We start from the raw sequence: 144,179 nt of genomic DNA, 5'->3' as shown, positions 1-144,179 counted from the left end.
TAACTCCAACATCAATAATACCAACCCCAACATCAATAATATCATCCACAACATCAATAATACCAACTCCAACATCAATAATATTAACTCCAACATCAATAATACAAACCCCAACATCAATAATACAAACTCCAACATCAATAATACCAAGCCCAACATCAAGAAAACCAACACAGACATCAATAATATTAACTACAACATCAATAATACCAACACCAACATCAATAATAGCAAACACAATATCTATAATACCAACTCCAACATCAATAATATTAACTCCAACATCAATAATACCAACACCAACATCAATAATACCAACCCCAACATCAATAATACCAACTCCAACATCAGCAATATTAACTCCACCAACAGTAATACTAACCCTAATCAAAACATCAATAATACCAACCACAACATCAATAATATTAACTCCAACATCAATAATATTAACTCCAACATCAATAATACGATCCCCAACATCAATATTACCAACCCCAAAATCAATAATATTATTTCCAACATCAATAATACCAACCCCAACATCAATAATACCAACCCCAACATCAATAATATTAACTCCAACATCAATAATACGATCCCCAACATCAATATTACCAACTCCAACATCAATAATATTAACTCCAACATCAATAATAGAAACCCCAACATCTTTAATACATACCGCAACATCAATAATACAAACCCCAACATCAATAATACCAACCCCAACATCAATAATGCCAAAACCCAACATCAATAGTACCAAACGCAACATCAAAAATATTAACTCCAACATGAATAATACCAACCCCAACATCAATAATACCAAAAACAACATCAATAATATTAACTCCAACATCAATAATACCAACCCCAACATCAATAATACAAACCCCAACATCAATAATACCAACCCCAACATCAATAATAACAATCCCAACATTAATAATACTAAGATAAATACAAAAATATAAAAACAAAAAACTGCGGATGCTGGAAATCCTATACTACCTTCAACTGCTCTTTGTTCTATTGTCTGAGACATCTTTTGGTTATCTCCTCCTATCACTGCTTGCTTGTCCCAACAACCACCGCACCCCATTCTCACCACACCCACCCTCCCACCCACCTTAAAACAGCTTACATTTCACCCCTCTCCTATTTTTACTTAGTTCTGTTTAAGGGTCATGAGGACTCGAAACATCAACTGTACTCTTCTCCACCGATGCTGCCAGACCTGCTGAGTTTTTCCAGGTATTGCTGTTCTGTTTTTGAAACAATAATGCAAAGCCCAACATCAATAATAACAACCCCGACATCAATAATATAAACCCCAACATCAATAATATCAACCCCACCATCAATAATACCAAACCCAACATCAATAATATTAACGCCAACATCAATAATACAAACCCCAACATTAATAATTCAAACCCCAACATCAATAATACCAACGCAAACATCAATAATACCAACCACAACTTCAATAATATTAACACCAACATCAATAATACAAACCCCAACATCAATAATACCAACCCCAACATCAATATTATTAACTCCAACATCAATAATACCAACCCCAACATCAATAATACCAACCCCAACATCAATAATGCCAAGCCCAACATCAATGAGACCAACCCCAACATCAATAATACCAAACCCAACATCAATAACACAAACATCAAAATCAATAGTCTTAACCCCAAAATCAATAATACCAACCCAAACATCAATAATACCAACCACAACTTCAATAATATAAACTCCAACATCAATAATACCAACCCCAACATCAATAATACCAACCCCAACATCAATAATATTAACTCCAACATCAATAATACCAACCCCAACATCAATAATATTAACTCCAACATCAATAATATAATCACAAACATCAATAATACCAACTCCAACATCAATAATATTAACTCCAACATCAATAATACCAGCCCCAACATCAATAATATTAACTCCAACATCAATAATACCAACCCAAACATCAATAATATTAACTCCAACATCAATAATACCAACCCCAAATCAATAATATCAAGCCCAACATCAACAACACCATCTCCAACATCAATAATACCAACCCCAACATCAATAAAACCAACCCCAACATCAATAATACCAACTCCAACATCAGCAATATTAACTCCACCAACAGTAATACTAACCCTAATCAGAACATCAATAATACCAACCGCAACATCAATAATATTAACTCCAACATCAATAATACCAACCCCAACATCAATAATACCGACCACAACATCAATAATGCCACGCCCAACATCAATGATACCAACCCAGACATCAATAATATTAACTCAAACATCAATAACACCAACCCCAACTTCAATAATATTAAATCCAACATCAATAATATAATCAACAACATCAATAATACCAACTCCAACATCAATAATATTAAATCCAACAACAATAATACAAACCCCAACATCAATAATAAAAACCCCAACATCAATAATACCAACCTCAACATCAATAATATTAACTCTAACATCAATAACACCAACCCCAACATCAATAATACCAACCCCAACATCAATAATATTAACTCCAACATCAATAATACCAACCCCAACATCAATAATATTAACTCCAACATCAATAATACCAACCCCAACAGCAATAATATTAACTCCAACATCAATAATACCAAGCTCACCATCAATAATATAAAGCCCAACATCAATAATACCATCTCCAACATCAATAATATCAACTCCTACATGAATAATACCAACACCAACATCAATAATATTAACTCCAACATGAATACTACTAACCCCAACATCAATAATACCAACCCCAACATCAATAATACCAACTCCAACATCAATAATACCAACCCCACCATCAATAATATTAACACCAAAATCAATAACACCAACCCCAACATCAATAATACCAACCCCAACATCAATAATATTAACCCCAACATCAATAATATTAACTCCAACATCAATAATACCAACCCCAACATGAATAATATCAAGCCCAACATCAATAATACCATCTCCAACATCAATAATATCAACTCCAACATCAATAATACCAACACCAACATCAATACTATTAACTCCAAAATGAATAATACCAACCCCAACATCAATAATATCAACTCCAACATCTGCAATATTAACTCCACCAACAGTAATACTAACCCTAATCAGAACATCATTAATACCAACCACAACATCAATAATATTAACTCCAACATCAATAATTCCATCCCCAACATCAATAATACCGACCCCAACATCAATAATGCCAAGCCCAAAATCAATGATACCAACCCAGACATCAATAATATTAACTCCAACATCAATAATACCAACCCCAACATCAATAATATTAACTCCAACATCAATAATATAATCACCAACATCAATAATACCAACTCCAACATCAATAATACAAACCCCAACATCAATAATAAAAACCCCAACATCAATAATACCAACCTCAAAATCAATAATATTAACTCTAACATCAATAATACCAACCCCAACATCAATAATACCAACCCCAACATCAATAATACCAACCCCAACATCAATAATATTAACTCCAACATCAATAATACCAACCCCACCATCAATAATATTAACTCCAACATCAATAATACCAAAACCAACATCAATAATATTAACTCCAACATCAATAATACCAAGCCCAACATCATTAATATCAAGCCCAACATCTATAATACCATCTCCAACATCAATAATACCAACTCCAACATCAATAATACCAACACCAACATCAATAATATTAACTCCAACATGAAAAATACCAACCCCAACATCAATAATACCAAACCCAACATCACTAATACCAACTCCAACATCAGCAATATTAACTCCACCAACAGTAATACTAACCCTAAACAGAACATCAATAATACCAACCACAACATCAATAATATTAATTCCAACATCAATAATACCAACCCCAAAATCAATAATATTATTTCGAACATCAATAATACCAACCCCAACATCAATAATACCAACCCCAACATCAATAATACGATCCCCATCATCAATATTACCAACTCCAACATCAATAATATTATCTCCAACATCAATAATAGAAACCCCAACATCAATAATACAAACCCCAACATCAATAATACAAACCCCAACATCAATAATACAAACCCCAACATCAATAATACCAACCCCAACATAAATAATATTAACTCCAACATCAATAATACCAAGCTCAACATCAATAATATCAAGCCCAACATCAATAATACCATCTCCAACATCAATAATATCAACTCCTACATCAATAATGCCAACACCAACATCAATAATATTAACTGCAACATGAATACTACTAACCCCAACATCAATAATACCAACACCAACATCAATAATATTAACTCCAACATCAATAATACCAACCCCAACATCAATAATATCAAACCCAACATCAATAATACCAACTCCAACATCAATAATATTAACACCAACATCAATAATACCAAGCTCAACATCAATAATATCAAGCCCAACATCAATAATACCATGTCCAACATCAATAATATCAACTCCTACATCAATAATACCAACACCAACATCAATAATATTAACTCCAACATGAATACTACTAACCCCAACATCAATAATACCAACCCCACCATCAATAATATTAACTCCAACATCAATAATACCAACACCAACATCAATAATACCAACCCCAACATCAATAATATTAACCCCAACATCAATAATATTAACTCCAACATCAATAATACCAACCCCAACATGAATAATATCAAGCCCAACATCAATAATACCATCTCCAACATCAATAATATCAACTCCAACATCAATAATACCAACACCAACATCAATAATATTAACTCCAAAATGAATAATACCAACCCCAACATCAATAATACCAACTCCAACATCAGCATTATTAACTCCACCAACAGTAATACTAACCCTAATCAGAACATCATTAATACCAACCACAACATCAATAATAATTACTCCAACAACAATAATTCCAACCCCAACATCAATAATACCGACCCCAACATCAATAATCCCAAGCCCAACATCAATGATACCAACCCAGACATCAATAATATTAACTCCAACATCAATAATACCAACCCCAACATCAATAATATTAACTCCAACATCAATAATATAATCACCAACATCAATAATACCAACTCCAACATCAATAATAAAAACCCCAACATCAATAATACGAACCTCAACATCAATAATATTAACTCTAACATCAATAATACCAACCCCAACATCAATAATACCAACCCCAACATCAATAATACCAACCCCAACATCAATAATATTAACTCCAACATCAATAGTACCAACCCCACCATCAATAATATTAACTCCAACATCAATAATACCAACACCAACATCAATAATAATAACACCAACATCAATAATACCAAGCCCAACATCAATAATATCAAGCCCAACATCAATAATACCATCTCCAACATCAATAATATCAACTCCAACATCAATAATACCAACACCAACATCAATAATATTAACTCCAACATGAATAATACCAACCCCAACATCAATAATACCAACTCATACATCAGCAATATTAACTCCACCAACAGTAATACTAACCCTAATCAGAACATCAATAATACCAACCGCAACATCAATAATATTAACTCCAACATCAATAATACCAACCCCAACATCAATAATACCGACCCCAACATCAATAATGCCACGCCCAACATCAATGATACCAACCCAGACATCAATAATATTAACTCAAACATCAATAACACCAACCCCAACTTCAATAATATTAAATCCAACATCAATAATATAATCAACAACATCAATAATACCAACTCCAACATCAATAATATTAAATCCAACAACAATAATACAAACCCCAACATCAATAATAAAAACCCCAACATCAATAATACCAACCTCAACATCAATAATATTAACTCTAACATCAATAACACCAACCCCAACATCAATAATACCAACCCCAACATCAATAATATTAACTCCAACATCAATAATACCAACCCCAACATCAATAATATTAACTCCAACATCAATAATACCAACCCCAACAGCAATAATATTAACTCCAACATCAATAATACCAAGCTCACCATCAATAATATAAAGCCCAACATCAATAATACCATCTCCAACATCAATAATATCAACTCCTACATGAATAATACCAACACCAACATCAATAATATTAACTCCAACATGAATACTACTAACCCCAACATCAATAATACCAACCCCAACATCAATAATACCAACTCCAACATCAATAATACCAACCCCACCATCAATAATATTAACACCAAAATCAATAACACCAACCCCAACATCAATAATACCAACCCCAACATCAATAATATTAACCCCAACATCAATAATATTAACTCCAACATCAATAATACCAACCCCAACATGAATAATATCAAGCCCAACATCAATAATACCATCTCCAACATCAATAATATCAACTCCAACATCAATAATACCAACACCAACATCAATACTATTAACTCCAAAATGAATAATACCAACCCCAACATCAATAATATCAACTCCAACATCTGCAATATTAACTCCACCAACAGTAATACTAACCCTAATCAGAACATCATTAATACCAACCACAACATCAATAATATTAACTCCAACATCAATAATTCCATCCCCAACATCAATAATACCGACCCCAACATCAATAATGCCAAGCCCAAAATCAATGATACCAACCCAGACATCAATAATATTAACTCCAACATCAATAATACCAACCCCAACATCAATAATATTAACTCCAACATCAATAATATAATCACCAACATCAATAATACCAACTCCAACATCAATAATACAAACCCCAACATCAATAATAAAAACCCCAACATCAATAATACCAACCTCAAAATCAATAATATTAACTCTAACATCAATAATACCAACCCCAACATCAATAATACCAACCCCAACATCAATAATACCAACCCCAACATCAATAATATTAACTCCAACATCAATAATACCAACCCCACCATCAATAATATTAACTCCAACATCAATAATACCAAAACCAACATCAATAATATTAACTCCAACATCAATAATACCAAGCCCAACATCATTAATATCAAGCCCAACATCTATAATACCATCTCCAACATCAATAATACCAACTCCAACATCAATAATACCAACACCAACATCAATAATATTAACTCCAACATGAAAAATACCAACCCCAACATCAATAATACCAAACCCAACATCACTAATACCAACTCCAACATCAGCAATATTAACTCCACCAACAGTAATACTAACCCTAAACAGAACATCAATAATACCAACCACAACATCAATAATATTAATTCCAACATCAATAATACCAACCCCAAAATCAATAATATTATTTCCAACATCAATAATACCAACCCCAACATCAATAATACCAACCCCAACATCAATAATACGATCCCCATCATCAATATTACCAACTCCAACATCAATAATATTATCTCCAACATCAATAATAGAAACCCCAACATCAATAATACAAACCCCAACATCAATAATACAAACCCCAACATCAATAATACAAACCCCAACATCAATAATACCAACCCCAACATAAATAATATTAACTCCAACATCAATAATACCAAGCTCAACATCAATAATATCAAGCCCAACATCAATAATACCATCTCCAACATCAATAATATCAACTCCTACATCAATAATGCCAACACCAACATCAATAATATTAACTGCAACATGAATACTACTAACCCCAACATCAATAATACCAACACCAACATCAATAATATTAACTCCAACATCAATAATACCAACCCCAACATCAATAATATCAAACCCAACATCAATAATACCAACTCCAACATCAATAATATTAACACCAACATCAATAATACCAAGCTCAACATCAATAATATCAAGCCCAACATCAATAATACCATGTCCAACATCAATAATATCAACTCCTACATCAATAATACCAACACCAACATCAATAATATTAACTCCAACATGAATACTACTAACCCCAACATCAATAATACCAACCCCACCATCAATAATATTAACTCCAACATCAATAATACCAACACCAACATCAATAATACCAACCCCAACATCAATAATATTAACCCCAACATCAATAATATTAACTCCAACATCAATAATACCAACCCCAACATGAATAATATCAAGCCCAACATCAATAATACCATCTCCAACATCAATAATATCAACTCCAACATCAATAATACCAACACCAACATCAATAATATTAACTCCAAAATGAATAATACCAACCCCAACATCAATAATACCAACTCCAACATCAGCATTATTAACTCCACCAACAGTAATACTAACCCTAATCAGAACATCATTAATACCAACCACAACATCAATAATAATTACTCCAACAACAATAATTCCAACCCCAACATCAATAATACCGACCCCAACATCAATAATCCCAAGCCCAACATCAATGATACCAACCCAGACATCAATAATATTAACTCCAACATCAATAATACCAACCCCAACATCAATAATATTAACTCCAACATCAATAATATAATCACCAACATCAATAATACCAACTCCAACATCAATAATAAAAACCCCAACATCAATAATACGAACCTCAACATCAATAATATTAACTCTAACATCAATAATACCAACCCCAACATCAATAATACCAACCCCAACATCAATAATACCAACCCCAACATCAATAATATTAACTCCAACATCAATAGTACCAACCCCACCATCAATAATATTAACTCCAACATCAATAATACCAACACCAACATCAATAATAATAACACCAACATCAATAATACCAAGCCCAACATCAATAATATCAAGCCCAACATCAATAATACCATCTCCAACATCAATAATATCAACTCCAACATCAATAATACCAACACCAACATCAATAATATTAACTCCAACATGAATAATACCAACCCCAACATCAATAATACCAACCCCAACATCACTAATACCAACTCCAACATCAGCAATATTAACTCCACCAACAGTAATACTAACCCTAATCAGAACATCAATAATACCAACCACAACATCAATAATATTAACTCCAACATCAATAATACCAGCACAAACATCAATAATATTAACTCCAACATCAATAATACAAACTCCAACATGAATAATATCAAGCCCAACATCAATAATACAATCTCCAACTTCAATAATATCAACTCCAACATCAATAATACAAACACCAACATCAATAATATTAACTCCAATATGAATAATACCAACCCCAACATCAATAATACCAACTCCAACATCAGCAATATTAACTCCACGAACAGAAATACTAACCCTAATCAGAACATCATTAATACCAACCACAACATCAAAAATATTAACTCCAACATCAATAATACCAACCCCAACATCAATAATACCGACCCCAACATCAATAATGCCAAGCCCAACATCAATGATACCAACCCAGACATCAATAATATTAACTCCAACATCAATAATACCAAACCCAACATCAATAATATTAACTCCAACATCAATAATATAATCACCAACAACAATAATACCAACTCCAACATCAATAATATTAACTCCAACATCAATAATACAAACCCCAACATCAATAATAAAAACCCCAACATCAATAATACCAACCTCAACATCAATAATATTAACTCTAACATCAATAATACAACCCCAAAATCAATAATACTAACCCCAACATCAATAATATTAACTCCAACATCAATAATACCAACCCCACCATCAATAATATTAACTCCAACATCAATAATACCAACCCCAACACCAATAATATTAACTCCAACATCAATAATACCAAGCTCAACATCAATAATATCAAGCCCAACATCAATAATACCATCTCCAACATCAATAATACCATCTCCAACATCAATAATATCAATTCCAACATCAATAATACCAACACCAACATCAATAATATTAACTCCAACATGAATAATACCAACCCCAACATCAATAATACCAACCCCAACATCACTAAAAACAAATCCAACATCAGCAATATTAACTCCACCAACAGTAATACTAACCCTAATCAGAACATCAATAATACCAACCATAACATCAATAATATTAATTCCAACATCAATAATACCAACCCCAAAATCAATAATATTATTTCCAACATCAATAATACCATGCCCAACATCAATATTATTAACTCCAACATCAATAATATTAACTCCAACATCAATAATACAAACCCCAACATCAAAAATACAAACCCCAACATCAATAATACAAACCCCACCATCAATAATACCAACCCAAACTTCAATAATACCAACCACAACTTCAATAATATTAACTCCAACATCAATAATACCAACCCCAACATCAATAATATTAATTCCAACATCAATAAAACCAACCCCAACATCAATAGTACCAACCCCAAAATCAATAATATTAACTCCAACATCAATATATCATCCACAACATCAATAATACCAACTCCAACATCAATAATATTAACTCCAACATCAATAATACAAACCCCAACATCAATAATACATATCCCAACATCAATAATACCAACCTCAACATCAATAATATTAACTCTAAAATCAATAATACGAAACCCAACATCAATAAGACCAACCCCAAAATCAATAATATTAACTCCAACATCAATAATATCAAACACAACATCAATAATACCAACTCCAACATCAATAATATTATCTCCAACATCAATAATACAAACCCCAACATCAATAATACAAACCCCAACATCAATAATACAAACCCCAACATCAATAATACCAACCTCAACATCAATAATATTAACTCTAACATCAATAATACGAAACCCAACATCAATAAGACCAACCCCAAAATCAATAGTATTAACTCCAACATCAATAATACCAACCCCAACATCAATATTATTAACTCCAACATCAATAATGCCAACTCCAACATCAATAATATTAACTCCAACATCAATAATACCAACCCTAATATCAATAATACCAACCCCAACATCAATAATAGCAAACACAATATCAATATTCCCAACTCCAATATCAATAATATTAACTCCAACATCAATAATACCAACCCCAACATCAATAATACCAACCCCAACATCAATAATACCAACTCCAACATCAGCAATATTAACTCCGCCAACAGTAATACTAACCCTAATCAGAACATCAATAATACCAACCACAGGATCAATAATATTAATTCCAACATCAATAATACCAACCCCAAAATCAATAATATTATTTCCAACATCAATAATACCAAAAACAACATCAATAATATTAACTCCAACATCAATAATACCAACCCCAACATCAATAATATCATCCACAACATCAATAATACCAACTCCAACATCAATAATATTAACTCCAACATCAATAATACAAACCCCAACATCAATAATACAAACTCCAACATCAATAATACCAAGCCCAACATCAAGAAAACCAACACAGACATCAATAATATTAACTACAACATCAATAATACCAACACCAACATCAATAATAGCAAACACAATATCTATAATACCAACTCCAACATCAATAATATTAACTCCAACATCAATAATACCAACACCAACATCAATAATACCAACCCGAACATCAATAATACCAACTCCAACATCAGCAATATTAACTCCACCAACAGTAATACTAACCCTAATCAGAACATCAATAATACCAACCACAACATCAATAATATTAACTCCAACATCAATAATACCAACCCAAACATCAATAATATTAACTCCAACATCAATAATACCAACCCCAATGTGAATAATATCAAGACCAACATCAATAATACCATCTCCAACATCAATAATATCAACTCCAACATCAATAATACCAACACCAACATCAATAATATGAACTCCAATATGAATAATACCAACCGCAACATCAATAATACCAACTCCAACATCAGCAATATTAACTCCACCAACAGTTATACTAACCCTAATCAGATCATTAATACCAACCACAACATCAATAATATTAACTCCAACATCAATAATACCAACCCCAACATCAATAATAATATCTCCAACATCAATAATACCAACACCAACATCAATAATAATAACTCCAACATCAATAATACCAACCCCAACATCAATAATACCAACCTCAACATCAATAATGCCAAAACCCAATATCAATAATACCAAACGCAACATCAAAAATATTAACTCCAACATGAATAATACCAACGCCAACATCAATAATACCAAAAACTACATCAATAATATGAACTCCAACATCAATAATACCAACCCCAACATCAATAATATCATCCACAACATCAATAATATTAACTCCAACATCAATAATACCAACCCCAACATCAATAATACCAACCCCAACATCAATAATGCCAAAACCCAACATCAATAATACCAAACGCAATATCAAAAATATTAACTCCAACATCAATAATACAAACCCCAACATCAATAATACAAACCCCAACATCAATAATACCAACCTCAAAATCAATAATATTAACTCTAACATCAATAATACGAAACCCAACATCAATAAGACCAACCCCAAAATCAATAATATTAACTCCAACATCAATAATACCAACTCCAACATCAATAATATTAACTCCAACATCAATAATACCAACCCTAATATCAATAATACCAACCCGAACATCAATAATGCCAAGCCCAACATCAATAATACCAACGCAGACATCAATAATATTAACTCCAACATCAATAATACCAACCCCAACATCAATAATACTAACCCCAACATCAATAATACCAACACCAACATCAGCAATATTAACTCCACCAACAGTAATACTAACCCTAATCAGAACATCAATAATACCAACCACAACATCAATAATATTAATTCCAACATCAATAATACCAACCCCAAAATCAATAATATTATTTCCAACATCAATAATACCAACCCCAACATCAATAATACCAACCCCAACATCAATAATATTACCTCCAACATCATTAATACGATCCCCAACATCAATAATACCAACTCCAACATCAATAATATTAACTCCAACATCAATAATACAAACCCCAACATCAATAATACAAACCCCAACATCAATAATACAAACCCCAACATCAATAATACCAACCTCAACATCAATAATATTAACTCTAACATCAATAATACGAAACCCAACATCAAAAAGACCAACCCCAAAATCAATAGTATTAACTCCAACATCAATAATACCAACCCCAACATCAATAATATTAACTCCAACATCAATAATGCCAACTCCAACATCAATAATATTAACTCCAACATCAATAATACCAACCCTAATATCAATAATACCAACCCCAACATCAATAATAGCAAACACAATATCAATATTCCCAACTCCAATATCAATAATATTAACTCCAAGATCAATAATACCAACCCCAACATCAATAATACCAACCCCAACATCAATAATACCAACTCCAACATCAGCAATATTAACTCCGCCAACAGTAATACTAACCCTAATCAGAACATCAATAATACCAACCACAGGATCAATAATATTAATTCCAACATCAATAATACCAACCCCAAAATCAATAATATTATTTCCAACATCAATAATACCAAAAACAACATCAATAATATTAACTCCAACATCAATAATACCAACCCCAACATCAATAATATCATCCACAACATCAATAATACCAACTCCAACATCAATAATATTAACTCCAACATCAATAATACAAACCCCAACATCAATAATACAAACTCCAACATCAATAATACCAAGCCCAACATCAAGAAAACCAACACAGACATCAATAATATTAACTACAACATCAATAATACCAACACCAACATCAATAATAGCAAACACAATATCTATAATACCAACTCCAACATCAATAATATTAACTCCAACATCAATAATACCAACACCAACATCAATAATACCAACCCCAACATCAATAATACCAACTCCAACATCAGCAATATTAACTCCACCAACAGTAATACTAACCCTAATCAAAACATCAATAATACCAACCACAACATCAATAATATTAACTCCAACATCAATAATACCAACCCAAACATCAATAATATTAACTCCAACATCAATAATACCAACCCCAATGTGAATAATATCAAGACCAACATCAATAATACCATCTCCAACATCAATAATATCAACTCCAACATCAATAATACCAACACCAACATCAATAATATGAACTCCAATATGAATAATACCAACCGCAACATCAATAATACCAACTCCAACATCAGCAATATTAACTCCACCAACAGTTATACTAACCCTAATCAGATCATTAATACCAACCACAACATCAATAATATTAACTCCAACATCAATAATACCAACCCCAACATCACTAATAATAACTCCAACATCAATAATACCAACACCAACATCAATAATAATAACTCCAACATCAATAATACCAACCCCAACATCAATAATAACAACCTCAACATCAATAATGCCAAAACCCAATATCAATAATACCAAACGCAACAGCAAAAATATTAACTCCAACATGAATAATACCAACGCCAACATGAATAATACCAAAAACTACATCAATAATATGAACTCCAACATCAATAATACCAACCCCAACATCAATAATATCATCCACAACATCAATAATATTAACTCCAACATCAATAATACCAACCCCAACATCAATAATACCAACCCTAACATCAATATTGCCAAAACCCAACATCAATAATACCAAACGCAATATCAAAAATAGTAACTCCAACATCAATAATACAAACCCCAACATCAATAATACAAACCCCAACATCAATAATACCAACCTCAAAATCAATAATATTAACTCTAACATCAATAATACGAAACCCAACATCAATAAGACCAACCCCAAAATCAATAATATTAACTCCAACATCAATAATACCAACTCCAACATCAATAATATTAACTCCAACATCAATAATACCAACCCTAATATCAATAGTACCAACCCGAACATCAATAATGCCAAGCCCAACATCAATAATACCAACGCAGACATCAATAATATTAACTCCAACATCAATAATACCAAACGCAACATCAATAATAGCAAACACAACATCAATAATACCAACTCCAACATCAATAATATTAACTCCAACATCAATAATACCAACCCCAACATCAATAATACCAACCCCAACATCAATAATACCAACACCAACATCAGCAATATTAACTCCACCAACAGTAATACTAACCCTAATCAGAACATCAATAATACCAACCACAACATCAATAATATTAATTCCAACATCAATAATACCAACCCCAAAATCAATAATATTATTTCCAACATCAATAATACCAACCCCAACATCAATAATACCAACCCCAACATCAATAATATTACCCCCAACATCATTAATACGATCCCCAACATCAATAATACCAACTCCAACATCAATAATATTAACTCCAACATCAATAATACAAACCCAAACATCAATAGTACAAACCCCAACATCAATAATACAAACCCCAACATCAATAATACCAACCCAAACATCAATAATACCAACCACAACTTCAATAATATTAACTCCAACATCAATAATACCAACCCCAACATCAATAATACCAACACCAACATCAATAATATTAACTCCAACATCAATAATACCAACCCCAACATCAATAATATTAACACCAACATCAATAATACCAACCCCAACATCAATAATACCAACCCCAACATCAATAATACCAACCCCAACATCAATAATGCCAAATCCCAACATCAATAATACCAAACGCAATACCAAAAATATTAACTCCAACATCAATAATACAAACCCCAACATCAATAATACAAACCCCAACATCAATAATACAAACCCCAACATCAATAATACCAACCTCAACATCAATAATATTAACTCTAACATCAATAATACGAAACCCAACATCAATAGGACCAACCCCAAAATCAATAATATTAACTCCAACATCAATAATACCAACCCCAACATCAATAATGCCAAGCCCAACATCAATAATGCCAACTCCAACATCAATAATATTAACTCCAACATCAATAATACCAACCCCAAAATCAAGAATATTATTTCCAACATCATTATTACCATCCCCAACATCAATAATACCAACTCCAACATCAATAATATTAACACCAACATCAATAATACCAACACCAACATCAATAATAGCAAACACAATATCAATAATACCAACTCCAACATCAATAATATTAACTCCAACATCAATAATACCAACACCAACATCATTAATACCATCCCCAACATCAATAATACCAACTCCAACATCAATAATATTAACTCCAACATCAATAATACAAACCCCAACATCAATAATACAAACCCCAACATCAATAATTCAAACCCCAACATCAATAATACAAAACCCCAACATCAATAATACCAACCCAAACATCAATAGTACCAACCACAACTTCAATAATATTAACTCCAACATCAATAATACCAACCCCAACATCAATAATACCAACACCAACATCAATAATACTAACTCCAACATCAATAATACCAACCCCAACATCAATAATAATAACTCCAACATCATTAATACCAAACCCAACATCAATAATACCAACCCCAACATCAATAATGCCAAAACCCAATATCAATAATACCAAACGCAACATCAAAAATATTAACTCCAACATGAATAATACCAACGCCAACATCAATAATACCAAAAACTACATCAATAATATGAACTCCAACATCAATAATACCAAACCCAACATCAAAAATACCAACCCCAACATCAATAATGCCGAAACCCAACATCAATAATACCAAACGCAATATCAAAAATATTAACTCCAACATCAATAATACAAACCCCAACATCAATAATACAAACCCCAACATCAATAATACCAACCTCAAAATCAATAATATTAACTCTAACATCAATAATACAAAACCCAACATCAATAAGACCAACCCCAAAATCAATAATATTAACTCCAACATCAATAATACCAACTCCAACATCAATAATATTAACTCCAACATCAATAATACCAACCCTAATATCAATAATACCAACCCGAACATCAATAATGCCAAGCCCAACGTCAATAATACCAACGCAGACATCAATAATATTAACTCCAACATCAATAATACCAAACGCAACATCAATAATAGCAAACACAACATCAATAATACCAACTCCAACATCAATAATATTAACTCCAACATCAGTAATACCAACCCCAACATCAATAATACCAACCCCAACATCAATAATACCAACACCAACATCAGCAATATTAACTCCACCAACAGTAATACTAACCCTAATCAGAACATCAATAATACCAACCACAACATCAATAATATTAATTCCAACATCAATAATACCAACCCCAAAATCAATAATATTATTTCCAACATCAATAATACCAACCCCAACATCAATAATACCAACCTCAACATCAATAATATTACCTCCAACATCATTAATACGATCCCCAACATCAATAATACCAACTCCAACATCAATAATATTAACTCCAACATCAATAATACAAACCCAAACATCAATAGTACAAACCCCAACATCAATAATACAAACCCCAACATCAATAATACCAACCCAAACATCAATAATACCAACCACAACTTCAATAATATTAACTCCAACATCAATAATACCAACCCCAACATCAATAATACCAACACCAACATCAATAATATTAACTCCAACATCAATAATACCAACCCCAACATCAATAATATTAACACCAACATCAATAATACCAACCCCAACATCAATAATACCAACCCCAACATCAATAATACCAACCCCAACATCAATAATGCCAAATCCCAACATCAATAATACCAAACGCAATACCAAAAATATTAACTCCAACATCAATAATACAAACCCCAACATCAATAATACAAACCCCAACATCAATAATACAAACCCCAACATCAATAATACCAACCTCAACATCAATAATATTAACTCTAACATCAATAATACGAAACCCAACATCAATAAGACCAACCCCAAAATCAATAATATTAACTCCAACATCAATAATACCAACCCCAACATCAATAATGCCAAGCCCAACATCAATAATGCCAACTCCAACATCAATAATATTAACTCCAACATCAATAATACCAACCCCAAAATCAAGAATATTATTTCCAACATCATTATTACCATCCCCAACATCAATAATACCAACTCCAACATCAATAATATTAACACCAACATCAATAATACCAACACCAACATCAATAAGAGCAAACACAATATCAATAATACCAACTCCAACATCAATAATATTAACTCCAACATCAATAATACCAACACCAACATCATTAATACCATCCCCAACATCAATAATACCAACTCCAACATCAATAATATTAACTCCAACATCAATAATACAAACCCCAACATCAATAATACAAACCCCAACATCAATAATTCAAACCCTAACATCAATAATACAAAACCCCAACATCAATAATACCAACCCAAACATCAATAGTACCAACCACAACTTCAATAATATTAATTCCAACATCAATAATACCAACCCCAACATCAATAATACCAACACCAACATCAATAATACTAACTCCAACATCAATAATACCAACCCCAACATCAATAATAATAACTCCAACATCATTAATACCAAACCCAACATCAATAATACCAACCCCAACATCAATAATGCCAAAACCCAATATCAATAATACCAAACGCAACATCAAAAATATTAACTCCAACATGAATAATACCAACGCCAACATCAATAATACCAAAAACTACATCAATAATATGAACTCCAACATCAATAATACCAACCCCAACATCAATAATACCAACCCCAACATCAATAATGCCGAAACCCAACATCAATAATACCAAACGCAATATCAAAAATATTAACTCCAACATCAATAATACAAACCCCAACATCAATAATACAAACCCCAACATCAATAATACCAACCTCAAAATCAATAATATTAACTCTAACATCAATAATACAAAACCCAACATCAAAAAGACCAACCCCAAAATCAATAATATTAACTCCAACATCAATAATACCAACTCCAACATCAATAATATTAACTCCAACATCAATAATACCAACCCTAATATCAATAATACCAACCCGAACATCAATAATGCCAAGCCCACCGTCAATAATACCAACGCAGACATCAATAATATTAACTCCAACATCAATAATACCAAACGCAACATCAATAATAGCAAACACAACATCAATAATACCAACTCCAACATCAATAATATTAACTCCAACATCAGTAATACCAACCCCAACATCAATAATACCAACCCCAACATCAATAATACCAACACCAACATCAGCAATATTAACTCCACCAACAGTAATACTAACCCTAATCAGAACATCAATAATACCAACCACAACATCAATAATATTAATTCCAACATCAATAATACCAACCCCAAAATCAATAATATTATTTCCAACATCAATAATACCAACCCCAACATCAATAATACCAACCCCAACATCAATAATATTACCTCCAACATTATTAATACCATCCCCAACATCAATAATACCAACTCCAACATCAATAATATTAACTCCAACATCAATAATACAAACCCAAACATCAATAATACAAACCCCAACATCAATAATACCAACTCCAACATCAGCAATATTAACTCCACCAACAGTTATACTAACCCTAACCAGATCATTAATACCAACCACAACATCAATAATATTAACTCCAACATCAATAATACCAACCCCAACGTCAATAATAATAACTCCAACATCAATAATACCAACACCAACATCAATAATACTAACTCCAACATCAATAATACCAACCCCAACATCAATAATACCAACCTCAACATCAATAATGCCAAAACCCAATATCAATAATACCAAATGCAACATCAAAAATATTAACTCCAACATGAATAATACCAACGCCAACATCAATAGTACCAAAAACTACATCAATAATATGAACTCCAACATCAATAATACCAACCCCAACATCAATAATATCATCCACAACATCAATAATATTAACTCCAACATCAATAATACCAACCCCAACATCAATAATACCAACCCCAACATCAATAATACCAACACCAACATCAGCAATATTAACTCCACCAACAGTAATACTAACCCTAATCAGAACATCAATAATACCAACCACCACATCAATAATATTAATTCCAACATCAATAATACCAACCCCAAAATCAATAATATTATTTCCAACATCAATAAGACCAACCCCAACATCAATAATACCAACCCCAACATCAATAATATTACCTCCAACATCATTAATACCATCCCCAACATCAATAATACCAACTCCAACATCAATAATATTAACTCCAACATCAATAATACAAACCCAAACATCAATAATACAAACCCCAACATCAATAATACAAACCCCAACATCAATAATACCAACCCAAACATCAATAATACCAACCACAACTTCAATAATATTAACTACAACATCAATAATACCAACCCCAACATCAATAATACCAACACCAACATCAATAATATTAACTCCAACATCAATAATACCAACCCCAACATCAATAATATTAACACCAACATCAATAATACCAACCCCAACATCAATAATACCAACCCCAACATCAATAATACCAACCCCAACATCAATAATGCCAAATCCCAACATCAATAATACCAAACGCAATATCAAAAATATTAACTCCAACATCAATAATACAAACCCCAACATCAAGAATACAAACCCCAACATCAATAATACAAACCCCAACATCAATAATACCAACCTCAACATCAATAATACCAACCTCAACATCAATAATGCCAAAACCCAATATCAATAATACCAAACGCAACATCAAAAATATTAACTCCAACATGAATGATACCAACGTCAACATCAATAATACCAAAAACTACATCAATAATATGAACTCCAACATCAATAATACCAACCCCAACATCAATAATATCATCCACAACATCAATAATATTAACTCCAACATCAATAATACCAACCCCAACATCAATAATACCAACCCCAACATCAATAATGCCAAAACCCAACATCAATAATACCAAACGCAATATCAAAAATATTAACTCCAACATCAATAATACAAACCCCAACATCAATAATACAAACCCCAACATCAATAATACCAACCTCAAAATCAATAATATTAACTCTAACATCAATATTACGAAACCCAACATCAATAAGACCAACCCCAAAATCAATAATATTAACTCCAACATCAATAATACCAACTCCAACATCAATAATATTAACTCCAACATCAATAATACCAACCCTAATATCAATAATACCAACCCGAACATCAATAATGCCAAGCCCAACATCAATAATACCAACGCAGACATCAATAATATTAACTCCAACATCAATAATACCAAACGCAACATCAATAATAGCAAACACAACATCAATAATACCAACTCCAACATCAATAATATTAACTCCAACATCAATAATACCAACCCCAACATCAATAATACCAACGCCAACATCAATAATACCAACACCAACATCAGCAATATTAACTCCACCAACAGTAATACTAACCCTAATCAGAACATCAATAATACCAACCACAACATCAATAATATTAATTCCAACATCAATAATACCAACCCCAAAATCAATAATATTATTTCCAACATCAATAATACCAACCCCAACATCAATAATACCAACCCCAACATCAATAATATTACCTCCAACATCATTAATACCATCCCCAACATCAATAATACCAACTCCAACATCAATAATATTAACTCCAACATCAATAATACAAACCCAAATATCAATAATACAAACCCCAACATCAATAATACAAACCCCAACATCAATAATACCAACCCAAACATCAATAATACCAACCACAACTTCAATAATATTAACTCCAACATCAATAATACCAACCCCAACATCAATAATACCAACACCAACATCAATAATATTAACTCCAACATCAATAATACCAACCCCAACATCAATAATATTAACTCCAACATCAATAATACCAACCCCAACATCAATAATACCAACCCCAACATCAATAATACCAACCCCAACATCAATAATGCCAAATCCCAACATCAATAATACCAAACGCAATATCAAAAATATTAACTCCAACATCAATAATACAAACCCCAACATCAATAATACAAACCCCAACATCAATAATACAAACCCCAACATCAATAATACCAACCTCAACATCAATAATATTAACTCTAACATCAATAATACGAAACCCAACATCAATAATACCAACCCAAACATCAATAATACCAACCACAACTTCAATAATATTAACTCCAACATCAATAATACCAACCCCAACATCAATAATACCAACACCAACATCAATAATATTAACTCCAACATCAATAATACCAACCCCAACATCAATAATATTAACACCAACATCAATAATACCAACCCCAACATCAATAATACCAACCCCAACATCAATAATACCAACCCCAACATCAATAATGCCAAATCCCAACATCAATAATACCAAACGCAATATCAAAAATATTAACTCCAACATCAATAATACAAACCCCAACATCAAGAATACAAACCCCAACATCAATAATACAAACCCCAACATCAATAATACCAACCTCAACATCAATAATACCAACCTCAACATCAATAATGCCAAAACCCAATATCAATAATACCAAACGCAACATCAAAAATATTAACTCCAACATGAATGATACCAACGTCAACATCAATAATACCAAAAACTACATCAATAATATGAACTCCAACATCAATAATACCAACCCCAACATCAATAATATCATCCACAACATCAATAATATTAACTCCAACATCAATAATACCAACCCCAACATCAATAATACCAACCCCAACATCAATAATGCCAAAACCCAACATCAATAATACCAAACGCAATATCAAAAATATTAACTCCAACATCAATAATACAAACCCCAACATCAATAATACAAACCCCAACATCAATAATACCAACCTCAAAATCAATAATATTAACTCTAACATCAATATTACGAAACCCAACATCAATAAGACCAACCCCAAAACAAAAATATTAACTCCAACATCAATAATACCAACCCTAATATCAATAATATTAACTCCAACATCAATAATACCAACCCTAATATCAATAATACCAACCCGAACATCAATAATGCCAAGCCCAACATCAATAATACCAACGCAGACATCAATAATATTAACTCCAACATCAATAATACCAAACGCAACATCAATAATAGCAAACACAACATCAATAATACCAACTCCAACATCAATAATATTAACTCCAACATCAATAATACCAACCCCAACATCAATAATACCAACGCCAACATCAATAATACCAACACCAACATCAGCAATATTAACTCCACCAACAGTAATACTAACCCTAATCAGAACATCAATAATACCAACCACAACATCAATAATATTAATTCCAACATCAATAATACCAACCCCAAAATCAATAATATTATTTCCAACATCAATAATACCAACCCCAACATCAATAATACCAACCCCAACATCAATAATATTACCTCCAACATCATTAATACCATCCCCAACATCAATAATACCAACTCCAACATCAATAATATTAACTCCAACATCAATAATACAAACCCAAATATCAATAATACAAACCCCAACATCAATAATACAAACCCCAACATCAATAATACCAACCCAAACATCAATAATACCAACCACAACTTCAATAATATTAACTCCAACATCAATAATACCAACCCCAACATCAATAATACCAACACCAACATCAATAATATTAACTCCAACATCAATAATACCAACCCCAACATCAATAATATTAACTCCAACATCAATAATACCAACCCCAACATCAATAATACCAACCCCAACATCAATAATACCAACCCCAACATCAATAATGCCAAATCCCAACATCAATAATACCAAACGCAATATCAAAAATATTAACTCCAACATCAATAATACAAACCCCAACATCAATAATACAAACCCCAACATCAATAATACAAACCCCAACATCAATAATACCAACCTCAACATCAATAATATTAACTCTAACATCAATAATACGAAACCCAACATCAATAAGACCAACCCCAAAATCAATATTATTAACTCCAACATCAATAATACCAACCCCAACATCAATAATATTAACTCCAACATCAATAATACCAACTCCAACATCAATAATATTAACTCCAACATCAATAATACCAACCCTAATATCAATAATACCAACCCCAACATCAATAATAGCAAACACAATATCAATATTCCCAACTCCAATATCAATAATATTAACTCCAACATCAATAATACCAACCCCAACATCAATAATACCAACCCCAACATCAATAATACCAACTCCAACATCAGCAATATTAACTCCGCCAACAGTAATACTAACCCTAATCAGAACATCAATAATACCAACCACAGGATCAATAATATTAATTCCAACATCAATAATACCAACCCCAAAATCAATAATATTATTTCCAACATCAATAATACCAAAAACAACATCAATAATATTAACTCCAACATCAATAATACCAACCCCAACATCAATAATATTAACTCCAACATCAATAATACCAACTCCAACATCAATAATATTAACTCCAACATCAATAATACCAACCCTAATTCAATAATACCAACACCAACATCAATAATGCCAAACCCAACATCAAGAAAACCAACACAAACATCAATAATATTAACTCCAACATCAATAATACCAACACCAACATCAATAATAGCAAACAAAATATCTATAATACCAACTCCAACATCAATAATATTAACTCCAACATCAATAATACCAACCCCAACATCAATAATAACAACTCCAACATCAGCAATATTAACTCCACCAACAGTAATACTAACCCTAATCAGAACATCAATAATACCAACCACAACATCAATAATATTATCTCCAACATCAATAATACCAACCCAAACATCAATAATATTAACTCTAACATCAATAATACCAACCCCAATGTGAATAATATCAAGACCAACATCAATAATACCATCTCCAACATCAATAATATCAACTCCAACATCAATAATACCAACCCCAACATCAATAATATTAACACCAACATCAATAATACCAACCCCAACATCAATAATACCAACCCCAACATCAATAATACCAACCCCAACATCAATAATGCCAAATCCCAACATCAATAATACCAAACGCAATATCAAAAATATTAACTCCAACATCAATAATACAAACCCCAACATCAAGAATACAAACCCCAACATCAATAATACAAACCCCAACATCAATAATACCAACCTCAACATCAATAATACCAACCTCAACATCAATAATGCCAAAACCCAATATCAATAATACCAAACGCAACATCAAAAATATTAACTCCAACATGAATGATACCAACGTCAACATCAATAATACCAAAAACTACATCAATAATATGAACTCCAACATCAATATTACCAACCCCAACATCAATAATATCATCCACAACATCAATAATATTAACTCCAACATCAATAATACCAACCCCAACATCAATAATACCAACCCCAACATCAATAATGCCAAAACCCAACATCAATAATACCAAACGCAATATCAAAAATATTAACTCCAACATCAATAATACAAACCCCAACATCAATAATACAAACCCCAACATCAATAATACCAACCTCAAAATCAATAATATTAACTCTAACATCAATATTACGAAACCCAACATCAATAAGACCAACCCCAAAATCAATAATATTAACTCCAACATCAATAATACCAACTCCAACATCAATAATATTAACTCCAACATCAATAATACCAACCCTAATATCAATAATACCAACCCGAACATCAATAATGCCAAGCCCAACATCAATAATACCAACGCAGACATCAATAATATTAACTCCAACATCAATAATACCAAACGCAACATCAATAATAGCAAACACAACATCAATAATACCAACTCCAACATCAATAATATTAACTCCAACATCAATAATACCAACCCCAACATCAATAATACCAACGCCAACATCAATAATACCAACACCAACATCAGCAATATTAACTCCACCAACAGTAATACTAACCCTAATCAGAACATCAATAATACCAACCACAACATCAATAATATTAATTCCAACATCAATAATACCAACCCCAAAATCAATAATATTATTTCCAACATCAATAATACCAACCCCAACATCAATAATACCAACCCCAACATCAATAATATTACCTCCAACATCATTAATACCATCCCCAACATCAATAATACCAACTCCAACATCAATAATATTAACTCCAACATCAATAATACAAACCCAAATATCAATAATACAAACCCCAACATCAATAATACAAACCCCAACATCAATAATACCAACCCAAACATCAATAATACCAACCACAACTTCAATAATATTAACTCCAACATCAATAATACCAACCCCAACATCAATAATACCAACACCAACATCAATAATATTAACTCCAACATCAATAATACCAACCCCAACATCAATAATATTAACTCCAACATCAATAATACCAACCCCAACATCAATAATACCAACCCCAACATCAATAATACCAACCCCAACATCAATAATGCCAAATCCCAACATCAATAATACCAAACGCAATATCAAAAATATTAACTCCAACATCAATAATACAAACCCCAACATCAATAATACAAACCCCAACATCAATAATACAAACCCCAACATCAATAATACCAACCTCAACATCAATAATATTAACTCTAACATCAATAATACGAAACCCAACATCAATAAGACCAACCCCAAAATCAATATTATTAACTCCAACATCAATAATACCAACCCCAACATCAATAATATTAACTCCAACATCAATAATACCAACTCCAACATCAATAATATTAACTCCAACATCAATAATACCAACCCTAATATCAATAATACCAACCCCAACATCAATAATAGCAAACACAATATCAATATTCCCAACTCCAATATCAATAATATTAACTCCAACATCAATAATACCAACCCCAACATCAATAATACCAACCCCAACATCAATAATACCAACTCCAACATCAGCAATATTAACTCCGCCAACAGTAATACTAACCCTAATCAGAACATCAATAATACCAACCACAGGATCAATAATATTAATTCCAACATCAATAATACCAACCCCAAAATCAATAATATTATTTCCAACATCAATAATACCAAAAACAACATCAATAATATTAACTCCAACATCAATAATACCAACCCCAACATCAATAATATTAACTCCAACATCAATAATACCAACTCCAACATCAATAATATTAACTCCAACATCAATAATACCAACCCTAATTCAATAATACCAACACCAACATCAATAATGCCAAACCCAACATCAAGAAAACCAACACAAACATCAATAATATTAACTCCAACATCAATAATACCAACACCAACATCAATAATAGCAAACAAAATATCTATAATACCAACTCCAACATCAATAATATTAACTCCAACATCAATAATACCAACCCCAACATCAATAATAACAACTCCAACATCAGCAATATTAACTCCACCAACAGTAATACTAACCCTAATCAGAACATCAATAATACCAACCACAACATCAATAATATTATCTCCAACATCAATAATACCAACCCAAACATCAATAATATTAACTCTAACATCAATAATACCAACCCCAATGTGAATAATATCAAGACCAACATCAATAATACCATCTCCAACATCAATAATATCAACTCCAACATCAATAATACCAACACCAACATCAATAATATTAACTCCAATATGAATAATACCAACCCCAACATCAATAATACCAACTCCAAAATCAGCAATATTAACTCCACCAACAGTAATACTAACCCTAATCAGATCATTAATACCAACCACAACATCAATAATATTAACTCCAACATCAATAATACCAACTCCAACATCAATAATATTAACTCCAACATCAATAATACCAACCCTAATATCAATAATACCAACCCCAACATCAATAATGCCAAGCCCAACATCAATAATGCCAGCACAGACATCAATAATATTAACTCCAACATCAATAATACCAACCCCAAAATCAATAATATTATTTCCAACATCAATAATACCAACCCCATCATCAATAATACCAACCCCAATATCAATAATATTAACTCCAACATCATTATTACCATCCCCAAAATCAATAATACCAACTCCAACATCAATAATATTAACTCCAACATCAATAATACCAACACCAACATCAATAATAGCAAACACAATATCAATAATACCAACTGCAACATCAATAATATTAACTCCAACATCAATAATACCAACCCCAACATCAATAATACCAACCCCAACATCAATAATACTAACTCCAACATCAGCAATATTAATTCCCCAACAGTAATACTAACCCTAATCAGAACATCAATAATACCAACCACAACATCAATAATATTAATTCCAACATCAATAATACCAACACCAACATCATTAATACCATCCCCAACATCAATAATACCAACTCCAACATCAATAATATTAACTCCAACATCAATAATACAAACCCCAACATCAATAATACAAACCCCAACATCAATAATTCAAACCCCAACATCAATAATACAAAACCCCAACATCAATAATACCAACCCAAACATCAATAGTACCAACCACAACTTCAATAATATTAACTCCAACATCAATAATACCAACCCCAACATCAATAATACCAACACCAACATCAATAATACTAACTCCAACATCAATAATACCAACCCCAACATCAATAATAATAACTCCAACATCAATAATACCAACCCCAACATCAATAATACCAACCCCAACATCAATAATGCCAAAACCGAATATCAATAATACCAAACGCAACATCAAAAATATTAACTCCAACATGAATAATACCAACGCCAACATCAATAATACCAAAAACTACATCAATAATATGAACTCCAACATCAATAATACCAACCCCAACATCAATAATATCATCCACAACATCAATAATATTAACTCCAACATCAATAATACCAACCCCAACATCAATAATACCAACCCCAACATCAATAATGCCGAAACCCAACATCAATAATACCAAACGCAATATCAAAAATATTAACTCCAACATCAATAATACAAACCCCAACATGAATAATACAAACCCCAACATCAATAATACCAACCTCAAAATCAATAATATTAACTCTAACATCAATAATACAAAACCCAACATCAATAAGACCAACCCCAAAATCAATAATATTAACTCCAACATCAATAATACCAACTCCAACATCAATAATATTAACTCCAACATCAATAATACCAACACTAATATCAATAATACCTTCCCGAACATCAATAATGCCAAGCCCAACATCAATAATACCAACGCAGACATCAATAATATTAACTCCAACATCAATAATACCAAACGCAACATCAATAATAGCAAACACAACATCAATAATACCAACTCCAACATCAGCAATATTAACTCCACCAACAGTAATACTAACCCTAATCAGAACATCAATAATACCAACCACAACATCAATAATATTAATTCCAACATCAATAATACCAACACCAACATCATTAATACCATCCCCAACATCAATAATACCAACTCCAACATCAATAATATTAACTCCAACATCAATAATACAAACCCCAACATCAATAATACAAACCCCAACATCAATAATTCAAACCCCAACATCAATAGTACAAAACCCCAACATCAATAATACCAACCCAAACATCAATAGTACCAACCACAACTTCAATAATATTAACTCCAACATCCATAATACCAACCCCAACATCAATAATACCAACACCAACATCAATAATACTAACTCCAACATCAATAATACCAACCCCAACATCAATAATAATAACTCCAACATCAATAATACCAACCCCAACATCAATAATACCAACCCCAACATCAATAATACCAACCCCAACATCAATAATGCCAAAACCCAATATCAATAATACCAAACGCAACATCAAAAATATTAACTCCAAAAAGAATAATACCAACGCCAACATCAATAATACCAAAAAATACATCAATAATATGAACTCCAACATCAATAATACCAACCCCAACATCAATAATATCATCCACAACATCAATAATATTAACTCCAACATCAATAATACCAAGCCCCAACATCAATAATACCAAACGCAATATCAAAAATATTAACTCCAACATCAATAATACAAACCCCAACATCAATACGACCAACCCCAAAATCAATAATATTAACTCCAACATCAATAATACCAACTCCAACATCAATAATATTAACTCCAACATCAATAATATTAACTCCAACATCAATAATACCAACCCTAATATCAATAATACCAACCCGAACATCAATAATGCCAAGCCCAACATCAATAATACCAACGCAGACATCAATAATATTAACTCCAACATCAATAATACCAAACGCAACATCAATAATAGCAAACACAACATCAATAATACCAACTCCAACATCAATAATATTAACTCCAACATCAATAATACCAACCCCAACATCAATAATACCAACCCCAACATCAATAATACCAACACCAACATCAGCAATATTAACTCCACCAACAGTAATACTAACCCTAATCAGAACATCAATAATACCAACCACCACATCAATAATATTAATTCCAACATCAATAATACCAACCCCAAAATCAATAATATTATTTCCAACATCAATAATACCAACCCCAACATCAATAATACCAACCCCAACATCAATAATATTAACTCCAACATCAATAATACAAACCCAAACATCAATAATACAAACCCCAACATCAATAATACAAACCCCAACATCAATAATACCAACCCAAACATCAATAATACCAACCACAACTTCAATAATATTAACTCCAACATCAATAATACCAACCCCAACATCAATAATACCAACACCAACATCAATAATATTAACTCCAACATCAATATTACCAACCCCAACATCAATAATGTTAACTCCAACATCAATAATACCAACCCCAACATCAATAATACCAACCCCAACATCAATAATACCAACCCCAACATCAATAATGCCAAATCCCAACATCAATAATACCAAACGCAATATCAAAAATATTAACTCCAACATCAATAATACAAACCCCAACATCAATAATAGAAACCCCAACATCAATAATACCAACCTCAACATCAATAATATTAACTCTAACATCAATAATACGAAACCCAACATCAATAAACCAACCCCAAAATCAATAATATTAACTCCAACATCAATAATACCAACCCCAACATCAATAATATTAACTCCAACATCAATAATACCATCTCCAACATCAATAATATTAACTCCAACATCAATAATACCAACCCTAATATCATTAATACCAACCCCAACATCAATAATGCCAAGCCCAACATCAATAATACCAACACAGACATCAATAATATTAACTCCAACATCAATAATACCAAACGCAACATCAATAATAGCAAACACAACATCAATAATACCAACTCCAACATCAATAATATTAACTCCAACATCAATAATACCAACCCTAACATCAATAATACCAACCCCAACATCAATAATACCAACCCCAACATCAATAATGCCAAATCCCAACATCAATAATACCAAACGCAATACCAAAAATATTAACTCCAACATCAATAATACAAACCCCAACATCAATAATTCAAACCCCAACATCAATAATACAAAACCCCAACATCAATAATACCAACCCAAACATCAATAGTACCAACCACAACTTCAATACTATTAACTCCAACATCCATAATACCAACCCCAACATCAATAATACCAACACCAACATCAATAATACTAACTCCAACATCAATAATACCAACCCCAACATCAATAATAATAACTCCAACATCAATAATACCAACCCCAACATCAATAATACCAACCCCAACATCAATAATACCAACCCCAACATCAATAATGCCAAAACCCAATATCAATAATACCAAACGCAACATCAAAAATATTAACTCCAAAAAGAATAATACCAACGCCAACATCAATAATACCAAAAAATACATCAATAATATGAACTCCAACATCAATAATACCAACCCCAACATCAATAATATCATCCACAACATCAATAATATTAACTCCAACATCAATAATACCAAGCCCCAACATCAATAATACCAAACGCAATATCAAAAATATTAACTCCAACATCAATAATACAAACCCCAACATCAATAAGACCAACCCCAAAATCAATAATATTAACTCCAACATCAATAATACCAACTCCAACATCAATAATATTAACTCCAACATCAATAATACCAACCCTAATATCAATAATACCAACCCGAACATCAATAATGCCAAGCCCAACATCAATAATACCAACGCAGACATCAATAATATTAACTCCAACATCAATAATACCAAACGCAACATCAATAATAGCAAACACAACATCAATAATACCAACTCCAACATCAATAATATTAACTCCAACATCAATAATACCAACCCCAACATCAATAATACCAACCCCAACATCAATAATACCAACACCAACATCAGCAATATTAACTACACCAACAGTAATACTAACCCTAATCAGAACATCAATAATACCAACCACCACATCAATAATATTAATTCCAACATCAATAATACCAACCCCAAAATCAATAATATTATTTCCAACATCAATAATACCAACCCCAACATCAATAATACCAACCCCAACATCAATAATATTACCTCCAACATCATTAATACCATTCCCAACATCAATAATACCAACTCCAACATCAATAATATTAACTCCAACATCAATAATACAAACCCAAACATCAATAATACAAACCCCAACATCAATAATACAAACCCCAACATCAATAATACCAACCCAAACATCAATAATACCAACCACAACTTCAATAATATTAACTCCAACATCAATAATACCAACCCCAACATCAATAATACCAACACCAACATCAATAATATTAACTCCAACATCAATATTACCAACCCCAACATCAATAATGTTAACTCCAACATCAATAATACCAACCCCAACATCAATAATACCAACCCCAACATCAATAATACCAACCCCAACATCAATAATGCCAAATCCCAACATCAATAATACCAAACGCAATATCAAAAATATTAACTCCAACATCAATAATACAAACCCCAACATCAATAATAGAAACCCCAACATCAATAATACCAACCTCAACATCAATAATATTAACTCTAACATCAATAATACGAAACCCAACATCAATAAACCAACCCCAAAATCAATAATATTAACTCCAACATCAATAATACCAACCCCAACATCAATAATATTAACTCCAACATCAATAATACCATCTCCAACATCAATAATATTAACTCCAACATCAATAATACCAACCCTAATATCATTAATACCAACCCCAACATCAATAATGCCAAGCCCAACATCAATAATACCAACACAGACATCAATAATATTAACTCCAACATCAATAATACCAAACGCAACATCAATAATAGCAAACACAACATCAATAATACCAACTCCAACATCAATAATATTAGCTCCAACATCAATAATACCAACCCTAACATCAATAATACCAACCCCAACATCAATAATACCAACACCAACATCAGCAATATTAACTCCAGCAACAGTAATAATAACCCAAATCAGAACATCAATAATACCAATCACAACATCAATAATGTTAATTCCAACATCAATAATACCAACCCCAAAATCAATAATATTATTTCCAACATCAATAATACCACCCCAACATCAATAATACCAACCCCAACATCAATAATATTACCTCCAACATCATTAATACCATCCCCAACATCAATAATACCAACTCCAACATCAATAATATTAACTCCAACATCAATAATACAAACCCAAACATCAATAATACAAACCCCAACATCAATAATACAAACCCCAACATCAATAATACCAACCCAAACATCAATAATACCAACCACAACTTCAATAATATTAACTCCAACATCAATAATACCAACCCCAACATCAATAATACCAACACCAACATCAATAATATTAACTCCAACATCAATATTACCAACCCCAACATCAATAATATTAACTCCAACATCAATAATACCAACACCAACATCAATAATGCCAACCCCAACATCAATAATACCAACCCCAACATCAATAATGCCAAATCCCAACATCAATAATACCAAACGCAATATCAAAAATATTAACTCCAACATCAATAATACAAACCCCAACATCAATAATAGAAACCCCAACATCAATAATACCAACCTCAACATCAAAAATATTAACTCTAACATCAATAATACGAAACCCAACATCAATAAACCAACCCCAAAATCAATAATATTAACTCCAACATCAATAATACCAACCCCAACATCAATAATATTAACTCCAACATCAATAATACCATCTCCAACATCAATAATATTAACTCCAACATCAATAATACCAACCCTAATATCATTAATACCAACCCCAACATCAATAATGCCAAGCCCAACATCAATAATACCAACACAGACATCAATAATATTAACTCCAACATCAATAATACCAAACGCAACATCAATAATAGCAAACACAACATCAATAATACCAACTCCAACATCAATAATATTAACTCCAACATCAATAATACCAACCCTAACATCAATAATACCAACCCCAACATCAATAATACCAACACCAACATCAGCAATATTAACTCCAGCAACAGTAATAATAACCCAAATCAGAACATCAATAATACCAATCACAACATCAATAATGTTAATTCCAACATCAATAATACCAACCCCAAAATCAATAATATTATTTCCAACATCAATAATACCAACCCCAACATCAATAATACCAACCCCAACATCAATAATATTACCTCCAACATCATTAATACCATCCCCAACATCAATAATACCAACTCCAACATCAATAATATTAACTCCAACATCAATAATACAAATTCCAACATCAATAATACCAACCCAAACATCAATAATACCAACCACAACTTCAATAATATTAACTCCAACATCAATAATACCAACCCCAACATCAATAATACCAACAACAACATCAATAATATTAACTCCAACATCAATAATACCAACCCCAACATCAATAATATTAACTCCAACATCAATAATACCAACCCCAACATCAATAATACCAACCCCAACATCAATAATGCCAAATCCCAACATCAATATTACCAAACGCAACATCAAAAATATTAACTCTAACATGAATAATACCAACCCCAACATCAATAGTACAAACCCCAACATCAATAATACCAACCCCAACATCAATAATAACAATCCCAACATTAATAATACTAAGATAAATACAAAAATATAAAAACAAAAACTGCGGATGCTGGAAATCCTATACTACCTTCAACTGCTCTTTGTTCTAATGTCTGAGACATCTTTTGGTTATCTCCTCCTATCACTGCTTGCTTGTCCCAACAGCCACCCCACTCCCTTCTCACCACACCCACCCTCCCACCCACCTTAAAACAGCTTACCTTTCAACCCTCTCCTATTTTTACTTAGTTCTGTTTAAGAGTCATGAGGACTCGAAACATCAACTGTAATCTTCTCCACCGATGCTGCCAGACCTGCTGAGTTTTTCCAGGTATTGCTGTTCTGTTTTTGTATCAATAATGCAAGCCCCAACAACAATAATAACAACCCCGACATCAATAATATAAACCCCAACATCAATAATATCAAACCCACGATCAATAATACCAAACCCAAAATCAATAATACCAACTCCAACACCAGCAATACTAACTCCAACAACAGTAATACTAACCCTAATCAGAACATCAATAATAATAAACCCAACATAAATAATATTAACTCCAACATCAATAATACCAACCGCAACATCAATAATATTAACTCTAACATCAATAATACCAACCCCAACATCAATAATACCAACTCCATCATCAGCATTATTAACTCCAACAACAGTAATACTAACCCTAATCAGGACATCAATAATACCAACCCCAACATCAATAATATTAATTCCAAATTCAATAAAGCAACACCAACATCAATAATATTAATTCCAACATCAATAAAACCAACCCCAACATCAATAATACCAACCCCAAAATCAATAATATTAACTCCAACATCAATAATATCATCCACAAAATCAATAATACCAACTCCAACATCAATAATATTAACTCCAACATCAATAATACAAACCCCAACATCAATAATACAAACCCCAACATCAATAATACCAACCTCAACATCAATAATATTAACTCTAACATCAATAATAGGAAACCCAACATCAATAAGACCAACCCCAAAATCAATAATATTAACTCCAACATCAATAATACCAACCCCAACATCAATAATATTAACTCCAACATCAATAATACCAACTCCAACATCAATAATATTAACTCCAACATCAATAATACCAACCCTAATATCAATAATACCAAACCCAACATCAATAATGCCAAGCCCAACATCAATAATTCCAACACAGACATTAATAATATTAACTCCAACATCAATAATACCAACCCCAACATCAATAATAGCAAACACAACATCAATAATACCAACTCCAACATCAATAATATTAACTTCAACATCAATAATACCAACCCCAACATCAATTATACCAACCCCAACATCAATAATACCAACTCCAACATCAATAATACCAACTCCAACATGAGCAATATTAACTCCACCAACAGTAATAATAACCCTAATCAGAACATCAATAATACCAACCACAACATCAATAATATTAATTCCAACATCAATAATACCAACCCCAACATCAATAATACCAACCCCAACATCAATAATATTAATTCCAACATCATTAATACCATCCCCAACATCAATAATACCCACTCCAACATCAGTAATATTAACTCCAACATCAATAATACAAACCCCAACATCAATAATACAAGCCCCAACATCAATAATACAAACCACAACATCAATAATACCAACCCCAACATCAATAATATTAACTCCAACATCAATAATACCAACCCCAACATCAATAATACCAACCCCAACATCAATAATGCCAAAACAGAACATCAATAATACCAAACGCAATATCAAAAATATTAACTCCAACATCAATAATACCAACCCCAACATCAATAATACCAAAAACAACATCAATAATATTAACTGCAACATGAATAATACCAACCCCAACATCAATAATACCAAAAACAACATCAATAATATTAACTCCAACAGCAATAATACCAACCCCAACATCAATAATATCATCCACAACATCAATAATACCAACTCCAACATCAATAATATTAACTCCAACATCAATAATACACACCCCAACATCAATAATACAAACACAACATCAATAATACCAACCTCAAAATCAATAATATTAACTCTAACATCAATAATACGAAACCCAACATCAATAAGACCAACCCCATAATCAATAATATTAACTCCAACATCAATAATACCAACCCCAACATCAATAATATTAACTCCAAATTCAATAATACCAACTCCAATATCAATAATATTAACTCCAACATCAATGATACCAACCCTAATATCAATAATACCAACCCCAACATCAATAATGCCCAGCCCAACATCAATAATACCAACACAGACATCAATAATATTAACTCCAAAATCAATAATACCAACCCCAACATCAATAATAGCAAACACAACATCAATAATACCAACTCCAACATCAATAATATTAACTCCAACATCAATAATACCAACCCCAACATCAATAATACCAACCCCAACATCAATAATACCAACTCCAACATCAATAATATTAACTCCAACATCAATAATACAAACCCCAACATCAATAATACAAGCCCCAACATCAATAATACAAACCACAACATCAATAATACCAACCAAAAAACATAAATACCAACCACAACTTCAATAATATTAACTCCAACATCAATAATACCAACCCCAACATCAATAATACCAACACCAACATCAATAATATTAACTCCAACATCAATAATACCAACCCCAACATCAATAATATTAACTCCAACATCAATAATACCAACCCCAACATCAATAATACCAACCCCAACATCAATAATTCCAAAAACCAACATCAATAATACCAAACGCAATATCAAAAATATTAACTCCAACATGAATAATACCAACCCCAACATCCATAATACCAAAAACAACATCAATAATATTAACTCCAACATCAATAATACCAAACCCAACATCAATAATATCATCCACAACATCAATAATACCAACTCCAACATCAATAATATTAACTCCAACATCAATAATACAAACCCCAACATCAATAATACAAACCCCAACATCAATAATATCAACCTCAATATCAATAATATTAACTCTAACATCAATAATACGAAACCCAACATCAATAAGACCAACCCCATAATCAATAATATTAACTCCAACATCAATAATACCAACCCCAACATCAATAATATTAACTCCAACATCAATAATACCAACTCCAATATCAATAATATTAACTCCAACATCAATAATACCAACCCTAATATCAATAATACCAACCCCAACATCAATAATGCGAAGCCCAACATCAATAATACCAACACAGACATCAATAATATTAACTCCAACATCAATAATACCAACCCCAACATCAATAATACCAACCCCAACATCAATAATACCAACTCCAACATCAATAATACCAACTCCAACATGAGCAATATTAACTCCACCAACAATAATAATAACCCTAATCAGAACATCAATAATACCAACCACAACATCAATAATATTAATTCCAACATCAATAATACCAACCGCAAAATCAATAATATTATTTCCAACATCAATAATACCAACCCCAACATCAATAATACCCTCCCCAACATCAATAATATTAACTCCAACATCATTAATACCAACCCCAACATCAATAATACCAACCCCAACATCAATAATACCAACACAAACATCAGCAATATTGACTCCACCAACAGTAATACTAACCCTAATCAGAACATCAATACTACCAACCACAACATAAATAATATTAATTCCAACATCAATAATACGAACCCCAAAATCAATAATATTATTTCCAACATCAATTATACCAACCCCAACATCAATAATACCAACCCCAACATCAAAAATATTACCGCCAACATCATTAATACCATCCCCAACATCAATAATACCAACTCCAACATCAATAATATTAACTCCAACATCAATAATACAAAGCCCAACATCAATAATACAAACCCCAACATGAATAATACCAACCCTAATATCAATAATACCAACCCCAACATCAATAATGCTAAGCCCAACATCAATAATACCAACACAGACATCAATAATATTAACTCCAACATCAATAAAACCAAACCCAACATCAATAATAGCAAACACAACATCAATAATACCAACTCCAACATCAATAATATTAACTCCAACATCAATAATACCAACCCCAACATCAATAATACCAACCACAACATCAATAATACCAACTCCAACATCAATAACACCAACTCCAACATGAGCAATATTAACTCCACCAACAGTAATAGTAACCCTAATCAGAACATCAATAATACCAACCACAACATCAATAATATTAATTCCAACATCAATAATACCAACCCCAAAATCAATAATATTATTTCCAACAGCAATAAGACCAACCTCAACATCAATAATACCAACCCCAACATCAATAATATTAACTCCAACATCATTAATACCATCCCCAACATCAATAATACCAACTCCAACATCAATAATATTAACTCCAACATCAATAATACAAACCCCAACATCAATAATACAAGCCCCAACATCAATAATACAAACCACAACATCAATAATACCAAACAAAAAACATAAATACCAACCGCAACTTCAATAATATTAACTCCAACATCAATAATACCAACCCCAACATCAATAATACCAACACCAACATCAATAATATTAACTGCAACATCAATAATACCAACCCCAACATCAATAATATTAACTCCAACATCAATATTACCAACCCCAACATCAATAATACCAACCGCAACATCAATAATGCCAAAACCCAACATCAATAATACCAAACACAATATCAAAAATATTAACTCCAACATGAATAATACCAAACCCCAACATCAATAATACCAAAAACAACATCAATAATATTAACTCCAACATCAATAATACCAAACCCAACATCAATAATATCATCCACAACATCAATAATACCAACGCCAACATCAATAATATTAACTCCAACATCAATAATACAAACCCCAACATCAATAATACAAACCCAAACATCAATAATACCAACCTCAAAATCAATAATATTAACTCTAACATCAATAATACGAAACCCAACATCAATAAGACCAACCCCATAATCAATAATATTAACTCCAACATCAATAATACCAACCCCAACATCAATAATATTAACTCCAACATCAATAGTACCAACTCCAATATCAATAATATTAACTCCAACATCAATAATACCAACCCTAATATCAATAATACCAACCCCAACATCAATAATGCCAAGCCCAACATCAATAATACCAACACAGACATCAATAATATTAACTCCAACATCAGTAATACCAACCCCAACATCAATAATAGCAAACACAACATCAATAATACCAACTCCAACATCAATAATATTAACTCCAACATCAATAATACCAACCCCAACATCAATAATACCAACCCCAACATCAATAATACCAACACCAACATCAGCAATATTAACTCCACCAGCAGTAATACTAACCCTAATCAGAACATCAATACTACCAACCACAACATAAATAATATTAATTCCAACATCAATAATACCAACCCCAAAATCAATAATATTATTTCCAACATCAATAATACCAACCCCAACATCAATAATACCAACCCCAACATCAATAATATTACCTCCAACATCATTAATACCATTCCCAACATCAATAATACCAACTCCAACATCAATAATATTAACTCCAACATCAATAATACCAACCCCAACATCAATAATACCAACCCAAACATCAATAATACCAACCACAACTTCAATAATATTAACTCCAACATCAATAATACCAACCCCAACATCAATAATACCAACACCAACATCAATATTATTAACTCCAACATCAATAATACCAACACCAACATCAATAATATTAACTCCAACATCAATAACACCAACCCCAACATCAATAATACCAACCCCAACATCAATAATACCAACCCCAACATCAATAATGCCAAAACCCAACATCAATAATACCAAACGCAACATCAAAAATATTAACTCCAACATGAATAATACCAACCCCAACATCAATAATACCAAAAACAACATCAATAATATTAACTCCAACATCAATAATACCAACCCCAACATCAATAATAACAATCCCAACATTAATAATACTAAGATAAATACAAAAATATAAAAACAAAAAACTGCGGATGCTGGAAATCCTATACTACCTTCAACTGCTCTTTGTTCTATTGTCTGTGACATCTTTTGTTTATCTCCTCCTATCACTGCTTGCTTGTCCCAACAACCACCCCACCCCCTTCTCACCACACACACCCTCCCACCAACCTTAAAACAGCTTACCTTTCATCCCTCTCCTATTTTTACTTAGTTCTGTTTAAGGGTCATGAGGACTCGAAACATCAACTGCACTCTTCTCCAGCGATGCTGCCAGACCTGCTGAGTTTTTCCAGGTATTGCTGTTCTGTTTTTGTATCAATAATGCAAACCCCAACATCAATAATAACAACCCCGACATCAATAATATAAACCCCAACATCAATAATATCAAACCCACCATCAATAATACCAAACCCAACATCAATAATACCAAATCCAACACCAGCAATACTAACTCCAACAACAGTAATACTAACCCTAATCAGAACATCAATAATAATAACCCCAACATAAATAATATTAACTCCATCATCAATAATACCAACCGCAACATCAATAATATTATCTCTAACATCAATAATACCAACCCCAACATCAATAATACCAACTCCATCATCAGCATTATTAACTCCAACAACAGTAATACTAACCCTAATCAGAACATCAATAATACCAACCGCAACATCAATAATATTAACTCTAACATCAATACTACCAACCCCAACATCAATAATACCAACTCCATCATCAGCATTATTAACTCCAACAGCAGAAATACTAACCCTAATCAGAACATCAATAATACCAACCCCAACATCAATAATATTAATTCCAAATTCAATAATACCAACCCCAACATCAATAATATTAATTCCAACATCAATAAAACCAACCCCAACATCAATAGTACCAACCCCAAAATCAATAATATTAACTCCAACATCAATAATATCACCCACAACATCAATAATACCAACTCCAACATCAATAATATTAACTCCAACATCAATAATACCAACCCCAACATCAATAATATTAACTCCAACATCAATAATACCAACCCTAATATCATTAATACCAACTCCAACATCAATAATGCCAAGCCCAACATCAATAATACCAACACAGACATCAATAATATTAACTCCAACATCAATAATACCAACCCCAACATCAATAATAACAAACACAACATCAATAATACCAACTCCAACATCAATAATATTAACTCCAACATCAATAATACCAACCCAGCATCAATAATATTAACACCAACATCAATAATATTAACGCGAACATCAATAATACAAACCCCAACTTCAATAATACAAACCCCAACATCAATAATATCAACCCAAACATCAATAATAACAACCACAACTTCAATAATATTAACTCCAACATCAATAATACCAACCCCAACATCAATAATATCAACCCCAACATCAATAATATTAACTCCAACATCAATAATACCAACCCCAACATCAATAATACCAACCCCAACATCAATAATGCCAAGCCCAACATCAATAATAGCAAGTCCAACATCAATGATACCAACCCAGACATCAATAATATTAACCCCAACATCAATAATACCAACCCCAACATCAATAATATTAACTCCAACATCAATATTATAATCACCAACATCAATAATACCAACTCCATCATCAATAATATTAACTCCAACATCAATAATACAAACCCCAACATCAATAATAAAAACTCCAACATCAATAATACCAACCTCAACATCAATAATATTAACTCTAACATCAATAATACCAACCCCAACATCAATAATACCAACCCCAACATCAATAATATTAACTCCTACATCAATAATACCAACCCCAACATCACTAATACCAACCCAATCATCAATAATACCAACCCCAACATCAATAATATTAACTCCAACACAATAATACCATCTCCAACATCAATAATATCAACTCCAACATCAATAATATTAACTCCAAAATCAATAATACAAACCCCATCATCAATAATACAAACCCAAACATCAATAATATCAACCCCAACATCAATTATACCAAACACAACTTCAATAATATTAACACCAACATCAATAATACCAACCCCAACATCAATAATACCAACCCCAACATCAATAAGACCAACCCCAACATCAATAAGACCAACCCCAACATCAATAAGACCAACCACAACATCAATAATACCAACTCCATCATCAGCAATATTAACTCCAACAACAGTAATACTAACCCTAATCAGAACATCAATAATACCAACCCCAACATCAATAATATTAATTACAAATTCAATAATACCAACCCCAACATCAATAATATTAATTCCAACATCAAGGAAACCAACCCCAACATCAATAATACCAACCGCAAAATCAGAAATATTAACTCCAACGTCAATAATATCATCCCCAACATCAATAATACCAACTCCAACATCAATAATATTAACTCCAACATCAATAATACAAACACCAACATCAATAGTACAAACCCCAACATCAATAATACCAACCTCAACATCAATAATATTAAGTGTAACATCAATAATGCGAAACCCAACATCAATAATACCAACACCAACATCAATAATGCCAAACCCAACATCAATAATACCAAACGCAACATCATAAATATTAACTCCAACATGAATAATGCCAACCCCAACATCAATAATACCAAAAACATCAATATTATTAACTCCAACATCAATAATACCAACCCCAACATCAATAATACAAACCCCAACATCAATAATACCAACCCCAACATCAATAATAACAATCTCAACATTAATTATACTAAGATAAAAACAAAAATATAAAAACAAAAAACTGCGGATGCTGGAAATCCTATACTACCTTCAACTGCTCTTTGTTCTATTGTCTGTGACATCTTTTGGTTATCTCCTCCTATCACTGCTTGCTTGTCCCAACAACCACCCCACCCCCTTCTCACCACACCCACCCTCCCACCCACCTTAAAACAGCTTACATTTCACCCCTCTCCTATTTTTACTTAGTACTGTTTAAGGGTCATGAGGACTCGAAACATCAACTGTAATCTTCTCCACCGATGCTGCCAGACCTGCTGAGTTTTTCCAGGTATTGCTGTTCTGTTTTTGTATCAATAATGTAAACCCCAACATCAATAATAAAAACCCCGACATCAATAATATAAACCACAACATCAATAATATCAAACCCACCATCAATAATACCAACTCCAACATCAATAATATTAACTTCAACATCAATAATACCAACCCCAACATCAATAATACCAAACCCAACATCAATAATACAAACCCCAACATAAATAGTATTAACACCAACATCAATAATACCAACCACAACATCAATAATACCAACTCCAACATCAGCAATATTAACTCCAACAACAGTAATACCAAACCTAATCAGAACATCAATAATACCAACACCAGCATCAATAATATTAATTCCAACATCAATAATACCAACCCCAACATCAATAATATTAATTCCAACATCAATAATACCAACCCCAACATCAATAATACCAACCCCAACATCAATAATATTAACTCCAACATCAATAATACCATCCCCAACATCAATAATACTAACTCCAACATCAATAATATTAACATCAACATCAATAACACAAACCCCATCATCAATAATACAAACCGCAAAATCAATAATACCAACCCCAACATCAATAATAACAACCACAACTTCAATAATATTAACACCAACGTCAATAATACCAACCCCAACATCAATAATACCAACCCCAACATCAATAATATTAACACCAACATCAATAATAAAACCCCAACATCAATAATATTAACTCCAACATCAATAATACCAACCCCAACACCAATAATACGAACCCCAACATCAATAATACAAACCCCAACATCAATAATACAAACCCCAACATCAATAATACCAACCTCAACATCAATAATATTAACTCCAACATCAATAATACCAATCCCTAGATCAATAACAGAAACCCAACATCAATAATATTAACTCCAACATCAATTATACCAACCTGAACATCAATAATATTAACCCCAACATCAATAATACCAACACCAACATCAATAATATTAACTCCAACATCAATAATACAAAACCCAACATCAATAATAACATCCCCAACATCAATAATATTAACTCCAACATCAATAAAACCAACACCAACATCAATAATATTAAATCCAACATCAATAATACCAAACCCAACATCAATAATACCAATGACAACATCAATAATACCAACCCCAACATCAATAATATTAACTCCAACATCAATAATACCATCCCCAACATCAAAAATATCAACTCCAACATCAATAATATTAACTCCAACATCAATAATACGAAACCCAACATCAATAATATTAACTCCAACATCAATAATTCCAGCCCCAACAACAATAACATTAACTCCAACATCAATAATACCAACCCCAACATCAATAATACCAACGCCAACATCAATATTGCCAAGCCCAACATCAATAATACCAACCCCAACACCAATAATATTAACTCCAACATCAATAATACCAACCCCAACATCAATAATACCAACCCCAACATCAATAATACCAACCACAACATCAATAATATTAACTCCAACACAATAATACCCATCCCCAACATCAATATTGCCAAGCCCAACATCAATAATACCAACCCCAACACCAATAATATTAACTCCAACATCAATAATACCAACCCCAACATCAATAATACCAACCCCAACATCAATAATACCAACCACAACATCAATAATATTAACTCCAACACAATAATACCATCCCCAACATCAATAATACCAACCCCAACATCAATAATATTAACTCCAACATCAATAATATTAACTCCAACATCAATAATACCAACCCCAACATCAATAATACCAACCCCAACACCAATAATACCAACCCCAACACCAATAATACCAACCCCAACATCAATAATACCAACCCCAACATCAATAATATTAACTCCAACATCAATAATACCAACCCCAACACCAATAATACCAACCCCAACATCAATAATACAACCACAACATCAGTAATATGAAACCCAACATCAATAATACCAACCCCAACGTCAATAATAGCAACTGCAACGTCAATAATACCAACCCCTAGATCAATAACAGCAACCCCAACATCAATAATATTAACTCCAACATCAATTATACCAACCCGAACATCAATAATATTAACCCCAACATCAATAATACCAACCCCAACATCAATAATATTAAATCCATCATCAATAATACAAACCCCAACATCAATAATACCACCACCAACATCAATAATAGCAACTCCAACATCAATAATACCAACTCCAACATCAATAATACCAACTCCAACATCAATAATACCAACCCCAACATCAATAATACCAAAACCAACATCAATAATATTAACTCCAACATCAATAACAACAACCCCAACATCAATAATATTAAATCCAACATCAATAATACCAAACCCAACATCAATAATACCAACGACAACATCAATAATACCAACCCCAACATCAATAATATTAACTCCAACATCAATAATACCATCCCCAACATCAAAAATACCAACTCCAACATCAATAATATTAACTCCAACATCAATAATACGAAACCCAACATCAATAATATTAACTCCAACATCAATAATTCCAGCCCCAACAACAATAACATTAACTCCAACATCAATAATACCAACCCCAACATCAATAATACCAACGCCAACATCAATATTGCCAAGCCCAACATCAATAATACCAACACAGACATCAATAATGTTAACTCCACATCAATAATACCAACAGCAACATCAATAATGTTAAATCCAACATCAATAATACCAAACCCAACATCAATAATACCAACCCCAGCATCAATAATATTAATTCCAAATTCAATAATAACAACACCAACATCAAAAATATTAACTCCAACATCAATAAAACCAACCCCAACATCAAAAATACCAACCGCAAAATCAGTAATATTAACTCCAACATCAATAATATCATCCCCAACATCATTAATACCAACTCCAACATCAATAATATTAACTCCAACATCAATAAAGCAGCTCCAACATCAATAGTACCAACCCCAACATCAATAATGCCAAACCCAACATCAATAATACCAAACGCAACATCAAAAATATTAACTGCAACATGAATAATCCCAACCCCAACATCAATAATACCAAAAACAACATCAATAATATTAACTCCAACATCAATAATACCAACCCCAACATCAATAATACACACCCCAACATCAATAATACCAACCCCAACGTCAATAATAACAATCCCAACATTAATAATACTAAGATAATAACAAAAATACAACAACAAAAAACTGCGGATGCTGGAAATCCTATACTACCTTCAACTGCTCTTTGTTCTATTGTCTGTGACATCTTTTGGTTATCTCCTCCTATCACTGCTTGCTTGTCCCAACAACCACCGCACCCCCTTTTCACCATAACTCCCCCTCCCACCCACCTTAAAGCAGCTTACATTTCACCCCTCTCCTATTTTTACTTAGTTCTGTTTAAGGCTCATGAGGACTCGAAACATCAACTGTACTCTTCTCCACCGATGCTGCCAGACCTGCTGAGTTTTTCCAGGTATTGCTTTTCTGTTTTTGTATCAATAATGCAAACCCCAACATCAATAATAACAACCCCGACATCAATAATATAAACCACAACATCAATAATATCAACCCCAACATCAATAATACCAATCCCAACATCAATAATACCAACACCAACTTCAGCAATAATATCTCCAACAACAGTAATACTAACTCTAATCAGAACATCAATAATAATAACCACAACATAAATAATATTAACTCCAACATCAATAATACCAACCGCAACATCAATAATATTAACTCTAACATCAATAATACCAACCCCAACATCAATAATACCAACCCCAACACCAATAATACCAACCCCAACATCAATAATACAAACAACAACATCAATAATATTAATCCCAACATCAATAATACCAACCCCAACGTCAATAATAGCAACTCCAAAGTCAATAATACCAATCCCTAGATCAATAACAGCAACCCTAACATCAATAATATTAACTCCAACATCAATTATACCAACCCGAACATCAATAATATTAACCCCAACATCAATAATACCAACACCAACATCAATAATATTAACTCCAAAAGCAATAATACAAACCCCAACATCAATAATAACAACCCCAACATCTATAATATTAACTCCAACATCAATAAAAACAACCCCAACATCGATAATATTAAATCCAACATCAATAATACCAAACCCAGCATCAATAATACCAACGACAACATCAATAATACCAACCCCAACATCAATAATATTAACTCCAAGATCAATAATACCATCCCCAACATCAATAATACCAACTCCAACATCAATAATATTAACTCCAACATCAATAATTCCAGCCCCAACAACAATAATATTAACTCCAACATCAATAATACCAACCCCAACATCAATGATACCAACGCCAACATCAATATTGCCAACCCCAACATCAATAATACCAACCCCAACATCAATAATATTAACTCCAACATCAATAATACCAACCCCAACATCACTAATACCAACCCAATCGTCAATAATACCAACCCCAACATCAATAATATTAACTCCAACACAATAATACCATCTCCAACATCAATAATATCAACTCCAACATCAATAATATTAACTCCAAAATCAATAATACAAACCCCATCATCAATAATACAAACCCAAACATCAATAATATCAACCCCAACATCAATTATACCAAACACAACTTCAATAATATTAACACCAACATCAATAATACCAACCCCAACATCAATAATACCAACCCCAACATCAATAAGACCAACCCCAACATCAATAAGACCAACCCCAACATCAATAAGACCAACCACAACATCAATAATACCAACTCCATCATCAGCAATATTAACTCCAACAACAGTAATACTAACCCTAATCAGAACATCAATAATACCAACCCCAACATCAATAATATTAATTACAAATTCAATAATACCAACTCCAACATCAATAATATTAATTCCAACATCAAGGAAACCAACCCCAACATCAATAATACCAACCGCAAAATCAGAAATATTAACTCCAACGTCAATAATATCATCCCCAACATCAATAATACCAACTCCAACATCAATAATATTAACTCCAACATCAATAATACAAACACCAACATCAATAGTACAAACCCCAACATCAATAATACCAACCTCAACATCAATAATATTAAGTGTAACATCAATAATGCGAAACCCAACATCAATAATACCAACACCAACATCAATAATGCCAAACCCAACATCAATAATACCAAACGCAACATCATAAATATTAACTCCAACATGAATAATGCCAACCCCAACATCAATAATACCAAAAACATCAATATTATTAACTCCAACATCAATAATACCAACCCCAACATCAATAATACAAACCCCAACATCAATAATACCAACCCCAACATCAATAATAACAATCTCAACATTAATTATACTAAGATAAAAACAAAAATATAAAAACAAAAAACTGCGGATGCTGGAAATCCTATACTACCTTCAACTGCTCTTTGTTCTATTGTCTGTGACATCTTTTGGTTATCTCCTCCTATCACTGCTTGCTTGTCCCAACAACCACCCCACCCCCTTCTCACCACACCCACCCTCCCACCCACCTTAAAACAGCTTACATTTCACCCCTCTCCTATTTTTACTTAGTACTGTTTAAGGGTCATGAGGACTCGAAACATCAACTGTAATCTTCTCCACCGATGCTGCCAGACCTGCTGAGTTTTTCCAGGTATTGCTGTTCTGTTTTTGTATCAATAATGTAAACCCCAACATCAATAATAAAAACCCCGACATCAATAATATAAACCACAACATCAATAATATCAAACCCACCATCAATAATACCAAACCCAACATCAATAATACCAACTCCAACATCAGCAATACTAACTCCAACCACAGTATTACTAACCCTAATCAGAACATCAATAATAATAACCCCAACATAAATAATATTAACTCCATCATCAATAATACCAACCGCAACATCAATAATATTAAATCTAACATCAATAATAGCAACCCCAACATCAATAATACCAACTCCATCATCAGCATTATTAACTCCAACAACAGTAATACTAACCCTAATCAGAAAATCAATAATACCAACCCCAACATCAATAATATTAATTCCAAATTCCATAATACCAACCCCAACATCAATTATATTAATTCCAACATCAATAAAACCAACGCCAACATCAATAATACAAACCCCAAAATCAATAATATTAACTCCAACATTAATAATATCATCCACAACATCAATAATACCAACTCCAACATCAATAATACAAACCCCAACATCAATAATACAAACCCCAACATCAATAATACCAACCTCAACATCAATAATATTAACTCCAACATCAATAATACCAACCCCAACATCAATAATATTAACTCCAACATCAATAATACCAACCCTAATATCAATAATACCAACCCCAACATCAATAATGCCAAGCCCAACATCAATAATACCAACACAGACATCAATAATATTAACTTCAACATCAATAATACCAACCCCAACATCAATAATATTAACTCCAACATCAATAATACCAACCACAACATCAATAATACCAACTCCAACATCAGCAATATTAACTCCAACAACAGTAATACCAAACCTAATCAGAACATCAATAATACCAACCCCAGCATCAATAATATTAATTCCAACATCAATAATACCAACCCCAACATCAATAATATTAATTCCAACATCAATAATACCAACCCCAACATCAATAATACCAACCCCAACATCAATAATATTAACTCCAACATCAATAATACCATCCCCAACATCAATAATACTAACTCCAACATCAATAATATTAACATCAACATCAATAACACAAACCCCATCATCAATAATACAAACCGCAAAATCAATAATACCAACCCCAACATCAATAATAACAACCACAACTTCAATAATATTAACACCAACGTCAATAATACCAACCCCAACATCAATAATACCAACCCCAACATCAATAATATTAATTCCAACATCAATCATAAAACCCCAACATCAATAATATTAACTCCAACATCAATAATACCAACCCCAACACCAATAATACCAACCCCAACATCAATAATACAAACCCCAACATCAATAATACAAACCCCAACATCAAAAATACCAAACTCAACATCAATAATATTAACTCCAACATCAATAATACCAATCCCTAGATCAATAACAGCAACCCCAACATCAATAATATTAACTCCAACATCAATTATACCAACCTGAACATCAATAATATTAACCCCAACATCAATAATACCAACACCAACATCAATAATATTAACTCCAACATCAATAATACAAAACCCAACATCAATAATAACATCCCCAACATCAATAATATTAACTCCAACATCAATAAAACCAACACCAACATCAATAATCTTAAATCCAACATCAATAATACCAAACCCAACATCAATAATACCAACGACAACATCAATAATACCAACCCCAACATCAATAATATTAACTCCAACATCAATAATACCATCCCCAACATCAAAAATATCAACTCCAACATCAATAATATTAACTCCAACATCAATAATACGAAACCCAACATCAATAATATTAACTCCAACATCAATAATTCCAGCCCCAACAACAATAACATTAACCCAAAATCAATAATACCAACCCCAACATCAATAATACCAACACCAACATCAATATTGCCAAGCCCAACATCAATAATACCAACCCCAACACCAATAATATTAACTCCAACATCAATAATACCAACCCCAACATCAATAATACCAACCCCAACATCAATAATACCAACCACAACATCAATAATATTAACTCCAACACAATAATACCATCCCCAACATCAATAATACCAACCCCAACATCAATAATATTAACTCCAACATCAATAATATTAACTCCAACATCAATAATAACAACCCCAACATCAATAATACCAAACCCAACATCAATAATACCAACTCCAACATCAATAATATTAACTCCAACATCAATAATACCAACCCCAACACCAATAATACCAACCCCAACACCAATAATACCAACCCCAACACCAAAAATATTAGCTCCAAAATCAGTAATACCAAACCCAACATCAATAATACCAACCCCAACATCAATAATATTAACTCCAACATCAATAATACCAACCCCAACACCAATAATACCAACCCCAACATCAATAATACAACCACAACATCAGTAATATTAAACCCAACATCAATAATACCAACCCCAACGTCAATAATAGCAACTGCAACGTCAATAATACCAACCCCTAGATCAATAACAGCAACCCCAACATCAGTAATATTAACTCCAACATCAATTATACCAACCCGAACATCAATAATATTAAATCCAACATCAATAATACAAACCCCAACATCAATAATACCACCACCAACATCAATAATAGCAACTCCAACATCAATAATACCAACTCCAACATCAATAATACCAACTCCAACATCAATAATACCAACCCCAACATCAATAATACCAAAACCAACATCAATAATATTAACTCCAACATCAATAACAACAACCCCAACATCAATAATATTAAATCCAACATCAATAATACCAAACCCAACATCAATAATACCAACAACAACATCAATAATACCAACCCCAACATCAATAATATTAACTCCAACATCAATAATACCATCCCCAACATCAAAAATACCAACTCCAACATCAATAATATTAACTCCAACATCAATAATACGAAACCCAACATCAATAATATTAACTCCAACATCAATAATTCCAGCCCCAACAACAATAACATTAACTCCAACATCAATAATACCAACCCCAACATCAATAATACCAACGCCAACATCAATATTGCCAAGCCCAACATCAATAATACCAACACAGACATCAATAATGTTAACTCCAACATCAATAATACCAACAGCAACATCAATAATGTTAAATCCAACATCAATAATACCAAACCCAACATCAATAATACCAACCCCAGCATCAATAATATTAATTCCAAATTCAATAATAACAACACCAACATCAAAAATATTAACTCCAACATCAATAAAACCAACCCCAACATCAAAAATACCAACCGCAAGATCAGTAATATTAACTCCAACATCAATAATATCATCCCCAACATCATTAATACCAACTCCAACATCAATAATATTAACTCCAACATCAATAAAGCAGCCCCAACATCAATAGTACCAACCCCAACATCAATAATGCCAAACCCAACATCAATAATACCAAACGCAACATCAAAAATATTAACTGCAACATGAATAATCCCAACCCCAACATCAATAATACCAAAAACAACATCAATAATATTAACTCCAACATCAATAATACCAACCCCAATATCAATAATACACACCCCAACATCAATAATACCAACCCCAACGTCAATAATAACAATCCCAACATTAATAATACTAAGATAAAAACAAAAATACAACAACAAAAAACTGCGGATGCTGGAAATCCTATACTACCTTCAACTGCTCTTTGTTCTATTGTCTGTGACATCTTTTGGTTATCTCCTCCTATCACTGCTTGCTTGTCCCAACAACCACCGCACCCCCTTTTCACCATAACCCCCCCTCCCACCCACCTTAAAGCAGCTTACATTTCACCCCTCTCCTATTTTTACTTAGTTCTGTTTAAGGCTCATGAGGACTCGAAACATCAACTGTACTCTTCTCCACCGATGCTGCCAGACCTGCTGAGTTTTTCCAGGTATTGCTTTTCTGTTTTTGTATCAATAATGCAAACCCCAACATCAATAATAACAACCCCGACATCAATAATATAAACCACATCAATAATATCAACCCCAACATCAATAATACCAATCCCAACATCAATAATACCAACACCAACTTCAGCAATACTATCTCCAACAACAGTAATACTAACCCTAATCAGAACATCAATAATAATAACCACAACATAAATAATATTAACTCCAACATCAATAATACCAACCGCAACATCAATAATATTAACTCTAACATCAATAATACCAACCCCAACATCAATAATACCAACTCCATCATCAGCATTATTAACTCCAACAACAGTAATACTAACCCTAATCAGAACATCAATAATACCAACACCAGCATCAATAATATTAATTCCAAATTCAATAATAACAAAACCAACATCAATAATATTAATTCCAACATCAATAAACCAACCCCAACATCAATAATACCATCCCCAAAATCAATAATATTAACTCCAACATCAATAATATCATCCCAAACATCAATAATACCAACCCCAACATCAATAATACCAACTCCATCATCAGCATTATTAACTCCAACATCAGTAATACTAACCCTAATCAGAACATCAATAATACCAACCCCAGCATCAATATTATTAATTCCAAATTCAATAATAACAACACCAACATCAATAATATTAATTCCAACATCAATAAAACCAACCCCAACATCAATAATACCATCCCCAAAATCAATAATTTTACTCCAACATCAATAATATCATCCCCAACATCAATAATACCAACTCCAACATCAATAATATTAACTCCAACATCAATAATACAAACCCCAACTTTAATAATACAAACCCCAACATCAATAATACCAACCTCAACATCAATAAAATTAACTCTAACATCAATAATACGAAACCCAACATCAATAATACCAACCCCAGCATCAATAATATTAATTCCAAATTCAATAATAACAACACCAACATCAATAATATTAACTCCAACATCAATAAAACCAACCCCAACATCAAAAATACCAACCGCAAAATCAGTAATATTAACTCCAACATCAATAATATCATCCCCAACATCAATAATACCAACTCCAACATCAATAATATTAACACCAACATCAATAATACAAACGCCAACATCAATAATACAAACCCCAACATCAATAATACCAACCTCAACATCAATAATATTAACTCTAACATCAATAATGCGAAACCCAACATCAATAATACCAACACCAACATCAATAATATTAACTCCAACATCAATAAAGCAGCCCCAACATCAATAGTACCAACCCCATCATCAATAATGCCAAACCCAACATCAATAATACCAAACGCAACATGAAAATATTAACTCCAACATGAATAATCCCAACCCCAACATCAATAATACCAAAAACAACATCAATAATATTAACTCCAACATCAATAATACCAACCCCAACATCAATAATACACACCCCAACATCAATAATACCAACCCCAACGTCAATAATAACAATCCCAACATTAATAATACTAAGATAAAAACAAAAATATAAAAACAAAAAACTGCGGATGCTGGAAATCCTATACTACCTTCAACTGCTCTTTGTTCTATTGTCTGTGACATCTTTTGGTTAGCTCCTCCTATCACTGCTTGCTTGTCCCAACAACCACCCCACCCCCTTCTCACCACACCCCCCCCTCCCACCCACCTTAAAGCAGCTTACATTTCACCCCTCTCCTATTTTTACTTAGTTCTGTTTAAGGGTCATGAGGACGCGAAACATCAACTGTACTCTTCTCCACCGATGCTGCCAGACCTGCTGAGTTTTTCCAGGTATTGCTTTTCTGTTTTTGTATCAATAATGCAAACCCCAACATCAATAATAACAACCCCGACATCAATAATATAAACCACAACATCAATAATATCAACCCCAACATCAATAATACCAATCCCAACATCAATAATACCAGCTCCAACTTCAGCAATACTATCTCCAACAACAGTAATACTATCCCTAATCAGAACATCAATAATAATAAACACAACATAAATAATATTAACTCCAACATCAATAATACCAACCGCAACATCAATAATATTAACTCTAACATCAAAAATACCAACCCCAACATCCATAATACCAACTCCAACATCAATAATATTAACTCCAACATCAATAATACAAACCCCAACATCAATAATACAAACCCAAACATCAATAATACCAACCTCAAAATCAATAATATTAACTCTAACATCAATAATACGAAACCCAATTTCAATAAGACCAACCGCATAATCAATAATATTAACTCCAACATCAATAATACCAACCCCAACATCAATAATATTAACTCCAACATCAATAATACCAACTCCAATATCAATAATATTAACTCCAACATCAATAATACCAACCCTAATATCAATAATACCAACCCCAACATCAATAATGCCAAGCCCAACATCAATAATACCAACACAGACATCAATAATATTAACTCCAACATCAGTAATACCAACCCCAACATCAATAATAGCAAACACAACATCAATAATACCAACTCCAACATCAATAATATTAACTCCAACATCAATAATACCAACCCCAACATCAATAATACCAACCCCAACATCAATAATACCAACACCAACATCAGCAATATTAACTCCACCAGCAGTAATACTAACCCTAATCAGAACATCAATACTACCAACCACAACATAAATAATATTAATTCCAACATCAATAATACCAACCCCAAAATCAATAATATTATTTCCAACATCAATAATACCAACCCCAACATCGATAATACCAACCCCAACATCAATAATATTACCTCCAACATCATTAATACCATTCCCAACATCAATAATACCAACTCCAACATCAATAATATTAACTCCAACATCAATAATACAAACCCCAACATCAATAATACCAACCAAAACATCAATAATACCAACCACAACTTCAATAATATTAACTCCAACATCAATAATACCAACCCCAACATCAATAATACCAACACCAACATCAATATTATTAACTCCAACATCAATAATACCAACACCAACATCAATAATATTAACTCCAACATCAATAACACCAACCCCAACATCAATAATACCAACCCCAACATCAATAATACCAACCCCAACATCAATAATGCCAAAACCCAACATCAATAATACCAAACGCAACATCAAAAATATTAACTCCAACATGAATAATACCAACCCCAACATCAATAATACCAAAAACAACATCAATAATAGTAACTCCAACATCAATAATACCAACCCCAACATCAATAATAACAATCCCAACATTAATAATACTAAGATAAATACAAAAATATAAAAACAAAAAACTGCGGATGCTGGAAATCCTATACTACCTTCAACTGCTCTTTGTTCTATTGTCTGTGACATCTTTTGCTTATCTCCTCCTATCACTGCTTGCTTGTCCCAACAACCACCCCACCCCCTTCTCACCACACACACCCTCCCACCCACCTTAAAACAGCTTACCTTTCATCCCTCTCCTATTTTTACTTAGTTCTGTTTAAGGGTCATGAGGACTCGAAACATCAACTGCACTCTTCTCCAGCGAAGCTGCCAGACCTGCTGAGTTTTTCCAGGTATTGCTGTTCTGTTTTTGTATCAATAATGCAAACCCCAACATCAATAATAACAACCCCGACATCAATAATATAAACCCCAACATCAATAATATCAAACCCACCATCAATAATACCAAACCCAACATCAATAATACCAACTCCAACACCAGCAATACTAACTCCAACAACAGTAATACTAACCCTAATCAGAACATCAATAATAATAACCCCAACATAAATAATATTAACTCCATCATCAATAATACCAACCGCAACATCAATAATATTAACTCTAACATCAATAATACCAACCCCAACATCAATAATACCAACTCCATCATCAGCATTATTAACTCCAACAACAGTAATACTAACCCTAATCAGAACATCAATAATACCAACCGCAACATCAATAATATTAACTCTAACATCAATACTACCAACCCCAACATCAATAATACCAACTCCATCATCAGCATTATTAACTCCAACAACAGAAATACTAACCCTAATCAGAACATCAATAATACCAACCCCAACATCAATAATATTAATTCCAAATTCAATAATACCAACCCCAACATCAATAATATTAATTCCAACATCAATAAAACCAACCCCCACATCAATAGTACCAACCCCAAAATCAATAATATTAACTCCAACATCAATAATATCACCCACAACATCAATAATACCAACTCCAACATCAATAATATTAACTCCAACATCAATAATACAAACACCAACATCAATAGTACAAACCCCAACATCAATAATACCAACCTCAACATCAATAATATTAAGTGTAACATCAATAATGCGAAACCCAACATCAATAATACCAACACCAACATCAATAATGCCAAACCCAACATCAATAATACCAAACGCAACATCATAAATATTAACTCCAACATGAATAATGCCAACCCCAACATCAATAATACCAAAAACATCAATATTATTAACTCCAACATCAATAATACCAACCCCAACATCAATAATACAAACCCCAACATCAATAATACCAACCCCAACATCAATAATAACAATCTCAACATTAATTATACTAAGATAAAAACAAAAATATAAAAACAAAAAACTGCGGATGCTGGAAATCCTATACTACCTTCAACTGCTCTTTGTTCTATTGTCTGTGACATCTTTTGGTTATCTCCTCCTATCACTGCTTGCTTGTCCCAACAACCACCCCACCCCCTTCTCACCACACCCACCCTCCCACCCACCTTAAAACAGCTTACATTTCCCCCCTCTCCTATTTTTACTTAGTACTGTTTAAGGGTCATGAGGACTCGAAACATCAACTGTAATCTTCTCCACCGATGCTGCCAGACCTGCTGAGTTTTTCCAGGTATTGCTGTTCTGTTTTTGTATCAATAATGTAAACCCCAACATCAATAATAAAAACCCCGACATCAATAATATAAACCACAACATCAATAATATCAAACCCACCATCAATAATACCAAACCCAACATCAATAATACCAACTCCAACATCAGCAATACTAACTCCAACCACAGTATTACTAACCCTAATCAGAACATCAATAATAATAACCCCAACATAAATAATATTAACTCCATCATCAATAATACCAACCGCAACATCAATAATATTAAATCTAACATCAATAATAGCAACCCCAACATCAATAATACCAACTCCATCATCAGCATTATTAACTCCAACAACAGTAATACTAACCCTAATCAGAAAATCAATAATACCAACCCCAACATCAATAATATTAATTCCAAATTCCATAATACCAACCCCAACATCAATTATATTAATTCCAACATCAATAAAACCAACGCCAACATCAATAATACAAACCCCAAAATCAATAATATTAACTCCAACATTAATAATATCATCCACAACATCAATAATACCAACTCCAACATCAATAATACAAACCCCAACATCAATAATACAAACCCCAACATCAATAATACCAACCTCAACATCAATAATATTAACTCCAACATCAATAATACCAACCCCAACATCAATAATATTAACTCCAACATCAATAATACCAACCCTAATATCAATAATACCAACCCCAACATCAATAATGCAAAGCCCAACATCAATAATACCAACACAGACATCAATAATATTAACTTCAACATCAATAATACCAACCCCAACATCAATAATATTAACTCCAACATCAATAATACCAACCACAACATCAATAATACCAACTCCAACATCAGCAATATTAACTCCAACAACAGTAATACCAAACCTAATCAGAACATCAATAATACCAACCCCAGCATCAATAATATTAATTCCAACATCAATAATACCAACCCCAACATCAATAATATTAATTCCAACATCAATAATACCAACCCCAACATCAATAATACCAACCCCAACATCAATAATATTAACTCCAACATCAATAATACCATCCCCAAGATCAATAATACTAACTCCAACATCAATAATATTAACATCAACATCAATAACACAAACCCCATCATCAATAATACAAACCGCAAAATCAATAATACCAACCCCAACATCAATAATAACAACCACAACTTCAATAATATTAACACCAACGTCAATAATACCAACCCCAACATCAATAATACCAACCCCAACATCAATAATATTAATTCCAACATCAATCATAAAACCCCAACATCAATAATATTAACTCCAACATCAATAATACCAACCCCAACACCAATAATACCAACCCCAACATCAATAATACAAACCCCAACATCAATAATACAAACCCCAACATCAAAAATACCAAACTCAACATCAATAATATTAACTCCAACATCAATAATACCAATCCCTAGATCAATAACAGCAACCCCAACATCAATAATATTAACTCCAACATCAATTATACCAACCTGAACATCAATAATATTAACCCCAACATCAATAATACCAACACCAACATCAATAATATTAACTCCAACATCAATAATACAAAACCCAACATCAATAATAACATCCCCAACATCAATAATATTAACTCCAACATCAATAAAACCAACACCAACATCAATAATCTTAAATCCAACATCAATAATACCAAACCCAACATCAATAATACCAACGACAACATCAATAATACCAACCCCAACATCAATAATATTAACTCCAACATCAATAATACCATCCCCAACATCAAAAATATCAACTCCAACATCAATAATATTAACTCCAACATCAATAATACGAAACCCAACATCAATAATATTAACTCCAACATCAATAATTCCAGCCCCAACAACAATAACATTAACCCAAAATCAATAATACCAACCCCAACATCAATAATACCAACACCAACATCAATATTGCCAAGCCCAACATCAATAATACCAACCCCAACACCAATAATATTAACTCCAACATCAATAATACCAACCCCAACATCAATAATACCAACCCCAACATCAATAATACCAACCACAACATCAATAATATTAACTCCAACACAATAATACCATCCCCAACATCAATAATACCAACCCCAACATCAATAATATTAACTCCAACATCAATAATATTAACTCCAACATCAATAATAACAACCCCAACATCAATAATACCAAACCCAACATCAATAATACCAACTCCAACATCAATAATATTAACTCCAACATCAATAATACCAACCCCAACACCAATAATACCAACCCCAACACCAATAATACCAACCCCAACACCAAAAATATTAGCTCCAAAATCAGTAATACCAAACCCAACATCAATAATACCAACCCCAACATCAATAATATTAACTCCAACATCAATAATACCAACCCCAACACCAATAATACCAACCCCAACATCAATAATACAACCACAACATCAGTAATATTAAACCCAACATCAATAATACCAACCCCAACGTCAATAATAGCAACTGCAACGTCAATAATACCAACCCCTAGATCAATAACAGCAACCCCAACATCAGTAATATTAACTCCAACATCAATTATACCAACCCGAACATCAATAATATTAAATCCAACATCAATAATACAAACCCCAACATCAATAATACCACCACCAACATCAATAATAGCAACTCCAACATCAATAATACCAACTCCAACATCAATAATACCAACTCCAACATCAATAATACCAACCCCAACATCAATAATACCAAAACCAACATCAATAATATTAACTCCAACATCAATAACAACAACCCCAACATCAATAATATTAAATCCAACATCAATAATACCAAACCCAACATCAATAATACCAACAACAACATCAATAATACCAACCCCAACATCAATAATATTAACTCCAACATCAATAATACCATCCCCAACATCAAAAATACCAACTCCAACATCAATAATATTAACTCCAACATCAATAATACGAAACCCAACATCAATAATATTAACTCCAACATCAATAATTCCAGCCCCAACAACAATAACATTAACTCCAACATCAATAATACCAACCCCAACATCAATAATACCAACGCCAACATCAATATTGCCAAGCCCAACATCAATAATACCAACACAGACATCAATAATGTTAACTCCAACATCAATAATACCAACAGCAACATCAATAATGTTAAATCCAACATCAATAATACCAAACCCAACATCAATAATACCAACCCCAGCATCAATAATATTAATTCCAAATTCAATAATAACAACACCAACATCAAAAATATTAACTCCAACATCAATAAAACCAACCCCAACATCAAAAATACCAACCGCAAGATCAGTAATATTAACTCCAACATCAATAATATCATCCCCAACATCATTAATACCAACTCCAACATCAATAATATTAACTCCAACATCAATAAAGCAGCCCCAACATCAATAGTACCAACCCCAACATCAATAATGCCAAACCCAACATCAATAATACCAAACGCAACATCAAAAATATTAACTGCAACATGAATAATCCCAACCCCAACATCAATAATACCAAAAACAACATCAATAATATTAACTCCAACATCAATAATACCAACCCCAATATCAATAATACACACCCCAACATCAATAATACCAACCCCAACGTCAATAATAACAATCCCAACATTAATAATACTAAGATAAAAACAAAAATACAACAACAAAAAACTGCGGATGCTGGAAATCCTATACTACCTTCAACTGCTCTTTGTTCTATTGTCTGTGACATCTTTTGGTTATCTCCTCCTATCACTGCTTGCTTGTCCCAACAACCACCGCACCCCCTTTTCACCATAACCCCCCCTCCCACCCACCTTAAAGCAGCTTACATTTCACCCCTCTCCTATTTTTACTTAGTTCTGTTTAAGGCTCATGAGGACTCGAAACATCAACTGTACTCTTCTCCACCGATGCTGCCAGACCTGCTGAGTTTTTCCAGGTATTGCTTTTCTGTTTTTGTATCAATAATGCAAACCCCAACATCAATAATAACAACCCCGACATCAATAATATAAACCACATCAATAATATCAACCCCAACATCAATAATACCAATCCCAACATCAATAATACCAACACCAACTTCAGCAATACTATCTCCAACAACAGTAATACTAACCCTAATCAGAACATCAATAATAATAACCACAACATAAATAATATTAACTCCAACATCAATAATACCAACCGCAACATCAATAATATTAACTCTAACATCAATAATACCAACCCCAACATCAATAATACCAACTCCATCATCAGCATTATTAACTCCAACAACAGTAATACTAACCCTAATCAGAACATCAATAATACCAACACCAGCATCAATAATATTAATTCCAAATTCAATAATAACAAAACCAACATCAATAATATTAATTCCAACATCAATAAACCAACCCCAACATCAATAATACCATCCCCAAAATCAATAATATTAACTCCAACATCAATAATATCATCCCAAACATCAATAATACCAACCCCAACATCAATAATACCAACTCCATCATCAGCATTATTAACTCCAACATCAGTAATACTAACCCTAATCAGAACATCAATAATACCAACCCCAGCATCAATATTATTAATTCCAAATTCAATAATAACAACACCAACATCAATAATATTAATTCCAACATCAATAAAACCAACCCCAACATCAATAATACCATCCCCAAAATCAATAATTTTACTCCAACATCAATAATATCATCCCCAACATCAATAATACCAACTCCAACATCAATAATATTAACTCCAACATCAATAATACAAACCCCAACTTTAATAATACAAACCCCAACATCAATAATACCAACCTCAACATCAATAAAATTAACTCTAACATCAATAATACGAAACCCAACATCAATAATACCAACCCCAGCATCAATAATATTAATTCCAAATTCAATAATAACAACACCAACATCAATAATATTAACTCCAACATCAATAAAACCAACCCCAACATCAAAAATACCAACCGCAAAATCAGTAATATTAACTCCAACATCAATAATATCATCCCCAACATCAATAATACCAACTCCAACATCAATAATATTAACACCAACATCAATAATACAAACGCCAACATCAATAATACAAACCCCAACATCAATAATACCAACCTCAACATCAATAATATTAACTCTAACATCAATAATGCGAAACCCAACATCAATAATACCAACACCAACATCAATAATATTAACTCCAACATCAATAAAGCAGCCCCAACATCAATAGTACCAACCCCATCATCAATAATGCCAAACCCAACATCAATAATACCAAACGCAACATGAAAATATTAACTCCAACATGAATAATCCCAACCCCAACATCAATAATACCAAAAACAACATCAATAATATTAACTCCAACATCAATAATACCAACCCCAACATCAATAATACACACCCCAACATCAATAATACCAACCCCAACGTCAATAATAACAATCCCAACATTAATAATACTAAGATAAAAACAAAAATATAAAAACAAAAAACTGCGGATGCTGGAAATCCTATACTACCTTCAACTGCTCTTTGTTCTATTGTCTGTGACATCTTTTGGTTAGCTCCTCCTATCACTGCTTGCTTGTCCCAACAACCACCCCACCCCCTTCTCACCACACCCCCCCCTCCCACCCACCTTAAAGCAGCTTACATTTCACCCCTCTCCTATTTTTACTTAGTTCTGTTTAAGGGTCATGAGGACGCGAAACATCAACTGTACTCTTCTCCACCGATGCTGCCAGACCTGCTGAGTTTTTCCAGGTATTGCTTTTCTGTTTTTGTATCAATAATGCAAACCCCAACATCAATAATAACAACCCCGACATCAATAATATAAACCACAACATCAATAATATCAACCCCAACATCAATAATACCAATCCCAACATCAATAATACCAGCTCCAACTTCAGCAATACTATCTCCAACAACAGTAATACTATCCCTAATCAGAACATCAATAATAATAAACACAACATAAATAATATTAACTCCAACATCAATAATACCAACCGCAACATCAATAATATTAACTCTAACATCAAAAATACCAACCCCAACATCCATAATACCAACTCCAACATCAATAATATTAACTCCAACATCAATAATACAAACCCCAACATCAATAATACAAACCCAAACATCAATAATACCAACCTCAAAATCAATAATATTAACTCTAACATCAATAATACGAAACCCAATTTCAATAAGACCAACCGCATAATCAATAATATTAACTCCAACATCAATAATACCAACCCCAACATCAATAATATTAACTCCAACATCAATAATACCAACTCCAATATCAATAATATTAACTCCAACATCAATAATACCAACCCTAATATCAATAATACCAACCCCAACATCAATAATGCCAAGCCCAACATCAATAATACCAACACAGACATCAATAATATTAACTCCAACATCAGTAATACCAACCCCAACATCAATAATAGCAAACACAACATCAATAATACCAACTCCAACATCAATAATATTAACTCCAACATCAATAATACCAACCCCAACATCAATAATACCAACCCCAACATCAATAATACCAACACCAACATCAGCAATATTAACTCCACCAGCAGTAATACTAACCCTAATCAGAACATCAATACTACCAACCACAACATAAATAATATTAATTCCAACATCAATAATACCAACCCCAAAATCAATAATATTATTTCCAACATCAATAATACCAACCCCAACATCGATAATACCAACCCCAACATCAATAATATTACCTCCAACATCATTAATACCATTCCCAACATCAATAATACCAACTCCAACATCAATAATATTAACTCCAACATCAATAATACAAACCCCAACATCAATAATACCAACCAAAACATCAATAATACCAACCACAACTTCAATAATATTAACTCCAACATCAATAATACCAACCCCAACATCAATAATACCAACACCAACATCAATATTATTAACTCCAACATCAATAATACCAACACCAACATCAATAATATTAACTCCAACATCAATAACACCAACCCCAACATCAATAATACCAACCCCAACATCAATAATACCAACCCCAACATCAATAATGCCAAAACCCAACATCAATAATACCAAACGCAACATCAAAAATATTAACTCCAACATGAATAATACCAACCCCAACATCAATAATACCAAAAACAACATCAATAATAGTAACTCCAACATCAATAATACCAACCCCAACATCAATAATAACAATCCCAACATTAATAATACTAAGATAAATACAAAAATATAAAAACAAAAAACTGCGGATGCTGGAAATCCTATACTACCTTCAACTGCTCTTTGTTCTATTGTCTGTGACATCTTTTGCTTATCTCCTCCTATCACTGCTTGCTTGTCCCAACAACCACCCCACCCCCTTCTCACCACACACACCCTCCCACCCACCTTAAAACAGCTTACCTTTCATCCCTCTCCTATTTTTACTTAGTTCTGTTTAAGGGTCATGAGGACTCGAAACATCAACTGCACTCTTCTCCAGCGAAGCTGCCAGACCTGCTGAGTTTTTCCAGGTATTGCTGTTCTGTTTTTGTATCAATAATGCAAACCCCAACATCAATAATAACAACCCCGACATCAATAATATAAACCCCAACATCAATAATATCAAACCCACCATCAATAATACCAAACCCAACATCAATAATACCAACTCCAACACCAGCAATACTAACTCCAACAACAGTAATACTAACCCTAATCAGAACATCAATAATAATAACCCCAACATAAATAATATTAACTCCATCATCAATAATACCAACCGCAACATCAATAATATTAACTCTAACATCAATAATACCAACCCCAACATCAATAATACCAACTCCATCATCAGCATTATTAACTCCAACAACAGTAATACTAACCCTAATCAGAACATCAATAATACCAACCGCAACATCAATAATATTAACTCTAACATCAATACTACCAACCCCAACATCAATAATACCAACTCCATCATCAGCATTATTAACTCCAACAACAGAAATACTAACCCTAATCAGAACATCAATAATACCAACCCCAACATCAATAATATTAATTCCAAATTCAATAATACCAACCCCAACATCAATAATATTAATTCCAACATCAATAAAACCAACCCCCACATCAATAGTACCAACCCCAAAATCAATAATATTAACTCCAACATCAATAATATCACCCACAACATCAATAATACCAACTCCAACATCAATAATATTAACTCCAACATCAATAATACAAATCCAAACATCAATAATACAAATCCCAACATCAAAAATACAAACCCCAACATCAATAATACCAACCTCAACATTAATAATATTAACTCTAACATCAATAATACGAAACCCAACATCAATAAGATCAACCCCAAAATCAATAATATTAACTCCAACATCAATAATATTAACTCCAACATCAATAATACCAACCCCAACATCAATAATATTAACTCCAACATCAATAATACAAACCCTAATATCATTAATACCAACTCCAACATCAATAATGCCAAGCCCAACATCAATAATACCAACACAGACATCAATAATATTAACTCCAACATCAATAATACCAACCCCAACATCAATAATAACAAACACAACATCAATAATACCAACTCCAACATCAATAATATTAACTCCAACATCAATAATATTAACGCGAACATCAATAATACAAACCCCAACTTCAATAATACAAACCCCAACATCAATAATATCAACCCAAACATCAATAATAACAACCACAACTTCAATAATATTAACTCCAACATCAATAATACCAACCCCAACATCAATAATATCAACCCCAACATCAATAATATTAACTCCAACATCAATAATACCAACCTCAACATCAATAATATTAACTCTAACATCAATAATACCAACCCCAACATCAATAACACCAACCCCAACATCAATAATATTAACTCCTACATCAATAATACCAACCCAACATCAATAATATTAAATCCAACATCAATAATACCAACCCCAACTTCAATAATATCAAGCCTAATATCAATAATACCATCTCCAACATCAATAATATCAACTCCAACATCAATAAGACCAACCACAACGTCAATAATACCAACTCCATCATCAGCTATATTAACTCAAACAACAGTAATACTAACCCTAATCTGAACATCAATAATACCAACCCCAACATCAATAATATTAATTCCAAATTCAATTATACCAACCCCAACATCAATAATATTAATTCCAACAGCCATAAAACCAACCCCAACATCAATAATACCAACCGCAAAATCAGTAATATTAACTCCAACATCAATAATATCATCCCGAACATCAATACTACCAACTCCAACATCAATAATATTAACTCCAAATCAGTAATACAAACGCCAACATCAATAATACAAACCCCAACATCAATAATACCAACCTCAACATCAATAATATTAACTCAAACATCAATAATGCGAAACCCAACATCAATAATACCAACACCAACATCAATAATATTAATTCCAACATCAATAAAGCAGCCCCAACATCAATAATGCCAAACCCAACATCAATAATGCCAAACCCAACATCAGTAATACCAAACGCAACATCAAAAATATTAACTCCAACATGAATAATACCAACCCCAACATCAATAATACCAAAAACATCAACAATAATATTAACTCCAACATCTATAATACCAACCCCAACATCAATAATACAAACCCCAACATCAATAATACCAACCCCAACATCAATAATAACAATCTCAACATTAATAATACTAAGATAAAAACAAAAATACAAAAACAAAAAACTGCGGATGCTGGAAATCCTATACTACCTTGAACTGCTCTTTGTTCTATTGTCTGTGACATCTTTTGCTTATCTCCTCCTATCACTGCTTGCTTGTCCCAACAACCACCCCACCCCCTTCTCACCACACCCACCCTCCCACCCACCTTAAAACAGCTTACATTTCACCCCTCTCCTATTTTTACTTAGTACTGTTTAAGGGTCATGAGGACTCGAAACATCAACGGTAATCTTCTCCACCGATGCTGCCAGACCTGCTGAGTTTTTCCAGGTTTTGCTGTTCTGTTTTTGTATCAATAATGTAAACCCCAACATCAAGAATAACAAACCCGACATCAATAATATAAACCACAACATCAATAATATCAAACCCACCATCAATAATACCAAACCCAACATCAATAATACCAACTCCAACATCAGCAATACTAACTCCAACAACAGTAATACTAACCCTAATCAGAACATCAATAATAATAACCCCAACATAAATAATATTAACTCCATCATCAATAATACCAACCGCAACATCAATAATATTAACTCTAACATCAATAATACCAACCCCAACATCAATAATACCAACTCCATCATCAGCATTATTAACTCCAACAACAGTAATACTAACCCTAATCAGAAAATCAATAATACCAACCCCAACATCAATAATATTAATTCCAAATTCAATAATACCAACCCCAACATCAATAATTTTCATTCCAACATCAATAAAACCAACGCCAACATCAATAATACAAACCCCAAAATCAATAATATTAACTCCAACATTAATAATGTCATCCACAACATCAATAATACCAACTCCAACATCAATAATACAAACCCCAACATCAATAATACAAAACCCAACATCAATAATACCAACCTCAACATCAATAATATTAACTCTAACATCAATAATACAAAACCCAACATCAATAAGTCCAACCTCAATATCAATAATATTAACTCCAACATCAATAATACCAACCCCAATATCAATAATATTAACTCCAACATCAATAATACAAACCCCATCATCAATAATATTAACTCCAACATCAATACTAACAACCCTAATATCAATAATACCAACCCCAACATCAATAATGCCAAGCCCAACATCAATAATACCAACACAGACATCAATAATATTAACTCCAACATCAATAATACCAACCGCAACATCAATAATATTAACTCCAACATCAATAATATAATCACCAACATCAATAATACCAACCCCAACATCAATAATACCAAACACAACATCAAAAATACCAACTCCAACATCAATAATATTAACTCCAACATCAATAATACCAACCCCAACATCAATAATACCAAACCCAACATCAATAATACAAACCCCAACATAAATAGTATTAACCCCAACATCAATAATACCAACCACAACATCAATAATACCAACTCCAACATCAGCAATATTAACTCCAACAACAGTAATACCAAACCTAATCAGAACATCAATAATACCAACCCCAACATCAATAATATTAATTCCAACATCAATAATACCAACCCCAACATCAATAATATTAACTCTAACATCAATAATACCAACCCCAACATCAATAATACCAACTCCAACATCAATAATACCAACCGCAGCATCAATAATACCAACCCCAGCATCAATAATATTAACTCCAACATCAATAATACCAACCCCAACATCAATAATATTAACTCCAACATCAATAATACCATCCCCAACATCAATAATACTAACTCCAACATCAATAATATTAACATCAACATCAATAATACAAATTCCATCATCAATAATACAACCCGCAAAATCAATAATACCAACCCCAACATCAATAATAACAACCACAACTTCAATAATATTAACACCAACATCAATAATACCAACCCCAACATCAATAATACCAACCCCAACATCAATAATATTAACACCAACATCAATAATAAAAACCCCAACATCAATAATATTAACTCCAACATCAATAATACCAACCACAACATCAATAATATTAACTCCAACATCAATAATATAATCACCAACATCAATAATGCCAACCCCAACATCAATAATACCGACCCCAGCATCAATAATGCCAAAACCAACATCAATAATAAAAACCCCAACATCAAAAATATTAACTCCAAAATCAATAATACCAACCCCAACATCAATAATACCAACCCGAACATCAATAGTACCAAATCCAACATCAATAATATTAACTCCAACATCAATAATACCAACCCCAACACCAATAATACCAACCCCAACATCAATAATACAAACAACAACATCAATAATATTAATCCCAACATCAATAATACCATCCCCAACGTCAATAATAGCAACTCCAACGTCAATAATACCAATCCCTAGATCAATAACAGCAACCCCAACATCAATAATATTAACTCCAACATCAATTATACCAACCCGAACATCAATAATATTAACCCCAACATCAATAATACCAACACCAACATCAATAATATTAACTCCAACATCAATAATACAAACAACAACATCAATAATATTAATCCCAACATCAATAATACCAACCCCAACGTCAATAATAGCAACTCCAACGTCAATAATACCAATCCCTAGATCAATAACAGCAACCCCAACATCAATAATATTAACTCCAACATCAATTATACCAACCCGAACATCAATAATATTAACCCCAACATCAATAATACCAACACCAACATCAATAATATTAACTCCAACATCAATAATACAAACCCCAACATCAATAATAACAACCCCAACATCAATAATATTAACTCCAACATCAATAAAAACAACCCCAACATCGATAATATTAAATCCAACATCAATAATACCAAACCCAGCATCAATAATACCAACGACAACATCAATAATACCAACCTCAACATCAATAATATTAACTCCAAGATCAATAATACCATCCCCAACATCAATAATACCAACTCCAACATCAATAATATTAACTCCAACATCAATAATTCCAGCCCCAACAACAATAATATTAACTCCAACATCAATAATACCAACCCCAACATCAATGATACCAACGCCAACATCAATATTGCCAAACCCAACATCAATAATACCAACCACAACATCAATAATATTAACTCCAACATCAATAATACCAACCCCAACATCACTAATACCAACCCAATCATCAATAATACCAACCCCAACATCAATAATATTAACTCCAACACAATAATACCATCTCCAACATCAATAATATCAACTCCAACATCAATAATATTAACTCCAAAATCAATAATACAAACCCCATCAACAATAATACAAACCCAAACATCAATAATATCAACCCCAACATCAATTATACCAACCACAACTTCAATAATATTAACACCAACATCAATAATACCAACCCCAACATCAATAATACCAACCCCAACATCAATAAGACCAACCCCAACATCAATAAGACCAACCCCAACATCAATAAGACCAACCACAACATCAATAATACCAACTCCATCATCAGCAATATTAACTCCAACAACAGTAATTCTAACCCTAATCAGAACATCAATAATACCAACCCCAACATCAATAATATTAACTCCAACATCAATAATACCAACTCCAACATCAATAATATTAACTCCAACATCAATAATACCAACCCCAACAACAATAATACCAACCCCAACACCAATAATACCAACCCCAACATCAATAATACAACCACAACATCAGTAATATTAAACCCAACATCAATAATACCAACCCCAACGTCAATAATAGCAACTCCAACGTCAATAATACCAACCCCTAGATCAATAACAGCAACCCCAACATCAGTAATATTAACTCCAACATCAATTATACCAACCCGAACATCAATAATATTAACCCCAACATCAATAATACCAACCCCAACATCAATAATATTAAATCCAACATCAAAAATACAAACCCCAACATCAATAATATTAACTCTAACATCAATAATACCAATCCCAACATCAATAATACCAACTCCAACATCAATAATACCAACCGCAGCATCAATAATACCAACCCCAGCATCAATAATATTAACTCCAACATCAATAATACCAACCCCAACATCAATAATATTAACTCCAACATCAATAATACCATCCCCAACATCAATAATACTAACTCCAACATCAATAATATTAACATCAACATCAATAATACAAATTCCATCATCAATAATACAACCCGCAAAATCAATAATACCAACCCCAACATCAATAATAACAACCACAACTTCAATAATATTAACACCAACATCAATAATACCAACCCCAACATCAATAATACCAACCCCAACATCAATAATATTAACACCAACATCAATAATAAAAACCCCAACATCAATAATATTAACTCCAACATCAATAATACCAACCACAACATCAATAATATTAACTCCAACATCAATAATATAATCACCAACATCAATAATGCCAACCCCAACATCAATAATACCGACCCCAGCATCAATAATGCCAAAACCAACATCAATAATAAAAACCCCAACATCAAAAATATTAACTCCAAAATCAATAATACCAACCCCAACATCAATAATACCAACCCGAACATCAATAGTACCAAATCCAACATCAATAATATTAACTCCAACATCAATAATACCAACCCCAACACCAATAATACCAACCCCAACATCAATAATATTAATCCCAACATCAATAATACCAACCCCAACGTCAATAATAGCAACTCCAACGTCAATAATACCAATCCCTAGATCAATAACAGCAACCCCAACATCAATAATATTAACTCCAACATCAATTATACCAACCCGAACATCAATAATATTAACCCCAACATCAATAATACCAACACCAACATCAATAATATTAACTCCAACATCAATAATACAAACAACAACATCAATAATATTAATCCCAACATCAATAATACCAACCCCAACGTCAATAATAGCAACTCCAACGTCAATAATACCAATCCCTAGATCAATAACAGCAACCCCAACATCAATAATATTAACTCCAACATCAATTATACCAACCCGAACATCAATAATATTAACCCCAACATCAATAATACCAACACCAACATCAATAATATTAACTCCAACATCAATAATACAAACCCCAACATCAATAAAAACAACCCCAACATCAATAATATTAACTCCAACATCAATAAAAACAACCCCAACATCGATAATATTAAATCCAACATCAATAATACCAAACCCAGCATCAATAATACCAACGACAACATCAATAATACCAACCTCAACATCAATAATATTAACTCCAAGATCAATAATACCATCCCCAACATCAATAATACCAACTCCAACATCAATAATATTAACTCCAACATCAATAATTCCAGCCCCAACAACAATAATATTAACTCCAACATCAATAATACCAACCCCAACATCAATGATACCAACGCCAACATCAATATTGCCAAACCCAACATCAATAATACCAACCACAACATCAATAATATTAACTCCAACATCAATAATACCAACCCCAACATCACTAATACCAACCCAATCATCAATAATACCAACCCCAACATCAATAATATTAACCCCAACATCAATAATACCAACCCCAACATCAATAATATTAAATCCAACATCAAAAATACAAACCCCAACATCAATAATATTAACTCTAACATCAATAATACCAACCCCAACATCAATAATACCAACTCCAACATCAATAATACCAACCGCAGCATCAATAATACCAACCCCAGCATCAATAATATTAACTCCAACATCAATAATACCAACCCCAACATCAATAATATTAACTCCAACATCAATAATACCATCCCCAACATCAATAATACTAACTCAAACATCAATAATATTAACATCAACATCAATAATACAAATTCCATCATCAATAATACAACCCGCAAAATCAATAATACCAACCCCAACATCAATAATAACAACCACAACTTCAATAATATTAACACCAACATCAATAATACCAACCCCAACATCAATAATACCAACCCCAACATCAATAATATTAACACCAACATCAATAATAAAAACCCCAACATCAATAATATTAACTCCAACATCAATAATACCAACCACAACATCAATAATATTAACTCCAACATCAATAATATAATCACCAACATCAATAATGCCAACCCCAACATCAATAATACCGACCCCAGCATCAATAATGCCAAAACCAACATCAATAATAAAAACCCCAACATCAAAAATATTAACTCCAAAATCAATAATACCAACCCCAACATCAATAATACCAACCCGAACATCAATAGTACCAAATCCAACATCAATAATATTAACTCCAACATCAATAATACCAACCCCAACACCAATAATACCAACCCCAACATCAATAATACAAACAACAACATCAATAATATTAATCCCAACATCAATAATACCAACACCAACGTCAATAATAGCAACTCCAACGTCAATAATACCAATCCCTAGATCAATAACAGCAACCCCAACATCAATAATATTAACTCCAACATCAATTATACCAACCCGAACATCAATAATATTAACCCCAACATCAATAATACCAACACCAACATCAATAATATTAACTCCAACATCAATAATACAAACAACAACATCAATAATATTAATCCCAACATCAATAATACCAACCCCAACGTCAATAATAGCAACTCCAACGTCAATAATACCAATCCCTAGATCAATAACAGCAACCCCAACATCAATAATATTAACTCCAACATCAATTATACCAACCCGAACATCAATAATATTAACCCCAACATCAATAATACCAACACCAACATCAATAATATTAACTCCAACATCAATAATACAAACCCCAACATCAATAATAACAACCCCAACATCAATAATATTAACTCCAACATCAATAAAAACAACCCCAACATCGATAATATTAAATCCAACATCAATAATACCAAACCCAGCATCAATAATACCAACGACAACATCAATAATACCAACCTCAACATCAATAATATTAACTCCAAGATCAATAATACCATCCCCAACATCAATAATACCAACTCCAACATCAATAATATTAACTCCAACATCAATAATTCCAGCCCCAACAACAATAATATTAACTCCAACATCAATAATACCAACCCCAACATCAATGATACCAACGCCAACATCAATATTGCCAAACCCAACATCAATAATACCAACCACAACATCAATAATATTAACTCCAACATCAATAATACCAACCCCAACATCACTAATACCAACCCAATCATCAATAATACCAACCCCAACATCAATAATATTAACTCCAACACAATAATACCATCTCCAACATCAATAATATCAACTCCAACATCAATAATATTAACTCCAAAATCAATAATACAAACCCCATCAACAATAATACAAACACAAACATCAATAATATCAACCCCAACATCAATTATACCAACCACAACTTCAATAATATTAACACCAACATCAATAATACCAACCCCAACATCAATAATACCAACCCCAACATCAATAAGACCAACCCCAACATCAATAAGACCAACCCCAACATCAATAAGACCAACCACAACATCAATAATACCAACTCCATCATCAGCAATATTAACTCCAACAACAGTAATACTAACCCTAATCAGAACATCAATAATACCAACCCCAACATCAATAATATTAACTCCAACATCAATAATACCAACTCCAACATCAATAATATTAACTCCAACATCAATAATACCAACCCCAACAACAATAATACCAACCCCAACACCAATAATACCAACCCCAACATCAATAATACAACCACAACATCAGTAATATTAAACCCAACATCAATAATACCAACCCCAACGTCAATAATAGCAACTCCAACGTCAATAATACCAACCCCTAGATCAATAACAGCAACCCCAACATCAGTAATATTAACTCCAACATCAATTATACCAACCCGAACATCAATAATATTAACCCCAACATCAATAATACCAACCCCAACATCAATAATATTAAATCCAACATCAAAAATACAAACCCCAACATCAATAATACCAACACTAACATCAATAATAGCAACTCCAACATCAATAATACCAACTCCAACATCAATAATACCATCCCCAACATCAATAATACCAACACCAACATCAATAATACCAACACCAACATCAATAATATTAACTCCAACATCACTAAAAACAACCCCAACATCAATAGTATTAAATCCAACATCAATAATACCAAACACAACATCAATAATACCTAACCCAACATCAATAATACCAACGACAACATCAATAATACCAACCCCAACATCAATAATATTAACTCCAACATCAATAATACAATCCCCAACATCAAAAATAGCAACTCCAACATCAATAATATTAACTCCAACATCAATAATTCCAGCCCCAACAACAATAACATTAACTCCAACATCAATAATACCAACCCCAACATCAATAATACCAACGCCAACATCAATAATACCAACGCCAACATCAATATTGCCAAGCCCAATATCAATAATACCAACCCCAACACCAATAATATTAACTCCAACATCAATAATACCAACACCAACATCAATAATACCAACCCCAACATCAATATTGCCAACCCCAACATCAATAATACCAACCCCAACAACAATAATATTAACTCCAACATCAATAATACCAACCCCAACATCAATAATACCAACGCCAACATCAATATTGCCAACCCCAACATCAATAATACCAACCCCAACAACAATAATATTAACTCCAACATCAATAATACCAACCCCAACATCAATAATACCAACCCCAACATCAATAATACCAACCACAACATCAATAATATTAACTCCAACACAATAATCCCAACTCCAACATCAATAATATTAACTCCAACATCAATAATACAAACCGTATCATCAATAATACAAACTCCAAAATCAATAATACCAAACTCAACATCAATAATATTAACTCCAACATCAATAATACCAACCCCAACATCAATAATACCAAACCCAACATCAATAATACCAACTCCAACATCAATAATATTAACTCCAACATCAATAATACCATCCCCAATATCAATAATACCAAACCCAACATCAATAATACAAACCCCAACATCAATAATACAAACCCCAACATCAATAATATTACCTCCAACATCAATTATACCAACCCGAACATCAAAAATATTAACCCCAACATCAATAATACCAACCCCAACATCAATAATGTTAAATCCAACATCAATAATACAAACCCCAAGATCAATAATACCAAACCCAACATCAATAATATTAACTCCAACATCAATAATACCAACCCCAACATCAATAATAACAACCCCAACATCAATAATATTAACTCCAACATCAATAAAAACAACCCCAACATCGATAATATTAAATCCAACATCAATAATACCAAACCCAGCATCAATAATACCAACGACAACATCAATAATACCAACCTCAACATCAATAATATTAACTCCAAGATCAATAATACCATCCCCAACATCAATAATACCAACTCCAACATCAATAATATTAACTCCAACATCAATAATTCCAGCCCCAACAACAATAATATTAACTCCAACATCAATAATACCAACCCCAACATCAATGATACCAACGCCAACATCAATATTGCCAAACCCAACATCAATAATACCAACCACAACATCAATAATATTAACTCCAACATCAATAATACCAACCCCAACATCACTAATACCAACCCAATCATCAATAATACCAACCCCAACATCAATAATATTAACTCCAACACAATAATACCATCTCCAACATCAATAATATCAACTCCAACATCAATAATATTAACTCCAAAATCAATAATACAAACCCCATCAACAATAATACAAACCCAAACATCAATAATATCAACCCCAACATCAATTATACCAACCACAACTTCAATAATATTAACACCAACATCAATAATACCAACCCCAACATCAATAATACCAACCCCAACATCAATAAGACCAACCCCAACATCAATAAGACCAACCCCAACATCAATAAGACCAACCACAACATCAATAATACCAACTCCATCATCAGCAATATTAACTCCAACAACAGTAATACTAACCCTAATCAGAACATCAATAATACCAACCCCAACATCAATAATATTAACTCCAACATCAATAATACCAACTCCAACATCAATAATATTAACTCCAACATCAATAATACCAACCCCAACAACAATAATACCAACCCCAACACCAATAATACCAACCCCAACATCAATAATACAACCACAACATCAGTAATATTAAACCCAACATCAATAATACCAAACCCAACGTCAATAATAGCAACTCCAACGTCAATAATACCAACCCCTAGATCAATAACAGCAACCCCAACATCAGTAATATTAACTCCAACATCAATTATACCAACCCGAACATCAATAATATTAACCCCAACATCAATAATACCAACCCCAACATCAATAATATTAAATCCAACATCAAAAATACAAACCCCAACATCAATAATATTAACTCTAACATCAATAATACCAATCCCAACATCAATAATACCAACTCCAACATCAATAATACCAACCGCAGCATCAATAATACCAACCCCAGCATCAATAATATTAACTCCAACATCAATAATACCAACCCCAACATCAATAATATTAACTCCAACATCAATAATACCATCCCCAACATCAATAATACTAACTCCAACATCAATAATATTAACATCAACATCAATAATACAAATTCCATCATCAATAATACAACCCGCAAAATCAATAATACCAACCCCAACATCAATAATAACAACCACAACTTCAATAATATTAACACCAACATCAATAATACCAACCCCAACATCAATAATACCAACCCCAACATCAATAATATTAACACCAACATCAATAATAAAAACCCCAACATCAATAATATTAACTCCAACATCAATAATACCAACCACAACATCAATAATATTAACTCCAACATCAATAATATAATCACCAACATCAATAATGCCAACCCCAACATCAATAATACCGACCCCAGCATCAATAATGCCAAAACCAACATCAATAATAAAAACCCCAACATCAAAAATATTAACTCCAAAATCAATAATACCAACCCCAACATCAATAATACCAACCCGAACATCAATAGTACCAAATCCAACATCAATAATATTAACTCCAACATCAATAATACCAACCCCAACACCAATAATACCAACCCACATCATACAACAACATCAATAATATTAATCCCAACATCAATAATACCAACCCCAACGTCAATAATAGCAACTCCAACGTCAATAATACCAATCCCTAGATCAATAACAGCAACCCCAACATCAATAATATTAACTCCAACATCAATTATACCAACCCGAACATCAATAATATTAACCCCAACATCAATAATACCAACACCAACATCAATAATATTAACTCCAACATCAATAATACAAACAACAACATCAATAATATTAATCCCAACATCAATAATACCAACCCCAACGTCAATAATAGCAACTCCAACGTCAATAATACCAATCCCTAGATCAATAACAGCAACCCCAACATCAATAATATTAACTCCAACATCAATTATACCAACCCGAACATCAATAATATTAACCCCAACATCAATAATACCAACACCAACATCAATAATATTAACTCCAACATCAATAATACAAACCCCAACATCAATAATAACAACCCCAACATCAATAATATTAACTCCAACATCAATAAAAACAACCCCAACATCGATAATATTAAATCCAACATCAATAATACCAAACCCAGCATCAATAATACCAACGACAACATCAATAATACCAACCTCAACATCAATAATATTAACTCCAAGATCAATAATACCATCCCCAACATCAATAATACCAACTCCAACATCAATAATATTAACTCCAACATCAATAATTCCAGCCCCAACAACAATAATATTAACTCCAACATCAATAATACCAACCCCAACATCAATGATACCAACGCCAACATCAATATTGCCAAACCCAACATCAATAATACCAACCACAACATCAATAATATTAACTCCAACATCAATAATACCAACCCCAACATCACTAATACCAACCCAATCATCAATAATACCAACCCCAACATCAATAATATTAACCCCAACATCAATAATACCAACCCCAACATCAATAATATTAAATCCAACATCAAAAATACAAACCCCAACATCAATAATATTAACTCTAACATCAATAATACCAACCCCAACATCAATAATACCAACTCCAACATCAATAATACCAACCGCAGCATCAATAATACCAACCCCAGCATCAATAATATTAACTCCAACATCAATAATACCAACCCCAACATCAATAATATTAACTCCAACATCAATAATACCATCCCCAACATCAATAATACTAACTCCAACATCAATAATATTAACATCAACATCAATAATACAAATTCCATCATCAATAATACAAACAACCCGCAAAATCAATAATACCAACCCCAACATCAATAATAACAACCACAACTTCAATAATATTAACACCAACATCAATAATACCAACCCCAACATCAATAATACCAACCCCAACATCAATAATATTAACACCAACATCAATAATAAAAACCCCAACATCAATAATATTAACTCCAACATCAATAATACCAACCACAACATCAATAATATTAACTCCAACATCAATAATATAATCACCAACATCAATAATGCCAACCCCAACATCAATAATACCGACCCCAGCATCAATAATGCCAAAACCAACATCAATAATAAAAACCCCAACATCAAAAATATTAACTCCAAAATCAATAATACCAACCCCAACATCAATAATACCAACCCGAACATCAATAGTACCAAATCCAACATCAATAATATTAACTCCAACATCAATAATACCAACCCCAACACCAATAATACCAACCCCAACATCAATAATACAAACAACAACATCAATAATATTAATCCCAACATCAATAATACCAACCCCAACGTCAATAATAGCAACTCCAACGTCAATAATACCAATCCCTAGATCAATAACAGCAACCCCAACATCAATAATATTAACTCCAACATCAATTATACCAACCCGAACATCAATAATATTAACCCCAACATCAATAATACCAACACCAACATCAATAATATTAACTCCAACATCAATAATACAAACAACAACATCAATAATATTAATCCCAACATCAATAATACCAACCCCAACGTCAATAATAGCAACTCCAACGTCAATAATACCAATCCCTAGATCAATAACAGCAACCCCAACATCAATAATATTAACTCCAACATCAATTATACCAACCCGAACATCAATAATATTAACCCCAACATCAATAATACCAACACCAACATCAATAATATTAACTCCAACATCAATAATACAAACCCCAACATCAATAATAACAACCCCAACATCAATAATATTAACTCCAACATCAATAAAAACAACCCCAACATCGATAATATTAAATCCAACATCAATAATACCAAACCCAGCATCAATAATACCAACGACAACATCAATAATACCAACCTCAACATCAATAATATTAACTCCAAGATCAATAATACCATCCCCAACATCAATAATACCAACTCCAACATCAATAATATTAACTCCAACATCAATAATTCCAGCCCCAACAACAATAATATTAACTCCAACATCAATAATACCAACCCCAACATCAATGATACCAACGCCAACATCAATATTGCCAAACCCAACATCAATAATACCAACCACAACATCAATAATATTAACTCCAACATCAATAATACCAACCCCAACATCACTAATACCAACCCAATCATCAATAATACCAACCCCAACATCAATAATATTAACTCCAACACAATAATACCATCTCCAACATCAATAATATCAACTCCAACATCAATAATATTAACTCCAAAATCAATAATACAAACCCCATCAACAATAATACAAACACAAACATCAATAATATCAACCCCAACATCAATTATACCAACCACAACTTCAATAATATTAACACCAACATCAATAATACCAACCCCAACATCAATAATACCAACCCCAACATCAATAAGACCAACCCCAACATCAATAAGACCAACCCCAACATCAATAAGACCAACCACAACATCAATAATACCAACTCCATCATCAGCAATATTAACTCCAACAACAGTAATACTAACCCTAATCAGAACATCAATAATACCAACCCCAACATCAATAATATTAACTCCAACATCAATAATACCAACTCCAACATCAATAATATTAACTCCAACATCAATAATACCAACCCCAACAACAATAATACCAACCCCAACACCAATAATACCAACCCCAACATCAATAATACAACCACAACATCAGTAATATTAAACCCAACATCAATAATACCAACCCCAACGTCAATAATAGCAACTCCAACGTCAATAATACCAACCCCTAGATCAATAACAGCAACCCCAACATCAGTAATATTAACTCCAACATCAATTATACCAACCCGAACATCAATAATATTAACCCCAACATCAATAATACCAACCCCAACATCAATAATATTAAATCCAACATCAAAAATACAAACCCCAACATCAATAATACCAACACTAACATCAATAATAGCAACTCCAACATCAATAATACCAACTCCAACATCAATAATACCATCCCCAACATCAATAATACCAACACCAACATCAATAATACCAACACCAACATCAATAATATTAACTCCAACATCAATAAAAACAACCCCAACATCAATAGTATTAAATCCAACATCAATAATACCAAACACAACATCAATAATACCTAACCCAACATCAATAATACCAACGACAACATCAATAATACCAACCCCAACATCAATAATATTAACTCCAACATCAATAATACAATCCCCAACATCAAAAATAGCAACTCCAACATCAATAATATTAACTCCAACATCAATAATTCCAGCCCCAACAACAATAACATTAACTCCAACATCAATAATACCAACCCCAACATCAATAATACCAACGCCAACATCAATAATACCAACGCCAACATCAATATTGCCAAGCCCAATATCAATAATACCAACCCCAACACCAATAATATTAACTCCAACATCAATAATACCAACACCAACATCAATAATACCAACCCCAACATCAATATTGCCAACCCCAACATCAATAATACCAACCCCAACAACAATAATATTAACTCCAACATCAATAATACCAACCCCAACATCAATAATACCAACGCCAACATCAATATTGCCAACCCCAACATCAATAATACCAACCCCAACAACAATAATATTAACTCCAACATCAATAATACCAACCCCAACATCAATAATACCAACCCCAACATCAATAATACCAACCACAACATCAATAATATTAACTCCAACACAATAATCCCAACTCCAACATCAATAATATTAACTCCAACATCAATAATACAAACCGTATCATCAATAATACAAACTCCAAAATCAATAATACCAAACTCAACATCAATAATATTAACTCCAACATCAATAATACCAACCCCAACATCAATAATACCAAACCCAACATCAATAATACCAACTCCAACATCAATAATATTAACTCCAACATCAATAATACCATCCCCAATATCAATAATACCAAACCCAACATCAATAATACAAACCCCAACATCAATAATACAAACCCCAACATCAATAATATTACCTCCAACATCAATTATACCAACCCGAACATCAAAAATATTAACCCCAACATCAATAATACCAACCCCAACATCAATAATGTTAAATCCAACATCAATAATACAAACCCCAAGATCAATAATACCAAACCCAACATCAATAATATTAACTCCAACATCAATAATATTAACTCCAACATCAATAATATTAACTCCAACATCAAAATACCAACCCCAACATCAATAAAACCAACCCCAACATCAATAATACCGACCCCAACATCAAAAATATTAACTACAAAATCAGTATACCAAACCCAACATCAATTATGCCAACCCCAACATCAATAATACCAAATCCAACATGAATAAAATTAACTCCAACATCAATAATACGAAACCCAACATCAATAATATTAACTCCAACATCAATAATTCCAGCCCCAACAACAATAACATTAACTCCAAAATCAATAATACCAACCCCAACATCAATAATACCAACGCCAACATATATATTGCCAAGCCCAACATCAATAATACCAACCCCAACACCAATAATATTAACTCCAACATCAATAATACCAACCCCAACATCAATAATACCAACCCCAACATCAATAATACCAACCACAACATCAATAATATTAACTCCAACACAATAATACCATCCCCAAAATCAATAATACCAACCCCAACATCAATAATATTAACTCCAACATCAATAATACCAACCCCAACGTCAATAATACAAAACCCAACATCAATAATACCAACTCCAACATCAATAATATTAACTCCAACATCAATAATACCAACTCCAACACCAATAATACCAACCCCAACACCAATAATACCAACCCCAACACCAATAATATTAGCTCCAAAATCAGTAATACCAAACCCAACATCAATAATACCAAGCCCAACATCAATAATACCAAATCCAACATCAATAATATTAACTCCAACATCAATAATACCAACCCCAACACCAATAATACCAACCCCAACATCAATAATACAACCACAACATCAGGAATATTAAACCCAACATCAATAATACCAACCCCAACGTCAATAATAGCAACTCCAACGTCAATAATACCAACCCCTAGATCAATAACAGCAACACCAACATCAGTAATATTAACTCCAATATCAATTATACCAACCCGAACATCAATAATATTAACCCCAACATCAATAATACCAACCCCAACATCAATAATATCAAATCCACCATCAATAATACAAACCCCAACATCAATAATACCAACACCAACATCAATAATAGCAAATCCAACATCAATAATACCAACTCCAACATCAATAATACCAACACCAACATCAATAATATTCACTCCAATATCAATAAAAACAACCCCAACATCAATAATATTAAATCCAACATCAATAATACCAAACCCAACATCAATAATACCAACGATAACATCAATAATACCAACCCCAACATCAATAATATTAACTCCAACATCAAAAATACCATCCCCAACATCGAAAATACCAACTCCAACATCAATAATATTAACTCCAACATCAATAATATGAAACCCAACATCAATAATATTAACTCCAACATCAATAATTCCAGCCCCAACAACAATAACATTAACTCCAACATCAATAATACCAACCCCAACATCAATAATACCAACGCCAACATCAATATTGCCAAGCCCAACATCAATAATACCAACCCCAACACCAATAATATTAACTGCAACATCAATAATACCAACCGCAACATCAATAATAGCAACCCCAACATCAATAATACCAACCACAACATCAATAATATTAACTCCAACACAATAATACCATCCCCAACATCAATAATACCAACCCCAACATCAATAATATTAACTCCAACATCAATAATAGCAACCCCAACATCAATAATACCAACCACAACATCAATAATATTAACTCCAACACAATAATACCATCCCCAACATCAATAATACCAACCCCAACATCAATAATATTAACTCCAACATCAATAATACCAACCCCAACATCAATAATACCAACTCCAACATCAATAATATTAACTCCAACATCAATAATACCAACCCCAACACCAATAATACCAACCCCAACACCAATAATACCAAACCCAATGCCAAAAATATTAGCTCCAAAATCAGTAATACCAAACCCAACATCAATAATACCAACCCCAACATCAATAATACCAAATCCAACATCATTAATATTAACTCCAACATCAATAATACCAACCCCAACACCAATAATACCAACCCCAACATCAATAATACAACCACAACATCAGTAATATTAAACCCAACATCAATAATACCAATCCCAACGTCAATAATAGCAACTCCAACGTCAATAATACCAACCCCTAGATCAATAACAGCAACCCCAACATCAGTAATATTAACTCCAACATCAATTATACCAACCCGAACATCAATAATATTAACCCAAACATCAATAATACCAACCCCAACATCAATAATATTAAATCCAACATCAATAATACAAACCCCAACATCAATAATACCAACACCAACATCAACAATAGCAACTCCAACATCAATAATACCAACACCAACATCAATAATATTAACTCCAACATCAATAATACCAACCCCAACATCAATAATATTAACTCCAACATCAATAATACCATCCCCAATATCAATAATACCAAACCCAACATCAATAATACAAACCCCAACATCAATAATACAAAACCCAACATCAATAATATTACCTCCAACATCAATTATACCAACCCGAACATCAAAAATATTAACCCCAACATCAATAATACCAACCCCAACATCAATAATGTTAAATCCAACATCAATAATACAAACCCCAAGTTCAATAATACCAACACCAACATCAATAATATTAACTCCAACATCAATAATATTAACTCCAACATCAATAATATTAACTCCAACATCAATAATATTAACTCCAACATCAAAATACCAACCCCAACATCAATAAAACCAACCCCAACATCAATAATACCGACCCCAACATCAAAAATATTAACTACAAAATCAGTATACCAAACCCAACATCAATTATACCAACCCCAACATCAATAATACCAAATCCAACATGAATAAAATTAACTCCAACATCAATAATACGAAACCCAACATCAATAATATTAACTCCAACATCAATAATTCCAGCCCCAACAACAATAACATTAACTCCAACATCAATAATACCAACCCCAACATCAATAATACCAACGCCAACATCAATATTGCCAAGCCCAACATCAATAATACCAACCCCAACACCAATAATATTAACTCCAACATCAATAATACCAACCCCAACATCAATAATACCAACCCCAACATCAATAATACCAACCACAACATCAATAATATTAACTCCAACACAATAATACCATCCCCAAAATCAATAATACCAACCCCAACATCAATAATATTAACTCCAACATGAATAATACCAACCCCAACATCAATAATACCAAACCCAACATCAATAATACCAACTCCAACATCAATAATATTAACTCCAACATCAATAATACCAACCCCAACACCAATAATACCAACCCCAACACCAATAATACCAACCCCAACACCAATAATATTAGCTCCAAAATCAGTAATACCAAACCCAACATCAATAATACCAAATCCAACATCAATAATATTTACTCCAACATCAATAATACCGGCCCCAACATCAAAAATACCAACTCCAACATCAATAATATTAACTCCAACATCAATAATACGAAACCCAACATCAATAATATTAACTCCAACATCAATAATTCCAGCCCCAACAACAATAACATTAACTCCAACATCAATAATACCAACGCCAACATCAATATTGCCAAGCCCAACATCAATAATACCAACACAGACATCAATAATATTAACTCCAACATCAATAATACCAACAGCAACATCAATAATGTTAAATCCAACATCAATAATACCAACCCCAACATCAATAATACCAACCCCAACATCAATAATACCAACCACAACATCAATAATATTAACTCCAACACAATAATACCATCCCCAACATCAATAATACCAACCCCAACATCAATAATATTAACTCCAACATCAATAATACCAACCCCAAGTTCAATAATACGAAACCCAACATCAATAATACCAACTCCAACATCAATAATATTAACTCCAACATCAATAATACCAACCCCAACACCAATAATACCAACCCCAACACCAATAATACCAACCCCAACACCAAAAATATTAGCTCCAAAATCAGTAATACCAAACCCAACATCAATAATACCAACCCCAACATCAATAATATTAACTCCAACATCAATAATATTAACTCCAACATCAATAATACCAACCCCAACACCAATAATACCAACGCCAACATCAATAATACAACCACAACATCAGTAATATTAAACCCAACATCAATAATACCAACCCCAACGTCAATAATAGCAAATCCAACGTCAATAATACCAACCCCTAGATCAATAACAGCAACCCCAACATCAGTAATATTAACTCCAACATCAATTATACCAACCCGAACATCAATAATATTAACCCCAACATCAATAATACCAACCCCAACATCAATAATATTAAATCCAACAACAATAACATTAACTCCAACATCAATAATACCAACCCCAACATCAATAATACCAACGCCAACATCAATATTGCCAAGCCCAACATCAATAATACCAACACAGACATCAATAATATTAACTCCAACATCAATAATACCAACAGCAACATCAATAATGTTAAATCCAACATCAATAATACCAAACCCAACATCAATAATACCAACCCCAGCATCAATAATATTAACTCCAACATCAATAATACCAACCCCAACATCAATAATATTAACTCCAACATCAATAATACCAACCTCAACATCAATAATACCAAACCCAACATCAATAATACCAACTCCAACATCAATAATATTAACTCCAACATCAATAATACCAACCCCAAGATCAATAATACCAAACCCAACATCAATAATACAAACCCCAACATCAATAATACAAAACCCAACATCAATAATATTACCTCCAACATCAATTATACCAAACCGAAAATCAAAAATATTAACCCCAACATCAATAATACCAACCCCAACATCAATAATATTAAATCCAACATCAATAATATTAACTCCAACATCAATAATACCATCCCCAACATCAATAATACCAACCCCAACATCAATAATACCAAATACAACATGAATAATATTAACTCCAACATCAATAATACGAAACCCAACATCAATAATATTAACTCCAACATCAATAATTCCAGCCCCAACAACAATAACATTAACTCCAACATCAATAATACCAACCCCAACATCAATAATACCAACGCCAACATCAATATTGCCAAGCCCAACATCAATAATACCAACCCCAACACCAATTATATTAACTCCAACATCAATAATACCAACCCCAACATCAATAATACCAACCCCAACATCAATAATACCAACCACAACATCAATAATATTAACTCCAACACAATAATACCATCCCCAACATCAATAATACCAACCCCAACATCAATAATATTAACTCCAACATCAATAATACCAACCCCAACATCAATAATACCAAACCCAACATCAATAATACCAACTCCAACATCAATAATATTAACTCCAAAATCAATAATACCAAACCCAACACCAATAATACCAACCCCAACACCAATAATACCAACCCCAACACCAAAAATATTAGCTCCAAAATCAGTAATACCAAACCCAACATCAATAATACGAACCCCAACATCAATAATATTAACTCCAACATCAATAATATTAACTCCAACATCAATAATACCAACCCCAACACCAATAATACCAACGCCAACATCAATAATACAACCACAACATCAGTAATATTAAACCCAACATCAATAATACCAACCCCAACGTCAATAATAGCAACTCCAACGTCAATAATACCAACCCCTAGATCAATAACAGCAACCCCAACATCAGTAATATTAACTCCAACATCAATTATACCAACCCGAACATCAATAATATTAACCCCAACATCAATAATACCAACCCCAACATCAATAATATTAAATCCAACATCAAAAATACAAACCCCAACATCAATAATACCAACACTAACATCAATAATAGCAACTCCAACATCAATAATACCAACTCCAACATCAATAATACCATCCCCAACATCAATAATACCAACACCAACATCAATAATACCAACACCAACATCAATAATATTAACTCCAACATCAATAAAAACAACCCCAACATCAATAGTATTAAATCCAACATCAATAATACCAAACACAACATCAATAATACCTAACCCAACATCAATAATACCAACGACAACATCAATAATACCAACCCCAACATCAATAATATTAACTCCAACATCAATAATACAATCCCCAACATCAAAAATAGCAACTCCAACATCAATAATATTAACTCCAACATCAATAATTCCAGCCCCAACAACAATAACATTAACTCCAACATCAATAATACCAACCCCAACATCAATAATACCAACGCCAACATCAATAATACCAACGCCAACATCAATATTGCCAAGCCCAATATCAATAATACCAACCCCAACACCAATAATATTAACTCCAACATCAATAATACCAACACCAACATCAATAATACCAACCCCAACATCAATATTGCCAACCCCAACATCAATAATACCAACCCCAACAACAATAATATTAACTCCAACATCAATAATACCAACCCCAACATCAATAATACCAACGCCAACATCAATATTGCCAACCCCAACATCAATAATACCAACCCCAACAACAATAATATTAACTCCAACATCAATAATACCAACCCCAACATCAATAATACCAACCCCAACATCAATAATACCAACCACAACATCAATAATATTAACTCCAACACAATAATCCCAACTCCAACATCAATAATATTAACTCCAACATCAATAATACAAACCGTATCATCAATAATACAAACTCCAAAATCAATAATACCAAACTCAACATCAATAATATTAACTCCAACATCAATAATACCAACCCCAACATCAATAATACCAAACCCAACATCAATAATACCAACTCCAACATCAATAATATTAACTCCAACATCAATAATACCATCCCCAATATCAATAATACCAAACCCAACATCAATAATACAAACCCCAACATCAATAATACAAACCCCAACATCAATAATATTACCTCCAACATCAATTATACCAACCCGAACATCAAAAATATTAACCCCAACATCAATAATACCAACCCCAACATCAATATTGCCAACCCCAACATCAATAATACCAACCCCAACAACAATAATATTAACTCCAACATCAATAATACCAACCCCAACATCAATAATACCAACGCCAACATCAATATTGCCAACCCCAACATCAATAATACCAACCCCAACAACAATAATATTAACTCCAACATCAATAATACCAACCCCAACATCAATAATACCAACCCCAACATCAATAATACCAACCACAACATCAATAATATTAACTCCAACACAATAATCCCAACTCCAACATCAATAATATTAACTCCAACATCAATAATACAAACCGTATCATCAATAATACAAACTCCAAAATCAATAATACCAAACTCAACATCAATAATATTAACTCCAACATCAATAATACCAACCCCAACATCAATAATACCAACCCCAACATCAATAATATTAAATCCAACAACAATAACATTAACTCCAACATCAATAATACCAACCCCAACATCAATAATACCAACGCCAACATCAATATTGCCAAGCCCAACATCAATAATACCAACACAGACATCAATAATATTAACTCCAACATCAATAATACCAACAGCAACATCAATAATGTTAAATCCAACATCAATAATACCAAACCCAACATCAATAATACCAACCCCAGCATCAATAATATTAACTCCAACATCAATAATACCAACCCCAACATCAATAATATTAACTCCAACATCAATAATACCAACCTCAACATCAATAATACCAAACCCAACATCAATAATACCAACTCCAACATCAATAATATTAACTCCAACATCAATAATACCAACCCCAAGATCAATAATACCAAACCCAACATCAATAATACAAACCCCAACATCAATAATACAAAACCCAACATCAATAATATTACCTCCAACATCAATTATACCAAACCGAAAATCAAAAATATTAACCCCAACATCAATAATACCAACCCCAACATCAATAATATTAAATCCAACATCAATAATATTAACTCCAACATCAATAATACCATCCCCAACATCAATAATACCAACCCCAACATCAATAATACCAAATACAACATGAATAATATTAACTCCAACATCAATAATACGAAACCCAACATCAATAATATTAACTCCAACATCAATAATTCCAGCCCCAACAACAATAACATTAACTCCAACATCAATAATACCAACCCCAACATCAATAATACCAACGCCAACATCAATATTGCCAAGCCCAACATCAATAATACCAACCCCAACACCAATTATATTAACTCCAACATCAATAATACCAACCCCAACATCAATAATACCAACCCCAACATCAATAATACCAACCACAACATCAATAATATTAACTCCAACACAATAATACCATCCCCAACATCAATAATACCAACCCCAACATCAATAATATTAACTCCAACATCAATAATACCAACCCCAACATCAATAATACCAAACCCAACATCAATAATACCAACTCCAACATCAATAATATTAACTCCAAAATCAATAATACCAAACCCAACACCAATAATACCAACCCCAACACCAATAATACCAACCCCAACACCAAAAATATTAGCTCCAAAATCAGTAATACCAAACCCAACATCAATAATACGAACCCCAACATCAATAATATTAACTCCAACATCAATAATATTAACTCCAACATCAATAATACCAACCCCAACACCAATAATACCAACCCCAACATCAATAATACAACCACAACATCAGTAATATTAAACCCAACATCAATAATACCAACCCCAACGTCAATAATAGCAACTCCAACGTCAATAATACCAACCCCTAGATCAATAACAGCAACCCCAACATCAGTAATATTAACTCCAACATCAATTATACCAACCCGAACATCAATAATATTAACCCCAACATCAATAATACCAACCCCAACATCAATAATATTAAATCCAACATCAAAAATACAAACCCCAACATCAATAATAACAACACTAACATCAATAATATCAACTCCAACATCAATAATACCAACTCCAACATCAATAATACCATCCCCAACATCAATAATACCAACACCAACATCAATAATACCAACACCAACATCAATAATATTAACTCCAACATCAATAAAAACAACCCCAACATCAATAGTATTAAATCCAACATCAATAATACCAAACACAACATCAATAATACCTAACCCAACATCAATAATACCAACGACAACATCAATAATACCAACCCCAACATCAATAATATTAACTCCAACATCAATAATACAATCCCCAACATCAAAAATAGCAACTCCAACATCAATAATATTAACTCCAACATCAATAATTCCAGCCCCAACAACAATAACATTAACTCCAACATCAATAATACCAACCCCAACATCAATAATACCAACGCCAACATCAATAATACCAACGCCAACATCAATATTGCCAAGCCCAATATCAATAATACCAACCCCAACACCAATAATATTAACTCCAACATCAATAATACCAACACCAACATCAATAATACCAACCCCAACATCAATATTGCCAACCCCAACATCAATAATACCAACCCCAACAACAATAATATTAACTCCAACATCAATAATACCAACCCCAACATCAATAATACCAACGCCAACATCAATATTGCCAACCCCAACATCAATAATACCAACCCCAACAACAATAATATTAACTCCAACATCAATAATACCAACCCCAACATCAATAATACCAACCCCAACATCAATAATACCAACCACAACATCAATAATATTAACTCCAACACAATAATCCCAACTCCAACATCAATAATATTAACTCCAACATCAATAATACAAACCGTATCATCAATAATACAAACTCCAAAATCAATAATACCAAACTCAACATCAATAATATTAACTCCAACATCAATAATACCAACCCCAACATCAATAATACCAAACCCAACATCAATAATACCAACTCCAACATCAATAATATTAACTCCAACATCAATAATACCATCCCCAATATCAATAATACCAAACCCAACATCAATAATACAAACCCCAACATCAATAATACAAACCCCAACATCAATAATATTACCTCCAACATCAATTATACCAACCCGAACATCAAAAATATTAACCCCAACATCAATAATACCAACCCCAACATCAATATTGCCAACCCCAACATCAATAATACCAACCCCAACAACAATAATATTAACTCCAACATCAATAATACCAACCCCAACATCAATAATACCAACGCCAACATCAATATTGCCAACCCCAACATCAATAATACCAACCCCAACAACAATAATATTAACTCCAACATCAATAATACCAACCCCAACATCAATAATACCAACCCCAACATCAATAATACCAACCACAACATCAATAATATTAACTCCAACACAATAATCCCAACTCCAACATCAATAATATTAACTCCAACATCAATAATACAAACCGTATCATCAATAATACAAACTCCAAAATCAATAATACCAAACTCAACATCAATAATATTAACTCCAACATCAATAATACCAACCCCAACATCAATAATACCAAACCCAACATCAATAATACCAACTCCAACATCAATAGTATTAACTCCAACATCAATAATACCATCCCCAATATCAATAATACCAAACCCAACATCAATAATACAAACCCCAACATCAATAATACAAACCCCAACATCAATAATATTACCTCCAACATCAATTATACCAACCCGAACATCAAAAATATTAACCCCAACATCAATAATACCAACCCCAACATCAATAATGTTAAATCCAACATCAATAATACAAACCCCAAGATCAATAATACCAAACCCAACATCAATAATATTAACTCCAACATCAATAATATTAACTCCAACATCAATAATATTAACTCCAACATCAAAATACCAACCCCAACATCAATAAAACCAACCCCAACATCAATAATACCGACCCCAACATCAAAAATATTAACTACAAAATCAGTATACCAAACCCAACATCAATTATGCCAACCCCAACATCAATAATACCAAATCCAACATGAATAAAATTAACTCCAACATCAATAATACGAAACCCAACATCAATAATATTAACTCCAACATCAATAATTCCAGCCCCAACAACAATAACATTAACTCCAAAATCAATAATACCAACCCCAACATCAATAATACCAACGCCAACATATATATTGCCAAGCCCAACATCAATAATACCAACCCCAACACCAATAATATTAACTCCAACATCAATAATACCAACCCCAACATCAATAATACCAACCCCAACATCAATAATACCAACCACAACATCAATAATATTAACTCCAACACAATAATACCATCCCCAAAATCAATAATACCAACCCCAACATCAATAATATTAACTCCAACATCAATAATACCAACCCCAACGTCAATAATACAAAACCCAACATCAATAATACCAACTCCAACATCAATAATATTAACTCCAACATCAATAATACCAACTCCAACACCAATAATACCAACCCCAACACCAATAATACCAACCCCAACACCAATAATATTAGCTCCAAAATCAGTAATACCAAACCCAACATCAATAATACCAACCCCAACATCAATAATACCAAATCCAACATCAATAATATTAACTCCAACATCAATAATACCAACCCCAACACCAATAATACCAACCCCAACATCAATAATACAACCACAACATCAGGAATATTAAACCCAACATCAATAATACCAACCCCAACGTCAATAATAGCAACTCCAACGTCAATAATACCAACCCCTAGATCAATAACAGCAACACCAACATCAGTAATATTAACTCCAATATCAATTATACCAACCCGAACATCAATAATATTAACCCCAACATCAATAATACCAACCCCAACATCAATAATATCAAATCCACCATCAATAATACAAACCCCAACATCAATAATACCAACACCAACATCAATAATAGCAAATCCAACATCAATAATACCAACTCCAACATCAATAATACCAACACCAACATCAATAATATTCACTCCAATATCAATAAAAACAACCCCAACATCAATAATATTAAATCCAACATCAATAATACCAAACCCAACATCAATAATACCAACGATAACATCAATAATACCAACCCCAACATCAATAATATTAACTCCAACATCAAAAATACCATCCCCAACATCGAAAATACCAACTCCAACATCAATAATATTAACTCCAACATCAATAATATGAAACCCAACATCAATAATATTAACTCCAACATCAATAATTCCAGCCCCAACAACAATAACATTAACTCCAACATCAATAATACCAACCCCAACATCAATAATACCAACGCCAAGATCAATATTGCCAAGCCCAACATCAATAATACCAACCCCAACACCAATAATATTAACTCCAACATCAATAATACCAACCCCAACATCAATAATAGCAACCCCAACATCAATAATACCAACCACAACATCAATAATATTAACTCCAACACAATAATACCATCCCCAACATCAATAATACCAACCCCAACATCAATAATATTAACTCCAACATCAATAATACCAACCCCAACATCAATAATACCAACTACAACATCAATAATATTAACTCCAACATCAATAATACCAACCCCAACACCAATAATACCAACCCCAACACCAATAATACCAAACCCAATGCCAAAAATATTAGCTCCAAAATCAGTAATACCAAACCCAACATCAATAATACCAACCCCAACATCAATAATACCAAATCCAACATCATTAATATTAACTCCAACATCAATAATACCAACCCCAACACCAGTAATACCAACCCCAACATCAATAATACAACCACAACATCAGTAATATTAAACCCAACATCAATAATACCAATCCCAACGTCAATAATAGCAACTCCAACGTCAATAATACCAACCTCTAGATCAATAACAGCAACCCCAACATCAGTAATATTAACTCCAACATCAATTATACCAACCCGAACATCAATAATATTAACCCAAACATCAATAATACCAACCCCAACATCAATAATATTAAATCCAACATCAATAATACAAACCCCAACATCAATAATACCAACACCAACATCAACAATAGCAACTCCAACATCAATAATACCAACACCAACATCAATAATATTAACTCCAACATCAATAATACCAACCCCAACATCAATAATATTAACTCCAACATCAATAATACCATCCCCAATATCAATAATACCAAACCCAACATCAATAATACAAACCCCAACATCAATAATACAAAACCCAACATCAATAATATTACCTCCAACATCAATTATACCAACCCGAACATCAAAAATATTAACCCCAACATCAATAATACCAACCCCAACATCAATAATGTTAAATCCAACATCAATAATACAAACCCCAAGTTCAATAATACCAACACCAACATCAATAATATTAACTCCAACATCAATAATATTAACTCCAACATCAATAATATTAACTCCAACATCAAAATACCAACCCCAACATCAATAAAACCAACCCCAACATCAATAATACCGACCCCAACATCAAAAATATTAACTACAAAATCAGTATACCAAACCCAACATCAATTATACCAACCCCAACATCAATAATACCAAATCCAACATGAATAAAATTAACTCCAACATCAATAATACGAAACCCAACATCAATAATATTAACTCCAACATCAATAATTCCAGCCCCAACAACAATAACATTAACTCCAACATCAATAATACCAACCCCAACATCAATAATACCAACGCCAACATCAATATTGCCAAGCCCAACATCAATAATACCAACCCCAACACCAATAATATTAACTCCAACATCAATAATACCAACCCCAACATCAATAATACCAACCCCAACATCAATAATACCAACCACAACATCAATAATATTAACTCCAACACAATAATACCATCCCCAAAATCAATAATACCAACCCCAACATCAATAATATTAACTCCAACATGAATAATACCAACCCCAACATCAATAATACCAAACCCAACATCAATAATACCAACTCCAACATCAATAATATTAACTCCAACATCAATAATACCAACCCCAACACCAATAATACCAACCCCAACACCAATAATACCAACCCCAACACCAATAATATTAGCTCCAAAATCAGTAATACCAAACCCAACATCAATAATACCAAATCCAACATCAATAATATTTACTCCAACATCAATAATACCGGCCCCAACATCAAAAATACCAACTCCAACATCAATAATATTAACTCCAACATCAATAATACGAAACCCAACATCAATAATATTAACTCCAACATCAATAATTCCAGCCCCAACAACAATAACATTAACTCCAACATCAATAATACCAACCCCAACATCAATAATACCAACGCCAACATCAATATTGCCAAGCCCAACATCAATAATACCAACACAGACATCAATAATATTAACTCCAACATCAATAATACCAACAGCAACATCAATAATGTTAAATCCAACATCAATAATACCAACCCCAACATCAATAATACCAACCCCAACATCAATAATACCAACCACAACATCAATAATATTAACTCCAACACAATAATACCATCCCCAACATCAATAATACCAACCCCAACATCAATAATATTAACACCAACATCAATAATACCAACCCCAAGATCAATAATACGAAACCCAACATCAATAATACCAACTCCAACATCAATAATATTAACTCCAACATCAATAATACCAACCCCAACACCAATAATACCAACCCCAACACCAATAATACCAACCCCAACACCAAAAATATTAGCTCCAAAATCAGTAATACCAAACCCAACATCAATAATACCAACCCCAACATCAATAATATTAACTCCAACATCAATAATATTAACTCCAACATCAATAATACCAACCCCAACACCAATAATACCAACGCCAACATCAATAATACAACCACAACATCAGTAATATTAAACCCAACATCAATAATACCAACCCCAACGTCAATAATAGCAAATCCAACGTCAATAATACCAACCCCTAGATCAATAACAGCAACCCCAACATCAGTAATATTAACTCCAACATCAATTATACCAACCCGAACATCAATAATATTAACCCCAACATCAATAATACCAACCCCAACATCAATAATATTAAATCCAACAACAATAACATTAACTCCAACATCAATAATACCAACCCCAACATCAATAATACCAACGCCAACATCAATAATACCAACCTCAACATCAATAATACCAAACCCAACATCAATAATACCAACTCCAACATCAATAATATTAACTCCAACATCAATAATACCAACCCCAAGATCAATAATACCAAACCCAACATCAATAATACAAACCCCAACATCAATAATACAAAACCCAACATCAATAATATTACCTCCAACATCAATTATACCAAACCGAAAATCAAAAATATTAACCCCAACATCAATAATACCAACCCCAACATCAATAATATTAAATCCAACATCAATAATATTAACTCCAACATCAATAATACCATCCCCAACATCAATAATACCAACCCCAACATCAATAATACCAAATACAACATGAATAATATTAACTCCAACATCAATAATACGAAACCCAACATCAATAATATTAACTCCAACATCAATAATTCCAGCCCCAACAACAATAACATTAACTCCAACATCAATAATACCAACCCCAACATCAATAATACCAACGCCAACATCAATATTGCCAAGCCCAACATCAATAATACCAACCCCAACACCAATTATATTAACTCCAACATCAATAATACCAACCCCAACATCAATAATACCAACCCCAACATCAATAATACCAACCACAACATCAATAATATTAACTCCAACACAATAATACCATCCCCAACATCAATAATACCAACCCCAACATCAATAATATTAACTCCAACATCAATAATACCAACCCCAACATCAATAATACCAAACCCAACATCAATAATACCAACTCCAACATCAATAATATTAACTCCAAAATCAATAATACCAAACCCAACACCAATAATACCAACCCCAACACCAATAATACCAACCCCAACACCAAAAATATTAGCTCCAAAATCAGTAATACCAAACCCAACATCAATAATACGAACCCCAACATCAATAATATTAACTCCAACATCAATAATATTAACTCCAACATCAATAATACCAACCCCAACACCAATAATACCAACGCCAACATCAATAATACAACCACAACATCAGTAATATTAAACCCAACATCAATAATACCAACCCCAACGTCAATAATAGCAACTCCAACGTCAATAATACCAACCCCTAGATCAATAACAGCAACCCCAACATCAGTAATATTAACTCCAACATCAATTATACCTACCCGAACATCAATAATATTAACCCCAACATCAATAATACCAACCCCAACATCAATAATATTAAATCCAACAACAATAACATTAACTCCAACATCAATAATACCAACCCCAACATCAATAATACCAACGCCAACATCAATATTGCCAAGCCCAACATCAATAATACCAACCCCAACGTCAATAATAGCAACTCCAACGTCAATAATACCAACCCCTAGATCAATAACAGCAACCCCAACATCAGTAATATTAACTCCAAGATCAATTATACCAACCCGAACATCAATAATATTAACCCCAACATCAATAATACCAACCCCAACATCAATAATATTAAATCCAACATCAATAATACAAAACCCAACATCAATAATATTACCTCCAACATCAATTATACCAACCCGAACATCAAAAATATTAACCCCAACATCAATAATATCAACCCCAACATCAATAATGTTAAATCCAACATCAATAATACAAACCCCAAGTTCAATAATACCAACACCAACATCAATAATATTAACTCCAACATCAATAATATTAACTCCAACATCAATAATATTAACTCCAACATCAATAATATTAACTCCAACATCAAAATACCAACCCCAACATCAATAAAACCAACCCCAACATCAATAATACCGACCCCAACATCAAAAATATTAACTACAAAATCAGTATACCAAACCCAACATCAATTATACCAACCCCAACATCAATAATACCAAATCCAACATGAATAAAATTAACTCCAACATCAATAATACGAAACCCAACATCAATAATATTAACTCCAACATCAATAATTCCAGCCCCAACAACAATAACATTAACTCCAACATCAATAATACCAACCCCAACATCAATAATACCAACGCCAACATCAATATTGCCAAGCCCAACATCAATAATACCAACCCCAACACCAATAATATTAACTCCAACATCAATAATACCAACCCCAACATCAATAATACCAACCCCAACATCAATAATACCAACCACAACATCAATAATATTAACTCCAACACAATAATACCATCCCCAAAATCAATAATACCAACCCCAACATCAATAATATTAACTCCAACATGAATAATACCAACCCCAACATCAATAAAACCAAAATCCAACATCAATAATACCAACTCCAACATCAATAATATTAACTCCAACATCAATAATACCAACCCCAACACCAATAATACCAACCCCAACACCAATAATACCAACCCCAACACCAATAATATTAGCTCCAAAATCAGTAATACCAAACCCAACATCAATAATACCAAATCCAACATCAATAATATTTACTCCAACATCAATAATACCGGCCCCAACATCAAAAATACCAACTCCAACATCAATAATATTATCTCCAACATCAATAATACGAAACCCAACATCAATAATATTAACTCCAACATCAATAATTCCAGCCCCAACAACAATAACATTAACTCCAACATCAATAATACCAACCCCAACATCAATAATACCAACGCCAACATCAATATTGCCAAGCCCAACATCAATAATACCAACACAGACATCAATAATATTAACTCCAACATCAATAATACCAACAGCAAGTTCAATAATGTTAAATCCAACATCAATAATACCAACCGCAACATCAATAATACCAACCCCAACATCAATAATACCAACCACAACATCAATAATATTAACTCCAACACAATAATACCATCCCCAACATCAATAATACCAACCCCAACATCAATAATATTAACTCCAACATCAATAATACCAACCCCAAATTCAATAATACGAAACCCAACATCAATAATACCAACTCCAACATCAATAATATTAACTCCAACATCAATAATACCAACCCCAACACCAATAATACCAACCCCAACACCAATAATACCAACCCCAACACCAAAAATATTAGCTCCAAAATCAGTAATACCAAACCCAACATCAATAATACCAACCCCAACATCAATAATATTAACTCCAACATCAATAATATTAACTCCAACATCAATAATACCAACCCCAACACCAATAATACCAACGCCACCATCAATAATACAACCACAACATCAGTAATATTAAACCCAACATCAATAATACCAACCCCAACGTCAATAATAGCAACTCCAATTTCAATAATACCAACCCCTAGATCAATAACAGCAACCCCAACATCAGTAATATTAACTCCAACATCAATTATACCAACCCGAACATCAATAATATTAACCCCAACATCAATAATACCAACCCCAAAATCAATAATATTAAATCCAACAACAATAACATTAACTCCAACATCAATAATACCAACCCCAACATCAATAATACCAACGCCAACATCAATATTGCCAAGCCCAACATCAGTAATACCAACACAGACATCAATAATATTAACTCCAACATCAATAATACCAACAGCAACATCAATAATGTTAAATCCAACATCAATAATACCAAATATAAAAACAAAAAAACTGCGGATGCTGGAAATCCAAAACAAAAACAGAATTACCTGGAAAAACTCAGCAGGTCTGGCAGCATCGGCGGAGAAGAAAAGAGTTGACGTTTCGAGTCCTCATGACCCTTCGACAGAACTTGAGTTCGAGTCCAGGAAAGAGCTGAAATATAAGCTGGTTTAAGGTGTGTGTGTGGGGGGCGGAGAGATAGAGAGACAGAGAGGTGGAGGGGGTTGGTGTGGTTGTAGCGACAAACAAGCAGTGATAGAAGCAGATCATCAAAAGATGTCAACAACAATAGTACAATAGAACACATAGGTGTTAAAGTTAAAGTTGGTGATATTATCTAAACGAATGTGCTAATTAAGAATGGATGGTAGGGCACTCAAGGTATAGCTCTAGTGGTTTTTTTTTTTATTTTATATAATGGAAATAGGTGGGAAAAGGAAAATCTTTATAATTTATTGGGAAAAAAAAAGAAGAAGGGGGAAACAGAAAGGGGATGGGGATGGGGGAGGGGACTCACGACCTAAAGTTGTTGAATTCAATATTCAGTCCGGAAGGCTGTAAAGTCCCTAGTCGGAAGATGAGGTGTTGTTCCTCCAGTTTGCGTTGGGCTTCACTGGAACAATGCAGCAAGCCAAGGACAGACATGTGGGCAAGAGAGCAGGGTGGAGTGTTAAAATGGCAAGCGACAGGGAGGTTTGGGTCATTCTTGCGGACAGACCGCAGGTGTTCTGCAAAGCGGTCGCCCAGTTTACGTTTGGTCTCTCCAATGTAGAGGAGACCACATTGGGAGCAACGAATGCAGTAGACTAAGTTGGGGGAAATGCAAGTGAAATGCTGCTTCACTTGAAAGGAGTGTTTGGGTCCTTGGACGGTGAGGAGAGAGGAAGTGAAGGGGCAGGTGTTGCATCTTTTGCGTGGGCAAGGGGTTGTGCCATAGGAGGGGGTTGAGGAGTAGGGGGTGATGGAGGAGTGGACCAGGGTGTCCCGGAGGGAGCGATCCCTACGGAATGCCGATAAGGGGGGTGAAGGGAAGATGTGTTTGGTAGTGGCATCATGCTGGAGTTGGCGGAAATGGCGGAGGATGATCCTTTGAATGCGGAGGCTGGTGGGGTGATAAGTGAGGACAAGGGGGACCCTATCATGTTTCTGGGAGGGAGGAGAAGGAGTGAGGGCGGATGCGCGGGAGATGGGCCGGACACGGTTGAGGGCCCTGTCAACGACCGTGGGTGGAAATCCTCGGTTAAGGAAGAAGGAGGACATGTCAGAGGAACTGTTTTTGAATGTAGCATCATCGGAACAGATGCGACGGAGGCGAAGGAACTGAGAGAATGGGATGGAGTCCTTACAGGAAGTGGGGTGTGAGGAGCTGTAGTCGAGATAGCTGTGGGTGTCGGTGGGTTTGTAATGGATATTGGTGGACAGTCTATCACCAGAGATTGAGACAGAGAGGTCAAGGAAGGGAAGGGAAGTGTCAGAGATGGACCACGTGAAAATGATGGAGGGGTGGAGATTGGAAGCAAAATTAATAAATTTTTCCAAGTCCTGATGAGAGCATGAAGCAGCACCGAAATAATCATCGATGTACCGGAGAAAGAGTTGTGGAAGGGGGCCGGAGTAGGACTGCAACAAGGAATGTTCCACATACCCCATAAAGAGACAGGCATAGCTGGGGCCCATGCGGGTACCCATAGCCACACCTTTTATTTGGAGGAAGTGAGAGGAGTTGAAGGAGAAATTGTTCAGCGTGAGAACAAGTTCAGCCAGACGGAGGAGAGTAGTGGTGGATGGGGATTGTTCGGGCCTCTGTTCGAGGAAGAAGCTAAGGGCCCTCAGACCATCCTGGTGGGGGATGGAGGTGTAGAGGGATTGGACGTCCATGGTGAAGAGGAAGCGGTAGGGGCCAGGGAACTGGAAATTGTTGATGTGACGTAAGGTGTCAGAGGAATCACGGATGTAGGTGGGAAGGGACTGGACAAGGGGAGAGAGAAGGGAGTCAAGATAACGAGAAATGAGTTCTGTGGGGCAGGAGCAAGCTGAGACGATCGGTCTACCGGGGCAGTTCTGTTTGTGGATTTTGGGTAGGAGATAGAAGCGGGCCGTCCGAGGTTGGGCAACTATCAGGTTGGAAGCTGTGGGAGGGAGATCCCCAGAGGAGATGAGGTCAGTGACAGTCCTGGAAACAATGGCTTGATGTTCAGTGGTGGGGTCATGGTCCAGGGAGAGGTAGGAGGAAGTGTCTGCGAGTTGACGCTCAGCCTCCGCGTGGTAGAGGTCAGTGCGCCAGACAACAACAGCACCACCCTTGTCAGCGGGTTTGATGACAATGTCAGGGTTGGACCTGAGAGAATGGAGTGCAGTAAGTTCAGAGAGAGACAGGTTAGAATGGGTGAGAGGAGCAGAGAAATTGAGACGACTAATGTCGCGCCGACAGTTCTCAATGAAAAGATCGAGAGAAGGTAAGAATCCAGAGGGAGGGGTCCAGGTGGAGGGAGAATATTGAAGATGGGTAAAAGGATCCGTTGAACTGGGAGAGGACTCCTGCCCAAAGAAGTGAGCCCGGAGACGAAGACAGCGGAAGAAGAGTTCAGTATCATGCCGAGCCCGAAATTCATTGAGGTGAGGGCGTAAGGGTAAGAGCTATACCTTGAGTGCCCTACCATCCATTCTTAATTAGCACATTCGTTTAGATAATATCACCAACTTTAACTTTAACACCTATGTGTTCTATTGTACTATTGTTGTTGACATCTTTTGATGATCTGCTTCTATCACTGCTTGTTTGTCGCTACAACCACACCAACCCCCTCCACCTCTCTGTCTCTCTATCTCTCCGCCCCCCACACACACACCTTAAACCAGCTTATATTTCAGCTCTTTCCTGGACTCGAACTCAAGTTCTGTCGAAGGGTCATGAGGACTCGAAACGTCAACTCTTTTCTTCTCCGCCGATGCTGCCAGACCTGCTGAGTTTTTCCAGGTAATTCTGTTTTTGTTTTGTTATCAATAATACCAAACCCAACATCAATAATACCAACCCCAGCATCAATAATATTAACTCCAACATCAAAAATACCAACCCCAACATCAGTAATATTAACTCCAACATCAATAATATCAACCCCAACATCAATAATACCAAACCCAACATCAATAATACCAACTCCAACATCAATAATATTAACTCCAACATCAATAATACCAACCCCAAGATCAATAATACCAAACCCAACATCAATAATACAAACCCCAACATCAATAATACAAAACCCAACATCAATAATATTACCTCCAACATCAATTATACCAAACCGAAAATCAAAAATATTAACCCCAACATCAATAATACCAACCCCAACATCAATAATATTAAATCCAACATCAATAATATTAACTCCAACATCAATAATACCATCCCCAACATCAATAATACCAACCCCAACATCAATAATACCAAATACAACATGAATAATATTAACTCCAACATCAATAATACGAAACCCAACATCAATAATATTAACTCCAACATCAATAATTCCAGCCCCAACAACAATAACATTAACTCCTACATCAATAATACCAACCCCAACATCAATAATACCAACGCCAACATCAATATTGCCAAGCCCAACATCAATAATACCAACCCCAACACCAATAATATTAACTCCAACATCAATAGTACCAACCCCAACATCAATAATACCAACACCAACATCAATAATACCAACCACAACATCAATAATACAAGCACAACATCAGTAATATTAAACCCAACATCAATAATACCAACCCCAACGTCAATAATAGCAACTCCAACGTCAATAATACCAACCCCTAGATCAATAACAGCAACCCCAACACCAGTAATATTAACTCCAAGATCAATTATACCAACCCGAACATCAATAGTATTAACCCCAACATCAATAATACCAACCCCAACATCAATAATATTAAATCCAACATCAATAATACAAACCGTATCATTAATAATACAAACCCCAAAATCAATAATACCAAACTCAACATCAATAATATTAACTCTAACATCAATAATACGAAACCCAACATCAATAATACCAACACCAACATCAATAATATTAACTCCAACATCAATAATACCAACCCCAACATCAATAATATTAACTCCAACATCAATAATACCAACCCCAACATCAATAATACCAAACCCAACATCAATAATACCAACTCCAACATCAATAATATTAACTCCAACATCAATAATACCAACCTCAACAAGAATAATACCAAACACAACATCAATAATACAAACCCCAACATCAATAATACAAAACCCAACATCAATAATATTACCTCCAACATCAATTATACCAACACGAACAACAAAAATATTAACCCCAACATCAATAATACCAACCCCAACATCAATAATATTAAATCCAACATCAATAATACAAAGGCGGAGAAGAAAAGAGTTGACGTTTCGAGTCCTCATGACCCTTCGACAGAACTTGAGTTCGAGTCCAGGAAAGAGCTGAAATATAAGCTGGTTTAAGGTGTGTGTGTGGGGGGCGGAGAGATAGAGAGACAGAGAGGTGGAGGGGGTTGGTGTGGTTGTAGCGACAAACAAGCAGTGATAGAAGCAGATCATCAAAAGATGTCAACAACAATACTACAATAGAACACATAGGTGTTAAAGTTAAAGTTGGTGATATTATCTAAACGAATGTGCTAATTAAGAATGGATGGTAGGGCACTCAAGGTATAGCTCTAGTGGGTTTTTTTTTTTTTATTTTATATAATGGAAATAGGTGGGAAAAGGAAAATCTTTATAATTTATTGGGAAAAAAAAAAAGAAGGGGGAAACAGAAAGGGGGTGGGGATGGGGGAGGGGACTCACGACCTAAAGTTGTTGAATTCAATATTCAGTCCGGAAGGCTGTAAAGTCCCTAGTCGGAAGATGAGGTGTTGTTCCTCCAGTTTGCGTTGGGCTTCACTGGAACAATGCAGCAAGCCAAGGACAGACATGTGGGCAAGAGAGCAGGGTGGAGTGTTAAAATGGCAAGCGACAGGGAGGTTTGGGTCATTCTTGCGGACAGACCGCAGGTGTTCTGCAAAGCGGTCGCCCAGTTTACGTTTGGTCTCTCCAATGTAGAGGAGACCACATTGGGAGCAACGAATGCAGTAGACTAAGTTGGGGGAAATGCAAGTGAAATGCTGCTTCACTTGAAAGGAGTGTTTGGGTCCTTGGACGGTGAGGAGAGAGGAAGTGAAGGGGCAGGTGTTGCATCTTTTGCGTGGGCAAGGGGTTGTGCCATAGGAGGGGGTTGAGGAGTAGGGGGTGATGGAGGAGTGGACCAGGGTGTCCCGGAGGGAGCGATCCCTACGGAATGCCGATAAGGGGGGTGAAGGGAAGATGTGTTTGGTAGTGGCATCATGCTGGAGTTGGCGGAAATGGCGGAGGATGATCCTTTGAATGCGGAGGCTGGTGGGGTGATAAGTGAGGACAAGGGGGACCCTATCATGTTTCTGGGAGGGAGGAGAAGGAGTGAGGGCGGATGCGCGGGAGATGGGCCGGACACGGTTGAGGGCCCTGTCAACGACCGTGGGTGGAAAACCTCGGTTAAGGAAGAAGGAGGACATGTCAGAGGAACTGTTTTTGAATGTAGCATCATCGGAACAGATGCGACGGAGGCGAAGGAACTGAGAGAATGGGATGGAGTCCTTACAGGAAGTGGGGTGTGAGGAGCTGTAGTCGAGATAGCTGTGGGTGTCGGTGGGTTTGTAATGGATATTGGTGGACAGTCTATCACCAGAGATTGAGACAGAGAGGTCAAGGAAGGGAAGGGAAGTGTCAGAGATGGACCACGTGAAAATGATGGAGGGGTGGAGATTGGAAGCAAAATTAATAAATTTTTCCAAGTCCTGACGAGAGCATGAAGCAGCACCGAAATAATCATCGATGTACCGGAGAAAGAGTTGTGGAAGGGGGCCGGAGTAGGACTGCAACAAGGAATGTTCCACATACCCCATAAAGAGACAGGCATAGCTGGGGCCCATGCGGGTACCCATAGCCACACCTTTTATTTGGAGGAAGTGAGAGGAGTTGAAGGAGAAATTGTTCAGCGTGAGAACAAGTTCAGCCAGACGGAGGAGAGTAGTGGTGGATGGGGATTGTTCGGGCCTCTGTTCGAGGAAGAAGCTAAGGGCCCTCAGACCATCCTGGTGGGGGATGGAGGTGTAGAGGGATTGGACGTCCATGGTGAAGAGGAAGCGGTAGGGGCCAGGGAACTGGAAATTGTTGATGTGACGTAAGGTGTCAGAGGAATCACGGATGTAGGTGGGAAGGGACTGGACAAGGGGAGAGAGAAGGGAGTCAAGATAACGAGAAATGAGTTCTGTGGGGCAGGAGCAAGCTGAGACGATCGGTCTACCGGGGCAGTTCTGTTTGTGGATTTTGGGTAGGAGATAGAAGCGGGCCGTCCGAGGTTGGGCAACTATCAGGTTGGAAGCTGATAGTTGCCCAACCTCGGACGGCCCGCTTCTATCTCCTACCCAAAATCCACAAACAGAACTGCCCCGGTAGACCGATCGTCTCAGCTTGCTCCTGCCCCACAGAACTCATTTCTCGTTATCTTGACTCCCTTCTCTCTCCCCTTGTCCAGTCCCTTCCCACCTACATCCGTGATTCCTCTGACACCTTACGTCACATCAACAATTTCCAGTTCCCTGGCCCCTACCGCTTCCTCTTCACCATGGACGTCCAATCCCTCTACACCTCCATCCCCCACCAGGATGGTCTGAGGGCCCTTAGCTTCTTCCTCGAACAGAGGCCCGAACAATCCCCATCCACCACTACTCTCCTCCGTCTGGCTGAACTTGTTCTCACGCTGAACAATTTCTCCTTCAACTCCTCTCACTTCCTCCAAATAAAAGGTGTGGCTATGGGTACCCGCATGGGCCCCAGCTATGCCTGTCTCTTTATGGGGTATGTGGAACATTCCTTGTTGCAGTCCTACTCCGGCCCCCTTCCACAACTCTTTCTCCGGTACATCGATGATTATTTCGGTGCTGCTTCATGCTCTCGTCAGGACTTGGAAAAATTTATTAATTTTGCTTCCAATCTCCACCCCTCCATCATTTTCACGTGGTCCATCTCTGACACTTCCCTTCCCTTCCTTGACCTCTCTGTCTCAATCTCTGGTGATAGACTGTCCACCAATATCCATTACAAACCCACCGACACCCACAGCTATCTCGACTACAGCTCCTCACACCCCACTTCCTGTAAGGACTCCATCCCATTCTCTCAGTTCCTTCGCCTCCGTCGCATCTGTTCCGATGATGCTACATTCAAAAACAGTTCCTCTGACATGTCCTCCTTCTTCCTTAACCGAGGTTTTCCACCCACGGTCGTTGACAGGGCCCTCAACCGTGTCCGGCCCATCTCCCGCGCATCCGCCCTCACTCCTTCTCCTCCCTCCCAGAAACATGATAGGGTCCCCCTTGTCCTCACTTATCACCCCACCAGCCTCCGCATTCAAAGGATCATCCTCCGCCATTTCCGCCAACTCCAGCATGATGCCACTACCAAACACATCTTCCCTTCACCCCCCTTATCGGCATTCCGTAGGGATCGCTCCCTCCGGGACACCCTGGTCCACTCCTCCATCACCCCCTACTCCTCAACCCCCTCCTATGGCACAACCCCTTGCCCACGCAAAAGATGCAACACCTGCCCCTTCACTTCCTCTCTCCTCACCGTCCAAGGACCCAAACACTCCTTTCAAGTGAAGCAGCATTTCACTTGCATTTCCCCCAACTTAGTCTACTGCATTCGTTGCTCCCAATGTGGTCTCCTCTACATTGGAGAGACCAAACGTAAACTGGGCGACCGCTTTGCAGAACACCTGCGGTCTGTCCGCAAGAATGACCCAAACCTCCCTGTCGCTTGCCATTTTAACACTCCACCCTGCTCTCTTGCCCACATGTCTGTCCTTGGCTTGCTGCATTGTTCCAGTGAAGCCCAACGCAAACTGGAGGAACAACACCTCATCTTCCGACTAGGGACTTTACAGCCTTCCGGACTGAATATTGAATTCAACAACTTTAGGTCGTGAGTCCCCTCCCCCACCCCCCCCCCCTTTCTGTTTCCCCCTTCTTTTTTTTTTTTCCCAATAAATTATAAAGATTTTCCTTTTCCCACCTATTTCCATTATATAAAATAAAAAAAAAAAAAACCCACTAGAGCTATACCTTGAGTGCCCTACCATCCATTCTTAATTAGCACATTCGTTTAGATAATATCACCAACTTTAACTTTAACACCTATGTGTTCTATTGTAGTATTGTTGTTGACATCTTTTGATGATCTGCTTCTATCACTGCTTGTTTGTCGCTACAACCACACCAACCCCCTCCACCTCTCTGTCTCTCTATCTCTCCGCCCCCCACACACACACCTTAAACCAGCTTATATTTCAGCTCTTTCCTGGACTCGAACTCAAGTTCTGTCGAAGGGTCATGAGGACTCGAAACGTCAACTCTTTTCTTCTCCGCCGATGCTGCCGGACCTGCTGAGTTTTTCCAGGTAATTCTGTTTTTGTTTTGGATTTCCAGCATCCGCAGTTTTTTTGTTTTTATCAATAATACAAACCCCAACATCAATAATACCAACCCCAACATCAATAATATTAACTCCAACATCAATAATACCAACCCCAACATCAATAAAACCAACCTCAACATCAATAATACCGACCCCAACATCAAAATTATTAACTCCAAAATCACTATACCAAACACAACATCAGTTATACCAACCCCAACATCAATAATACCAAAGCCAACATGAATAATGTTAACTCCAACATCAATAATACGAAACCCAACATCAATAATATTAACTCCAACATCAATAATTCCAGCCCCAACAACAATAACATTAACTCCGACATCAATAATACCAACCCCAACATCAATAATACCAACGCCAACATCAATATTGCCAAGCCCAACATCAATAATACCAACCCCAACACCAATAATATTAACTCCAACATCTATAATACCAACCCCAACATCAATAATACCAACCCCAACATCAATAATACCAACCACAACATCAATAATATTAACTCCAACACAATAATACCATCCCCAACATCAATAATACCAACCCCAACATCAATAATATTAACTCCAACATCAATAATACCAACCCCAACATCAATAATACCAAACCCAACATCAATAATACCAACTCCAACATCAATAATATTAACTCCAACATCAATAATACCAACCCCAACACCAATAATACCAACCCCAACACCAATAATACCAACCCCAACACCAAAAATATTAGCTCCAAAATCAGTAATACCAAACCCAACATCAATAATACCAAATCCAACATCAATAATATTAACTCCAACATCAATAATACCAACTCCAACACCAATAATACCAAACCCAACATCAATAATACAACCACAACATCAGTAATATTAAACCCAACATCAATAATACCAACCCCAACGTCAATATTAGCAACTCCAACGTCAATAATACCAACCCCTAGATCAATAACTGCAACCCCAACATCAGTAATATTAACTCCAACATCAATTATACCACACCGAACATCAATAATATTAAACAAAAACAGAATTACCTGGAAAAACTCAGCAGGTCTGGCAGCATCGGCGGAGAAGAAAAGAGTTGACGTTTCGAGTCCTCATGACCCTTCGACAGAACTAGTTCTGTCGAGGGGTCATGAGGACTCGAAACGTCAACTCTTTTCTTCTCCGCCGATGCTGCCAGACCTGCTGAGTTTTTCCAGGTAATTCTGTTTTTGTTTTGGATTTCCAGCATCCGCAGTTTTTTTGTTTTTATCAATAATATTAACCCCAACATCAATAATACCAACCCCAACATCAATAATATTAAATCCAACATCAATAATACAAACCCCAACATCAATAATACCAACACCAACATCAATAATAGCAACTCCAACATCAATAATACCAACTCCAACATCAATCATACCAACCACAACATCAATAATACCAACACCAACATCAATAATATTAACTCCAACATCAATTAAAACAACCCCAACATCAACAATATTAAATCCAACATCAATAATACCAAACCCAACATCAATAATACCAACGACAGCATCAATAATACCAACACCAACATCAATAATATTACCTCCAACATTAATAATACCATCCCCAACATCAAAAATACCAACTCCAACATCAATAATTTTAACTCCAATATCAATAATACGAAACCCAACATCAATAATATTAACTCCAACATCAATAGTTCCAGCCCCAACAACAATAACATTAACTCCAACATCAATAATACCAACCCCAACATCAATAATACCAACGCCAACATCAATATTGCCAAGCCCAACATCAATAATACCAACCACAACACCAATAATATTAACTCCAACATCAATAATACCAACCCCAACATCAATAATAACAACCCCAACATCAATAATACCAACCCCAACATCAATCATATTAACTCCAAAACAATAATACCAACCCCAACATCAATAATACCAACCCCAACATCAATAATATTAACTCCAACATTAATAATACCAACCACAACATCAATAATACCAAACCCAACATCAATAATACCAAACCCAACATCAATAATACAAACCCCAACATCAATAATACAAACCCCTACATCAATAATATTACCTCCAACATCAATTATACCAACCCGAACATCAATAATATTAACCCCAACATCAATAATACCAACCCGAACATCAATAATATTAACTCCAACATCAATAATAAAAACCCCAACATCAATAATATTAACTACAACATCAGTAATACCAACCCCAACTTCAATAATATTAACTCTAACATCTAAAAAACCAACCCCAACATCAATAATACCGACCCCAACATCAATAATACCGACCCCAACATCAAAAATATTAACTCCAAAATCAGTATACCAAAACCGACATCAATCATACCAACCCCAACATCAATAATACCAAATCCAACATGAATAATATTAACTCCAACATCAATAATACCAACCCCAACACCAATAATACCAACCCCAACACCAAAAATATTAGCTCCAAAATCAGTAATACCAAACCCAACATCAATAATACCAACCCCAACATCAATAATACCAAATCCAACATCAATAATATTAACTCCAACATCAATAATACCAACCCCAACACCAATAATACAAACCCCAACACCAATAATACCAACCCCAACATCAATAATACAACCACAACATCAATAATATTAAACCCAACATCAATAATACCAACACCAACGTCAATAATATCAACTCCAACGTCAATAATACCAACCCCTAGATCAATAACAGCAACCCCAATATCAGTAATATTAACTCCAACATCAATAATACCAACCCCAACATCAATAATATTAACCCCAACATCAATAATACCAACCCCAACTTCAAAAATATTAAATCCAACTTCAATAATACAAACCCCAACATCAATAATACCAACACCAACATCAATAATAGCAACTCCAACATCAATAATACCATCTCCAACATCAATAATACCAACCCCAACATCAATAATACCAACACCAACATCAATAATACCAACCCCAACATCAATAATACCAACACCAACATCAATAATACCAACACCAACATCAATAATACCAACACCAACATCAATAATATTAACTCCGACATCAATAAAAACAACCCCAACATCAATAACATTAAATCCAACATCAATAATAACAAACCCAACGTCAATAATACCAACGACAACATCAATAATACCAACCCCAACATCAATAATATTTACTCCAACATCAATAATACCGGCCCCAACATCAAAAATACCAACTCCAACATCAATAATATTAACTCCAACATCAATAATACGAAACCCAACATCAATAATATTAACTCCAACATCAATAATTCCAGCCCCAACAACAATAACATTAACTCCAACATCAATAATACCAACCCCAACATCAATAATACCAACGCCAACATCAACATTGCCAAGCCCAACATCAATAATACCAACCCCAACATCAATAATACCAACCCCAACGTCAATAATAGCAACTCCAACGTCAATAATACCAACCCCTAGATCAATAACAGCAACACCAACATCAGTAATATTAACTCCAACATCAATTATACCAACCCGAACATCAATAATTTTAACCCCAACATCAATAATACCAACCCCAACATCAATAATATTAAATCCAACATCAATAATACAAACCGTATCATTAATAATACAAACCCCAAAATCAATAATACCAAACTCAACATCAATAATATTAACTCTAACATCAATAATACGAAACCCAACATCAATAATACCAACACCAACATCAATAATATTAACTCCAACATCAATAATACCAACCCCAACATCAATAATATTAACTCCAACATCAATAATACCATCCCCAACATCAATAATACCAAACCCAACATCAATAATACCAACTCCAACATCAATAATATTAACTCCAATATCAATAATACCAACCCCAACATCAATAATACCAAACCCAACATCAATAATACAAACCCCAACATCAATAATACAAAACCCAACATCAATAATATTACCTCCAACATCAATTAAACCAACCCGAACATCAAAAATAGTAACCCCAAATTCAATAATACCAACCCCAACATCAATAATATTAAATCCAACATCAATAATACAAACCCCAACATCAATAATACCAACCCCAACATCAATAATACCAACCCCAACATCAATAATATTAACTCCAACATCAATAACATTAACTAAAACATCAATAATATTAACTCCAACATCAATAATATTAACTCCAACATCAATAATACCAACCCCAACATCAATAAAACCAACCCCAACATCAATAATACCGACCCCAACATCAAAAATATTAACTCCAAAATCAGTATACCAAACCCAAAATCAATTATACCAACCCCAACATCAATAATACCAAATCCAACATGAATAATATTAACTCCAACATCAATAATACCAACCCCAACATCAATAATACCAACCACAACATCAATAATACCAACCACAACATCAATAATATTAACTCCAACACAATAATACCATCCCCAACATCAATAATACCAAACCCAACATCAATAATATTAACTCCAACTTCAATAATACCAACCCCAACATCAATAATACCAAACCCAACATCAATAATACCAACTCCAACATCAATAATATTAACTCCAACATCAATAATACCAACCCCAACAACAATAATACCATTTCCAACACCAATAGTACCAACCCCAACACCAAAAATACAACCACAACATCAGTAATATTAAACCCAACATCAATAATACCAACCCCAGCGTCAATAATATCAACTCCAAAGTCAATAATACCAACCCCTAGATCAATAACAGCAAACCCAACATCAGTAATATTAACTCCAACATCAATTATACCAACCCGAACATCAATAATATTAACCCCAACATCAATAATACCAACCCCAACATCAATAATATTAAATCCAACATCAATAATACCAACCCCAACATCAATAATACCAACCCCAACATCAATAATACCAACCACAACATCAATAATACCAACCACAACATCAATAATATTAACTCCAACACAATAATACCATCCCCAACATCAATAATACCAACCCCAACATCAATAATATTAACTCCAACATCAATAATACCAACCCCAACATCAATAATACCAAACCCAACATCAATAATACCAACTCCAACATCAATAATATTAACTCCAACATCAATAATACCAACCCCAACACCAATAATACCAACCCCAACACCAATAATACCAACCCCAACACCAAAAATACAACCACAACATCAGTAATATTAAACCCAACATCAATAATACCAACCCCAACGTCAATAATAGCAACTCCAACGTCAATAATACCAACCCCTAGATCAATAACAGCAACCCCAACATCAGTAATATTAACTCCAACATCAATTATACCAACCCGAACATCAATAATATTAACCCCAACATCAATAATACCAACCCCAACATCAATAATATTAAATCCAACATCAATAATACAAACCCCAACATCAATAATACCAACACCAACATCAATAATAGCAACTCCAACATCAATAATACCAACTCCAACATTAATAATAACAACCCCAACATCAATAATACCAACACCATTATCAATAATATTAACTCCAACATGAATAAAAACAACCCCAACATCAATAATATTAAATCCAACATCAATAATACCAAACCCAACATCAATAATACCAACGACAACATCAATAATACCAACCCCAACATCAATAATATTAACTCCAACATCAATAATACCATCCCCAACATCAAAAATACCAACTCCAACATCAATAATATTAACTCCAACATCAATAATACGACACCCAAAATCATTAATATTAACTCCAACATCAATAATTCCAGCCCCAACAACAATAACATTAACTCCAACATCAATAATACAACCCCAACATCAATAATACCAACGCCAACATCAATATTGCCAAGCCCAACATCAATAATACCAACCCCAACACCAATAATATTAAATCCAACATCAATAATACCTACCCCAACATCAATAGTACCAACCCCAACATCAATAATACCAACCCCAACATCAATAATATTAACTCCAACACAAAAATACCATCCCCAACATCAATAATACCAACCCCAACATCAATAATATTAACTGCAACACCAATAATACCAACCCCAACATCAATAATACCAAACCCAACATCAATAATACCAAACCCAACCTCAATAATACAAACCCCAACATCAATAATATTACCTCCAACATCAATTATACCAACCCGAACATCAATAATATTAACCCCAACATCAATAATACCAACCCCAACATCAATAATATTAACTCCAACATCAATAATAAAAACCCCAACATCAATAATATTAACTACAACATCAGTAATACCAACCCCAACATCAATAATATTAACTCTAACATCTAAAAAACCAACCCCAACATCAATAATACCGACCCCAACATCAATAATACCGACCCCAACATCAAAAATATTAACTCCAAAATCAGTATACCAAAACCGAAATCAATTATACCAACCCCAACATCAATAATACCAAATCCAACATGAATAATAATACCTCCAACATTAATAATACCAACCCCAACACCAATAATACCAACCCCAACACCAAAATATTAGCTCCAAAATCAGTAATACCAAACCCAGCATCAATAATACCAACCCCAACATCAATAATACCAAATCCAACATCAATAATATTAACTCCAACATCAATAATACCAACCCCAACATCAATAATACAACCACAACATCAATATTTATTATACCCAAAATCAATAATACTAACCCCAACGTCAATAATAGCAACTCCAACGTCAATAATACCAACCCCTAGATCAATAACAGCAACCCCAATATCAGTAATATTAACTCCAACATCAATAATACCAACTCCAACATCAATAATATTAACTCCAACATCAATAATACCAACCCCAACATCAATAATACCAAACCCAACATCAATAATACAAACCACAAAATCAAGAATACAAACCCCAACATCAATAATCTTAACTCCAACATCAATTATACCAACCCGAACATCAATAATATTAACCCCAACATCAATAATACCAACCCCAACATCAATAGTATTAAATCCAACATCAATAATACAAACCCCAACATCAATAACACCAACCCCAACATCAATAATAGCAACTCCAACATCAATAATACCAACTCCGACATCAATAATACCAACCCCAACATCAATAATACCAACACCAAGATCAATAATATTAACTCCAACATCAATAAAACCAACCCCAACATCAATAATATTAAATCCAACATCAATAATGCCAAACCCAACATCAATAATACCAACGACAACATCAATAATACCAACCCCAACATCAATAATATTAACTCCAACATCAATAATACCATCCCCAACATCAAAAATACCAACTCCAGCATCAATCATATTAACTCCAACATCAATAATACCAATCGCAACATCAATAATATTAACTCCAACATCAATAATTCCAGCCCCAACAACAATAATATTAACTCCAACATCAATTATACCAACCCCAACATCAATAATACCAACGCCAACATCAATATTGCCAACCCCAACATCAATAATACCAACCCCAACACCAATAATATTAACTCCAACATCAATAATACCTACCCCAACATCAATAATACCATCCACAACATCAATAATATTAACTCCAACACAATAATACCATCCCCAACATCAATAATACCAACTCCAACATCAATAATACAAACCCTATCATCAATAATACAAACCCTATTTCAATAATACAAACCCTAACATCAATAATACCAACCCCAACATCAATAATATCAACCCCAACATCAATAATACCAATCCCAACATCAATAATACCAACCCCAACTTCAATAATATTAACACGAACATCAATAGTACCAACCCGAACATCAATAATACCAACCCCAACATCAATAAGACAAACCATAACATCAATAAGACCAAACCCAACATCAATAATACCAAGCCCAACATCAATAATACCAACTCCATCTTCAGCAATATTAACTCAAACAACAGTAATACTAACCCTAATGAGAACATCAATAATACCAACCCCAACATCAATAATATTAATTCCAAATTCATTACTACCAACCCCAACATCAATAATATTAATTCCAACATCAATAAAACCTACCCCAACATCAATAATACCAACTCCAACATCAATAATACAAACCCCAACATCAATAGTATTAACCCCAACATCAATAATACCAACCCCAACATCAATAATACCAACCCCAACATCAATAATACCAACTCCAACATCAGCAATATTAACTCCACCAAAAGTAATACTAAAGCTAATCAGAACATCAATAATACCAACCCCAACATCAATGATATTAATTCCAACATCAATAATACCAACCACAAAATCAATAATAACAAACCCAACGTCAATAATATTAACTCCAACATCAATAATACCATCCCCAACATCAATAATAGTAACTCCAACATCAATAATATTAACTCCAACATCAATAATACAAACCCCATCAACAATAATACAAACCCCAACATCAATAATACCAACCCCAAGATAAATAACAGCAACCCCAACATCACTAATATTAAGTCCAACATCAATTATACCAACCCGAACATCAATAATATTAACCCCAACATCAATAACACCAACCCCAACATCAATAATATTAACTCCAACATCAATAATACAAACCACAACATCAATAATACCAACACCAACATCAATAATAGCAACTCGATCATCAATAATACCAACTCCAACTTCAATAATACCAACCCGAACATCAATAATATTAACTCCAACATCAATAAAACCAACCACAACATCAATAATATTAAATACAACATCAAAACTACCAACCCCAACATCATTAATACAAACCGCAACATCAAAAATATTAACTCCAAAATCAATAATACCAACACCAACATCAATAATACCAACTCCAACATCAATAATATTAATATAAAAACAAAAAAACTGCGGATGCTGGAAGTCCAAAACAAAAACAGAATTACCTGGAAAAACTCAGCAGGTCTGGCAGCATTGGCGGAGAAGAAAAGAGTTGACGTTTCGAGTCCTCATGACCCTTCGACAGAACTTGAGTTCGAGTCCAGGAAAGAGCTGAAATATAAGCTGGTTTAAGGTGTGTGTGTGGGGGGCGGAGAGATAAAGAGACAGAGAGGTGGAGGGGGTTGGTGTGGTTGTAGGGACAAACAAGCAGTGATAGAAGCAGATCATCAAAAGATGTCAACCACAATAGTACAATAGAACACATAGGTGTTAAAGTTAAAGTTGGTGATATTATCTAAACGAATGTGCTAATTAAGAATGGATGGTAGGGCACTCAAGGTATAGCTCTAGTGGGTTGTTTTTTTTTTATTTTTTTTTTTTATTTTTTTTTTTATATAATGGAAATAGGTGGGAAAAGGAAAATCTTTATAATTTATTTTTTTCCCAATAAATTATAAAGATTTTCCTTTTCCCACCTATTTCCATTATATAAAAAAAAAATATAAAAAAAAATAAAAAAAAAAATAAAAAAAAACCCACTAGAGCTATACCTTGAGTGCCCTACCATCCATTCTTAATTAGCACATTCGTTTAGATAATATCACCAACTTTAACTTTAACACCTATGTGTTCTATTGTACTATTGTGGTTGACATCTTTTGATGATCTGCTTCTATCACTGCTTGTTTGTCCCTACAACCACACCAACCCCCTCCACCTCTCTGTCTCTCTATCTCTCCGACCCCCACACACACACCTTAAACCAGCTTATATTTCAGCTCTTTCCTGGACTCGAACTCAAGTTCTGTCGAACGGTCATGAGGACTCGAAACGTCAACTCTTTTCTTCTCCATCAATAATATTAACTCCAACATCAATAATACCAACCCCAACATCAATAATACCAACCCCAACATCAATAATATTAACTCCAACATCAATACAACCAGCCCCAACATCATTAATTTTAACTCCAACATCAATAATACCAACCCCAACATTAATAATACCAACGCCAACATCAATATTGCCAACCCCAACATCAATAATACCAAATTCAACATCAATAATATTAACTCCAACATCAATAATACCAACAACAACACCAATAATACCAACCCCAACAACAATAATAAAAACCCCAACATCAATAATATTAATCCCAACATCAATAATACCAACCCCAACGTCAATAATACCAACTCCAACGTCAATAATACCAAACCCAAGATCAATAACAGCAAACACAACATCAATAATATTAAGTCCAACATCAATTATACCAACCCGAACATCAATAATATTAACCCCAACATCAATAATACCAACCCCAACATCAATAATATTAACTCCAACATCAATAATACAAACCAAAATATCAATAATACCAACCACAACATCAATAATAGCAACTCGATCATCAATAATACCAACTCCAACATGAATAATACCAACAACAACATCAATAATACCAGCCCCAACATCAATAATATTAACTCCAACATCAATAATACCAACCCCAACTTCAATAATACCAACCCCAACATCAATAGTACCAACCCCAACATCATTAATACCATCCCCAACATCAATAATACCAACTCCAACATCAATAATATTAACTCCAACATCAATAATACAAACCCCATCATCAATAATAAAGACACCAACATCAATAATACAAACCCCAACATCAATAATACCAACCCCAACTTCAATACTATTAACAAAAACATCAATAATACCAACACCAACATCAATAATACCAACCCCAACATCAATAATATTACCTCCAACATCAATAATACCAACCCCAACATCAATAATATTAACTCCAACATCAATAATATCAACCCCAACATCAATGATACCAACCCCAACATCAATAATGCCAAACCCAACATCTATAATACCAACATCAACATCAAAAATATTAACTCCAAAATCAATAATACCAACCTCAACATCAATAATACCAACCCCAACATCAATTATACCAAATCCAACATCAATAATATTAAATCCAACATCAATAATACCAACCGCAACACCAATAATACAAACCACAACATCAATAATACAAACACCTACATCAATAATATTAATCCCAACATCAATAATACCAACCCCAACGTCAATAATACCAACTCCAACGTCAATAATACCAACGCCAAGATCAATAACAGCAACCCCAACATCAATAATATTAACTCCAACATCAATAATATCAACCCCAACATCAATAATATTAACACAAACATCACTAATACAAACCCCAACATTAATAATACCAACCCCAACATCAACAATAGCAACTCCAACATCAATAATACCAACTCCAACATCAATAATACCAACCCCAACATCAACAATACCAACCCCAACATCAATAATACCAACCCCAACATCAATAATACCAACCCCAACATCAATAATATTAACTCCAACATCAATAATACAAACACCAACATCAATAATACAAAACCCAACATCAATAATACCAACCTCAACATCAATAATATTAACTCTAACATCAATAATACCAACTCCAACATCAATAATACCAACTCCAACATCAATAATACCAACCCCAACATCAATAATACCAACACCAAGATCAATAATATTAACTCCAACATCAATAAAACCAACCCCAACATCAATAATATTAAATCCAACATCAATAATACCAAACCCAACATCAATAATACCAACGACAACATCAATAATACCAACCCCAACATCAATAATATTAACTCCAACATCAATAATACCATTCCCAACATCAAAAATACCAACTCCAGCATCAATCATATTAACTCCAACATCAATAATACCAATCCCAACATCAATAATATTAACTCCAACATCAATAATTCCAGCCCCAACAACAATAATATTAACTCCAACATCAATTATACCAACCCCAACATCAATAATACCAACGCCAACATCAATATTGCCAACCCCAACATCAATAATACCAACCCCAACACCAATAATATTAACTCCAACATCAATAATACCAACCCCAACATCAATAATACCAACCACAACATCAATAATATTAACTCCAACACAATAATACCATCCCCAACATCAATAATACCAACTCCAACATCAATAATACAAACCCTATCATCAATAATACAAACCCTATCATCAATAATACAAACCCTAACATCAATAATACCAACACCAACATCAATAATATCAACCCCAACATCAATAATACCACCCCCAACATCAATAATACCAACCCCAACATCAATAATATTAACACCAACATCAATAGTACCAAGCCGAACATCAATAATACCAACCCCAACATCAATAAGACCAACCATAACATCAATAAGACCAAACCCAACATCAATAATACCAACCCCAACATCAATAATACCAACTCCATCTTCAGCAATATTAACTCAACCAACAGTAATACTAACCCTAATGATAACATCAATAATACCAACCCCAACATCAATAATATTAATTCCAAATTCAGTAATACCAACCCCAACATCAATAATATTAATTCCAACATCAATAAAACCTACCCCAACATCAATAATACCAACTCCAACATCAATAAAACAAAACCCAACATCAATAGTATTAACCCCAACATCAATAATACCAACCGCAACATCAATAATACCAACTCCAACATCAGCAATATTAACTCCACCAAAGTAATACTAAACCTAATCAGAACATCAATAATACCAACCCCAACATCAATAATATTAATTCCAACATCAATAATACCAACCACAAAATCAATAATAACAAACCCAACGTCAATAATATTAACTCCAACATCAATAATACCATCCCCAACATAAATAATAGTAACTCCAACATCAATAATATTAACTCCAACATCAATAATACAAACCCCATCAACAATAATACAAACCCCAACATCAATAATACCAACCCCAAGATAAATAACAGCAACCCCAACATCAATAATATTAACTCCAACTTCAATAATACAAACTAGAATATCAATAATACCAACACCAACATCAATAATAGCAACTCGATCATCAATAATACCAACTCCAACATCAATAATACCAACTACAACATCAATAATACCAACCCCAACATCAATAATATTAACTCCAACATCAATAAAACCAACCACAACATCAATAATATTAAATCCAACATCAAAAATACCAACCCCAACATCATTAATACCAACCGCAACATCAAAAATATTAACTCCAAAATCAATAATACCATCCCCAACATCAACAATACCAACTCCAACATCAATAATATTAACTCCAACATCAATAGAACCAACCCCAACATCAATAATATTAACTCCAACATCAATAATACCAACACCAACATCAATAATACCAACGCCAACATCAATACTGCCAACCCCAACATCAATAATACCAACACCAACACCAATAATACCAACCCCAACAACAATAATAAAATCCCCAACATCAATAATATTAATCCCAACATCAATAATACCAACCCCAACGTCAATAATACCAACTCCAACGTCAATAAAACCAAACCCAAGATCAATAACAGCTAACCCAACATCAATAATATTAAGTCCAACATCAATAATACCAACCCCAACACCAAAAATACAAACCCCAACACCAATAATACCAACCCCAACATCTATAATACAACCACAACATCAATAATATTAAACCCAACATCAATAATACCAACACCAACGTCAATAATAGCAACTCCAACGTCAATAATACCAACCCCTAGATCAATAACAGCAACCCCAATATCAGTAATATTAACTCCAACATCAATAATACCAACCCCAACATCAATAATATTAACCCCAACATCAATAATACCAACCCCAACATCAAAAATATTAAATCCAACATCAATAATACAAACCCCAACATCAATAATACCAACACCAACATCAATAATAGCAACTCCAACATCAATAATACCAACTCCAACATCAATAATACCAAAATCAACATCAATAATACCAACACCAACATCAATAATACCAACACCAACATCAATAATACCAACACCAACATCAATAATTTTAACTCCGACATCAATAAAAACAACCCCAACATCAATAACATTAAAACCAACATCAATAATACCAAACCCAACGTCAATAATACCAACGACAACATCAATAATACCAACCCCAACATCAATAATATTTACTCCAACATCAATAATACCGGCCCCAACATCAATAATAAAGACACCAACATCAATAATACAAACCCCAACATCAATAATACCAACCCCAACTTCAATACTATTAACAAAAACATCAATAATACCAACACCAACATCAATAATACCAACCCCAACATCAATAATATTACCTCCAACATCAATAATACCAACCCCAACATCAATAATATTAACTCCAACATCAATAATATCAACCCCAACATCAATGATACCAACCCCAACATCAATAATGCCAAACCCAACATCTATAATACCAACATCAACATCAAAAATATTAACTCCAAAATCAATAATACCAACCTCAACATCAATAATACCAACCCCAACATCAATTATACCAAATCCAACATCAATAATATTAAATCCAACATCAATAATACCAACCACAACACCAATAATACAAACCCCAACATCAATAATACAAACCCCTACATCAATAATATTAATCCCAACATCAATAATACCAACCCCAACGTCAATAATACCAACTCCAACGTCAATAATACCAACGCCAAGATCAATAACAGCAACCCCAACATCAATAATATTAACTCCAACATCAATAATATCAACCCCAACATCAATAATATTAACACCAACATCACTAATACAAACCCCAACATTAATAATACCAACCCCAACATCAACAATAGCAACTCCAACATCAATAATACCAACTCCAACATCAATAATACCAACCCCAATATCAACAATACCAACCCCAACATCAATAATACCAACCCCAACATCAATAATACCAACCCCAATATCAACAATACCAACCCCAACATCAATAATACCAACCCCAACATCAATAATACCAACCCCAACATCAATAATATTAACTCCAACATCAATAATACAAACACCAACATCAATAATACAAAACCCAACATCAATAATACCAACCTCAACATCAATAATATTAACTCTAACATCAATAATACGAAACCCAACATCAATAATACCAACCCCAACTTCAATAATATTATCTCCATCATCAATAATACCAACCACAACATCAATAATATTAACTCCAACATCAATAATACCAACCCTAACATCAATAATATTAACTCCAACATCAATAATACCAACCCCAACATCAATAATACCAACCCCAACATCAATAATAGCAACTCCAACATCAATAATACCAACTCCAACATCAATAATACCAACTCCAACATCAATAATACCAACTCCAACATCAATAATACCAACCCCAACATCAATAATACCAACACCAAGATCAATAATATTAACTCCAACATCAATAAAACCAACCCCAACATCAATAATATTAAATCCAACATCAATAATACCAAACCCAACATCAATAATACCAACGACAACATCAATAATACCAACCCCAACATCAATAATATTAACTCCAACATCAATAATACCATCCCCAACATCAAAAATACCAACTCCAGCATCAATCATATTAACTCCAACATCAATAATACCAATCCCAACATCAATAATATTAACTCCAACATCAATAATTCCAGCCCCAACAACAATAATATTAACTCCAACATCAATTATACCAACCCCAACATCAATAATACCAACGCCAACATCAATATTGCCAACCCCAACATCAATAATACCAACCCCAACACCAATAATATTAACTCCAACATCAATAATACCAACCCCAACATCAATAATACCAACCACAACATCAATAATATTAACTCCAACACAATAATACCATCCCCAACATCAATAATACCAACTCCAACATCAATAATACAAACCCTGTCATCAATAATACAAACCCTATCATCAATAATACAAACCCTAACATCAATAATACCAACACCAACATCAATAATATCAACCCCAACATCAATAATACCACCCCCAACATCAATAATACCAACCCCAACTTCAACAATATTAACACCAACATCAATAGTACCAACCCGAACATCAATAATACCAACCCCAACATCAATAAGACCAACCATAACATCAATAAGACCAAACCCAACATCAATAATACCAACCCCAACATCAATAATACCAACTCCATCTTCAGCAATATTAACTCAAACAACAGTAATACTAACCCTAATGAGAACATCAATAATACCAACCCCAACATCAATAAAATTAATTCCAAATTCAGTAATACCAACCCCAACATCAATAATATTAATTCCATCATCAATAAAACCTACCCCAACATCAATAATACCAACTCCAACATCAATAAAACAAAACCCAACATCAATAGTATTAACCCCAACATCAATAATACCAACCGCAACATCAATAATACCAACTCCAACATCAGCAATATTAACTCCACCAAAGTAATACTAAACCTAATCAGAACATCAATAATACCAACTCCAACATCAATAATATTAATTCCAACATCAATAATACCAACCACAAAATCAATAATAACAAACCCAACGTCAATAATATTAACTCCAACATCAATAATACCATCCCCAACATAAATAATAGTAACTCCAACATCAATAATATTAACTCCAACATCAATAATACAAACCCCATCAACAATAATACAAACCCCAACATCAATAATACCAAACCCAAGATAAATAACAGCAACCCCAACATCAATAATATTAACTCCAACTTCAATAATACAAACTAGAATATCAATAATACCAACACCAACATCAATAATAGCAACTCGATCATCAATAATACCAACTCCAACATCAATAATACCAACCACAACATCAATAATACCAACCCCAACATCAATAATATTAACTCCAACATCAATAAAACCAACCACAACATCAATAATATTAAATCCAACATCAAAAATACCAACCCCAACATCATTAATACCAACCGCAACATCAAAAATATTAACTCCAAAATCAATAATACCATCCCCAACATCAACAATACCAACTCCAACATCAATAATATTAACTCCAACATCAATAGAACCAACCCCAACATCAATAATATTAACTCCAACATCAATAATACCAACACCAACATCAATAATACCAACGCCAACATCAATATTGCCAACCCCAACATCAATAATACCAACACCAACACCAATAATACCAACCCCAACAACAATAATAAAATCCCCAACATCAATAATATTAATCCCAACATCAATAATACAAACCCCAACGTCAATAATACCAACTCCAACGTCAATAAAACCAAACCCAAGATCAATAACAGCTAACCCAACATCAATAATATTAATTCCAACATCAATAATACCAACCCCAACACCAATAATACAAACCCCAACACCAATAATACCAACACCAACATCAATAATACAACCACAACATCAATAATATTAAACCCAACATCAATAATACCAACACCAACGTCAATAATAGCAACTCCAACGTCAATAATACCAACCCCTAGATCAATAACAGCAACCCCAATATCAGTAATATTAACTCCAACATCAATAATACCAACCCCAACATCAATAATATTAACCCCAACATCAATAATACCAACCCCAACATCAAAAATATTAAATCCAACATCAATAATACAAACCCCAACATCAATAATACCAACACCAACATCAATAATAGCAACTCCAACATCAATAAAGCAACTCCAACATCAATAATACCAACCTCAACATCAATAATACCAACACCAACATCAATAATACCAACACCAACATCAATAATACCAACACCAACATCAATAATATTAACTCCGACATCAATAAAAACAACCCCAACATCAATAACATTAAATCCAACATCAATAATACCAAACCCAACGTCAATAATACCAACGACAACATCAATAATACCAACCCCAACATCAATAATACTTACTCCAACATCAATAATACCGGCCCCAACATCAAAAATACCAACTCCAACATCAATAATATTAACTCCAACATCAATAATACGAAACCCAACATCAATAATATTAACTCCAACATCAATAATTCCAGCCCCAACAACAATAACATTAACTCCAACATCAATAATACCAACCCCAACATCAATAATACCAACGCCAACATCAATATTGCCAAGCCCAACATCAATAATATCAACCCCAACATCAATAATACCAACCCCAACGTCAATAATAGCAACTCCAACGTCAATAATACCAACCCCTAGATCAATAACAGCAACCCCAACATCAGTAATATTAACTCCAACATCAATTATACCAACCCGAACATCAATAATATTAACCCCAACATCAATAATACCAACCCCAACATCAATAATATTAAATCCAACATCTATAAAACAAACCGTATCATTAATAATATAAACCCCAAAATCAATAATACCAAACTCAACATCAATAATACTAACTCTAACATCAATAATACGAAACCCAACATCAATAATACCAACACCAACATCAATAATATTAACTCCAACATCAATAATACCAACCCCAACATCAATAATATTAACTCCAACATCAATAATACCAACCCCAACATCAATAATACCAAACCCAACATCAATAATACGAACTCCAACATCAATAATATTAACTCCAACATCAATAATACCAACCCCAACATCAATAATACCAAACCCAACATCAATAATACAAACCCCAACATCAATAATACAAAACCCAACATCAATAATATTACTTCCAACATCAATTAAACCAACCCGAACATCAAAAATATTAACCCCAACATCAATAATACCAACCCCAACATCAATAATATTAAATCCAACATCAATAATACAAACCCCAACATCAATAATACCAACCCCAACATCAATAATACCAACCCCAACATCAATAATATTAACTCCAACATCAATAACATTAACTCCAACATCAATAATATTAACTCCAACATCAATAATATTAACTCCAACATCAATAATACCAACCCCAAAATCAATAAAACCAACCCCAACATCAATAATACCGAACCCAACATCAAAAATATTAACTCCAAAATCAGTATACCAAACCCAAAATCAATTATACCAACCCCAACATCAATAATACCAAATCCAACATGAATAATATTAACTCCAACATCAATAATACGAAACCCAACATCAATAATATTAACTCCAACATCAATAATTCCAGCCCCAACAACAATAACATTAACTCCAACATCAATAATACCAACCCCAACATCAATAATACCAACGCCAACATCAATATTGCCAAGCCCAACATCAATAATACCAACCCCAACACCAATAATATTAACTCCAACATCAATAATACCAAACCCAACATCAATAATACCAACCCCAACATCAATAATACCAACCACAACATCAATAATACCAACCACAACATCAATAATATTAACTCCAACAGAATAATACCATCCCCAACATCAATAATACCAACCCCAACATCAATAATATTAACTCCAACATCAATAATACCAACCCCAACATCAATAATACCAAACCCAACATCAATAATACCAACTCCAACATCAATAATATTAGCTCCAACATCAATAATACCAACCCCAACACCAATAATACCAACCCCAACACCAATAATACCAACCCCAAAACCAAAAATACAACCACAACATCAGTAATATTAAACCCAACATCAATAATACCAACCCCAACGTCAATAATACCAACTCGAACGTCAATAATACCAACCCCTAGATCAATAACAGCAACCCCAACATCAGTAATTTTAATACCAACATCAATTATACCAACCCAAACATCAATAATATTAACCCCAACATCAAGAATACCAACCCCAACATTAATAACATTAAATCCAACATCAATAATACAAACCCCAACATCAATAATACCAACACCAACATTAACAATACCAACCCCAACATCAATAATACCAACACCATTATCAATAATATTAACTCCAACATGAATAAAAAAAACCCCAACATCAATAATATTAAATCCAACATCAATAATACCAAACCCAACATCAATAATACCAACGACAAGATCAATAATACCAACCCCAACACCAATAATATTAACTCCAACATCAATAATACCATCCCCAACATCAAAAATACCAACTCCAACATCAATAATATTAACTCCAACATCAATAATACGACACCCAACATCATTAATATTAACTCCAACATCAATAATTCCAGCCCCAACAACAATAACATTAACTCCAACATCAATAATACCAACCCCAACATCAATAATACCAACGACGACATCAATATTGCCAAGCCCAACATCAATAATACCAACCCCAACACCAATAATATTAACTCCAACATCAATAATACCAACCCCAACATCAATAATACCAACCCCAACATCAATAATACCAACCCCAACATCAATAATATTAACTCCAACATCAATAATATTAACACCAACATCAATAATACCAACCCCAACATCAATAATATTAACTCCAACATCAATAAAACCAACCCCAACATCAATAATACCAAACCCAACATCAATAATACCAAACCCCAACATCAATAATACAAACCCCAACATCAATAATACAAACCCCAACATCAATAATATTACCTCCAACATCAATTATACCAACCCGAACATCAATAATATTAACCCCAACATCAATAATACCAACCCCAACATCAATAATATTAACTCCAACATCAATAATAAAAACCCCAACATCAATAATATTAACTACAACATCAGTAATACCAACCCCAACATCAATAATACGAACCCCAACATCAATAATACCGACCCCAACATCAATAATACCGACCCCAACATCAAAAATATTAACTCCAAAATCAGTATACCAAAACCGACATCAATTATACCAACCCCAACATCAATAATACCAAATCCAACATGAATAATAATACCTCCAACATCAATAATACCAACCCCAACACCAATAATACCAACCCCAACACCAAAAATATTAGCTCCAAAATCAGTAATACCAAACCCAACATCAATAATACCAACCCCAACATCAATAATACCAAATCCAACATCAATAATATTAACTCCAACATCAATAATACCAACCCCAACATCAATAATACAACCACAACATCAATAATATTAAACCCAAAATCAATACTACCAACCCCAACATCAATAATAGCAACTCCAACGTCAATAATACCAACCCCTAGATCAATAACAGCAACCCCAATATCAGTAATATTAACTCCAACATCAATAATACCAACTCCAACATCAATAATATTAACTCCAACATCAATAGTACCAACCCGAACATCAATAATACAAACCACAAAATCAAGAATACAAACCCCAACATCAATAATCTTAACTCCAACATCAATTATACCAACCCGAACATCAATAATATTAACCCCAACATCAATAATACCAACCCCAACATCAATAATATTAAATCCAACATCAATAATACAAACCCCAACATCAATAATACCAACCCCAACATCAATAATAGCAACTCCAACATCAATAATACCAACTCCAACATCAATAATACCAACCCCAACATCAATAATACCAACACCAAGATCAATAATATTAACTCCAACATCAATAAAACCAACCCCAACATCTATAATATTAAATCCAACATCAATAATACCAAACCCAACATCAATAATACCAACGACAAGATCAATAATACCAACCCCAACATCAATAATATTAACTCCAACATCAATAATACCATCCCCAACATCAAAAATACCAACTCCAGCATCAATCATATTAACTCCAACATCAATAATACCAATCCCAACATCAATAATATTAACTCCAACATCAATAATTCCAGCTCCAACAACAATAATATTAACTCCAACATCAATTATACCAACCCCAACATCAATAATACCAACGCCAACATCAATATTGCCAACCCCAACATCAATAATACCAACTCCAACACCAATAATATTAACTCCAACATCAATAATACCTACCCCAACATTAATAACACCAACCACAACATCAATAATATTAACTCCAACACAATAATACCATCCCCAACATCAATAATACCAACTCCAACATCAATAATACAAACCCTATCATCAATAATACAAACCCTATCATCAATAATACAAACCCTAACATCAATAATACCAACCCCAACATCAATAATATCAACCCCAACATCAATAATACCAATCCCAACATCAATAATACCAACCCCAAATTCAATAATATTAACACGAACATCAATAGTACCAACCCGAACATCAATAATACCAACCCCAACATCAATAAGACCAACCATAACATCAATAAGACCAAACCCAACATCAATAATACCAACCCCAACATCAATAATACCAACCCCAACATCAATAATACCAACTCCATCTTCAGCAATATTAACTCAAACAACAGTAATACTAACCCTAATGAGAACATCAATAATACCAACCCCAACATCAATAATATTAATTCCAAATTCATTAATACCAACCCCAACATCAATAATATTAATTCCAACATCAATAAAACCTACCCCAACATCAATAATACCAACTCCAACATCAATAATACAAACCCCAACATCAATAGTATTAACCCCAACATCAATAATACCAACCCCAACATCAATAATACCAACACCAACATCAGCAATATTAACTCCACCAAAAGTAATACTAAACCTAATCAGAACATCAATAATACCAACCACAAAATCAATAATAACAAACCCAACGTCAATAATATTAACTCCAACATCAATAATACCATCCCCAACATCAATAATAGTAACTCCAACATCAATAATATTAACTCCAACATCAATAATACAAACCCCATCAACAATAATACAAACCCCAACATCAATAATACCAACCCCAAGATAAATAACAGCAACCCCAACATCACTAATATTAAGTCCAACGTCAATTATACCAACCCGAACATCAATAATATTAACCCCAACATCAATAACACCAACCCCAACATCAATAATATTAACTCCAACATCAATAATACAAACCACAATATCAATAATACCAACACCAACATCAATAATAGCAACTCGATCATCAATAATACCAACTCCAACTTCAATAATACCAACCACAACATCAATAATACCAACCCGAACATGAATAATATTAACTCCAACATCAATAAAACAAACCACAACATCAATAATATTAAATACAACACCAAAAATACCAACCCCAACATCATTAATACAAACCGCAACATCAAAAATATTAACTCCAAAATCAATAATACCAACACCAACATCAATAATAGCAACCCCAACATCAATAATATTAACTCCAACATCAATAATACCAACCCCAACATCAATAATACCAACCCCAACATCAATAATATTAACTCCAACATCAATAAAACCAGCCCCAACATCAATAATATTAACTCCAACATCAATAATACCAACCCCAACATCAAAAATACCAACGCCAACATCAATATTGCCAACCCCAACATCAATAATACCAAATTCAACATCAATAATATTAACTCCAACATCCATAATACCAACACCAACACCAATAATACCAACCCCAACAACAATAATAAAAACCCCAACATCAATAATATTAATCCCAACATCAATAATACCAACCCCAACGTCAATAATACCAACTCCAACGTCAATAATACCAAACCCAAGATCAATAACAGCAAACACAACATCAATAATATTAAGTCCAACATCAATTATACCAACCCGAACATCAATAATATTAACCCCAACATCAATAATACCAACCCCAACATCAATAATATTAACTCCAACATCAATAATACAAACCAAAATATCAATAATACCATCCACAACATCAATAATAGCAACTCGATCATCAATAATACCAACTCCAACATGAATAATACCAACCACAACATCAATAATACCAGCCCCAACATCAATAATATTAACTCCAACATCAATAATACCAACCCCAACAACAATAATACCAACCCGAACATCAATAATATTAACTCCAACATCAATAGTACCAACCCCAACATCAATAATACCAACCCCAACTTCAATAATACCAACCCCAACATCAATAGTACCAACCCCTACATCATTAATACCATCCCCAACATCAATAATACCAACTCCAACATCAATAATATTAACTCCAACATCAATAATACAAACCCCATCATCAATAATAAAGACACCAACATCAATAATACAAACCCCAACATCAATAATACCAACCCCAACTTCAATACTATTAACAAAAACATCAATAATACCAACACCAACATCAATAATACCAACCTCAAAATCAATAATATTACATCCAACATCAATAAAACCAAGCCCAACATCAATAATACCAACCCCAAAATGAATAATATTAACTCCAACATCAATAATATCGTCCCCAACATCAATAATACCAATTCCAAAATCAATAATATTAACTCCAACATCAATAATACAAACCCCAACATCAATAATACAAACCCCAACATCAATAATACCAACCTCAACATCAATAATCTTAACTCCAACATCAATAATAGCAACCTCAGCATCAATACTATTAACTCCAACATCAATAAAACCAAACCCAACATAAATAATATTAACTCCAGCATCAATAATACCAACCCCAACATCAATAATACCAACCCCAACATCAATAATGCCAAGCCCAACATCAATAATACCAAACCAGACATCAATAATATTAACTCCAACATCAATTATACCAACCCAGACATCAATAATACCAACTCCAACATCAGCAATATTAACTCCACAAACAGTAATACTAAACCTAATCAGAACATCAATAATACCAACCCCAACATCAATAATATTAATTCCAACATCAATAATACCAACACCAACATCAAAAATATTAATTCCAACATCAATAATATCAAACCCATCATCAATAATACAAACCCCATCATCAATAATATTAATCCCAACATCAATAATACCATCCCCAACATCAATAATACCAACTCCAACATCAATAATATTAACTCCAACATCAATAATATTAACTCCAACAACATTAATACAAACCCCATCATCAATAATACAAACCCCATCATCAATAATACCAACCCCAACATCAATAATACCAACCCCAACATCAATAATATTAACACCAACATCAATAATACCACCCCCAACATCAATAATACCAAGCCCAACATCAATAATATTAACTCGAACATCAATAATACCAACCCCAAAATCAATAATATTAAGTCCAACATCAATAATACCAACCCCAACATCAATAATGTTAACTCCAACATCAATAGTACAAACCACAACATCAATAATACCAACCCCAGCATCAGAAATATTAACTCCAAAATCAATAATGCCAATCCCAACATCAATAATACAAACCCCAACATCAATAATATCAAAACCAACATCAATAACATTAACTCCAACATCAATAATACCAACCCCAACACCAATCATACAACCCCAACATCAATAATACAAACCCCACCATCAATAATATTAATCCCAACATCACAAATACCAACCCCAACGTCAATAATACCAACTGCAACGTCACTAATACCAACCCCAAGATCAATAACAGCAACCCCAACATCAATAATATTACGTCCAACATCAATTATACCAACCCGAACATCAATAATATTAACCCCAACATCAATAATACCAACCCCAAAATCAATAATATTAACTCCAACATCAATAATACAAACCCCAACAACAATAATACCAACCCCAAAATCAATAATAGCAACTCGAACATCAATAATACCAGCTCCAACATCAAAAATACCAACTTCAACATCAATAATACCAACCCCAACATCAATAATAACAACCCCAACAACAATAATATTAACTCCAACATCAATAATATTAACTCCAACATCAATAATACCATCCCCAACATCAATAATAACAACTCCAACATCAATAATATTAACTCCAAGATCAGTAATACGAACCCCAACATCAATAATACCAACACCAACATCAATAATATTAACTCCAACATCAATAATACCAAACCCAACATCAATAATATTAACTCCAACATCAATAATAAAAACCCCAACATCAATAATATTAACTACAACATCAGTAATACCAACCCCAACATCAATAATACCAACCCCAACATCAATAATAGTAACTCCAACATCAATAATATTAACTCCAACATCAATAATACAAACCCCATCAACAATAATACAAACCCCAACATCAATAATACCAACCCCAAGATAAATAACAGCAACCCCAACATCACTAATATTAAGTCCAACATCAATTATACCAACCCGAACATCAATAATATTAACCCCAACATCAATAACACCAACCCCAACATCAATAATATTAACTCCAACATCAATAATACAAACCACAATATCAATAATACCAACACCAACATCAATAATAGCAACTCGATCATCAATAATACCAACTCCAACTTCAATAATACCAACCACAACATCAATAATAACAACCCGAACATCAATAATATTAACTCCAACATCAATAAAACAAACCACAACATCAATAATATTAAATACAACACCAAAAATACCAACCCCAACATCATTAATGCAAACCGCAACATCAAAAATATTAACTCCAAAATCAATAATACCAACACCAACATCAATAATAGCAACTCCAACATCAATAATATTAACTCCAACATCAATAATACCATCCCCAACATCAATAATACCAACCCCAACATCAATAATATTAACTCCAACATCAATAAAACCAGCCCCAACATCAATAATATTAACTCCAACATCAATAATACCAACCCCAACATCAGAAATACCAACGCCAACATCAATATTGCCAACCCCAACATCAATAATACCAAATTCAACATCAATAATATTAACTCCAACATCCATAATACCAACACCAACACCAATAATACCAACCCCAACAACAATAATAAAAACCCCAACATCAATAATATTAATCCCAACATCAATAATACCAACCCCAACGTCAATAATACCAACTCCAACGTCAATAATACCAAACCCAAGATCAATAACAGCAAACACAACATCAATAATATTAAGTCCAACATCAATTATACCAACCCGAACATCAATAATATTAACCCCAACATCAATAATACCAACCCCAACATCAATAATATTAACTCCAACATCAATAATACAAACCAAAATATCAATAATACCATCCACAACATCAATAATAGCAACTCGATCATCAATAATACCAACTCCAACATGAATAATACCAACCACAACATCAATAATACCAGCCCCAACATCAATAATATTAACTCTAACATCAATAATACCAACCCCAACAACAATAATACCAACCCGAACATCAATAATATTAACTCCAACATCAATAATACCAACCCCAACATCAATAATACCAACCCCAACTTCAATAATACCAACCCCAACATCAATAGTACCAACCCCTACATCATTAATACCATCCCCAACATCAATAATACCAACCCCAAAATGAATAATATTAACTCCAACATCAATAATATCGTCCCCAACATCAATAATACCAACTCCAACATCAATAATATTAACTCCAATATCAATAATACAAACCCCAACATCAATAATACAAACCCCAACATCAATAATACCAACCTCAACATCAATATTATTAACTCTAACATCAATAATACGAAACCCAACATCAATAATACCAACCCCAACATCAATAATATTAACTCCAACATCAATAATAGCAACCTCAACATCAATACTATTAACTCCAACATCAATAAAACCAACCCCAACATCAATAATATTAACTCCAGCATCAATAATACCAACCCCAACATCAATAATACCAACCCCAACATCAATAATGCCAAGCCCAACATCAATAATACCAACCCAGACATCAATAATACCAACTCCAACATCAGCAATATTAACTCCACAAACAGTAATACTAAACCTAATCAGAACATCAATAATACAAACCCCAACATCAATAATATTAATTCCAACATCAATAATACCAACACCAACATCAAAAATATTAATTCCAACATCAATAATATCAAAACAATCATCAATAATACAAACCCCATCATCAATAATATTAATCCCATCATCAATAATACAAACCCCAACATCAATAATACCAACCCCAACATCAATAATACCAACCCCAACATCAATAATATTAACACCAACATCAATAATACCACCCCCAACATCAATAATACCAAGCCCAACATCAATAATATTAACTCGAACATCAATAATACCAACCCCAAAATCAATAATATTAAGTCCAACATCAATAATACCAACTCCAACATCAATAATGTTAACTCCAACATCAATAGTACAAACCACAACATCAATAATACCAACCCCAACATCAATAATGCCAAACCCAACATCAATAATACCAACCCCAGCATCAGAAATATTAACTACAAAATCAATAATACCAATCCCAACATCAATAATACAAACCCCAACATCAATAATATCAAAACCAACATCAATAACATAAACTCCAACATCAATAATACCAACCCCAACACCAATCATACAACCCCAACATCAATAATACAAACCCCAACATCAATAATATTAATCCCAACATCAAAAATACCAACCCCAACGTCAATAATACCAACTGCAACGTCACTAATACCAACCCCAAGATCAATAACAGCAACCCCAACATCAATAATATTACGTCCAACATCAATTATACCAACCCGAACATCAATATTATTAACCCCAACATCAATAATACCAACCCCAACATCAATAATATTAACTCCAACATCAATAATACAAACCCCAACAACAATAATACCAACCCCAAAATCAATAATAGCAACTCGAACATCAATAATGCCAGCTTCAACATCAATAATACCAACCTCAACATCAATAATACCAACCCCAACATCAATAATAACAACCCCAACATCAATAATATTAACTCCAGCATCAATAAAACAAACCCCAACATCAATAATATTAAATCCAACATCATTAATACCAACACCAACATCAATAATACCACCCCCAACATCAATAATACCAACCCCAACATCAATAATATTAACTCCAACATCAATAATATTAACTCCAACATAAATAATATTAACTCCAACATCAATAATATTAACTCCAACATCAAAAATACCATCCCCAACATCAATAATACCAACTCCAGCATCAATAATATTAACTCCAACATCAGTAATACGAATCCCAACATCAATAATACCAACACCAACATCAATAATATTAACTCCAACATCAATAATACCAAACCCAACATCAATAATATTAACCCCAACATCAATAATACCAACCCCAACATCAATAATATTAACTCCAACATCAATAATACAAACCCCAACAACAATAATACCAACCCCAAAATCAATAATAGCAACTCGAACATCAATAATACCAGCTCCAACATCAATAATACCAACCTCAACATCAATAATACCAACCCCAACATCAATAATAACAACCCCAACATCAATAATATTAACTCCAGCATCAATAAAACAAACCCCAACATCAATAATATTAAATCCAACATCATTAATACCAACCCCAACATCAATAATACCACCCCCAACATCAATAATACCAACCCCAACATCAATAATATTAACTCCAACATCAATAATATTAACTCCAACATCAATAATATTAACTCCAACATCAATAATACCATCCCCAACATCAATAATACCAACTCCAACATCAATAATATTAACTCCAACATCAGTAATACGAACCCCAACATCAATAATACCAACACCAACATC

The sequence above is a fragment of the Carcharodon carcharias genome, chromosome 8, assembly GCF_017639515.1.
Source record: "Carcharodon carcharias isolate sCarCar2 chromosome 8, sCarCar2.pri, whole genome shotgun sequence".
Taxonomy (NCBI): Eukaryota; Metazoa; Chordata; class Chondrichthyes; order Lamniformes; family Lamnidae; genus Carcharodon; species Carcharodon carcharias.
Note: the sequence above shows the minus strand (reverse complement) of the source record.